The sequence below is a fragment of the Nerophis lumbriciformis genome, linkage group LG12 (assembly GCF_033978685.3).
Source record: "Nerophis lumbriciformis linkage group LG12, RoL_Nlum_v2.1, whole genome shotgun sequence".
NCBI lineage: Eukaryota > Metazoa > Chordata > Actinopteri > Syngnathiformes > Syngnathidae > Nerophis > Nerophis lumbriciformis.
The window spans coordinates 7,524,899-7,646,794 of record NC_084559.2 but is presented as its reverse complement, the minus strand read 5'-3'; the positions used below and the strand labels follow the sequence as shown (position 1 = coordinate 7,646,794).

General features: G+C 40.9%; 2 protein-coding genes and 1 long non-coding RNA gene across 7 annotated transcripts in view; all 3 read left to right on the top strand.

Annotated features, from left to right (window-relative positions):
• The first annotated feature begins 2,353 nt into the window (after positions 1-2,353).
• Positions 2,354-84,634, top strand: cabin1 (calcineurin binding protein 1). 5 transcript variants are annotated; one of them, XM_072914286.1, is made up of 40 exons: positions 2,354-2,516; positions 3,192-3,266; positions 6,567-6,659; positions 8,291-8,404; positions 10,884-11,018; positions 11,100-11,280; positions 11,351-11,480; positions 11,544-11,693; positions 13,062-13,351; positions 13,454-13,625; positions 13,760-13,893; positions 13,971-14,188; positions 14,340-14,412; positions 17,014-17,201; positions 17,288-17,425; positions 17,508-17,696; positions 17,773-18,015; positions 18,111-18,264; positions 18,353-18,468; positions 18,597-18,758; positions 19,947-20,153; positions 20,811-20,956; positions 21,068-21,329; positions 21,733-21,903; positions 23,657-23,746; positions 23,874-24,034; positions 24,117-24,328; positions 28,322-28,387; positions 28,938-29,117; positions 30,500-30,894; positions 31,426-31,539; positions 45,280-45,443; positions 45,548-45,644; positions 45,916-46,590; positions 53,976-54,050; positions 64,973-65,228; positions 71,305-71,469; positions 78,131-78,333; positions 82,743-82,899; positions 84,392-84,634. In XM_072914286.1, exons 1-39 carry the CDS (start codon positions 2,514-2,516, stop codon positions 82,884-82,886), a joined length of 6,741 nt encoding a protein of 2,246 aa, XP_072770387.1. In that variant the 5' UTR covers positions 2,354-2,513; the 3' UTR covers positions 82,887-82,899; positions 84,392-84,634. The 5 variants fall into 5 exon arrangements, with proteins under 5 accessions (XP_072770387.1, XP_072770386.1, XP_061841822.2 ...); XM_072914285.1 differs by lacking the exon at positions 84,392-84,634 and adding an exon at positions 83,329-84,130; XM_061985838.2 differs by lacking the exon at positions 84,392-84,634 and having other exon boundaries at positions 82,743-84,130.
• A 13,508-nt stretch (positions 84,635-98,142) lies between these two features.
• On the top strand, positions 98,143-110,989 carry tbx16 (T-box transcription factor 16). Its single transcript, XM_061985731.2, has 9 exons — positions 98,143-98,914; positions 99,376-99,535; positions 99,606-99,708; positions 99,907-100,071; positions 100,143-100,289; positions 105,198-105,268; positions 105,343-105,428; positions 108,535-108,760; positions 110,376-110,989. The coding sequence occupies exons 1-9, from the start codon at positions 98,899-98,901 to the stop codon at positions 110,785-110,787; spliced, it is 1,386 nt and encodes a 461-aa protein (XP_061841715.1). The 5' UTR covers positions 98,143-98,898; the 3' UTR covers positions 110,788-110,989.
• A 2,108-nt stretch (positions 110,990-113,097) lies between these two features.
• Positions 113,098-121,896, top strand: part of LOC140679221 (uncharacterized) — a 16,508-nt gene continuing 7,709 nt past the window's right edge. Inside the window, exons 1-2 of the long non-coding RNA XR_012050733.1 lie at positions 113,098-113,221; positions 118,436-118,508. This is a non-coding gene — a long non-coding RNA (uncharacterized lncRNA). The remainder of the gene's footprint in view (positions 113,222-118,435; positions 118,509-121,896) is intronic.

Genomic DNA, 121,896 nt, shown 5'->3' with positions numbered 1-121,896 from the left:
AGCTGGACCCCCGACTTAAACAAGTTGAAAAACTTATTGGGGTGTTACCATTTAGTGGTCAATTGTTGGGAATATGTACTGTACTGTGCAATCTACTAATAAAAGTCTCAATCAATCAATCAATCAGCTGGTCTCCATGGCCAAAAGGCTCTTTTTTATACTTAACTAAATTGTCAGTTAATTGTGTTATCATCTTAGTCAAAGTGCCTTTGTTTTCATTAAATATCGTCCTGTTTTTTCTCAGAGAAATAAATAAATAAACATCTTCCAGCCTAGGGCGGGCACGGCTGACTCTGAGAGGGACGACTGTAGATTACCTTCAATAAACTCTCCATTTGACATCATTCTAAACTACAGAAGCAGTGTGCTTTTACTAGAATTATAGGTAAATAATCACAAATTTATTAATAAACAAATTGACTTTTATTATGAAGGGCCAATTGGAACAAAATGAAACAAATCAATAATTACTTAAATGTGTCATTGATTAATTAAATAATTCATGAAATAATGAAATCGATAATTAATTAAATCGTGAAGTGTAGTTTTGACCTTTAAAATCAACAAGCAGCACTGTTGCACTGTTTCTATGCCACATCAACGTGGAATGCACTCCCAACAGGTGTAAAAGAAAGGGCATCTCTATATCCTCCTTCAAAACCGCAATAACAGTTCACCTCCAGGTCGCTACAACCCTAAACTAACACCCTCCCCGGATTGTTAATAATCAAATGTAAACAATCAAATGCAGATACTTTTTCTTATGCCTTCTGATCTCTCTCTCTCTCTCTCTCTCTCTCTCTCTCTCTCTCTCTCTCTCTCTCTCTCTCTCTCTCTCTCTCTCTCTCTCTCTCTCTACCCACTACTTGCTGTCCATATCCTACCAAGTCAGACCTACACTGTTCCAATATCCATTTCTCTGTTCTCAATTGTTGATGACTGATGATAACAACCAAACCTACGGCCCCCCCGCCCCCCTCCACACCCCGATTGTAAATAGTGTAAATAATTCAATGTGATTATCTTGTGTGATGACTGTATTATGATGATAGTATATATCTGATAGTATATATCTGTATCATAAATCAATTTAAGTGGACCCCGACTTAAAGAAGTGGAAAAACTTATTGGGGTGTTACCATTTAGTGGGCAATTGTACGGAATATGCAGGCCCGGCCCTAACCAATCTGGCGCACTAGGCAAGATTTTAGGTGGCGCCCCCCCCCCCCCCACATCGGCAGTGAAGTGTATATACTCACAAGAAACCGAATAGCTTTGTCTTTGACCTTTTTTTTTTTACTTACAACTATACCTATATAAAGGGGTGGAAAAGTGACTATTACCTGCAGGGCAAACATTAGCTAACCAGAAGGCAATAATGTAAACAAAAAACACCTGCTTAAAAGATCTAATACAAATGTCCCTGAGGAATGTAAGGTGGGAGTACTGTAATTACCTAACGTTACATTATTATTTTCCATAACAATTTAGCCCCCTCCACAATATTAACCCGACGTTAAAACAGAACTAGCTATTTATTGATTAGCCGAATCATGTAACATTAGCTTAATGCTAAAAAGCCAGCTACTATTACATTCTGTAACAGTTATCATTTATTTATTTAACAGACAAATAATTTCATGTAGGCTAACGTTACCTACCTGCTACCTCTGTCTTTTTCTCGTTTCTCCTCCTCTTCTTTTCTCTTTTTTCTTCCCTGGGCACCTGACAGTTTTGGCCGTTTTGACATCTTGTGTTGATTTTCTGATGTGGTGACGTCCAAAAAGAGTCATGATACGGGAAGGGAGGGGGCGCACCGTGCGGGGGGAGGGGGGGCGCGTAATGTTGTAACAAATAATATTTCTATTAAATAGGCTTTACTTTGCATTTTAATTAACGTGGGATTATTTTTTATATTTAGAAATAATAGTACCAACTTTTTTTTTTTTTTTTTTTCCCCAACATTTGTGGCACTGGCGTGGCGCCCCCTGATGGACGGCGCCCTTAGCATTTGCCTATACGGCCTATGCCACGGGCCGGCCCTGGGAATATGTACTTCACTGTGCAACCTACTAATAAAAGTCTCAATCAATCAAAAGCGTCCATGAGTAAAACAACCTGGTTATAAACAGGCATAAAGTATCAAGTGTTGGCTGATAGTCATGTATTACGTTATCAAATATGATATCATTATTATTTTAAATATCATTATTCATCGTGTAGTTATCGTACGTCTGGCAACGCCGTCACAATTATGCCCGATTCGGAATAATGTGGCTGAATATGCAAGCACATGATTGGCCAGACCAAAAGTGCCTCGGCCAATGAGCGGCGACCTTACTGGTGCGTCGCCTCCAACAGCCTGAGACGCTCCTTTTGCACGAAGAACAACAAAAAAAAGGGCTGATGGATCGATTAAGTTAACTTGTACTCCATGTTTACTCCTTGTTGCCGTGTTTATCCACTACACTTAAATAACCTTGATGTTGTAATGGCTGTCCAGGAGGAAATGAATGGTAAGTGTGCTCTATAGTCGAAGTACAGCACTAAATGAGCACTAGCTCGCCAAATGTCTGCCAACATGTGCCTGGCGGATATTTCAGCTCCATCCTTCCTATTACGTCCGATTAACACTTCATATAAATATAACACCACTACAAAAATATCATTGTTTTTTCTCATTAGGCTTTTATTTTGGTGTCCCGTAGCAGAGCTAAGCTAACTATCATGCTACACAGTACTTTCATTGACGATCTTTCACCTTTTGTTGTACATGTTGTACTTTTGTTCCTATTGTGATTACAAACATGTTGTACTTTTGATCCTATTGTGATGACAAACATGTTGTACTTTTGATCCTATTGTGATGACAAACATGTTGTACTTTTGATCCTATTGTGATTACAAACATGTACTTTTGATCCTATTGTGATTACAAACATGTTGTACTTTTGATCCTATTGTGATGACAAACATGTTGTACTTTTGATCCTATTGTGATTACAAACATGTACTTTTGATCCTATTGTGATTACAAACATGTTGTACTTTTGATCCTATTGTGATGACAAACATGTTGTACTTTTGAATCTATTGTGATGACAAACATGTTGTACTTTTGATCCTATTGTGATGACAAACATGTTGTACTTTTGATCCTATTGTGATGACAAACATGTACTTTTGAACAGATCCAGCCAAGACGCAGTGAGAGAACATGTGGATGGTCTGCTTTCAGCCAGGACATCATCTTTGATATAAAAATGGTAAGGTGGTCTATTGCAATTGTGCAGTCCCATTGTTTGTTGGTGTTTGTTTGTTTATTTGAAGGACAATGTGCAGTTTCATTAAGAAGATGGCTGCACCAGATTTAGCACCATGCTAATTTCAATCTGTAGTCCTTTTATGGTGCATCTAACATCCACAATTAAATTACACAAGATAGAAAATACACAACAATGTTGAAATTGCATAATGATAAACAATTTAAAGTACAAGTACATTACATAAAGGGTCTCAATCAATCAAAGTTTATTTATATAGCCCTTAATCACAAGTGTCTCAAAGGGCTGCACAAGCCACAACGACATCCTCGGCTCAGATTCCACATCAGGGCAAGGAAAAACTCACCCCATTGGGATACAATGAGAATTATTGGACCCCCTATGCGGGCGACCGGTGCAATGGACGTCGAGTGGATCGAGTTAATAGTGTGAGAGTCCAGTCCATAGTGGATCTATTTAATAGTGTGAGAGTCCAGTCCATAGTGGATCTAACATAATAGTGCGAGAGTCCAGTCCATAGTGGATCTATTTAATAGTGTGAGAGTCCAGTCCATAGTGGATCTAGCATAATAGTGTGAGAGTCCAATCCATAGTGGATCTAACATAATAGTGTGAGAGTCCAGTCCATAGTGGATCTAACATAATAGTGTGAGAGTCCAGTCCATAGTGGATCTAACATAATAGTGTGAGAGTCCAGTCCATAGTGGATCTAACATAATAGTGTGAGAGTCCAGTCCATAGTGGATCTAACATAATAGTGTGAGAGTCCAGTCCATAGTGGATCTAGTTAATAGTGTGAGAGTCCAGTCCATAGTGGATCTAGTTAATAGTGTGAGAGTCCAGTCCATAGTGGATCGAGTTAATATTGTGAGAGTCCAGTCCATAGTGCATCTAGTTAATAGTGTGCGAGTCCAGTCCATAGTGGATCTAGTTAATAGTGTGAGAGCCCAGTCCATAATGGATCTAGTTAATAGTGTGAGAGTACAGTCCATAGTGGATCTAGTTCATAGTCTAAGAGTCCAGTCCATAGTGGATCTAGTTCATAGTGTCAGAGCCCAGTCCATAATGGATCTAGTTAATAGTGTGAGAGTCCAGTCCATAGTGGATCTAGTTCATAGTGTGAGAGTCCAGTCCATAGTGGATCTAGTTCATAGTGTGAGAGTCCAGTCTTTAGTGGATCTAGTTAATAGTGTGTGAGAGTCCAGTCCATAATGGATCTAGTTAATAGTGTGATAGTCCAGTCTATAGTGGATCTAACATAATAGTGTGGGAGTCCAGTCCATAGTGGATCTAACATAATAGTGTGGGAGTCCAGTCCATAGTGGATCTAACATAATAGTGTGAGAGTCCAGTCCATAGTGGATCTAACATAATAGTGTGGGAGTCCAGTCCATAGTGGATCTAACATAATAGTGTGAGAGTCCAGTCCATAGTGGATCTAACATAATAGTGAGAGTCCAGTCCATAGTGGATCTAACATAATAGTGTGAGAGTCCAGTCCATAGTGGATCTAACATAATCGTGTGAGAGTCCAGTCCATAGTGGATCTAAAATAATAGTGTGAGAGTCCAGTCCATAGTGGATCTAACATAATAGTGAGAGTCCAGTCCATAGTGGAACTAACATAATAGTGTGAGAGTCCAGTCCATAGTGGATCTAACATAATAGTGAGAGTCCAGTCCATAGTGGATCTAACATAATAGTGAGAGTCCAGTCCATAGTGGATCTAACATAATAGTGTGAGAGTCCAGTCCATAGTGGATCTAACATAATAGTGTGAGAGTCCAGTCCATAGTGGATCTAACATAATAGTGAGAGTCCAGTCCATAGTGGATCTAACATAATAATGTGAGAGTCCAGTCTATAGTGGATCTAACATAATAGTGAGAGTCCAGTCCATAGTGGAACTAACATAATAGTGTGAGAGTCCAGTCCATAGTGGATCTAACATAATAGTGAGAGTCCAGTCCATAGTGGGAACAGCAGGGGATCATCTTGAGTGGAGACAAGTCAGCAGTGCAGAGACGTCATCAACTGATGCACAGATGAGTGGTCCACCCCGGGTCCTGACTTTGGACAGCTAGCGCATCATCTGTGGTCACCTAATAACCTCTCCACGTAGGAGAGTGGGGCAGAGCAGAAAAGAGATGGCAGATCAACTGGTCAAAAAGGGGGGTCTAATTAAAGGCTAGTGTATACAAATGAGTTTTAGGTTTGGAACTTGAATGCTTCTACTGAGGTAGCATTTCTAACTGTTACTGCTAGAACATTCCAGAGTACTGGAGCCCCAATAGAAAACACTCTATAGCCCGCAGACTTTTTAGGGGCTCTGGAAGTCACTAATAAGCTGGGGTTCTTAGAACACTGATTTTTCTGCTGGGACATATGGTGCAATACAATCAGCAAGATAGGATGGAGCTTGACCCTTTAATATTGTATACCTAAGTAGTAAAACCTTAAAGTGGCATTTTAAGTGCACAGGAAGCCAGTGCAGGTGAGCCAGTATAGTTACTTAAAGGTATATATGTATATAAAGGTATATACAGTATAGGCGTAATATGATCAAACTTTCTTGTTCTTGTCAAAAGTCTAGCAGTCGCATTTTGTACCAACTGTAATCTTTTAATGCTAGACATAGGGAGACCCCAAAATAATACGTTACAGTAATCGAGTTACGTGAGTTACAAATCAGTTAGTGGTCAAGTTACAGTATTTTAGCAGCTTCATTTAAAGTGCAGAAGTTTATAACGTGCAGCAGTTTTGATCAAAGTCCACATACAGTGCAGTAGCCATCAGATGACACCCATAAGGGTATCATTCAATAGCCATATACCCCATTAGTACTGCATACGTAAAAAAGTTGACGATGTTGCAAGATTGGAATGGTACTCTGGTGGCCATCAGACTGCTCCCGCCAGGGTATCATCTGATGGTCAACTACCTGCCTGGTATTGCTAATGTGAGCAGGACTGCTGGTCTAAAAGCCAGTCTTTGACTGCTTGTGAGAAGCTGTGAAAACTAGAGTTGTTCTTAGATTGTCTCGGAGACCATTCCATTCTTTGATGGCTCGGTATGAAAAGTCTGATTGGGAGAAGGCAGACTTTCTTTTTGGAACATGACAGTCACCCCTGGATACAGACCTTAACACTCTGCTTGTTAATTGCGAGCGTAGCTGTACAGGTTTTTAAGGAAGTAGGAGCTGCATCATTTAAGATCTTATGTACACAAACGTCTGACTTTTACCAGTCTTATAGCTTTTTCCATTGTTGTTGTTTTTTACAGATTCGGATCGCAGCATTGAATGCCACATCCACAGCTGCAGATGAGTCTCAAGACCCCCTGAGAAGTAAAAAAAGTAGAACAAAAGAGGCTCAGGTAGGGTAACTGTGAATCTAGCCAAACAATGCCTGCTCAATGTACAGTCATGGACAAAAATATTGGCACCCCTGCATTTCTGTCAGATAATGCACCACTTCTCTCAGAAAAATGTTGAAATTACAAATGCTTTGGTATTCACATGTTTATTTTTTAGTTTGCATGGGAACAACACAAAAACAAACCAAAAAGCCAAATCTGATATTATTTTACACAGAACTCCAAAATTATTGGCACCTTTTCAAAATTGTAAGAAATAGTTGTAGTATAAGCATGTGATGCGCCTTTAATTTGTAATTAAACTCACCTGTAGCAGGTAGCAGGTGCTGGCAATATAGAAATCACACTTGCAGCCAGTTAAAATGGAGAAAAGTTGACTCAACCTTTGTGTTGTGTCAACCACACTGAGCACAGGGAAAAGAAAGAAGAGCAAACAACTCTCAGAAGATTTGAGAAGCAAGATTGTGGAAAAGCATGGACACTCTCAAGGCTCCAAGTCCATCTCCAGAGATCTAAATGTTCCTGTGTCTACCATGCGCTTTAAAGCCCATGGCACTGTAGCTAACCTCCCTGGACGTGGACGGAAGAGAAACATTGATGAAAGACTGCAACGAAGGATTGTTAGAATTGTGGATAAAGAACCTGGATCCACTTCCAAACAAATTCAAGCTGACCTGCAGACACAGGGTACAACAGTGTCAGCTCACACTATCATCTCAATGAAAAGGGACACTATGGTAGGAGACCCAGGAAGACCCCGCTGCTGACACAGAGACATAAAAAAGCAAGAATGGAGTTTGCAAAAACTTACCTGAGGAAGCCAAAATCCTTCTGGGGGAACGTCCTGTGGACAGATGAGACTAAAGTGGAGCTTGTTGGTAAAGCACATCATCACTCGGTTTACAGAAAACAAAACGAGGCCTTTTAAAGAAAAGAACACCATACCTACAGTCAAACATAGTGGAGGTTCACTGATGTTTTGCTGCTTCTGGTACTGGATGCCTTGACTGTGTGCATAGCATCATGAAATCTGAGGACTACCAAATAATTTTTGGGCATGATGTAGGACCCAGTGTCAGAAAAGCTGGGTCTCCGTCAGAGGTGATGGGTCTTCCAGCAGGACAACGTCCCAAAGCATACTTCAAAAAGCACACAAATGGCTTAAGACAAAGAGCTGGAGAGTTCTGAAGTGGCCATCAATGAGTCCAGATATAAATCCCACAGAACATCTGTGGAGAGATCTAAAAACAGCAGTTGGGAGAAGGAACCCTTCAAATCTGAGAGACCTGAAGCAGTTTGCAAAAGAAGAGTGGTCCAACATTCCAGGGATGTTACAGGAAGCGATTGACTTCAGTTATTTTTTTCCAAAGGGTTTGCTACCAAATAGTAAGTTGAGGGTGCCAACATGTTTGTCCAGTGCATTTTTGGAGTTCTGTGTAAACTATCAGATTTGGCTTTTTTGTGTTGTTTCAATGCAAACAAAAGAAATAAACGTGAATACCAAAGCATTTGTCATTTCAGCAATTTTCTGGGAGAAGTGGTGCATTATCTGACAGAAATGCAGGCGTGCCAATATTTTTGGCCTTGACTTTAGCTGATATTTTGCTGATGGTATTCTGATATCTTCTCAGGAAGCGGAAGCGTTTGCTTTGTACCACAAAGCTTTAGATCTGCAGAAACATGACAAGTTTGAGGAGTCTGCTGAGGCATATCATGAGCTGCTTAAAACGCCACTCCTCAAAGAGGTAAAGTGTTATACAACAGGGCTGCACGATTATTCCACATCAAATCGCCTTTTTTTCCCTCCGCCATCAACGACATTTGAGTGACAGACATTTTTGCCAATCAGAATTGTTGAGCCTCGTGTTTGTTCATCTCTCGTTCATTCTTTGCATCGCTCTCAGCACCTGAGCGCATTTATTAACAGTAGAATGAATTGAAAACAGTGAGCGCTCTTTTCAGTCATTCCTAGTCTTTGTCTGGGTGGGCGTAGAGCAGGAAGCCATCTTTACACACACGGGAAGAACGTACTCACGACACACCGTAAACTAGCAACAATTGGCAGGGGAAAAAATATGATTACAAAGCCAAATGCATACCTGCCAACTACTCCGGTTTTCCCGTAATTAGTACAGTTTTCATCAACCTATTCCGGGTTACGGTTGCAGTGATAAAAAATACGGTTTTTCATTAATTAAAAAAAAAATTTTTTTTTTAAAGTTTTATTCACGAAATCGCGTAACAACAATGACAATCGACACTGCTTCCCGTAACTTCCTATCGAGCCATTCCGAATGCCTTGCGCGAGGCTATTTATAGCACCGCTGCCAAGCACGAGGCACCAGTTGCCATTGTTTCCAAACGAGCGAACGATCATGGAATCAGCCGGAGAAAAATCGCAAACGAGTCTTAAACCGAAAAGAAAACTGCAGTCATTCCGTGAAGAATATTCAAAAGCCTATTCGGGAATAATTATCCGTTCCAAAAAGGGTGAAAACTATGCGAATTGCACCTTGTGCAGACAAGATTTTTCGATCGGACACGGAGGAATTAGCGATGTAAAAGACCACGTTGGGACAAAAAAACACAAGTCTAATGCCGTTGCTAAATTTGGATTTTAGCCACAAAAAGGTAATGACACCAATGTTATCTATTGGAATTGTTTAGTACTGTTATACTGTTAAAAGTGTTTATACTATTTATGCTTTCAAGTCCAAGTTGAAGAAATCTTGTTAAATGTTGACAGCATAACTACCAAAATACAGAAGTATGTCCTTAATATTTTTGCAGTGCTATTTCTGTTGAAAAGTTCAAATGATTACATTAGAGATGTGATGTGCCACTTTTCAAGTGTCTGATGGCTTCAATTAATTTTCAATAATTTTTCATATTTTGAATTCTTTTGAAAGGCTTACAAAAAAACTACATTTGAATTGTAATTCCATGCTATTGACAGGACTATTAATTTTAATGAAGTTACCGGTAGCTTACCATGTTTACAGTATGATAATTGTGATAGAAATGTGAATTTTAGGCACAGAATATTTTTTACAATTGAACAAGGCAGTAGATTATACAAGCTTGGACAGAAAGTTAATAATGACACCAATTTTTTTTTTTTATGGAATTGTTTAGTACTGTTTTACCATTTGTTTACTGTAAAAAGTGTTTATACTGTTTATACTTTCAATTAACAAATTGAAGTCTTGTGAAAGGTTGACAGGATAACTGGCATTAACTGTCAAAATAATTTCAAACTATTGAAGTTAGCTTACAGAATAAACATGTCAATTAACCCATATGATTTTTGCTGTAATATTTTTGTTTTGAAAAGTCACTGTGACTGATAGAAAAGTGATGGTTTTAGCAACATTTTAACCTGTCTGAATGCAATCAATCATTTTGCGGCCCCTGGACCCTGGCTACTAGGTTTTTCTGATTTCAAAAGTTGGCAGGTATGCAAATGTCCAATTGTGGGTAAATTTCAGCTTCAAATTGGATGGGCACTGGTGCGGCATGGCTCGGTTGGTAAAGTGGCAAGTTGAGAATCCCAGAATCGATCCCTGCTTCCGCCTGTCGTTGTCAGTAAAGCTCTTTAAATCTCTAGAGAATATCTAAATATCAGCCCATCAACACAGACAAAGGAGCGAGAATGCCGTGATCACGTGATGGTAATAACCAAATAGACAACATCCGACCTACTTTTTCAAACTGGGAAAAAATGCACTTTAAGATGTTCAATATTTACAAACTCAGGGAGAAGTCTCTGGATACAGGAAGGCTTTGATGCAAAAACCCAAACAATTTTAAATAGGAGCCAATAGTAGTTTTTGCTTTTGTTTAGTTATTGTGTGCTTGCCACTTTATGTTGTTAAATGAATTCTTTGTAGCAAACTAGCATTCAAAACAGCATATTTAATCATCTTATTTACAATAATACTAGCAAATTCAAAAATGTAATACGATCAGCTTTATACAATTGTGTGTTTTACTTTAGTTACTTGCTATAAAGAATTTTCAGTTATATCATCTGTTGCCAAAGTATCGGATCAGATCTGAATCTATAAACTCGGATCAGGATTGAAGGCCAAACATGTTGATCAGGCCATCCCAAGTGTTTATGAGCGAGGGCGAACAAGTAGCGGTTAATCTATTTCTCCAAATGTATCTGTGGCGGGCCGTCACAAATAAATGAATGGTCTTAAAGAATCTCTCTCATTTCAGGCTATGCCCTCTGAAGATCAGAACATGGGTCTCAAGCATCCCGGACTGATGTTGAAGTACTCCACGTTTAAAAACTTGGCCAGTATGACTGCGTCTCGAGATGACCTTGACACTGCAATGGAGTTTTATTTAGAGGTCAAACATGAAAGCATCTGCAACTGACTCACTGTGAAATTGTTCCTACTCTGTTTATAAACGTGTTTGTCCTTTTTGTAGGCAGTTTTGTTGGATTCCACTGATGTGAACATGTGGTACAAAATAGGCCAAGTGGCCGTGCGGCTATTGCGTATTCCTCTAGCTCGCCACGCTTTTGAGGAGGGATTGCACTGTAACCCGGACCACTGGCCATGCCTGGACAACCTGATCACTATTCTCTACACACTCTGTGACTACACCTGTATGTAAAACATCTTAGCTGTCTAATTGGTTACTTCAATATTAATAATCATCCTTGTGAATATCTCCAGGTTGTTTATACTTCATCAGCAAAGCCCTTGAAAAGGATCGTTGTTACACTAAAGGCCTGGTGTTAAAAGAGAAAATCTTTGAGGAACAGGCCGGTCTTAAAAGGGACACAATGCAGATGTTCAAAAGATGGTGACTATCTTAACCTGTTAAAAAAAACCAAGAATGACATTGACAGTGTGTGTGTTTTGGCAGTGACATGTCTGTTCACTATGTGGAAGTGGAGGAAGAGGAACGCAAATCCATTGTGGAAGAAGCGCTGGATTTACGGAAACGCAGACAGGCTCTTTCTTACACAGAACCCACCCCTGATCTTGTCCTGATTAAGCCCATCCTCTGTCTCTCGTAAGTTAAACATTTTTCTCTTTCCTGTTTTTGTTGGAATTACATTTGTTAACTAAAATGTTGGCCTGGATCGCTGAAAAATGTAACAAAAAAGAACACTTTATTTATCTGTTTTTGATAGGGTCCTTGCACAATACATATATTGCATAGACCACATGTGTCTACAAGCTCATTTTCATCTGTTGTCCCCTAGCAAAAGCAAAGTGACAGCAGGTTCAAATACATTTACCAATAAAATCTAAAATACAGCTTTTTTTTTTTAAAAATACCTAAACATTAAGAGAGCATCAGCAGAAAGATTAGATCAACAACAGCTCAATAGACATACACATGATATACTTACGTGTTCATTGTTGTAGATTTTAGGTATAAGATTTGATTTACACCGTAAAACTTGGCTTTTATCACTGTCAAGGTACCGAACTTCATACCTCGAGGACCATTGGTATTCAACGATCCTTCCAACAACAACCAACACTTTAGACAAGCTAAATACTGTAAGTTGGGGGTCCCCCACCACTAAAATTTAGTTTGGGGGTCCTTAGCCTGGAAAACGTTGAAGACTCTTGGTTAATATTGTTTATATCTTAAGATATTTGGTTTGTGAGAATTCTTGGCCATTCATCCAGGAGAATTTCTGTAAGGTCAAAATTCACTGACTAACTCACAGTCTCTGTTGTCGTTCATTCCCATTGTGTGTTGTGTAGGTCACTGATAGATTCAGTTAGGACACAGGTGGCACAGATTTGGCCCGCCACATCATTTTTTTATGTTACGCGAAAGCCTGGAAATAATGTCTAATAAGCAAAGTACTTTTCTTACTAAATGTACTCTTTTGTTCCATTGTGACATAACAAATTGCTTATCTTTTATACTTTGATAGGATCTAATAATGCAAATACTTAAATATCTGCTTTACTCATTATTTCAAAGCAATTATCCATCAAATTGTACAGTGTCAAAATGACATTTTACCGTAAAATACATTTACTGTTTTTTTCCATTTATCATAATCCACCGTAAAAACAATAACCTTAGATTTTACCGTAAAAAACAGTGGTACACTTTTTCCATTTAAAGTAAAAAAACAACTAATTCTGGCCTTTTTTTACTGTAATTACAAATGAGGCAAATCCTTATACATTTATATTCATATATTATTCACTGTTACAAACGGACCTCTTAGGGCAGCCATAAATGCAATGTGGCACTCAATGAAAATGAGTTTGACACCCCGGATTTAAGAGGTGTTATGTGTTTCTTTCATTTTGTCCATTTCTAATAATGTATTTCAGGAAATGTGTTCTTATTTCAACATTTGCCTGGTCAGACCATTTAACCTGACGCGGGGCTCTTGCTTCAACACAGGTGGAGGCATGTTGGTGAAAGTCTTGTGGCAATGTACAGATATCAGACCACATGTGGGCCTCCACGATTGAGTCTTGGCCGCAGGATTGACTTGTCATCGTACCAGGATGCCAACTTCCTCCAAAACCTTCCTGAACCCAGCAGTCCCATCAGCACTGTCCAGCCAGCCGTGCTGAGCAGCAGCCCCAGCTCTTCTCAGCCAGCTACTGTCCTCCCTGAGCCATCAGCCCTCTCTCAACCTGACACACAAATTGCTGTTGTTGAAATCACTACGGCAGCTCCTTCTGTTGGTTAGTTCCAGAAATGACTTTAGACATACATTAAGAAAACAAAATAAATTTTTAGTATACATTGTACTTTTTAAGATGGGTCCTCCACATTTGTATTTCCAGCTATGGACGTTTCTCTGTCAGACAAGGCAAAGAAAGTGCCAAAGAAGAAACGTGCAGTAGAAGATATTGTTGAGACGGCCAAGAGACGCTCGGCGCGTGTCCGTAACACAAAATGCAAAAAGGAAGAGAAGATTGATTTTCAGGAATTACTTTATAAGTACCTTCCTTCCAGGTAGATTTCCTAGTTGTATGTGTGTTGTTTAGTATTGTTTGTAGTTGTATCGATTGGTATTTGTCTGTTTTGCTGATGCAACAAATGATTCCTCTTATAATTGAATTACAAAACCATGCGCTGGTTTCTCATAGGCTAAAGAAGTTTGATCCTGATAATGAAGATGAAAGTCTAAGTAATCTTGAGACAGAGTGTGATGGGAAGGAGGCCATGCAGCCTATTCATGGCAGCTGCCTGCCACTTGATGCAGTTGAATACATGGAATCTGGTACACTCCAACTTAAAAGAAGTTTATTCAAAGTATGCGTGTCTGTCTTTTGACAAATAATGCCTTTTTCTTTGTAGAGCAACAGGATGTTCATAAGTTCCTTCTCAGAAGTTTGGCCAACGGAGGAATACTGGACCTGATGTTATGTTATCTGAAAGCGGTGGGTCAGAAGTTCATGGAGAAGTGGCCACCTGGTCTGACTGCTGTGGTGCTGGAGGTCTATCGGTCCTGGAGGAAGCACAGCTGTGGTCTTCCTAACCCCTTGTTTCGGGACTGCAGTAACCAGCATATCCGGGTAAACATTTTTAAAATACATATTTTCATCTCTTGTATCCCATACCATAATTCAGATTCTCATGAGCATTCAGTTTGTATTTATTTTACTGGTAAATCTACAATTTTGTGATCGCAATTATTACATTCTAATATGTCTGTTTCTTGTACAGGAAATGTTGGAAATGAGCTTGGCTTGTATGGAATTGCAGTTGGAGCAATGGTCGCACAATAAAGGCAAGACAGGTGGGTTCTGCCAGTGTCATATATTGAGGCAACCAAATTTAGATTTTTAATATGTTAATGTCACCTTTTTTACCCCTCAAAATTTCAGTGTCTAACAGATCTGTGCATTTTGACTACAAACAATATTTTGGATCGGTGTTTCCCACAGGACTGCAATCTATTTGTTCGGTTGGGTTGGGTCATCTGATTTGCACAATTGTCCATCGCGCAAGTGCATATAATCTTCACTGATGAAAACAATACAAGTACCGTATTTTCCGCACCATAAGCCGCCCCGTGTTATAAGCCGCGCCTTCAATGAACGGCATATTTCAAAACTTTGTCCACCTATAAGCCGCCCCGTGTTATAAGCCGCATCTAACTGCGCTACAGGGAATGTCAAAAAAACAGTCAGATAGGTCAGTTAAACTTTAATAATATATTGAAAACCAGCGTTCTAACAACTCTGTTCACTCCCAAAATGTACGGTAATGTGCAAATGTGCAATCACAAACATAGTAAAATTCAAAATAGTGCAGAGCAATAGCAATAACTTAATGTTGCTCGAACGTTAATGTCACAACACACAAAATAAACATAACACTCACTTTCTGAAGTTATTCTTCATTCATAAATCCCTCGAATTCTTCTCCTACGGTGTCCGAATTAAAAAGTTGGGCGAATTACGGGATCCAAAATGGCCGGCTCCGTCTCGTCGAAGTCATCAGAGTCAGTGTCGCTGTTGTTTTTCCAGCAGTTCCGTGAATCCTGCCTTCCGGAAAGCTCGGACCACAGTTGAGACCGAAATATCCGCCCAGGCATTTACGATCCACTGGCAGATGTTGGCGTATGTCGTCCGGCGCTGTCTCCCTGTCTTAGTGAATGTGTGTTCGCCTTCGGTCATCCATTGTTCCCACGCCGTTCGCAGTCATGCTTTAAATGCCTTGTTGACACCAATATCGAGCGGTTGGAGTTCTTTGGTTAATCCACCCGGAATGACGGCGAGTGTTGTATTTGTGTGCTTCACTTGTTTTTTGACACCATCTGTGATGTGGGCGCGCATGGAGTCGTATATCAACATGGACGGAGCTGCGTGAAAAAAGCCACCCGGCCTCTTCGCGTAAACTTCCCTTAACCACTCGCTCATCTTTTCTTCATCCATCCATCCCTTCGAGTTAGCTTTTATGATGACGCCGGCTGGAAAGGTCTCTTTTGGCAAGGTCTTCCTTTTGAATATCACCATGGGTGGAAGTTTCTGGCCATTAGCATGGCAAGCTAGAACCACAGTGTGTCGCTTAGTAGGAGCCATTTTGTGGTCTTTACAGATGTAAACACACAAAGGAAATGAAACGTAATACCCGCGCGCTTCTTCTTCTATGGGGGCGGGTGCTTACCTTGGCGGGTGCTTACCTTGGCGTAGAAGAAGAAGCACTTCCTCTTCTACGGGGAAAAAAGATGGCGGCTGTTTACCGTAGTTGCGAGACCTAAACTTTATGAAAATGAATCTTAATATTAATCCATATATAAAGTGCACTGGGTTATAAGCCGCACTGTCAGCCTTTGAGTAAATTTGTGGTTTTTAGGTGCGGCTAATAGTGCGGAAAATACGGTAATACAAGTATGTTCAGAAATACTAAGGAAGTCGTTTTTTTTTTTTAATGTCACAAACAAAAAGAAGCTGTGAGAGGAGGAGAGGAGGCCACAGAAGGACATGTTTCTTGTTTAGAAGAGCATCTTTGAGAGGCTCTCAAAGTGTCTTATATCCCCAAAGAAAGACGCTAGATTTATTGATAGTCACTTTTTTCCTGAAAAACAGAATCTAGAGAGGTCTGAATACTCGCTACATATAGCAACAAAGTCACTAAGTTGGCAACACTATCTCTGTCAGAACAGTGTGTATGTGGCAGAGCTGGGTATTGGCAACAACTTCACAATACAATACAGTAACTATTGTATCAGATTGTTCACTGATACATTTAAAATGCAACTTATAATACAAGTTGTATATACTGTATGACGTATGTGAATGTCACTTTTTTGGTAGAGTGGCCGTGCCAGCAACTTGAGGGTTCCAGGTTCGATTCCCGCTTCCGCCATCCTAGTCACTGCCGTTGTGTCCTTGGTCAAGACACTTTACCCACCTGCTCCCAGTGCCACCCACACTGCTTTAAATGGAACTTACATATTGGGTTTCACTATGTAAAGCGCTTTGAGTCACTAGAGAAAAGCGCTATATAAATATAATTCACTTCACTTCACTTCACTTTAATGTAGAAAAAAGAAAGGCCCTTTACTTTTTAACTGCCAACAGATATTACATCACTACAAAAAGTTATCACAATATATTGCCATATGGATCATTTTCCCCGACCCAAGTATGAAGTGTGTAACAGCAGATTTATTGTAGGGAGTTTAAACCACAAGCTACATTCTAACGCAGTCCACACTTGATGGATTTATGAGCAAGAGCAAGAAATTAATTTTGAGGCAGTGAAAATATATCTGTGATGGGCCACCACAAATAAATGAATGTGTGGGAAATACTACAGGTAGTTTGCCGATGTTTTACTTTGAAAGGTTGTTAGTGTTGCAAGTTTGCCATAACATCTTTGTCCTTTTCAGTGTCTCCAAGAAGAAGCAGTACTGGTTCTTGCAATGACACAGATGAAAATGAATTCCCTGGGCAACATTTCCAGGCTGATTCATTGCTCCTAGCTTTAGGTTCATCCCAAAAAGATATTTTTGAGGACAGCTGGTTGGATGTCATGGTGCGTGTCTACTGGCTGAAGGCTCGATCCCTTGCCCTCCAGGTAGCTTGCTTGTTTTTTAACTTCTTGACCTTTACACTGCTCTCAAGCAGATATGAAAAGGATGTTTGTCTTCTCCCCCTTTTTAGGGAGACATGGACTTGGCCTTAGAGAGCTATGATGTCTGCACTGGGCTGTTGCAGAGCAAACCCAAGTCCCATGAAGGGAGACCTTATACAATCAAACTGCCAAATTTAAGGGTAGATGCAGCAATCTCTGTGGAAGAGGTCAGTGAAGTGTTTTATTGCCCACAAGATCTTTTATCCTTTATTTGAATTAAAAACAATTGTTGTCTGTTTCTATGAACAGATTGATAAAAGACTGAAGTCCCTAGAGCGCTGTCAGTCATTAGAGGAAATCCAGCGGCTTTTTGAATCAGATGACTTTGAGTCAGTTGTGCGCCTGTTGCAGCCCACTCTTAATTACGGCAGCAGGAGTAAACACTTGGAGTTTGTTAGTTCAGCACCAGAACGTCCTGCTCAGCTTCTGCTGCTTCAGGTTAGATGATCCTACAACTCTTAATTCAACATCAATGCATGTCTTATTCCATCATACATGTTATATTTTGGCACAGAATTCCCTGTTGAAGCTACAAGACTACCAGCAATGTCTGGAGTCAAGTGAGCTGGCTATAAATGAAGCCTTGCAGCAGCTCAACTCCTCTCCAAACAGTTCTGCACCTGCGAAGGAGGAATGGGTTAGCACCATTTCAAAGCTGCTGGACGGCGTTGAGGTCTGCTTCAATAAGGACTCAGAGCTCCTCAACAATGTCCCCCACTTCTCTAGTATGGCTCGACTGGCAAACAATCTAATTCAGGTTAGAAGAGTGCTAAAATATTATTAGTACATACTAATTGTATAAGAGGCTTGAGTTTGTCTTGGATGTTAATATATTTTGTGATTGTTTTTCAGCTGATTGACCTTAGCATGACTACTTCGGACGATCCAAAAGAACCTTATTTCTTCTCGGTGCTGCCATGGATTATTCTATATCGCATAATCAAACACGAAGAGGCTGCTTTTAACTGTATGCTTCAACAGCATATGACTGTAGGGGATGACGAAGGTTTGTGGAGTCCTTGTTCAAGTTTCCCTTGGTGCTTTGCCCTGCTAGCTGTTGCACAGTGAGTGACAGTGTTGACATGAATTTGTAGATGACTCAGACTCACCGATGCTGCCGTCCTCTCTGATGCTTTTGAACACTGCTCATGAGTATCTTGGCCGTCGCTCCCTGTGTTGCAGTTCAGATGGGGCACTACTTAAGTTTTTTGTAAGTCTCTTTTTGTACAAAACTCTTTGAGACTTCACATAACAATATGTCAATGTGACTTTATTATGTTGTGTTCATAGCCTTAACACATTTGACAACAATTTGATAGTATACCTACTTCCTTATAGGTTAATGTTTTGGAAAAAGAGTTTGCAGCCACTGCCAACACGGATTCTCATCCCTACAAAGAGGAGTTGGAGATGGCCTTAGAGCAGTGCTTTTTCTGCTTGTATGCCTACCCGAGTAAGAAGAGCAAGGCCCGCTTCCTTGAAGACCACTCATCACCACAGGTCAGACACTCCAGTCCTCAGACATCAGTACCTCCAGGAAATCGCAATGTCGCAGTTGCGGCAAATCATGCAAATACAAATGAATGAAATGTGTTGGAACATATACTGTTTAAAATGGTCAAACACTTTTCAAGCTCCAAACATACACAGAGAATGTCTGCAACTTCTCGACGACAGAGCAGACAGCAAACAATAAGGATGCCTATGGTGGTGTTTCTTTCTCTAAATATTACTACTAAGAATAGTCTGATCAGGGTTTTATGCTACAAGTACTGATAATCCATGACAATTTTTCATGTATTTATAGTGAGTGCTATTGACAGTTCAACAATATCAACACAATACTTAAAGTAGTTTCGTTTTCTCTTTTATTACATGTACTTGTTTGAGCAAAAAAAGTCAATAGTACGTAATAACTAAACAAAATCAAAAACTGATGTCTATTACTCATTTAAATCCTTTGGGTTTTGCCCTCTAAGTCCTCTTTTGTACAGGGAATTGTTCCTTAAATTTGTCTACATTAAATAAAACAAAAAAAAATATTTTGAGAAAATATCGACCTAATGTCTCTAATACTACTAATATACTGATACTACCCATGGTATCGTAATTGTAATATATGGATCGATCCACCCTCCCCATACATGTCGTTTACTTCATGTGACAATGCTGACACACCAACAGTTGCTGTCATATTATCCTCCCCTTAGATGCTTGTTATTCTACTTGTTCATTTTCTGTTATAGATTCAATGAGCTTCCATCTACACTTCTTAAAGGGGAACTGCACTTTTTCGGGAATGAACATTTAACAAAAAGCGATTAATGAATTAAATACTTTTAGAACCAGGTTGGAGGGAGGAAAAAACATTTCTATTGAATTGGTAATGGTATCAAATTACTAGATGAGAAATGGAACAAGACAAATTGACTTGCAGTTTTATGTGTGTTCGTACATCCTAATGAAAATGCCATACTATTTAGTGTTAGTGTTGTATTTTGTCATTTATGTATGCGGCCACTAGAGGGTGTCATTGGTTGGAAATGGATTTGAGGAGAACCCTTTGAAGTACTTACATAACACAGCTGTATGAGGTTTCCCCAAGAAATCCCACTACACTATAGTACTTACAGTGGCATTACAATAAATACTAATATCTGGTATTTGGAAATAATCCATGTGTTGCAGGTGGAGCTGCAATGGAGTGACACTCTTTTCATGTTCCAGTATTTTAAACCAAAGTCGCTGCCTGAGTTTGACAGCTACAAGACAAGCACCGTATCTGCAGATTTAGCTAATCTGTTGAGGAGGTTTGCAGGAATCGCCCCCTTAAGTAAAACTCCCACCCTCACCATGGATGAGGTAGCGGCCTACATCGAGGACAATACACACAAGGTCAGTTTGTCAAACAGTCCTAAACAATACTGTATAAATGGGATGCACTTTTCATTGATAGCTTTTGCGTAAAATGGTTCATACTGCTTGTATGAACCGTGCTGTTACGATAACTTAAGCAAGGGCAGGTAAAGTGCTGATAAAACAAAGAATAATTGTGTTGTATAAACAAATAGCATTCAACATAGCAGCAATAACAAAACAACACCAACGATTTTAAGCTTCCTCAAAAAGAAAATAGCATCTTGTGATTATGATAATGTCTTCAGCATGCGACTGTGAATTGTTCTTGTTTGCGGGTGACTCAGCCCTGCTGGTATCAAACAAGGACAAGTCACAGGTGGAGAAAATCCTCAGTGCTGAACTCTGTAGAACTTGCACCTGGCTCGCTGACAACAAGCTATCCATACACTTGGGTAAAACTGAATCCATCCTATTTGGGTCCCACATCAACCTTAAGAAAGTCAATGACTTCACTATAAAAATGGGTGACTTCACTGTGCAACCTACTAATAAAAGTCTCAATCAATCAATCAAAGTCAAACTGAATGAAAATCTATTAAAACTTCAGGGTATTACAAGTATGGAAGCTTGTTATTCTATTAAACATTTGAAACCACTGTATAATTGTATATGTTCAATGTGTTGTCTTTCAAGGCCCCAAGCCTTCCAGATGGAAGCCCACCAGCCCCTCCAATCGTTAATGAGATCTACTATCTACTGGCTGATTACCACTTCAAGAACAAGGAGCAGTCCAAAGCCATGAAGTTTTATATGCATGATATCTGCGTGTTTCCAAACAGGTATGTCTTTTATCTCTTAGCAGTGATTAAGTTTAACTGATTCATTTGGTTTTTAATTGAGTTATCAAATGAATCCGTCAACCTTTGTAATCAAGATGTCTCCATTGGCAGGTTTGACTCCTGGGCAGGAATGGCTTTAGCAAGGGCCAGTCGTATTCAGGAGAAACTCAATTCCAATGAGCTAAAAAGTGACGTGCCCATATGGAAACACTCGCAGGCAGTGCTCAACTGCTTTAAGCGGGCCCTGGAGATAGACAGCTCCAACCTGTCATTGTGGATCGAATACGGAACCATATCGTATGCTTTGCACTCGTTTGCTTCACGGCAGCTAAAGCAGTGGCGTGACGAGCTCCCTTCAGAGGTGGTAAAACAGGTGAGGCAAATGCCATCTGTACAGTTTTTACAATGTCACATCACTTGGCTGAAGATGGTCTCTTAGAGAGCTGGAGCTGTCGTTATTTTAGTAATCTATCATTTAGTTTGTTCGAGCAATTGGATGAAACACACTTTATAGCCTCATTGTGCATTTTTTGAAAATAGTTAAAATAACACGTTTTCTGCTTGCCATAACCTTCATTCTTTTTTTGAATGAATGCACGTCATCAACATTGTACTTTTAACATGCATGCATTAATATAGGGAGAAAAACTGTTGATGAACACCGATCACGGCACCCACACACAGCCGCGCTCACGTGCAATTTAATTGAAGCCCTGCGTATTTACATAGTTGTCTTCAAAATGACTTATTAAGCTCTGCTGTGCCATTGTTTTCAGATGGAAGAAAGGAGAGATTCTATGTTGGAGACTGCAGCTCAGTGCTTCCAGGGGGCTTCACAATGTGAGGGAGACAGTGATGAAGAAGCATGGCTCATTCACTACATGCTGGGGAAAATAGCAGAGAAACGCAAGCAGCCACCTGTGGGATATCTGCAGCTTTACCAAAAGGTAAACCTTTGAATGAAGTATTTCTTAACAATAAGGTTGGGTATTTACAGTAAGTCAGTCACAGGGCACTGACAGGCAAACAGCCATTCTCACTCCACTGTTTCTTTTTGTTTTTTTTAAAATATGTCCAGTCCAGCCTTTCAGGCAAATCATATTGTGGATATAGATGCCCATATCTGCTGTACAGAATGGCTTTACAAAAGATGTATGTATGAATAATTGTGTGCATGTCCATATGCAAACGCCTATGTATGTGTGTTTGCGTGTACAATATATTTGTCAATGTGCGGGGGGCAAAGTACAGCCCCGGCCACCCAGAGAGCCCAACCCAAAACAGCAGGTGCGGTACCCAGAGAACAAGGGACCACTGGCCCCACACAGACAGTCTGGCCAGCGACGGCACCCCAGAACTGGGCCCACCGTGCTTTTACCCAACACAACATCCCAGTACACTTCAAAGCAGAGACAGTGACTAGTGCATCCTAAAGACCGGACACCCCACACCCACAAAAACAATCTGGTGTATGCTATCCAGTGTAATGATGAATGCACTGTTTCATATATTGGGGAAACAAAACAACCACTAAGCCGACGCATGGCACTGCATAGACGGGCAAACTCTTTAGGCCAAGAGTCAGCGTCTATGTGCACCTCAGGGAGAACCAGCACTCCTTTGAGAACAAACATGTACACATTGTGGACAGGGAGGAGGAGTGAGAGAAGCCATCCATGTCAAGGTTGAAGTACCAGTAACAAAATGTTTGTACACCATTTGACAACACTACCTTACATAAAATACAACTTTTGTTAGGGCTCCCAATTTTGATGAGTTGAACTCAAAGATCTAAAACTTGTACGATATACACAAAAGACCTATTCCTCTCAAATATTGTTCACTAATCTGTCTAAAGCTGTGTTAGTGAGCAGTTCTTTGCCAAGATAATCCATACCACATCACAGGTGTGGCATATCAAGATGCTGATTAAACAGCATGATAATTGCACAGGTGTGACTTTACCTGCCTCCAATCAAAGGCCATTCTGAAATGTGAAGTTTTGCTTTATTGGGGATCTGGGCGGTCAGAAAAGCAGTCAGTATTTGGTGTGACCATCATTTGCCTCACGCAGTGCAACACATTTCCTTTGCATAGTGTGAACAATATTTGAGAGGAATAGGTTTTTTGTGTATATAGAACACATTTTAGGTATTTGAGTTCAAATCATGAAAGATAGGAGCAAAAACAAAAGTGTTACATTGATATTTTTGTTCAGTGTATTTTTAATAATATTAATAACTACAATTCCTGTTAATCAAAAAACAAGGGAATCCGAGTGAGGTGAAAATGACTATATATAAATATAAATATATATATAATTACTTGAAACTAAGTTGGCTGACATCATGAGGGTGGTTGTTTCCTAATCCACCTCCAGAAACAAAGATTGCTGTGTCTCTCCCCTCAAGACGCTCTTCTCATTTGTGTTTCCCCAGGAGAAAACAGTCTATGGCATTAGTCATAGCTATGTTATGATCAAATTGTTGAAGGCAGGTGAACTTTTGAGATTGCAAACATGATGTCACGGCGGTTGGCTGCACATGTGGGGAGGAGGAGTAGTTGCGGGCGAACCAAGCACAGTTCATCCTTATTCCAGCACTCAATATCGCCCTCTTGTCCTGACGTTTTATCTGTTTATTTATTATGTGATGGAATTCCTTTCCAGTTTGTTGATTGTCCTCTTTTTTTCATGTGAAGGCAGCACATTTTCTGCATGAGGAGGCTGCCAGGTATCCTCGCAAAATCCATTATCACAATCCACCTGACCTGGCTATGGAAGCCCTGGAGGTAAATCGCTGGTACATAGCTGCTATTGCAGCTAGAGTTCCAGCAGGTCTGAATTATGAGCAACTTAATAGTGTTGGTATGTGAAAGCACTCCGATTTAAAGGAATTGTACACTTTACTTCTTCTAGTTGCACTTTCGTCTCAGCGCCACCACCCTAAAGCTACTGGAGGCTAATGAGCCCAATCTGGACCATGAGGCTTTGTTCAATTTGTTGGTTCAAGCAGCTTTAGGGCCGTTTGCCAGAGGGGAAGAAAAGAACATCCCCAACATACCCAGGTCAAATGAAAAGTAAGTTACAGTTTAAACCCTACATACATTACTTTAAAGCATCTTTCATTGTATAAATGAATGTTTTCTTTATGAATTCCAGGGAGAAATCTACTTCTGTGATGGATGGAGACTTTAATAGCTCTTCAATAGGCATAGGGAACGTCCTTAGCTCCTCCCTTCAATCAGTTGCCACTCCAGGTGTGACTTCCCCTCTCTACGTGGCCACGCCATTTGACCACGATTACGCCAAGCGCAAAACTCTTCGACGGCAGCAGTGGCAGCAGCAGCGGCATGAGGAACAGCAGGCTGATGGTACAGTCCAGTCCTAGACCCTGTCTCTGGGCTTGGGCCCTTTGCCCTTTATTGCACTGGGAAAGGAAGTCCACTTAGGAGTGTTCAGTTTGAAAATAACCATGTTGTGTGCCTTGGTTTGGGTTAGAATGATCCCCATACACTGGGTGATAGGAATCTGGTGAAATGGGCAATATGGCTACCGTCTGCTTAAGTACTTTGCCATACCTTAACGGGCATAGACTTGCAAAGGGCACAGAGGCCTGAATGTACGCATGTATGTGCTTGTCATGCCTGTGTTTGTCTTCTTGTTGCCTCAACCTTTTTACTTTCCTTACCAGCTTGCTTCTCCTAATATCATACCTAGAGATATCAGATCGGGCTGTTTCTTAACTGATCTGATGATTTACCAAGCCCGTACCGCTGCTTTATCCTGGTGTTTATGTGGCTAAAGATTGTAGTCACGTGAAAGATTGCTTGAAAAAGGACGTACAATAACATTTTGTGATTCCTTATTATGCCCCTGCGCACAGTCAAGAGTACATCAATTCCAGGAGGGTGCATGTCTTGCCAGAACACCGTCTAGAATTCAAGAGTGACAAGCTGCAGCGGATGTGCTAATATCCATCCTCACTAAGTCACTAATCCTCCCCTACATGGCGGCAAATAAACTACAAGTTGCGTTATCACTGCAGGACTAGAGGACGAGGAATGGCTAATCTTAATAAAGACGGAGCAAGAGGACACAAAGTCGTGCTAACCGCTAAAGCTTCAATGTAAAGTGAGCGTGCTCCATCCAAATATTGATAGTATCAATACCTAGTATGTATCAGTTTATGAGCGATACTAAGTGATTAGATCAATATGTATTCTTTTTTATTCTTCGTATTATTCTCATTTTTACTAATCCACTAACATAATCTATGATAACATTGTCAAAGTATGGCATCAGGTCTCAAGAACAAATCAGATGGGAGCCCAAAAAATTCCATCGGGATCGAGGCCATTTGCTACATTATTTCATTACTAAATGTGACATTTTTAATGTAAGTATACATTATGCCCATTAATTCTTAGATGGCATTGATCACTACAAAAATATTAGGACTGTCAAACGATTCAAATATTTAATTGCAATTTGTCCCCAGTTAAATCATAATTAATTAGGATAATTTCAAGTGGAAGTTTTTTTAATCTTTAATTAGTTTACCTCATTAAAATGTACACCCGCCATGGGAGTGGACAGTTAGTTGGATTTTTGCAATTGTTTTTTTTCTTCTTTTTTTTTTTTTTTTTTTTAAATTAAACTAGCTTTGTAAACACAAGCACAAAATGGACATAAGCAGATTTGCACACACAAAGATGCAAGACATGTTCGACCTTGGGTCTAATCCAGTCCTTAATCACGCTCTCTCTCTCTCCCATTATGAAATAAATATATATTTATATAAATTATATTTTTCATTACGTTTACCCCACTAATTCTCATCACTTGTTTTTCTGTCAGTCTGGGCTCCGACGTAGTTACACATGCGTCATTTGCATGCATATTTTTAAAGATGTGTAAAGTGGTTTGAGATAACCAGGGAACATAAAAAAAGTACAATACTTGCCGGTGCAGTCGTGTTTTGCTTTATTATGTGGACAGATAAGCAAGCCCAAATAAGCAACCACATGTTAAAAAAACAAACCCAAATTAATGCAACCCGCTACTCATAAACTTTACAAGTCGCTTGTAATGTGCAAAACTTAGCAACACTCCTTACAGCGAAAGTGAATGGAAATAACTTTGGTCTTGTGGAGAGAGCGACCGAGATAAACTTGCCATTCAATATACATTTTTATTTGTCCATTCTTGATCTATTTGTTCCTGTCACTCAACAGAAACCTACCTGAACCGGCGCCGCTGCTTTTGAACTGAGGGCCACACAGGACGCATGTTAATCACCTGATCAAAAAATTGTTTCGTTAAAGGAAACTCGGTGTATGTGTATATATATATATATATATATATATGTTTGTGTATACATATATTAGAGTAATTATACAAACAAAGTAAACAGTTATAACAAATATAACTGGCACTTAATCAATCAAGGTAAAATACACAATATGGTTATAGAAATAACATCACATTAAGAATAATGCATTAAACACACAGTTGGAAAAGGTGTTACTTAAACAGAAGCCTCAACTACCAAGTTTATTAGAATGAGTTGTTAGAGCTGTCAAGGATGGAGTTCATATCATTGGACTCAAAAATAACTCAAATTAAATTGTCATTGATCCTGAAATAAATGACATATGGACTTACCTTGAGACACACCACTTATCAGTCACTTGACCAATTGATCTGGGGTTGTTTCCTTGATTTACCTGACTCTTATTTTGTCATTTTAACAAAATAGTTGGAGTTATGGTTTGGAAAATCTTGAGTGGTTTGACCCACACCTACCAAAAACCTTAAGGAGGAACAAGACAGATACTTCTAGCCAGGCCCTTGTGTCTAACATCCAACATTTCTCACCATACAAACCTTCTTGTGAATGATTCTATGTTAGGTGTCGCAGCACTTTGTATTTTTTAAGACTTTAAGGCTCAAATTAAGTATGTTTATTAAAAAAAAAACGGCATTTATGAATTATTGCGTTTGTGTACCCCGCCTACCACCCGAATGCAGCTGAGATAGGCTCCAGCAGCCCTCGCGACCCCGAAAGGGACAAGTGGTAGAAAATGAATGAATGAGTTTATGTACAGTACATATATGTATGTTCTCACCATGCTTGGGTGCGTTTTCTTGTTCTACCTGGGCACTCTGGCTTTTTCCCACATCCCAAACAACATACTAGTTGGATATTGTAAATTGTCCATAGGTGTGCATGTGAATACTTGTTAGCCTCGTATGCTATGATTGAATCTTCACCAGTTCCGCTTCTCTTTACAGTGTAGAAGATGGCTGTATTTATATTAACTAATGTACCTGCAGTTATTGAAACATTTTCAAATTGAAATCTTATCCAATACATAGATACATTGTATCCTACTTTTAAATACATGAGTTTAAACAGACTCGACATGGAGTACTGAGGTAAAAAACGTGTACTTATGTTTATGCATCCCATGTTCCATCTTAAGCTTGAATGTCTATAAACTGCAGCCATATTGCCCATGTTGCCAGTTTTGTCCCCCCTTTGCCAGATTTTTCCTACCTCCCTACCTATCTATCTACCTTCCTATCCACCTACCTACCAACCTATCTGCCTGCCTGCTACCTCTTTTGCCTGCTTGCTGTTACCACCTGCTTTGCTACTTCTATGCATGTAGTTCTAAGAGGACGACTGGAGTCTCTTAACTTAATTCACTTCTGCGTCTGGTGCTTCACACGGTGGCTTTTTGTTACATTTTTGTGTGGGCTGAACTTGACCAAATAATCTGGGCTCCCTGCAGATGTCTTGTTCTGTGTGAATTGTGTTTTTCACACTAGTGGGACATAATTGGAAACAATATCCAATTAGTACAAAGGAGCAAAGTCAGAAACAATGTGGGTGGTCTGTTATTGGCAAAGAACTGAAATGCGGGGCTGTGCGCATGTTAGCCAATCTCTCTGCTTAAAGCTCATTCAACTGATAAGATTGTAGGGCTTGATTCAGACAATCAGTTATCAGGAAAAAGTATCTTCATCATTCTATGATGGAGTTTTCTCTCAATTGTGTGATATGCTGCTCTCCTATTGGTTGTAACATGCACCTTTTCTTACATTGGTCATTTCAAAGATATACAGTATATCCTCTTGTTTCAAGCTTCGACGAGAAAGAGGAATGGTACATGTACTGTACTAAAGATATGTTATTGTCTGAATTTGGTTCTACAAGGGGAGTGGCTTTTATTCAACGGCCCTCATTTGTCATTTGATTTTGTAAGCAACCTGTAATTTAAGTGTAATGTATAAAATGCATTCAGAGGAACAGTTCTGTTGGACATTGTTGTAAAACCAGCTCCCCATATCTTCAACAGCCTCATCAGAGTTTGACCATGATTACTGCTTGCCCAGGTCTTCAATGTGGCTGGCTTCCCTGAATGGTACTGCTCTCCAAATCCACCCAAACTCTCTCAGAGGCGATATCTTCAGTCAGAAAAGAGCTCTGTAATGAAGTGCATTCGTAACAGAGGCACCTATTTACACAAGTTTAGCTTCACACAAGACTGACAGTGTTGTAAGGTGTTTGCTGTTTACTTGTGATTGTGAGTCTTTTGAAAACTCCTGTGTGTTTCCCTCTACTCCTGATTTGGTAATCTACAGTTCTCTGCCAATGATTCTCCAGATTTCTCATAATCTAGCAGTTAAGAACTCTGACTTAGATTTGGACTCCTTTCCAAACTAATCACACCCCAGCCCATCTTTACCCAACCCTCCTCGTACAACAACATTCTTGTATTGTGATTACTGATTCTGAATTTGGACTTTAGGTCACCAGAGTCTTCAATATGTTCAGAATAGTACATGTAAACTAAAGAACCATGCATACCAACGTTTTAGGGGAAACAACAAAATCTGTATGCATTTTTCATATTTTTCCAAAGACAATCACTATTCATTGGGGAAAATGACTTGTGTTTATCGTTTTGACAGAACGCAGTCAGGACAGCGAGGTGGTCTTGCTCTCTGACTCCAACTCCACCCAGGATGTCTTCACAGATCCCACCAGCTCACAAGACAGCAGCCACATACCAGCTTCCGGAAAAGTCACGTCTTCATCATCAGAAAGCACAACGCCGGTGAAGGAAGGCGAGCCTTTGCCCGAGGACATAGGTACTACCAGGACATACATCATTGTTGCACAGTTGCTTTGCATCGATTGTATATGCTTATTTACAGGTGGCCCTCCTTTTATGACGTTTTGCTGTTACAAAGACACTCCCATACATTGTTTAAAAAGAAACTAGTTACGTGTGAGTGTACAAATATGCAACCCTTCATGTTTTCTGTGTACAGTGGGAGTCACTTTGGGGTTAATTATGTACAAAAGCAGTGAAGTTGTGTAAATGGTAAATACAAAGAGAATACAACAAATCCTTTTCAACTTATATTCAATTGAATAGACTGCAAAGACAAGATATTTCATGTTCACACTGAGAAACTTTGTTAGTTTTTGCAAATAATCATGGAGTTAGAATTTAATGGCAGCAACACATTGCAAAAAAGGCATTTTTACCATGGCCTTTCCTTTTAACAACACTCAGTAAAGGTTTGGGAACTGAGGAGACACATTTTTGAAGTGGAATTATTTCCCATTCTTGCTTGATGTACAGCTTAAGTTGTTCAACAGTCCGAGTCTCCTTTGTCGTATTTTACGCTTCATAAAAAACAAATTTTCATCACCTAGCAACATATGCTCCTTTCAGCATTAATGGTGAATATAATGAGAAATGGCTTTCGCTCTGCATAGGACTTTTTTTACTTGCATTTACAGATTTAGCGACAAACTAGTTACTGACAGTGGTTTTCTGAAGTGTTTCTGAGCCCATGTGGTGATATCCTTTACACACTGATGTCGCTTTTTGATGCAGTACCACCTGAGGGATCCAAAGTCACGGGCATCCAATGTTACGTGCAGTGATTTCTCCAGCTTCTCTGAACCTTTTGATTATATTACAGACCTTAGATGATGAAATCCCTAAATTCCTTGCATTCTCACGCATTTGGAGAATGCAAGGAGTGGTGACCCTCGCCCCATCCTTGTTTGTGAATGACTGAGCATTTCATTGAAGCTGCTTTTATACCCAATCATGGCACCCACCTGTTCCCAATTAGCCTGTTCACCTGTGGGATGTTCCAAATAAGTCTTTGATGAGCATTTCTCAACTTTCTCTGTCTTTTTTGCCAGCTTTTTTGAAACATGTTGCAAGTTCCAAAGAAGCTAATATTTCCAAAAAATACCAAAGTTTCTCTGTTTGAACGTTAAGTATCTTGTCTTTGCAGTCTATTCAATTGAATATAAGTTGAAAAGGATTTGTCGTATTCTCTTTTTATTTACCATTTACACAACGTGACAACTTCACTGCTTTTGGCTTTTGTATAAGAGCTTACTTACATTAGTCTGGGAATATAGCTTGTTCGGAACCTGAGGACCACCTGTACTCATCTTAAAGTGTGAGTGTTTTGTAGTAGTTCTTTGCTGCTTCCTACTTCAGAGTCACTTGGAGGTCATACTGCCCACCAGACAGAAGAGAATGTGGTTGAGGAAATTGTGGAAATGCTGATGGTGACACTGCCTGAGACTTCAACTCCCAAAGTGTCTGTGGATTCCTGCCTTCCTGCCGTACCGCTCCCAGCCACCCCGCCAAAAGTAGCCACCTCTCAACAGGCTGCTTTTCAAACCCCAGCCAGCGACGGCAAAAAGAAGCCAGAGCCCCCCGCTGAGGTGGTGGAGGTACCAAAGGCCCTGCCTACAGAACGTGCTGATCAGAGACTAATGCTGGTGGAAATGTGCATCCGTGCTCTTTTCCTCTGTCTCGGGCGCTTCCCTCAACACTATAAAAGTCTCTACCGCCTGGCTTTCTTTTACACCAACAGCAAGACCCACCAGGTCAGTCTACCCCTGTTATTTCCACTATCAACTAACAACATGCTGCCTCTGTGTACATAAGCAGTGCATTCAGCCCTGGACAACATTGAATGTGACATTTACACCAGGTTATGCTTACTATTTACTGTGGCATTATGTTCAGTATTTATTGCAGTGTTCCCCCCCCACACGAGTTGCTGAAACAGGCTGCATGAGCTCTGAGGCTCTGTGGGTAGAGGTATGCGTGGGTGTTAAACCATGCTTTCTCAGCCAGTTTGGCACAGGGAGGTTGTGTTGCACTTTACTGTGGTGGCATCCTTCTGTCAGCACTCCTAATGCAAGCTAAAACTATGGAAACTCCCTGTTCCTTTAAATGTTATAACATTTTGCCATATGCATTCATAGCTTTTAGCTATTAAAGATAGCTTACGCTTTGATCATTTCAGATGACAATTTTCACATGTGAGTATGTTTTAACTGTGCCAATATATTGTCAGAGGTCATTTTGAAATGTAATCATGTATGATTTTTACTTCTTTTTTTTAACCACAGAACCTGCGGTGGGCCCGTGATGTGTTGCTAGGAAGCAGTGTCCCATGGCAACAACAGAAGCACATGCCTGCACAAGGACTCTTCTGTGAAAGAAACAAGACAAACCTGTTCAATGTATGTTCAGTTCACGTTGTCTTTTTATCAGGTTCATTTCTAAACACAAATGCTGCTATTTGTTTTTTGTTGATAACAGCTAATAAGAATGCATGATCTTCACAATAATCATCACTTTTGGTTGACACAGTCAGAAAGGGATTTGTTTAAACACAATGGGTCTTATGTTTGTTTGTTCTTATAATCAACACAGGATTTGCCAATATACCTGTGGCCAGGGGCTTGTCCAATATGACGTCTTCATATAATTAGCATAATCGTCTGTGACACAAACATTGTCTTTAAAAAAAAAGCCATTGCGCATACATTTAAAAGCAAATGTTATTAGTACCGTATTTTCCGCACCATAAGGCGCCCTGGGTTATAAGCCGCGCCTTCAATGAACGGCATATTTCAAAACTTTGTCTACCTATAAGCCGCCCCGTGTTATAAGCCGCATCTAACTGCGCTAAAGGAATGTCAAAAAAACAGTCAAATAGGTCAGTCAAACTTTAATAATATATTAAAAACCAGCGTGATGTGGGCGCGCATGGAGTCGTATATCAACATGGACGGAGCTGCGTGAAAAAAGCCACCCGGCCTCTTCGCGTAAACTTAAACTTACCTTAACCACTCGCTCATCTTTTCTTCATCCATCCCTTCGAGTTAGCTTTTATGATGACGCCGGCTGGAAAGGTCTCTTTTGGCAAGGTCTTCCTTTTGAATATCACCATGGGTGGAAGTTTCTGGCCATTAGCATGGCAAGCTAGAACCACAGTGAAGGATGACTTCTCATTCCCTGTGGTGCGAATATTCACCGTACGTGCTCCCGTTGTATCCACAGTGCGGTTCACAGGAATATCAAAAGTCAGTGGAACCTCGTCCATGTTGATAATGTTCTCTGGCCGGATCTTTTTTTCAGCTATCTTGTTTTTACAATATGCACGGAAAGTAGCCAGCTTTTCTTGAAAGTCTTTAGGCAGTTGCTGTGAAATAGTAGTCCGTGTGCGGATGGAGAGATTGCGTCTTTTCATGAACCGGATCCCTGTCGCTTAGTAGGAGCCATTTTGTGGTCTTTACAGATGTAAACACACAAAGGAAATGAAACGTAATATTCGCGCGCTTCTTCTTCTTCTACGCGGGCGGGTGGTTGCTTACAGTAGAAGAAGAAGCGCTTCCTGTTCTATGGGGGCGGGTGCTTACCTTGGCGTAGAAGAAGAAGCACTTCCTCTTCAATGGGGAAAAAAGATGGCGGCTGTTTACCGTAGTTGCGAGACCGAAACTTTATGAAAATGAATCTTAATATTAATCCATATATAAAGCGCACCGGGTTATAAGGCGCACTGTCAGCTTTTGAGAAAGTTTGTGGTTTTTAGGTGCGCCTTATAGTGCGGAAAATACGGTAATTAGTATTAACATATATTTTTTTCTTATTATATTGTTTTGCTAAATGTTTCAATCATTGTAACACCAGTGGAGGCTGCTGGTGTTTCAAGTAGGGGAAGCTCTCTAAACACGAATACAGATCAAATATATAATTAGAAGATTGGAAAATTCTCCTTATGAAACTTAAAAAATGCTCTGGCAGTGGTTTATACTTCAAGCTCACGAAATTGTCCATTTTGCTGTCAATCAAAAAGAGATTCAGTCTCCAACAGCTGATCCAATCAACTTGCGGAAGCCCGGCGTCCAGGCCAGCTGAGGCCGAGCCCACTTCTCATTCAATTCCAGAGCGGGCGGCGTCTGTGGGCGGGACAAAGCCCAGCATTTATTCAGGCTGCAGTGGTACAACACACTCTATAATTCACGCTACCACAACTAATGAGAAGAAAGTTGCATCAGCTGTCACAAAAATATTCTGAACAAAAGTTGATTGCATTCTAGCACATATCTAGTTCATTAAATGTAAACACTAAAGTACATACAGTCATTTACCACTTTGGTATGTATTTTAGGTGAACAGCCTCTGCTATGTTAGAACAAGGCGGGTAAGGGAAGTTGGCAAGTAACATCCGTAATTTCAAGATAGGGATTGGCTTTCAGGGCTGGGGTGCGACGCGGGGCTCGGTGCGTACCACAGTTGGAGGAGCCGCCGCCGAAGCCACGGTGCGGCCTCGGTCTTCTCCCCATGTCCTTTTAAAATATGCACATTGCACATTTTGTGGATTGCTCTGTGCGGTTACTCAGTATCTCGGATATATTGAAGTACTAGCAGAGTGGAAAAACATTGACATCTTTGTATCCATTAAACCATATCCAATTGTATTTACAATCTGCAAAGTATGTAAAAAAAATACCATCTAAAATGTCACAAATTGCCACAAATTCAGTCAGCCATTTTGAATATTCCGTTCCGAGCGCCTTCGATCATTTCCGTAGATTTGACGTCACTGGAGTAACACTCTGACCGTGTTATTATATCAGTCATACTGGAAATACAAACACATTTGAAAGAGAAGTGGTATTTATCATTCACAAGAACACATGCTTGGCTTTTTTATGCATTTGAAATGGTAAAGAAATAGCTAACAATTGAATCAACAGATCCTCTGTTGCGCTCAGTATACTCTCTCTAATAACATCCACACACCACCAACAATCATCAATTTATAAGTCATTATACTCTCTCTAATAACATCCACACACTACCAACAATCATCAATTTATAAGTCATTATACTCTCTCTAATAACATCCACACACCACCAACAATCATCAATTTGTAAGTCATTATACTCTCTCTAATAACATCCACACACCGCCAACAATCATCAATTTACGTGAAAATGAACCAAATATGAGTGATATTGTTATTATAAACTATTTTAGCGGCACATTGATAGCAGTGAGCTAATGCTAGCTTACACTGCTGTTGTTGACAAACTGAGCGGATGGCTGCTTTTGCTTTGTCTCAAACTTGCTAAAATTAAATTCTCGATCATAATTCATGCATCTGTCACCTGCTAGTAGACAAATATGGCTGGTCCACTTTCACATCCTTGAAGTGGCGGAAAAGACACAAAAAACGCTTGTTGCAGCAACTTTTTTTTTAACCCTTCGTGAGTGTTGTGTATGAATCTTCATCTAAACGGAATTATGTGAGCGTCCCCTCGGTCGACACCCCAGTGAGAGTGGAAATATTACAGTAAGTGTTTGGTTCATTAAGGTTTAATATAGTTGCTGCGGACGCTAGTGTCACAATAAAGTTGCATCCGGGTAGCAGGCGGCTTTCTAAAACTTATTGCTCATCCTCTTTGTGTTCAGGCTCAAAAATGTAAGGTTCTGGATCAAATTTTTTATCAAAGTAATCGTTGTTGGCTCTCACAAAGTCTGCTTGATTAGCATTGTTGTTGATGGGGAAGAGATCTTTGGTTCCTAACGCAATGTTACGCGATCACGCGACTGGCTTCCTCTTTGGCTCTCAAAATGGCTCGGTAATCTCCGCAAGATTCATACTATTTTGATGATATCTGTTTATTGGCAAACTTTGGAAGTCTTTTAGTGTCATAAATCAGATATATATGATAATAGCTTCAATATAGAGGCAAATTGTATTTCTACTCTACTGGTACTTTAAAGCTTGTTCACTTCGCAGACGTGCTGCCTCCGCTCCAGACATTCGCGTGTGTCTTAGTTCCATCCATCCATCCATCTTCTTCCGCTTATCCGAGGTCGGGTCGCGGGGGCAGCAGCCTAAGCAGGGAAGCCCAGACTTCCCTCTCCCCAGCCACTTGGTCCAGCTCCTCCCGGGGGATCCCGAGGCGTTCCCAGGCCAGCCGGGAGACATAGTCTTCCCAGCGTGTCCTGGGTCTTACCCGTGGCTTCCTACCGGTCGGACGTGCCCTAAACACCTCCCTCAGGTGGCATCCTGACCAGATGCCCGAACCACCTCATCTGGCTCCTCTCCATGTGGAGGAGCAGCAGCTTTACTTTGAGCTCCCCCCGGATGACAGAGCTTCTCACCCTATGTCTAAGGGAGAGCCCCGCCACCCGGCGGAGGAAACTCATTTGGGCCGCTTGTACCCGTGATCTTGTCCTTTCGGTCATAACCCAAAGCTCATGACCATAGGTGAGGATGGGAACGTAGATCGACCGGTAAATTGAGAGTTTTGCTTTCCGGCTCAGCTCCTTCTTCACCACAACGGATTGATACAGCGTCCGCATTACTGAAGACGCCGCACCGATCCGCCTGTCGATCTCACAATCCACTCTTCCCTCACTCGTGAACAAGACTCCGAGGTACTTGAACTCCTCCACTTGGGGCAAGATCTCCTCCCCAACCCGGAGATGGCAGTCCACCCTTTTCCGGGCGAGAACCATGGACTCGGACTTGGAGGTGCTGATTCTCATCCCAGTCGCTTCACACTCGGCTGCGAAACGATCCAGCGAAAGCTGAAGATCCTGGCCAGATGAAGCCATCAGGACCACATCATCTGCAAAAAGCAGAGACCTAATCCTGCAGCCACCAAACCGGATCCCCTCAACGCCTTGACTGCGCCTAGAAATTCTGTCCATAAAAGTTCAGAACAGAATGGGTGACAAAGGGCAGCCTTGGCGGAGTCCAACCCTCACTGGAAACATGTCCGACTTACTGCCGGCAATGCGGACCAAGCTCTGACACTGATCATACAGGAGCAAACCGCCACAATCAGACAGTCCGAAACCCCATACTCTCTGTTCTTAGTTCTGTCATCACAAAATCTTGACTTTTCAGTGCATTACTAGTCAATATTGCATAAATAATAAGCTATATATATATAATAATACAATCTTTTATTTTTTTTGTTTTCATGTAAAAGTCCCTCATTTTTAAGGTGTGGCGGCTTTTATTCTGCCGCGGCTCTGTGCCACGATTAATTATTACTTGTAATTAATTGTAGGGAAAACCCTGCTACATGAAGAGAACAAAATATTAAAAACATCTCAATATGATGCAGGACATTTCTACAACACTGCAAACTACATTCATGCTTTAATGAATGCTTCCCAGACATTGTCAATCAAATGTGATCTTTATTACCTCTGCCAAGCTTGCAATACTGTAGTGAGTTGTTCATTTATATCAGAGTTGTTTTTTGGTTTGCTAGGTAATCCTTTTGCTTTTACACTAAACTACACTATTGTAAGGGCCACAACTTAAAACATAGATGCATGTACAAATTGCATCATTTATTTTCAGTTTTTGCATCAGTTCAGTAGGGAAGTGACACTCCAGATGGATCTGTGGTGAAGTAAATCCCACTAACCTCAACAGCTATTTACATTCCCTACATTGGGGTAATTATTTCTAGCTCAATTCAGCAATCCATATCATTCAGAGTGAAGAGGACATATCAGTGATTGTTTGGCCTTGGTGAAAACTTCCCTCTACTGAACACTTTTTCACAGCTCTTGTTTTGGATCGCATTAGATTGTGCGGGTGTTTCTAATGCCGCATCCACTGAATGTACCATAACTCCATGTCTGCAGTTAAGACAGAATCTCAAGCGGCAAGCTTGTGAAGCTCGGATGTCTGTTCTCGCGTTTGTCCCTAATGATCTGCCACTGTGTTTGCTATGAGTGGAGGATTGGCATACCATTAGGTTTACCTTATTTACACCAGTGGCTCACATAATTCAATTGGCTGCTCAAATATCAGGCCGGAAAACGGATCACTCACAGCTTTAAAAATGGAATTGCACAGTAGGAGATTGGAGAATGGCTTGTGTTGGTGTCCTGTGGATGTATTACTGTCAGCTTTTGTCATCTCTTCTTCTACCTTTTCCGTGTGTTTGAAGAACATACGCTTGGAGTTGAACTGCACCTGCTTGCTTCTTTTTTCAGAGAACAGACTCCAGCTAAGTCTCAATCTGATTTCCATCGGTTGTCACTTCGTTTTTCTGCAGTGTACATGGATGGTCGCCAGCTTTTTTGTGTGCGCCGTGGAACCCAGTTCCCAGTTTCTAAGAGTTTCTGGGCCATATTAGAGCTGGAGCTCTGCAGTGAGCGGACTCCCAGAGGCTTTTTTTACAGAGCCCCTTCTGGAAGCAAACCTTGCATCCTGGTATACCAACTGTCAAAGCTTTAGTGTTCCTTTGAAAGCAAGCATGACCATGAGACAACCTTTCTTAAATGATTGCAAGTAAGTTTCTCCCCTGAATATGCAAGATTTTGGTTTTCTGACTGTCAGAAGGGATGTCAGATCCGTGCAAATGTAAGAGTTGAAGAATAAAAACTACTTCTGAGCACTGTCCTTTTGCCTTGTTGTAACGACTGTCAAAAGTGTGGAGCTGCTAATTTCTCTTAAGCCTGTGTCGGCTGACTGGTCTACTGACATATGGGTTGTACTTGTATAGCGCTTTTCTACCTTCAAGGTACTCAAAGCGCTTTGACACTACTTCCACATTTACCCATTCACACACACATTCACACACTGATGGATATTGACAAGTCCTTTATTGTCTGTGTTTTATAAATACAGTGTTTGTGTTGAAGTTATCTCTTTAGTGACAGAAACACAAAGGTAATTTACAACTTTCCAAAGCTAACACAGTGCAAAATGTATGACATTTTGAAGTCAAGGTGACATGACTAGAGCAATCCCAATTTAGGTCATGGTGCCCTACTTTTCTCACTTGCCATTGCTGAGCTGCATTAATGGGGCTCTGTATGAACTAACCTATTTGCTTCTGTTGGTTTAGTATGGATGCATGTGTGGAGTGGTTTTAAGAAACATGCATTTTGTAAAATCAAAACAGCACTTGCACAATAGCTAATGTCTTCCCCTACAGTGTCTTTGGGATTTTTTTTAACCCATTTATTCAGCACATTATACCATTTGTGAGGTCAGAGGTCATTGATTGTCTAGTTCATGCTTTAGGTGGGGGTTGAAGTCGGGGCTGTCAAGCTTTTCCATAACAGTTGAATTCAAGCCTGCCTCTGGACTTCGCTTTGTGCACCGTAACACAGTTGTTCTGGCAGAAAAAGGGTCTTACCTAAACTATTCCTTCAAAGATGGAAACAGATTAGTCCATATTGTCTTGGTAGACTGAAGAATGAAGTGTCTAGACTCTAGTCCAATGCCTAATTGATGTATAATTCTTATATGGTAGACATTTTTATAGTGTAGTGTAGTTCAATACTATTGAACTGGTGGACTGGGGGCCAAATCCGGCTCAGATTACATTATTCTGGCCACCTAGCTCAGTTCAAAACTTAAGAGACACATTTTTGCAGCAAATTGCTAAAATACAAAAGTTCTCCTCTTGGACCACTGTAAACACATTTGAACCTTGCTAGCAAATATAGAACACTGGAGTCCAAACTTGTGATTTACATAACTAAGGTGTTCCTCAAGTCCCTCCCTTAACTCCTCTCCTTTTTGGCAGTTACACATTTTTTTTTCATAATGTGATTTATGTAACGATGGTTTTGCTGTAGCTTGTTTACTTTAAATGCAGTCGGTAGAAATTAGGTCAACGTCTTTAGTTATACTAGTGGTGTTCCTCAAGGTTCCGTTTTAGGTCCTCCCTTTTTTATCATTTGGGCTATTCAACTGGTGACCCTCGAGTTTAGTTAAAAAATGTTTTTGAGAGACTCACATTTTTGCAGCAGATTCTTAAAAATGCTAGGATACTGTCTGTGAGATGGATCTTAGGTTGCTGCTACATTAAGACGGCTAAGGTTATACAGGGTATAACCCACCTGACCTTATCCCTGGCCACACACACACAATGCCATCGTTTAAGCTTTGGTTCAAGACCCCCTAGCAGACGTGCATATATTACGTCATAGTCACCAATGACCTGGAAGTGTATCCTTACCAGGCATATAAACATTGAAGAGATGTAAGCAATTTCAATGTAGCCTATTGCCACATTTCTTTTAACAGTAAACCTTGCTTTCCTCACCATCAGCAGCTGTTAGACTAGCCCTATGGTAGTGAATCCCACCTGAGACATCATAAATGAATCAAATCTTTAATGGACATGTGAAAGTGAACAATGTGATAAAGAACCTTTTACAACAATCAATCTAGGGATCTAGATATCTGGTCAGGGCACTCCTCACTCTTTTGCCTTCACCTTCATTGTCCATTCTTGCAATCTTGCTGTGCTTGGAGGCTGGAATTGGCGGTCGTACTCGCCGGCCGCAACCACTGACTGTTCGTTAAGCTTCACTGTAGTTATGGAGTACAAAACAAGCGTACACAATGAATGGTAGGTCATTCTTGGTAATGTCCATGGGTCGTCGCAGTGAACCAAAGCGTGCCTTCAGTCGTCCAAACACACACTCAATGACCATACGGGCCTTGCACAGAGAATACTCAAAGTATTGTTGTTGTGGGTTGACTCCACCGTTGGGGTATTCTTTCATGAGATATGGCATCGGGGGATAAACTGGGTCACCCAAAAGAAAAACAGGGACCGCACCTTCGTCTTCCAGTAGTTGTGTGGGACATGAGGGGATGGTTCCATCTTTCAGCTGTGCGCTAATGGCGGAGATGCGGCCATAATGCACGCTGCCTGGCCATTTCACAGTCATATCCATAAAGCAATACTTGTAGGCACACACCGCCTGTACGTTGTAAGAGGACTTGCCCTTTCTGTTGATGAAATCTGTCGAATTACACGGCATCTTGTTGACCTCGATATGGGTGCAGTCAATTGCACCCAAACACTTTGGCATACCATGGGCCTGATGGAAATTTTCCACAAGATCTTGAACTTCTGCCTCTGTTTTTGGTGACTTTATCTACTCTGGACCTAGACGTTGAGTACCCCTATGCATATGGACGTTGTTAAAGTCCCGCCACGTCATTAACCCCTGCCGTTTGCCAGCAGTGACGTAAGGCAAATGCAACAAATGTTTGTTTACATTTAAGATGCCGTCCCACACGATGTTTGGCTTTGCTTGTGCTCTTCTTATTTTCTTCTTATTTTCTTTCACCCATCTTTATTAAGAAGAAGACCAAATACTTTTTTGGCGAAATATGCAAGTGCTGGCGCAGCAGCTTGCGGTATGTAAAATGATGTATTTGTTTTTGAAGCCAATATTTACGTGCAGTAACAAAGTTTTGAAGTCTGACTAAATGGAAATCATTAATTACACTTATTACTTAGATTTGTACGCTTCTCTGGGTTTCTGAACTGCCATATTTCTCCTTGTAATCGATAGTGTAGGAAGGGTCTGCGAGCTCACTTTGCTTCGAGGGAGGTACTTTGCCCTTCCCCCCCCTACCTGACGGATAAATTAATCGCCTCTTGATTGACATGAACGCGCAAAACCAAGGAGGGAGGAGGGGTATTCGAATTGAGCCTTAGACTACCGTATTTTCCGCACCATAAGGCGCCCTGGGTTAAAAGCCGCGCCTTCAATGAACGGCATATTTCAAAACTTTGTCCACTTATAAGCCGCCCGGTGTTGTAAGCCGCATCTAACTGCGCTAAAGGAATGTCAAAAAAACAGTCAGATAGGTCAGTCAAACTTTAATAATATATTAAAAACCAGCGTTCTAACAACTCTGTTCACTCCCAAAATGTACGCAAATGTGCAATCACAAACATACGTATATCAACATGGACAGAGCTGCGTGAAAAAAGCCACCCGGCCTCTTCGCGTAAACTTAAACTTACCTTAACCACTCGCTCATCTTTTCTTCATCCATCCCTTCGAGTTAGCTTTTATGATGACGCCGGCTGGAAAGGTCTCTTTTGGCAAGGTCTTCCTTTTGAATATCACCATGGGTGGAAGTTTCTGGCCATTAGCATGGCAAGCTAGAACCACAGTGAAGGATGACTTCTCATTCCCTGTGGTGCGAATATTCACCGTACGTGCTCCCGTTGTATCCATTGCGGTTCACAGGAATATCAGTTGCTGTGAAATAGTACCGGTAATCCGTGTGCGGATGGAGAGATTGCGTCTTTTCATGAACCGGATCCCTGACGCTTAGTAGGAGCCATTTTGTGGTCTTTACAGATGTAAACACACAAAGGAAATGAAACGTACGGTGATATCCGCGCGCTTTTTCTTCTTCTACGCGGGCGGGTGGTTGCTTACAGTAGAAGAAGAAGCGCTTCCTGTTCTATGGGGGCGGGTGCTTACCTTGGCGGTTGCTTGCGTAGAAGAAGAAGCGCTTCCTGTTCTACCGGGAAAAAAGATGGCGGCTGTTTACCGAAGTTGCGAGATCGAAACTTTATGAAAATGAATCGTAATATTAATCCATATATAAAGCGCACCGGGTTAAAAGCCGCACTGTCAGCTTTTGAGTAAATTTGTGGTTTTTAGGTGAGGCTAATAGTGCGGAAAATACGGTAGTATTTTTTGCAGAAGGTCCTTCAAAACAGTTGAGCGTTCATATAACAAAATAAAAAGACCAAATTTAAATGTCTACCGTAGAGGACACTGGTTGTCCGGGATATATTTCTGTAAATGTGGCCCACAAAACAATGAAGTTGAATATCCCAGGTGTGGATAGTTGCTCACAATGTGGTTGTATCATTGAAGTGTCAGGCGTCTGCTCATGATATCATAGTAGTTCCTCCTATCTTACATGTTGTTCCACCCACATGCATATTTACACTTTATCCTCGGTTGCAAACACAAATGTGGATCTAATATAATTTCCCTAGAGCTGATTTTGGATTGTGAGCGCTTCATTTAAACAGTCCTCCTAATGGGAGCCTATTGTAGAATTTTGCAATGCTCTTCCAGGGAGTCTGTTACTTCCCTCTGTTTGATGTATGACTTTTTTTGATGTAGGTGGAGCTCCACTCAGGAGAAGATTTTTTTTCATAGGGGAGGGGAATTGGTTGGTGAAAAGATATTGCCAATGTTTTGGTTTGCTTGTTGGAGGGTTAGCCCTGGGATTCCGCTGCCTCTCATTGCTCTTTTTGGTTGAGCGTGACCTTTTTCAGCACTTTTTTTTCCTTTTCCACTCACGCAACAGGAAACAGGATAAACAAGGCTACATGTGTGTGTATTATATTTATGGTGGAGTTAAAGCCAGTGTTGAAAGACAAGAAAGGAAGAAGGTGAGGGCTCGTAGCTGAAGTTTGATTCTTGTTTCTTTGTGCTGTGTTGCCCGCAGTTAACTGGAAGGTTGTTTATACCAACCAGCTCTTTGCCTTTCTTGGTGTGCCAGCTTTGCAGTCGCTCTCAGTAGCACTCACTTCCTTTTTCAGCCAGTTTATGTTCTTGTGTTTTTTTTCCTGTTGCTCTGTCTTCAGCACGATCACGCTCTACTCCTCCCCTCCCCTCGGCTGCTGTTGCCTCCACACGTCTCCTCCCTGTGTTTCCTCATTACTCGCTCACTCCTCTGTCTGTGTGTGGGTGTGCATTAACAGGCGGGACTTTCTCCTGCTTGCCTGCGATTGGTCGGCGTAGACATAGAAGGGTTGGCTGTACACTGTGTATAGTGCAAGAGAAAGCACGGATGGAGGAGGGGGGCAAAGAACTCCAGCAGGCTGGGGTCAGGGGGGAGTAGAGATGGAGTGCGTGGGTGTTTTTGTTTTGAGATGGCAGCGTCGGAAAGCAGGAGAGGAACCAGTCAGCTTGTCTGTCCTGAGCTCATAGGCCCTGACTCCAATGCTCAGTCTCCCTTTGCCAAGGCAGCAGCTATCAATATCTTTTCCTTCTTCTGCTCCTGTTGTGCTGAGCTCCCCGCTTTTCCTCCTGTGCAGCCCACCCTTTGCTCTTTGAGCTTCAGCCTCTTTCAGGGTGGCGACGCTGCTAGGGAGGCTGGTGCTGCTTCCGCCAGCAAGATCTTTCCCAAAAAAATATACTAGCGCAGTAAACAAGGAGTAGCCTTCTTTGGTGATGGTAAGTCACTTTCTGTCTTCTACTCAGACTTTTGAAAAAAACAAGTCTTAAGTTGTTCATTTTGTAAGACAAATGAATCGATGTTTATCAATTCAGAGCAAATACCTGGAATAGTTGATTCTAGATCTCATCTTGATCACTACAGATTACCATTAAGCTGCCAATTTGATATTATTGACAGGTAGCTGCCATGATTTTCCTTCTCAAGTTGCACGTAACTGGTTCGCAAATTGCTGATGTTGTGATTGCTTAACTGCAGCAATGGCTGCTGGTTGCTAATTGCCACATGGCCAATCATATTTTCCTTTTGTTGTACAAATGAAAAAAGCCTGTGCGTTTATAAAAACACGTTGAAGCGTGCGTGTATCCAGTAAGATTTGACCAGTAAGTTTGTGTAGTATTGGTACTTGTAGGATATACTTTATCTTCCTTTCCTTTTCCAATTTCAAAAAGTGTTTTTAGTCAGATTATTGCATGGTATATTGACCATAATGAAGCAGTCCCCCCACTGGCACTGGTCATATTTTCTCACCAAAAAAAAAGATGCTTAAAATAATTTCGGTTAAAGTCTTATAAAGCTGCTTTAGCTGTTGTGCTGCATAATAATCTGCATAAAGCCACAGCTTTGCGTTCCCAAAACAGATTTGATGATGGTTTGGTGGTTCTCTAAACAACTCTCCTCCATTAGAGATGGTGTTCCAAGTTGTCTTACTTATCCTGCCTGTGCTGATCTGAGCAGAGACATTTTCACAATGAGCATCATTCTACTTCATTCAGTGCCATACATAGGTGCTCACCTTTACCAAACTTTGTTCAAATGATAAGAGATGCACCAAGGAGTGTGTAGAACAACACAAGAACCATTCAATTCCCACCTTCCTTAGTGCTGATTTAGATGGTTTGAAATACGGTGTGCATTTTTGGTGGTAGCTTTGTCACACGGGAAGTCTGTATTTAGATATGTATTATTATTTGATGGGTTCCCTTTGCCACACTTTTATACTTTATTGCCTTCCAGAATCCTGGAAAATGTCATGTGACCATCTGGAGCCGTATGTTCAGAGGACCACCGAGCTCCCAATTGCCTCACTAGCTGATAGAACCATTTCATTTGTTTTGCTCCCTTCTGAGAAGATCCTCTTTGTTTTGTCTTGTGCACATTTCCTCCTGCCAGAAGCTACGCTCTTGACTATAGCCTAGACCGCCATCTGGACTCGCATTGGTAACTTTGGAGTTTAGAAGTTGGCCCGTTTTTACCTGTCGAGCAGACATGTGCTTTCTAAAAAGGTGGATTTGTTCATCAAACAACACTTTATCAAGCCTTCTGCCATTGTTTGTTGGTGGCAGTCTGCGGCTCAGTTGCCCTGCTTGGCCACAACAGAGCACTAATGAGCCTTCCTATCATGTGTGCCCAGAGAGAACGTTTCCTCATCCCTCCCTCCCTGCCTCCTTCATGCCCAGGCACTCTGCAAGATCTCCCCTGCAGCCTTTCCATTCCTCATTAGTTCTTCCTTGAATGACATTTCACTTTCTGGTCTGTTGTTTTCTTTACACACTATACTCAGGGCATTGAATCCATCACTCACAAGTGAACTGTTTGGAATGTCATACTTATCACATACTTTGTATCCTGCACCATTCTCAATGAATAGAGTTGTCCTATCTAAGTCTGTGAACATGAACTGAGATGAGTGGCAAAAACAATCCAAACTGTCCAGTTGAAATCCTTTCAATGCTCGGAGAATACAATGATCTGGGTGAATGAGAATATTCACAGGCATCTTACACACTATACCTTGCAAAATCTAGTGGGTTTCTTACATCTTGTACAGCCAACAATTGTATATAGAATGTGCACTTGAAATTCCACCAAAAGACGCAGTTTATTATAAACCGCTATTACTGTTTGTAGCACTGTCACAAGTTAATGCTACTTATTTTTTCATCTCCTCTCAACCCAAAGGGCATCTGGCGAATTCCAGTAGATGAGATTGATCGACCAGGAAGTTTTGCATCTCATATGAACCGATCCATTGTCCTCTTGCTAGAGGTGCTCTCAAAGCTTAAAGATCACGACACCTTGCTGAAAGTCTCGTTCATGCTGCAGAGAACCCCTGATCAGGGAAAGTAAGGAGCGACGTCCTGTCACACTGATGTGTTATAGACTTGTATTTGTTCTTTGACATCTCTCTTTGTGCTCCCCCTCTTCTCTCCTCCTTTCTCCCATCAAGGAAATATTTACGTGATGTTGATCGCCAGGTTTTGGCAAAGAGAGCATTTTTCCTGAATGTAAAAGTCCTGGAGGACAATCTAAACAGTCTCACTGGGGTAAGAAAGCATCATTTACTGTATACAGGAGGTCCTCTCTTTACCAACGACTTCCATTCCTACGACGCGTTTGAATCGATAGTGCAAGTTGCAACATATACCTAATAATACGTTTGCACCACAGCAATTAGTTGTAGTGTTACCTACTCTGTCATGAACACATTATACAGTATGTTTGTCGTAACCACGAAACACAGTATGGAGGACCTCCTGTACACTGAAAAGCACACCCTATTCTTACTGTTAATGACTGCTTATGTTCTCCTTGAAGGTGCAGCTTTCCAAAGCAGCTACCGCCTCCATGGGGGAAATGACCACTACGGCCGTGTCTAACAGGCCAAGTTATGAGGACAGCAAACAAGCGTTGCCTAAAACGGCAGGGCTTACAGAAGTCTCTTGTACCATTAACACAGGGCCCAAGGACACCACCCAAGCACAAATCACTTCACCCGCAGTATCTACAGATAAAGGTAGCAAGGTAGAGAATCTGCTGGGCAAAGTGGAGCTTCCTGGGAGTGAGGGGCACAGAACAAGGCAAGAGGAACCAATGGATTTGGAATCAGGCCATTGGAGGAGGCCATCTACAGCCACAGATACTCAGGGCAGAAAAACCGAGGTATATACCTGTCTGGGCTTAATGGATTCCCAGCATAAAACGCCTGACATTAGCCGGACATCAGAGCTGTCCCTGGAGGAGCTAAGTATTAGTTCTCGGCAGCAGCAGCTCCAATCCGCGGCAGCCAAGGTCACTATAGCAGCCGGCGGAACTGATCAGGGTTTACTACGAAGACCTAACAGAAAAAGGAAACTTTTAGAGGACGTGGAGTCGGGAAAAACCCTACTGCTTGACGCTTACAGGGTGTGGCAACAAGGCCAGAAAGTCATGACGTACGATCTGGGCCGCATTGAAAAGATCATGTCAGAGACGTACATGCTCATAAAACAGGTAAGTCTCCTTCAAACCTGCCACACAAGATGTAAACACTCATTAGTATTATTCTGTCTGCTTTTACTAAGTCATGCATCCTCTTATTAATGAAATTACTCTTCTCAAAAAATTTTATACGGAATTTGTCATGGAGCCTTTAAAGAACTGGGAGTTTCCTTCATTCACTTTTCAAACCGGAAATTGCAGTCCCAAGTTTTGGTTGGTAGTAGCTCTCATATCTAGGTACAGTTTAATTGGTGTTTTTGACCAAAACATGTTGCTAAACCACCTTCAGTGCTGACTATTAGCTGTCGCTACAGAACATCACGTTATTGAGCTGCAGATCAATAGAAGCTGTCATGTTATTGCCACAGTGCTGGAGAGTCAAAGAGAGGAAGAGGCCAGCTATCACTCTCATTCTTGCTCAGTCACTCCCTCACACATTCACTTCTAGGAGAGTTGACAGACTTACTTGAAACCATGTTGCTGTTAGCTTTAATTAGTCTTGATTAAATATGATATTACTTGCACAAACTGGTCAGGCTCCAGGGCTTTTTGCCTTTTTCATATTGTTGTCCCTCAACCACTATAATCCCTCCTATTTTGTTGGTGGCTGTGCATATTTGTAATAGTTGTCCTTATTTGGCTCCCCTAAAGTACACATGTGTTCTTGGATCAGAGTAAAGCATTTCTTAGCCTGCTCTTGCCTCATATTTTAAAAGCCACCTTTTTACAATAATGTCAAGTAAGGTTGCGTGATAAAGACAATATACGATGTAAATGTTGCTGATGATGGAGCTTTTAATACTATGGTTATATTGTGATAATGCATGTTGTGGACACATTCAAGCCGTGTCCTGCAAATTTAAATGTGAGGAGCAAACAAAGTCGTCAACCATTCTCGCTAGTACAGTTTCTAAATCCTTAATCCTCGCCTCAATGGCGGCAAATATTATTTCTAGCGCTCTTGGATGTAAACAGAGCTGCGCGGATCAATACAAATATCAACTGTAATGATAACGAGTTCAGTGTCACTGACAATATAGTATCAACTAGGGACGGCGTGGCGCAGTGGAAGAATGGCCGTGCGCGACCCGAGGGTCCCCGGTTCAATCCCCACCTAGTACCAACCTCGTCATGTCCGTTGTGTCCTGAGCAAGACACTTCACCCTTGCTCCTGATGGGTGCTGGTTAGCGCCTTGCATGGCAGCTCCCTCCATCAGTGTGTGAATGTGTGTGTGAATGGGTAAATGTGGAAGTAGTGTCAAAGCGCTTTGAGTACCTTGAAGGTAGAAAAGCGCTATACAAGTACAACCCATTTATCATTTATCATTTAACTGTATACTGACACTGTTATTTTTTTTTATTTTTTTTTGTTTTGTTTACAAACTTAGGAAATAAGAGCCAATAGTAGTTTTTGCTTTTGTTTACTTATTTGGCACTATTGACTTAATATACTTTTTGTATTTAGTAAAAGGGTAAACGGAAATGATTTAATAATAATATTAATTGATATTGGTACACTGCCATCTTGTGTTTTTTTTACGGATTTTGTGATCAAAAGACTCTGGAAATTTTTTTGTATGATTATTGGTATGACTGATGCTGAGCCTGTATCCACTTGGCATTCGATTAATACCCAAATTTGTAATATCGGGCAAAACTAGGGATTGGAATTGTTAAGATTTTTACAATTCCAATTCCATTTTCAAATCTGCTTAATGATTCAATTCTTTATCGATTCCCATTTGGATAAAAGGCTGGCAAACAAGTTGATTAGCGTTAACATTGTTTAGTTTAAAAGAAACATTTATTTACAAACTCAACAGTGAGGTCTTAAGAGGACCACAACCTCCTCGGGGTGCCTGGGTCAGGACTCAAAATGTGAAAATAACCATAATATAATAGTATATTATAATACAACAATGCAATTAATAGTCTACTGTAGGAAAAACAACACCTAAAATGATTATCTTTAAAAGAATATATGAGCTGACCGCTCTAAATTAAAACTACATCAGCAATTCTGCAACTATCAGCTATAAACATTAACTGTTATTTTACAGAAAAATATGTGTAGTTTTTTTTTTTTTAAGGAATTATGAGATTTTTCTGACTCATTATGGTGGCTCTGCTGTCAAGACCAATTTTCATAGAGGTAGAGGTGTGAAGAAGTATACATTTCATGCAGACATTTAATAATAGCAGCTTTTACAATGAGATGTTAACTGGACAGGAAAGTTATTTGCAGTACAACACTGCTGCTGCTGGTGGAGATTCACTTCTGGCTCGGACGGGATCAACAACGCGTCATTTTTCACCTTCTGTGTGTGTGTTAATGTTTCCGGTAGTATTTACTCTCTTTGAAGAAGTATCCACTTTATAAGTAATGCAATTTGCCCTGTTGTCATCATTTGCAAGCTTTATTTAACCAGACAAGAAATGTATTGAGATCAAAATCTCTTTCACAAGGGTGACCAGCACATGTCACAGAGCAGTTTCAGAAAAGTAATACGTTAAGACATACATTTTAATATAAAACAGTAAAACAATTTAGATTGACACCTTTTAAAAACCTCAGGATAGAACGGAAGTGTCCAAATGGAAGTAGTTCAGAGTTTCTGCAATGCATTCCATGGGGCAGCAATACCAAAAGCTCTTTTGCCCAATTCCAATTTCTCGTGAATAACTCTCCAGCTTTTGTGCCACTTCCGCGCTGTGTGTGGTGACGTCACACACAGCCACAGGTATCCAGAAGGGAATCCTTAACAAAACTGGCAAAAGATTCCCAGGACTAGGATTGATTGATTGATTGAAACTTTTATTAGATTGCACAGTACAGTACATATTCCGTACAATTGACCACTAAATGGTAATACGTTTTTCAACTTGTTTAAGTCGGGGTCCACGTTAATCAATTCATGGTAAGGAATGGTAGGAGCCATTTCTAAACAAGAACCGGCTTTCAATTTTCTTCCCCACCCAAGCTAATGTAAGGTATCCAAACAACAGAAGAATGAGTGCTAATTACATTTTAACAGAAGTGTATAGAACCATGCTATAACAAAAAGTAACCATCTATTAACAGTAAATAATCAAGTAGATTACTAAATGTTTTGAGAAAATATTGCAACCGGAAATGACGCAATATGTTACCAAATACGTTTATAACCCGTTTTGAAATGCTTCTATTTTCATTTATATGCCAAACAATATATTGTGATACAAGGGACTGCAATATATATTGTAATGTAGGCCATGTCGCCCGTCCCTTTTTCCAGCCAATACAGGTAAAAGCCAGTAAATTAGAATATTTTGAAAAACTTGATTTATTTCAGTAATTGCATTCAAAAGGTGTAACTTGTACATTATATTTATTCATTGCACACAGACTGATGCATTCAAATGTTTATTTCATTTAATTTTGATGATTTGAAGTGGCAACAAATGAAAATCCAAAATTCCGTGTGTCACAAAATTAGAATATTACTTAAGGCTAATACAAAAAAGGGATTTTTAGAAATGTTGGCCAACTGAAAAGTATGAAAATGAAAAATATGAGCATGTACAATACTCAATACTTGGTTGGAGCTCCTTTTGCCTCAATTACTGCGTTAATGCGGCGTGGCATGGAGTCGATGAGTTTCTGGCACTGCTCAGGTGTTATGAGAGCCCAGGTTGCTCTGATAGTGGCCTTCAACTCTTCTGCGTTTTTGGGTCTGGCATTCTGCATCTTCCTTTTCACAATACTCCACAGATTTTCTATGGGGCTAAGGTCAGGGGAGTTGGCGGGCCAATTTAGAACAGAAATACCATGGTCCGTAAACCAGGCACGGGTAGATTTTGCGCTGTGTGCAGGCGCCAAGTCCTGTTGGAACTTGAAATCTCCATCTCCATAGAGCAGGTCAGCAGCAGGAAGCATGAAGTGCTCTAAAACTTGCTGGTAGACGGCTGCGTTGACCCTGGATCTCAGGAAACAGAGTGGACCGACACCAGCAGATGACATGGCACCCCAAACCATCACTGATGGTGGAAACTTTACACTAGACTTCAGGCAACGTGGATCCTGTGCCTCTCCTGTCTTCCTCCAGACTCTGGGACCTCGATTTCCAAAGGAAATGCAAAATTTGCATGGTTGGGTGATGGTTTGGGGTGCCATGTCATCTGCTGGTGTTGGTCCACTTTGTGATCAAAAGACTCTGGAAATGTTTTTGTATGATTATTGGTATGACTGATGCTGACCCTGTATCCACTTGGCATTCGATTAATACCCAAATTTGTAATATCGGGCAAAACTAGGGATTGGAATTGTTAAGATTTTTACAATTCCAATTCCATTTTCAAATCTGCTTAATGATTCAATTCTTTATCGATTCCCATTTGGATAAAAGGATGGCAAACAAGTTGATTAGCGTTAACATTGTTTAGTTTAAAAGAAACATTTATTTACAAACTCAACAGTGAGGTCTTAAGAGGACCACAACCTCCTCGGGGTGCCTGGGTCAGGACTCAAAATGTGAAAATAACCATAGTATAATAGTATATTATAATACAACAATACAATTAATAGTCTACTGTAGGAAAAACAACACCTAAAATGATTATCTTTAAAAGAATATATGAGCTGACCGCTCTAAATTAAAACTACATCAGCAATTCTGCAACTATCAGCTATAAACATTAACCGTTATTTTACAGAAAAATATGTGTATCTTTTTTTTTTTAAGGAATTATGAGATTTTTCTGACTCACTATGGTGGCTCTGCTGTCAAGACCAATTTTCATAGAGGTAGAGGTGTGAAGAAGTATACATTTCATGCAGACATTTAATAATAGCAGCTTTTACAATGAGATGTTCACAGGACAGGAAAGTTATTTGCAGTACAACACTGCTGCTGGTGGAGATTCACTTCTGGCTCGGACGGGATCAACAACGCGTCATTTTTCACCTTCTATGTGTGTTAATGTTTCGGTAGTATTTACTCTCTTTGAAGAAGTATCCACTTTGTAAGTAATGCAATTTGCCCTGTTGTCATCATTTACAAGCTTTATTTAACCAGACAAGAAATGTATTGAGATCAAAATCTCTTTCACAAGGGTGACCAGCACATGTCACAGAGCAGTTTCAGAAAAGTAATACGTTAAGACATACATTTTAATATAAAACAGTAAAACCATTTAGATTGACACCTTTTAAAAACCTCAGGATAGAACGGAAGTGTCCAAATGGAAGTAGTTCAGAGTTTCTGCAATGCATTCCATGGAGCAGCAATACCAAAAGCTCTTTTGCCAAATTCCAATTTCTCGTGAATAACTCTCCAGCTTTTGTGCCACTTCCGCGCTGTGAGTGGTGACGTCACACACGGCCACAGGTATCCAGAAGGGAATCCTTAACAAAACTGGCAAAAGATTCCCAGCATTAGGATTGATTGATTGACTGAAACTTGTATTAGTAGATTGCACAGTACAGTACATATTCTGTACAATTGACCACTAAATGGTAATACGTTTTTCAACTTGTTTAAGTCGGGGTCCACGTTAATCAATTCATGGTAAGGAATGGTAGGAGCCATTTCTAAACAAGAACCGGCTTTCAATTCCCATCCCCACCCACGCTAATGTAAGGTATCCAAACAACAAAAGAATGAGTGCTAATTACATTTTAACAGAAGTGTATAGAACCATGCTATCACAAAAAGTAACCATCTATTAACAGTAAATAATCAAGTAGATTACTAAATGTTTTGAGAAAATATTGCAACCGGAAATGATGCAATATGTTACCAAATATGTTTATAACCTGTTTTGAAATGCTTCTATTTTCATTTATATGCCAAACAATATATTGTGATACAAGGGACTGCAATATATATTGTAATGTACAGGCCCGGCCCTAACCAATCTGGCGCCCTAGGCAAGATTTTAGGTGGCGCCCCCCCACATCGGCATTGAAGTGTATATACTCACAAGAAACCGAATAGCTTTGTCTTTGACCTTTTTTTTTTTACTTACAACTATACCTAATATATAAAGGGGTGGAAAAGTGACTATTACCTGCAGGGCAAACATTAGCTAACCAGAAGGCAATAACAATGTAAACAAAAAACACCTGCTTAAAAGATCTAATACAAATGTCCCTGAGGAATGTAAGGTGGGAGTACTGTAATTACCTAACGTTACATTATTATTTTCCATAACAATTTAGCCCCCTCCACAATATTAACCCGACGTTAAAACAGAACTAGCTATTTATTGATTAGCAATTGCCGAATCATGTAACATTAGCTTAATGCTAAAAAGCCAGGTTACTATCACATTCTGTAACAGACAAATAATTTCATGTAGGCTAACGTTACCTACCTGCTACCTCTGTCTTTTCTCGTTTCTCCTCCTCTTCTTTTCTCTTTTTTCTTCCCTGGGCACCTGACAGTTTTGGCCGTTTTGACATCTTGTGTTGATTTTTTTGATGTGGTGACGTCCAAAAAGAGTCATGATACGGGAAGGGAGGGGGCGCACCGTGCGGGGGGAGCTAATGTTGTAACAAATAATATTTCTATTAAATAGGCTTTACTTTGCATTTTAATTAACGTGGGATTATTTTTTGTATTTAGAAATAATAGTATCAACTTTTTTTTTTTTTTTTTTCTCCAACATTTGTGGCACTGGTGTGGCGCCCCCTGATGGACAGCGCCCTTAGCATTTGCCTATACGGCCTATGCCACGGGCCGGCCCTGGTAATGTAGGCCATGTCGCCCGTCCCTTTTTCCAGCCAAAACTCCCTCTAGCCCTGGCCTAGGCTGCACGTCCGCCTAGATCTTTGTTTCTACGCAGAAATGTCTCACCTTTTTGTCTGCTTTTAGGCACAGGTGTATTTCTACATTGAATTCTATTGCCCTGCTTGACATGTGTACAATGTGGGAAATGGATACAAAGCTGGGCCATGTACCAACAAAATGAATACGTGTACCATTACAGTCTTATAAAAGAGTACCGTAGTAATGAAACATGTTTAAAAGTAGTTTGAAATGAATTGAAAGCAGAGGAATGTCTTGTCAAGCGATTGACATCAAAACAATTGAAGGACATACAATGCAAAATATCTCATCTGCTATCCCTCAACAGGCTTGTAGAACACAACAGCTGTTTGAACATGATTACTGTTAATTGCAGCATGTTTTGCTGCAGCTGAGCTTGACAACACCCACATACCAAACGTCCAGTCACAGCAGAGCCTTGCTGCACTGGTGCTCAAATCAAGAACTCCCTAATCAAAGCACATAATCATGCTATGGACATTGACATGCAATATGCATGCATACATTGTAAAATAATACATTTTGCACAAGCAGGTATAAGATGGAAAGTGTTCTAATGTGGCTATTCTCACTGTTCTCTTACTTTAGGTTGATGAGGATGTGGCTCTGGACCAAGCTGTGAAGTTTTGCCAGATTCAGCTGGCTACTTCTACCCAAAGACAGGTACAGACAACTCATCGTTCTTATTTCACTGCTTCTTCGCACCCCTGTGGTGCACACATTCTTTGCACCCCTGTGGTGCACACATTCATTACCCAGTCACACGGTCAGTTCGGTCTTACTTCACGCCACACCCCTGTTGAGCTTCCAAGATTTCTGTTTTTAAAGGCCAGAGTGTTACCTAATAATAAATAAGTGACTTGAAACAACAACATACAACTATCACAAGGGGACATTGTGTAGTTGTTTTTGGAGCTATTATTTAGCTGGAAGCAATCACCATGCCTATTACTGAGCAGTGTGCAAAATCACTTTCAATCAGTGCACTGCTGACAAAAAACAATCTCAAGTGGCTTGAATCGTTGATGATTGGTATGGTTTGACAGGGGTTTTAACCATTTTTCCTGCATCCTTGGTATATTTATAATAATATAAGTAGCATACCTGCCAACTACTCCGGTTTTCCCGTAATTAGTACGGTTTTCATCAACCTATTCCGGGTTACGGTTGCAGTGATAAAAAATACGGTTTTTCATTAATTAAATTATTATTATTTTTTTAAGTTTTATTCACGAAATCGCGTAACAACAATCACAATCGACACTGCTTCCCGTAACTTCCTATCGAGCCATTCCGAATGCCATGCGCGAGGCTATTTATAGCACCGCTGCCAAGCACGAGGCACCAGTTGCCATTGTTTCCAAACGAGCGAACGATCATGGAATCAGCCGGAGAAAAATCGCAAACGAGTCTTAAACCGAAAAGAAAACTGCAGTCATTCCGTGAAGAATATTCAAAAGCCTATCCGGGAATAATTATCCGTTCCAAAAAGGGTGAAAACTACGCGAATTGCACCTTGTGCAGACAAGATTTTTCGATCGGACACGGAGGAATTAGCGATGTAAAAGACCACGTTGGGACAAAAAAACACAAGTCTAATGCCGTTGCTAAATTTGGATTTTAGCCACAAAAAGGTAATGACACCAATGTTATCTATTGGAATTGTTTAGTACTGTTATACTGTTAAAAGTGTTTATACTATTTATGCTTTCAAGTCCAAGTTGAAGAAATCGTGTTAAATGTTGACAGCATAACTACCAAAATACAGAAGTATGTCCTTAATATTTTTGCAGTGCTATTTCTGTTGAAAAGTTCAAATGATTACATTAGAGATGTGATGTGCCACTTTTCAAGTGTCTGATGGCTTCAATTAATTGTCATTAATTTTTCATATTTTGAATTCTTTTGAAAGGGTTACAAAAAAACTACATTTGAATTGTAATTCCATGCTATTGACAGGACTATTAATTTTAATGAAGTTAGCTTACCATGTTTACAGTATGATCATTGTGATAGAAATGTGAATTTTAGGCACATAATATTTTCTACAATTGAACAAGGCAGTAGATTATACAAGCTTGGACAGAAAGTTAATAATGACACCAATTTTTTTTTTAATGGAATTGTTTAGTACTGTTTTACCATTTGTTTACTGTAAAAAGTGTTTATACTTTCAATGAACAAATTGAAGTCTTGTGAAAGGTTGACAGGATAACTGGCATTAACTGTCAAAATAATTTCAAACTATTGAAGTTAGCTTACAGAATAAACATGTCAATCAACCCATATGATTTTTGCTGTAATATTTTTGTTTTGAAAAGTCACTGTGACTGATAGAAAAGTGATGGTTTTAGCAACATTTTAACCTGTCTGAATGCAATCAATCATTTTGCGTCGGGGGGCGAGGCCCTGAACCCTCCACCAGGACTTTGTCCTGGACCTACCGAGGCCTGCGGCCCCTGGACCCTGGCTACTAGGTTTTTCTGATTTCAAAAGTTGGCAGGTATGTAGTATGCTTAAAAACGGCAGCAGGACATAGCAGTGAAGTCTTCCCACACACAAAGAAAGCTGGAGATGGCAGTGTGGGAACATGTCCAGTACTTAAAAAATGACCAGGGAGTCATTGAAGATGATGGCTCACTCATTTGCTAAACTTGCCAAAAGAAACTCGTGGCCAAAGGATCTAATGCGTCCAATATGCAGAGGTGGGTAGAGTACCCAAAACTTGTAGTCAAATAAGAGTACCGCTATGGTAGAAAAATATGACTCAATAATGACTTGAGTAAGAGTAAAAAGGTATTCTGTGTAAAAACTACTCAAGTGAAACACAAAATTCATTTACAATTGACTTCAACATGTTTTCTCTAGTTGGAAGTAGAATGCCTGTGAGCTGAAATGAACATTTCTACTGACACAAATGACAGCACATGATACCAATATTATTTGTGTTAGTTTAAAAGTAATCATTGAAGATTGTTTTGCTGCCCTGTCTGACGTCATGTCACTTTTTACAGTCAGTACATTTCTATGTACTAAATTCGACTGAATTGGCAAATAAGTCCGTTTCTTCTATTTTCACAGCTACATATGAAGTTGTAGTATCTGTAATGTGACCTGCCATACAAAGTGTGCCTCTCGTATACTAGGGGACCATCGTGGTCATTTCAACTTCTTTAGCTATGTTAGATGGAAATACAGTAGAAGACGATAATGCTACAAGCTAATAAGCTAACGCTAGTAACTCAACAGATAAGGGTAACTTTCCGCTGCTTTTGGATGTTGTTGGTAATCTTTTAATGTGTTTAAATAATACTTGTGGTTATTAGGATCATCAGAGACATGCAAAAAGATCTTTTTTTTTAGTCAACTGTTTTAGGTGGTTTCTGTTCAGCAGTTCTCTCAAACAGCCAGTGCCATGTCACGTCATTAAAGTGTCTTCTTTGGGAACATTAGGTCTCTTGGGTCTCTATTTTATCAAATACTTAAAAAAATACTGACCTATTTCCGCTTCCTACAGCTGTACTTTGTGCTTGTTTGACTGGTGAAATGGAATCAAAGGTCATTACTGCTTACGTTGGATTGTCCAAACAGAGTCAGGTAACATAAGAATATGTCTTTGCAAGCCTCAATCCATAATTATAAATACCGTAGATGTGATGTAGTTAAATGTAACGATCAGAATGGGCTCCAGCACCCCCCGCAACCCCAAAAAGGGACAAGTGGTAGAAAATGGATGGATGGATCGGAATGAAATTATGTATTTTTGCAGATTAGATTTTACCTTTAGTGATGAAGACGACATGTAAGAAACCCACAAACATGCATGTCCTTAGCCATATTTAGACAGATGCATGCGTTTAGAGAAGACAAAGCACAAAAACCTTAGTTTTTAGTTGTTTACTCTGTAAACCAAAATCATACCTACTAGAGATGCGCGGTTTGCGGACACAACCGCGGAGTCTGCGGATAAACCGCGGGTCGGGCGGGTAAAAATAGATTTTAAATAGATGCGGGCGGTTGAACCAATTCGGAAATATATATACATAGTTAAATGTTGTTACCCACATACGAAAAATGAGCAGCACTCTTTGAAACAGTCAATTATTCATCAGGCACTGCAGCACAACACAACACAACAGGAGAAGAAGAAAAAAAGAAAAAGATAGCACCGCGTCCCAGCAACAAGTGGCGCAAGTAAGCGCTCCTTCAGCGCAGCAGGGCGCATTTTAGAGGCCAGGCGCTCTCGCATGAATCCTGGCACTGTAGATGCCATTTTATTCCTGCATAGTGCTAACAAAAAAAAAGTAAGTAGACATACGGTTGAATATGTTAAACGAATTAGTCTACGTTACCTATAGGCTATACCAAATAAGCCCATGTCCAACCTATATTGAGTTCGGTCAGCTAAATAATTTTGATGGTTACGTGTTGTTTGGGCGCACTACAATGCAAAGGAATTAAGGCAATTGCGTTGTTTATTGTGTTTTTTTTCTATTGGAGATATACTACTATGTGTGAATAATTATTTGGCCTCGCTTTCAAGTGAAGCGCATCTCCGATTGGCGACAATGTAAGGCTATTTAGCCTGCTTTGTTTGTCGCGACCGTCTATTTTCATTATAATTCAAGTTTGATGATAAAGTGCAGTCTGGTGGGTTTGATTTTTTCCCCCCTTCAGCTATTTGCCTTGGCCAATAAGTTGCAGGTAATTTATTATTATTATTTATTTTATTTATTTTTGTTTAAATAGGGATGACATACATATGTTATTGTATGATTTAAGTTTGTGCGCGTGATTGACAGCCTAAGGCTTATGAGGCACATTTTTTATTTATTTTTTTATTTCAACTTAAAAACGTATATGCCTATGCTTACAACACAGGCTATGTGTTTATCTTTATTTTCCTGCCTGTCGTTGACAATGGAGATTGTCTGATATGTTGTCATGGCTGCAGATCAATCAATAAAGGTTAATCTTTGTCGCGAAATTGTTCACCGCTTCACTGTGCACCCCGCCCTCGTCCCTATTTGAGCATTATAACGTTAACAAGTTAATATTCATTGAAATAAATTCAGAACATTTTTTTTACCTAACGAAAATATAGGCCTAGTCTTTCTAAAACATTTTTTTAACTTCTTAAAAGCCTCGTTCTGCTTGCTGCAACTGCGCACACAAAGTGTGAGGAACGCACTCCTGATCTGAGGGCATTGGCAACAATAGTCAACACTTTCTTAATGGAAATGACAATAATATTATAATAATGATAAATAATATTATCACGCATTAATATCTCTTAGCCACTAATGCGTGGCCAAGAGATATTAATGCGTGGCACTCATTGAATGTCTCTGCTGCATTGGATCAGTCTCCTTTCTTTAACAGGCAAAAGCTTTATAACCTCACTAATGCCTTGCATTGTCTATATTAGATATATAACAACGGGTGGATGGCGGACGGGTGTGGTTTTGATAAAATGTTGGTTCGGGTGGATGGCGGATGGTTGACGACTTTTGTGATACGGTTGCGGATGAAATAATTGCCTATCCGCGCATCTCTAATACCTACTCTCTTCATCTAACAGGTGGAACACACATTAGGGTGAGTTGCGCTCATGACAAGTTTGACTGCACATAACCATTACCAACTGTTCCCAAACAACACACAAGTCAAAAGTTTTGGTTTGTCAAGATATAGATAGATGCTGTTTTTTTACTGTCGGCAGAGATAGTGAATAACATTATAGAGGTGGGCCAAAGAAAAGACAAACTAAATAAATACATACAGTGGGGAACCCTCGAGGTAGTTGTAGGGTGTCCCCAGCTAAATGACAGATAGTTAATAGTACTGTAACGGACCCTTATTGGGTCAATTTGATATTATACATGTGAGCCCATAGATAGAAATGCAGTTAAATGTAACTTTAATGTAGCACGCTACTTTTGCCATGTAGCTCGTAGTGTAGCATGCTACAATTCTCCGGGGATATCTTCCCCTGTAGCATATTGTGATCTTTCCAGGTGGGTGTTTGGCAGCCATGCTTTACTGAAAACAAATTTGCACCGTGCACACGCTTCACTATATATCGCGTCGGCCAATGAGGAGGCTCCTTTTGTGGGCTCTGCTCACCCCTACTTTCTGTAAATCCTGTGGTGGGATCTGGAGGGGTTGACCGCCACAAAGACAAATGATTTTGTCTTCCTGGGTTTTATTTACTCAAATAATTATAAGGCACAGACAGCAAGCAGACGTACGATTCTTTCTGAAATGATTACTGTTATGATATACTGTATGATTTTGTTTTAAAGAATATAACTTAGCATTGGGACGGCGTGGCGCAGTGGAAGAGTGGCCGTGCGCAACCCGAGGGTCCCTGGTTCAATCCCCACCTAGTATCAACCTCGTCATGTCCGTTGTGTCCTGAGCAAGACACTTCACCCTTGCTCCTGATGGGTGCTGGTAGCGCCTTGCATGGCAGCTCCCTCCATCAGTGTGTGAATGTGTGTGTGAATGGGTAAATGTGGAAGTAGTGTCAAAGCGCTTTGAGTACCTTGAAGGTAGAAAAGCGCTATACAAGTACAACCCATTTATCATTTATCATTTATTGAGTCTTTTCAGTGTAAACAAACAGCAATAAGTACTCCTGTCAAGGGCTTCATTTAACGTTAGAGATTGCTTCTTCCTGTCTGTGTTGAATACACTATAGACATTTTAAGTGAATATAGCAAGTGTAAAACACTAACATACCATCACAAACTTGTAGAATAACAGCACTATACAATGGGATCTAATTATGTGCATTCCAGTTATTATTAACGCAGCATGAAAAAGATGATACAAATGAATCAAGGCATGGATGACAATTGATGACAATAACACTTGAGTTTAGCAACATTTTCTCCTGGGGGATCAATACAATTAACCTTAGTCTTATATTAATAATACAATTATGAATTTATTATTGATAATACTTTTTTGTATGTATTACTTTGCACTGTTATTATATTGTTATTTGATTACTGGTATTTCTGACAGTAATAACATCTCCAAATCTCTAGGGAGTGTCTGTGATTTTATAAATTTTTAGGAGTGAAATGATCAATGAATGATAACCTTGATAATTGTGAAACCATAATTATTACTCAGTACTGTCAACATCTATAATTGTTGTTTCCCCTTAAAACAAGTAGTGTTGTGTTGATATTCTATACTTTTTTATAACATGGTCCAAACCAGGTTTTTTTCAGATGAGTGGATTAGGCCTGGACATAAATTATGAGCCAGGCCCTATCATCAGTGACTCTACCAATAACTGATTCTGGATTAATAGAATGGAAAATATTCAGCAAAGAGGCTACTAATAGCATCTTTTCTTACCGTATTTTTCAGAGTATAAGTCGCTCCAGAGTATAAATCGCACCGGCCGAAAATGCATAATAAAGAAGGAAAAAAAACATATATATGTAAGTCGCACTGGAGTATAAGTCGCATTTTTGGGGGAAATGTATTTGATAAAAGCCAACAGCAAGAATAGACATTTGAAAGGCAATTTAAAATAAATGAAGAATAGTGAACAACAGGCTGAATAAGTGTAAGTTATATGAGGCATAAATAACCAACTGGTATGTTAACGTAACATATTATGGTAAGAGTCATTCAAATAACTATAACATATAGAACATGCTATACAATCTGTCACTCCTAATCGCTAAATCCCATGAAATCTTATACGTCTAGTCTCTTACGTGAATGAGATCAATAATATTATTTGATATTTTACGCTAGCGTGTTAATAATTTCACACATAAGTTTCTCCTGAGTATAAGTCGCACCCCCGGCCAAACTATGAAAAAAACTGACTTATAGTCCGAAAAATACGGTAATTCTTCTGCCAAAATAGTAGGTTGTAGAATGAACATGTGCTTGTATTCAGCATGTGGAAAATGATTGTGTATCCATCCATCCATCCATCCATTTTCAACCGCTTATTCCCTTTGGGGTCGCGGGGGGCGCTGGAGCCTATCTCAGCTACAATCGGGCGGAAGGCGGCGTACACCCTGGACAAGTGGCCACCTCATCGCAGGGCCAACACAGATAGACAGACAACATTCACACTCACATCCACACACTAAGGCCAATTTAGTGTTGCGTATCATGGGGTGAAATATGCCAAACTGATGAATAATTTGGTAATTCCCAGACTTACTCAAGTAGATGCCAGAGCTAAATATAACCTAGTGAACTTCCCTTTTGGCACTTGATCCTCACTCACTAGTTCCCATTATGTCATTGATCTCAGCAGAGCAGCACATGTGCACTGGCTATGTGCAATGAATCTGAGCAGACATTGAATAGAAAAACTGGTATTTTTCTATCAATATTTTTGGATATTTCAAACCTTTTCACTATTCAGTGCCTTATCCTTTACATCTTTATAAAAGAGTGGTGTTGACCATCTTGTTGTGCAGTCTAATCTACCAGCTGGCTATGTGGTTATCTTTGTGCCGCCTGCTCACGTCCTGCGCTAGCAAATCTGAGGAGACTCCTTGGTGCTCTTGGCTTCAACATGAAACATTTGTTTGTGCTTTTTCCACGTCTGTGCGTTCTTTCAAGCCCACACACGTACAGAGTGCCATGCGCCTGTGTGACGCTGAGCATGAAAAGACGCACAGCTGGGTTTTATTTCCTCCAGCAAAACAGCATCCACATCTCCTGTGGTGTGATTTATGTGATTTGTGTCCATATCAACAAAGATCCTCTTCCTGATTACCTTTCAGTTTGTACAATGTAGGCAGCAAACTACTTGCACCCTCTGCTGGTTGCTGACAAGGTGTGAAGTTGCTTAAGGTTCCATTACTTCTCATACACAACATTAACTAGTTCAGAGGCCTTCTAAAGGGGAACTGTGGTCCAGATCTGAACCCAGATACTTTTCTACAATGATTATTTTGATGCATCTCATTTTCAAAGTGCAATTTCTGGAGGACGCAGCTTTCTGACAGCTTTTTCTGTATTGAACGAATGCACACAGAAAAGAAAAACACTCCTCTCAGAGCGGCCTTTTCAGTATTTGTGTCTAAAGCAGACAGGAGTCCAAAGAAGCAAGTTCAGACTAAACAGGAACAAGAAAAAAACACTTAAACATTATTATTTTTTCAGGTTGTTTGTATCCAATATACATACTTGCCAACCCTCCCGGATTTTCCGGGAGACTCCCGAAATTCAGCGCCTCTCCCGAAAACCTCCCGGGACAAATTTTCTCCCGAAAATCTCCCGAAATTCAAGCGGAGCTGGAGGCCACGCCCCCTCCAGCTCCATGCGGACCTGAGTCCGCTTTCCCACAGTATAAAGAACGTCTACAGTAAAGCAGTCCGTCTGCCGTAAACAGCAATGTTGTGACACTCTTAAACAGGACAATACTGCCATCTAGTGCATTTGATGAAAGCACTTTTGTGCGTGCCACACAGCAATGCATCATCAGAGAGGGTGTTCAGCATGGTTAGAAAGATAGTGACAGAGAATAGAACAAGGATGGACAATTCAACCCTTAACTCAACAATGAGTAGATGAGTGTTATGTGTGTGTATATGTGTAAATAAATGAACACTGAAATTCAAGTATTTCTTTTATTTATATATATATATATATATATATATATATATATATATATAGCTAGAATTCACTGAAAGTCAATTATTTCTTATATATATATATATATATATATATATAGCTAGAATTCACTGAAAGTCAATTATTTCTTTTATATATATATATATATATATATATATATATATATAGCTAGAATTCACTGAAAGTCAATTATTTCTTATATATATATATATATATATATATCCATCCATCCATCTATCCATTTTCTACCGGCTTATTTCCTTCGGGGTCGCAGGGATATATATATATATATATATATATATATATATATATATATATATATATATATATATATATATATATATGAAATACTTGACTTGGTGAATCCTAGCTGTAAATATACTCCTCCCCTCTTAACCACGCCCCCAACCACGCCCCCCGCACCCACCCCCCACCTCCCGAAATTGGAGGTCTCAAGGTTGGCAAGTATGCCAATATATTTTTGTGCATGTGAAGAAAGGTAGCAACTCAGAATGCTTATATTGAAATGACAGTAAATGCACAAACATATACCGTGTATATAAAAAACAATACACTTTTGGATACCTTCTTTAAAGCGCTTAACTTTATCACACATGGTACAGTGAAAAAGTCACCAGCCACCATTAGCTATGTTGTTTTAGCATTATTTTAAAGACCACATATAGCTACAACCTCACTTTGCCACTTTTCACCTTGGCTGAATTGAAAGAAATGGTGTGTTGTATATTATGTATGTCAGAAACTGACTTTTGGGCTTTATCTTTTATTGTTTTGTTTTTAATGTTTTAATGTTTTGTATTGTGTTTTTATATGTTTAATGGATCTTAAGGTCTGCAATAAAGATTGATGATGATGATGTTAGTTAGTTAGTTAGTTAGTTAGCAGGCTATTTCCTGGATCACTAAGGATGCCAGACAGACAAGGGATGGCATTAAGTAGGTGGGACTGTTTCATTTGATGATTCAAGCTGTAATGATACTTTCTTGTACTTGTTCTTTTATTAGATCCTCACTAAAATGTAATATTTTCTTCCTTTTTCTATATGCCACCTTTTTGACAAAGTTACCGTAAGTGGGAATAATAGATTTTGTATTTTAGTGTAATCCTACTAATTGTCTGTTTTATTTGATCAAAACATGTGTTGGTCATCTCAGTTTAGTGTGAGAATCAATCACAATAATAATATTGGAATACTCAACTTAATCAATCAGTCCTCAAACAAGCAGCATGTGGCAACTGTAATTGTGTTAGGTACAGATCTTCCATCACCCGTTGAGCTGGCACATTGGTATTTCTTGTGCTGATGATTCATGACTCGGTGAATCATCAAAGCTTGTGCATGCGTGAGGCTCCTGACTCTGCTGTGTTGTTTCTGGAAGGCTGCGCCTCTTCATTTGCAATTTGCCTGATTTCTGCAGTCCAATTCTCCTGGCGTGCTTCAACTTGACATGCCAGCAGTTACAGAGGACACTTGCATGGGAGCTTGATGAGTTTGCCTGTACTAAACAACACATATCGTCAAGATCCTTCAACTTTGTCTTCTGGCTTTTTAAATTGTTGGAAAATCCTATAACTTGTCATCCATTTTAAAAGTAGAAGTGGAGAAGGTATTCATTTCTGCAAACAGTGCTTCGCTGTTGCCATGGCAGCGCCTGTGGGAGCAGAGCCGCTGTTGTCACAGGTTGTTTGTGCAGCTCTTGTATTTGGCAAGTGCTCCTCCAAAAAAACATCCACAGATTTGTCAGTGAGGATTCAGAGCCGTGGTCATCTCAGAATCTACGGAGCAGAAACACAACTCTGTGTCTGCAAATGCATTCCAAATCAATGTTTGTTTGGGCCCTTGGCCAGAGAGGTCTTTAGGAATGATCATTTCTCTGAAGTTGAGCAAAGTTTAGCAGAGGTCTGAGTGATGACCCTCCTTCTTGTGTCTCCTGCAGACCGCATGTGATGCCCCCAGCACGCCTAAATACACCAGAGACCTCTTCTTCCCTGCCTCCCTACCAACGCCGGTCTTGATCAGCCACGCCACGTGCCATCCACTGTCCACCCAAGACGGCCAAGCCAAAGTGCTGTTTGAGCCCCTGAGCAAGTTGTCAAGACCTCAAACGTCGGGCTTCCATGATCAGTCTCCGCACAGGAGAGCAGTTTGCCATCCTGCAGCAGCAGCAGCCATGTCCTTCCTACAACACACAGGTAGAGTGACATCAGAATCAGAATCAAAATCATCTTTATTGTCATTACGCAAGGTAACGAGATTGAGACCATTCCATACAGTGCGATGTGTGCATGCTAGAAAAACAATGTGCAAATGTATAAAAATTTAAAAAATGTAGAAGTGCAATGAATATGGTGTGAAATGAATATATACATGAAAAAACAAAACAAAAACAGGGTGGTTGGTGGAATGGGTTATTGCACCGAAGAGAAGGCAGTTATGAGGGACAATGGGGCAGTCCGTTCAGGATGGTTATGGCCCTGGGGAAGAAGCTGTTCTTTAGCCTGTTTGTTTTGGTTTTAATGCACCTGTAGCGCTTCCCAGAGGGCAGCAGGTGGAACAGGTCAGAGCCAGGGTGGGTGCTGTCTTTGATGATGGCACTGGCTCTGTTGAGGCAGCGGGAGGTGTAGATGTCCGTCAGAGAGGGGAGAGGGCGGCCGTGTCATTCCTACAACACACAGGTAGAGTGACATCACCGCAGCCGTGTCCTTCTTACAACACACAGGTAGAGTTACCGTATTTTCCGCACCATAAGGCGCCCTGGGTTATAAGCCGCGCCTTCAATGAACGGCATATTTCAAAACTTTGTCCACCTATAAGCCGCCCCGTGTTATAAGCCGCATCTAACTGCGCTAAAGGAATGTCAAAAAAACAGTCAGATAGGTCAGTCAAACTTTAATAATATATTAAAAACCAGCGTGATGTGGGCGCGCATGGAGTCGTATATCAACATGGACGGAGCTGCGTGAAAAAAGCCACCCGGCCTCTTCGCGTAAACTTCCCTTAACCACTCGCTCATCTTTTCTTCATCCATCCATCCCTTCGAGTTAGCTTTTATGATGACGCCGGCTGGAAAGGTCTCTTTTGGCAAGGTCTTCCTTTTGAATATCACCATGGGTGGAAGTTTCTGGCCATTAGCATGGCAAGCTAGAACCACAGTGAAGGATGACTTCTCATTCCCTGTGGTGCGAATATTCACCGTACGTGCTCCCATTGTATCCACAGTGCGGTTCACAGGAATATCAAAAGTCAGTGGAACCTCGTCCATGTTGATAATGTTCTCTGGCCGGATCTTTTTTTCAGCTATCTTGTTTTTACAATATGCACGGAAAGTAGCCAGCTTTTCTTGAAAGTCTTTAGGCAGTTGCTGTGAAATAGTAGTCCGTGTGCGGATGGAGAGATTGCGTCTTTTCATGAACCGGAAACCTGTCGCTTAGTAGGAGCCATTTTGTGGTCTTTACAGATGTAAACACACAAAGGAAATGAAACGTAATATCCGCGCGCTTCTTCTTCTTCTACGCGGGCGGGTGGTTGCTTACAGTAGAAGAAGAAGCGCTTCCTGTTCTATGGGGGGCGGGTGCTTACCTTGGCGGTTGCTTGCGTAGAAGAAGAAGCACTTCCTCTTCTACGGGGAAAAAAGATGGCGGCTGTTTACCGTAGTTGCGAGACCGAAACTTTATGAAAATGAATCTTAATATTAATCCATATATAAAGCGCACCGGGTTATAAGGCGCACTGTCAGCTTTTGAGAAAATTTGTGGTTTTTAGGTGCGCCTTATAGTGCGGAAAATACGGTACATCACAGCAGCCATGTCATTCCTACAACACACAGGTAGAGTGACATCACAGCAGCCATGTACTTCCTACAACACACAGGTAGAGTGACATCACTTCCTCAAGACGGCTGTCAGCTGCACTCCAAGTTTGTCATTTGGGCCTGTTTCCTTTCTCTTCAAGCAAGGCCTCAAACCCTTAGCTTTGAATCTCCCTTGTTGTAAGTGATCTGACCAGTAGAGGGCGCCCTTGCACTGATACAGATCTGTTACATGACAACCTGACGTTACTGCGTCATGATTGTAGTTCATTTTAGGATGGTTTTTGTGGTTTGGGGTTGGTGAATTCACTTTTTAATGTATTCAGCGAATCTCAATCAAGCAACCCAAACCTGGCAGTGTTGGTGCAAGCACACCTGTGAGGATACGCGGTATAGAAAATGGATAGATGGAATACTTACTGACAAATAATGCCACTAGATGGTGTTAAATAGCATCAATATGATGCTTTTTCCACTGTGCTATATATAATATAACAATGTAGGACAAGACTAACATATTTTAACTGAGAGCGAATTAAAAAATATCCAAAATCACAATCAATCCAATACTGATACTACCCTTGGTATCAATCAGCCCACTCCTACTAAAAAAGCATTCCAATTGGCTTTTAACATAACTGAAGTCAACAGATTGTAAAAATGTGTAGCAGCTATACCTCCTCCTCAGTCTTCTGCGGCCTCACAATTAGAAAACTGCTGGCATACAATACAGTCCTCTGGTATACAATACAGTACTCTGGTATACAATACAGTACACTACTCTATCTGCATATAATAGGGAAGCAGCACTCAATGCAAATCTGCCAATTGAATGAACCATCATTATTTTACACACTTAAGTCATGAATACGTCATTTAAATGAAGTTAAAAGAACATTACTACATCATTACCAGGGGTGTGCTTATGGTTCAATTTGAATACCATTGAATTATTTAACAATTATTGATAGATCTTTTTTCCATTCGGGATTTCTTTTGAACAGGGTGTATTACAAAATGAACTAATATAACTCTCCAGCACATTTCCCAGAACAAAAAGCTGCTCTATATTACTCAGTGTAATACATAGTCTTTTTACAAATGGAATTGTTTAACCAAAATAATCATCTGCAGTTTTCACAGATTTTGGCACGAGCTAACTTATTACAAAACAAGTGATTAATGACAAAGTATTTATGACTTTCAAACAAAGTTGTTTACAAATGATTTAGGATGCACAATAATGGACATTTGAACCGATAACCCATCATTTCCAGACTTTAACAACCGGTATATTTACATACAATTTTGTGAGAAGGAAGTAATTTAAAAGTTTAGCTTTTGCACAAAATGTATACACTCTAACAAAAAAGATACACATTTGTTGTGGGGATAAGAATAATGTCAACTGGTATTTATTTTACTTCACTAACTATTTTTTGAGTACAAATACCCTTTATACTATAATTCTGACCCATGCAAACAATTGCAATCATTGCATAGAGCAAAAATCAATTGATATTTCAAGGTTTCAGTTATTTCATAAAGAGTTGATTACAACAGTAATGTGTGTGTGTAGGTGCACGAGAGTGTGAGTGAGTGAGGGCGATTGACTGTCAAGAAAAAAAGAGATCATTTTGTTGCTTTTGTGTGCTTATGGCCGACAGTAGCCAGTTTTATAATGAAGTCATTATCCTTTACATCACAGCAGACGACTGGACGGCCCAATATAGATAGTCCTTCTCTAAACAATGTCTGGGCAATTGTTTTTTTTCTTTTTCTTTTGGCCAACGTTTGCAGACTTCGGTTGTTTGTGACTTCACTATAATAGAGAGTAATACTTTTTAAATCATTTTATATCAAAAATAACATTGACTGTCTTTCTTTGGGCACCTCACAATTCAATTACGATTAAGGAGCTACAATTTAGATTATAAGTCAATTATTGATATATTTTTAAAATATGCCATTTTATTATCATTATTATATAATTGATTATTAATATGTGTATGTATATTATTAGTATACCCCAGAGGTGGGACCAAGTCATTGTTTTGCAAGTCACAAGTAAGTCTCAAGTCTTTGCCCTCAAGTCCGAGTCAAGTCCCGAGTCAAGACAGGCAAGCCCCGAGTCAAGTCCAAAGTCAAGACTGGAAAGTCTCAAGTCGAGTCCTAAGTCCTGCATTTTGAGTTTCGAGTCCTTTCAAGTCCTTTTAACCACAGACTAATATATTAACACAGATTGTGTATGCTTTTCAAACGCTGTATTTATTTATTAAAACAAGTGCATTTTAAATTGCAGGAAAGAAAATTGTGCTGACATTGCACTTTATAATAGCACTATTAACCAGTCATTTTAAACATTAACTCATTCCTTTACAGAACAAACACATTGAAAAATAAAGTGCAAATGTACTTATTTGTACAAAAGTGTTAACATTGAAAAAACATGACATATACGTGAACATAACAAAAAAGTTGTACTTTTTATATGTCAGGGCCCTATGCTGCATTGCATTTGCAAAAGACCAAATTAGCCAAGAGTCTGTCAGTCATTTGTGCACGATGGGGGCGTAGTATGATGCCACCATGGCTGAAAACTCGCTCCACTGGAGCACTGGAGGCAGGCACTGCCAAGACTCTCATGGCCACTCGGAACAGTGAAGGAAGAGTCTTCATGTTCAATGCCCAGAACAAAAGGGGGGAGAGAGTTGTTTTGGGTTGGTGCACTACTTGTAAGTGTATCTTGTGTTTTTTATGTTGATTTAATTAAAAAAAAAAAAAAAAAAAAAAAAAATTCTTGTGCGGCCCGATACCAATCGATCCACGGACCAGTACCGGGCCGCGGCCCGGTGGTTGGGGACCACTGAGGTAAACAACCAACAGTATGTCAGAAAGCTAGCTAAAACGGTACACATATTCATAATATAGTATACATTTTAACTGACCTTTATTTGACTATTTTTGTCTTTTTTTAGGTGGCTAAAATACGCGGTGCTGCTGACCGCCGTCTAACGTTACGTGTGATATATTGACTAACGTAACCCTGCTTAAAAAAAATCACTGAACAAAAAGTATGAATAAGGTAGTGAACTGCAACAGATTCCCGTGTTTGCAATAACGTTATAACGTTAGCAGTGAGTTTACAGCCTCACTGATTTAACTACACAGCAAATAAAAGTCACGTTACTTAGCCAATAAACGTTATCTTACATTCAAAACTTACCGTTCTTTGTGCAACTTCAAATGCCGGACGAAGTTGGAAGTTGTTGCCTCTCCATCAGTCATTTTGGAACCGCATGTGTTGCATACTGCAAACCGTTTTGTGTTGACCACCTCGTCATTTTTATACCCAAACGAAATTATTTTAGGCATCATTTTGTGTTCACTGGCGTGTGGTTTGGACATGTCTTCTTCGTTGGTTGTCCTGCAATTTGATTGGATGAATGCTGTGTGATGAAAACAAAGTAGATCTAATTTGATTGGCTGTTGTACTGAGAGCACACCAGCTGACACACGCAACGCTGATAGACAAGTACACAATGAAAAATACGGAGCGCTCCCGAATAACTTTTTCATCTTTGGGTTTTGGGGAAAGTAGCAAGTCATGTCAAGTCATGTCAATTCAAAAGGCTCAAGTCCAAGTGAAGTCACAAGTCATTGATGTTAAAGTCTAAGTCGAGTTGCAAGTCTTTTTACATTTTGTCAAGTCGAGTCTAAAGTCATCAAATTCATGACTCGAGTCTGACTCGAGTCCAAGTCATGTGACTCGAGTCCACACCTCTGGTATACCCCACATTTTATTTAACTAACCTAATTAATGGATATTTGGATGTTTGTCTATGGATTCAGGATTGTCCTAAGAAACAATCATTTCCCCCGCCTCTATTGTTGACCTTTTAGTTTTGCCAACTTTCATGCACCTTTATAAGAAAGAACAAGTCTGTCCTAAAATTGAGTTAAGTCAGGTTATTAACATTTTGGCAACCTAATACAAGTTGGATGACCTTAGAAGTTGTTGAGTAAATGCAGTGCACATAACAATCCACTGTGTCAATATTTCACTTCTTTCTCCAGCTAACCTCAGCTTCAGAAACGATGATCGAACAAGCTTGAAAGTGTATCAAAGCTTTTCTTTTTAGGTTCATCTGAGCTGCTGGAGAGTTGTTTTTCTCAGTCTGGACCTTAAAAGGTTTTTGTCAAGTGTAAAATTGCTTTAGAGTTTGTCAGTGGCTTTTGGAATACACATCGATGCTTTGTCATCACAACATTGCATTGTTGATTATTTCATTAAAACTATTGGATCTTGTCAGTCTAATACGTCTGATGGTGTGTTTCTGCTTTTAGAGGAACTAATATTGGCATCAAGCCCATGAAAAAGCAGGCTGGTGTTTTGCTATTATGTGATATAATCATTTATTCCAAATAAACATAGATCTGTTTGCTTTTTGACCCCACAGAGGAGCGTGAGGAGCCCACTGAGGGACTGTTGTACCGGCAGCAGGAATCACACCTTTGTCAACAGATGAAGCTGGCCACGGTTTCGCAGGTGCAGGAAACGGCGGCAGGCTGGTTCCGGGAAGAAACGGCCACATGTAGCAGCAGCAGTACGCAGCATTGTGCAGGTCAGAATTGTATTACAGTCAAACCTTTTAGCTTGAACACAATCATTTTACTGATTTGTTCATATTTACAAGCATCAACTTGGAGAGTTTCAATTCCCACCTCCGGAAGAACTTTGAACATGTCACGAGGGAGGTGCTGGACATTGAGTCCGAATGGACCATGTTCCGCGCCTCTATTGTCGAGGCGGCTGATTGGAGCTGTGGCCGCAAGGTAGTTGGTGCCTGTCGTGGCGGTAATCCTAGAACCCGTTGGTGGACACCGGTGGTGAGGGATGCCGTCAAGCTGAAGAAGGAGTCCTATCGGGTTCTTTTGGCTCATAGGACTCCTGAGGCAGCGGACAGGTACCGACAGGCCAAGCGGTCTGCGGCTTCAGCGGTCGCAGAGGCAAAAACTCGGACATGGGAGGAGTTCGGGGAAGCCATGGAAAACGACTTCCGGACGGCTTCGAAGCAATTCTGGACCACCATCCGCCGTCTCAGGAAGGGGAAGCAGTGCACTATCAACACCGTGTATGGCGGGGATGGTGTTTTGCTGACCTCGACTGCGGATGTTGTGGATCGGTGGAGGGAATACTTCGAAGACCTCCTCAATCCCACCAACACGTCTTCCTATGAGGAAGCAGTGCCTGGGGAGTCTGTGGTGGGCTCTTTTATTTCTGGGGCTGAGGTTGCTGAGGTAGTTAAAAAGCTCCTCGGTGGCAAGGCCCCAGGGGTAGATGAGATCCGCCCGGAGTTCCTTAAGGCTCTGGATGCTGTGGGGCTGTCTTGGTTGACAAGAATCTGCAGCATCGCGTGGACATCGGGGGCGGTACCTCTGGATTGGCAGACCGGGGTGGTGGTTCCTCTCTTTAAGAAGGGGGACCGGAGGGTGTGCTCTAACTATCGTGGGATCACACTCCTCAGCCTTCCCGGTAAGGTCAATTCAGGTGTACTGGAGAGGAGGCTACGCCGGATAGTCGAACCTCGGATTCAGGAGGAACAGTGTGGTTTTCGGCCTGGTCGTGGAACTGTGGACCAGCTCTATACTCTCGGCAGGGTCCTTGAGGGTGCATGGGAGTTTGCCCAACCAGTCTACATGTGTTTTGTGGACTTGGAGAAGGCATTCGACCGTGTCCCTCGGGAAGTCCTGTGGGGAGTGCTCAGAGAGTATGGGGTATCGGACTGTCTGATTGTGGCAGTCCGCTCCCTGTATGCTCAGTGCCAGAGCTTGGTCCGCATTGCCGGCAGTAAGTCGGACACGTTTCCAGTGAGGGTTGGACTCCGCCAAGGCTGCCCTTTGTCACCCATTCTGTTCATAACTTTTATGGACAGAATTTCTAGGCGCAGTCAAGGCGTTGAGGGGATCTGGTTTGGTGGCTGCAGGATTAGGTCTCTGCTTTTTGCAGATGATGTGGTCCTGATGGCTTCATCTGGCCAGGATCTTCAGCTCTCACTGGATCGGTTCGCAGCCGAGTGTGAAGCGACTGGGATGAGAATCAGCACCTCCAAGTCCAAGTCCATGGTTCTCGCCCGGAAAAGGGTGGAGTGCCATCTCCGGGTTGGGGAGGAGATCTTGCCCCAAGTGGAGGAGTTCAAGTACCTCGGAGTCTTGTTCACGAGTGAGGGAAGAGTGGATCGTGAGATCGACAGGCGGATCGGTGCGGCGTCTTCAGTAATGCGGACGCTGTATCGATCCGTTGTGGTGAAGAAGGAGCTGAGCCGGAAGGCAAAGCTCTCTATTTACCGGTCGATCTACGTTCCCATCCTCACCTATGGTCATGAGCTTTGGGTTATGACCGAAAGGACAAGATCACGGGTACAAGCGGCCGAAATTAGTTTCCTCCGCCGGGTGGCGGGGCTCTCCCTTAGAGATAGGGTGAGAAGCTCTGTCATCCGGGGGGAGCTCAAAGTAAAGCCGCTGCTCCTCCACATGGAGAGGAGCCAGATGAGGTGGTTCGGGCATCTGGTCAGGATGCCACCCGAACGCCTCCCTAGGGAGGTGTTTAGGGCATGTCCGACCGGTAGGAGGCCGCGGGGAAGACCCAGGACACGTTGGGAAGACTATGTCTCCCGGCTGGCCTGGGAACGCCTCGGGGTCCCACAGGAAGAGCTGGACGAAGTGGCTGGGGAGAAGGAAGTCTGGGCTTCCCTGCTTAGGCTGCTGCCCCCGCGACCCGACCTCGGATAAGCGGAAGAAGATGGATGGATGGATGAACTTGGATGACTTGATTAGCATGGTCAAATCTTAATGGGCTGATACAGACATTTCTACGTAACAATTGAACATTGTAAAGTGTCACACTGGAGGGAATTCAAGTTAAGTGCTGTATAGTAAAAACAATACATACAAACTGAACTTTATGACGCATGATAGATGTGTAAAGGTGGGCTGATGAAGTGTAAAAAAAAGAAGAGTTTTACAGCTGTATAATGGATTGAAGCGTGAAAAAAGTGATTACTAAGGGTATTCTTCCACAAGCTATTCAAAGACTGAGTCACTCCCTCCATTGACCCCCGCTGGGCCTGCTGCAGTCATGCACGTCACTCTGTGCTTTAGTTCCACTGCTATTTCAACTTGATCTTTTTCATTCAATTGTGCAAGGTGGTGGTTGCCCTTTGTTACATGCATGCATAAGTGCAGCCCACCTCGTCCAATCACAAGTTGGGTACGTTACTGTCCTGTGGCACGAGCACATGCTGGTGCGTGACAGAGAATGACAACATGCCACTGGAGGTGTGAACCTTTGGGCAATTAACAATTCCATCTGATTCCTCTGGTGACAATAGGTTTCACAATCCAGTCTCCATTCAACACGATTGTTGATTCAAACCGACTCTTGCAATATCCATCCATCCATCTTCTGCCATTTATCCGAAGTCGAGTCGCAGCAGCAGCATCTTTTTGAATGTGTATTCTTAAGAAAATACATTTAAAAAAATTAATAAAAAAATATTTTTTTATTTTTAAATCCATTTTTGAAAATGATTAATTGATTTAGAGTCGGGATGAATAAGAATCGCGATTCGGATGACGCACCCGCCAAATTGTAGAAGAAAAAAGCATATATTAACCGCAGATATATACCGGTACAAAAGATTATTTACATACCTTAATTCTGTCCAAATGGTGCCTGTCACACAAAAGGTCTACTTAAGGCGCATGCATTGACCGGCAGGTGTGTCTTTCGACATCTTGCTAGGTGTGTTTGAGTGAATTTTTGCGTGTTTTTATGCCTGATTTCTTTTGATCTTAAGTGCAAAGTGCGTTTAGTTATTGTACTGTACATCCGGAGCAATGGAGCGCCTACTTTTCTCTGTTCTAAGGACTTTGACTGGCTTAATTCTGGAGTGCATCCGAGAATCCAATACACTGGAGACCTACTCTTGCAGCTCAATAACAGCAGACTTCCAGCTTCCTGAGGGATTTCAATCATCTTAGCAGCAAGGACTTTTGAGGAGTTAAGAGAAGGAAAGGTGGGAAAAGAGGAGGTGTCAAACTGAGAATGAGGAAACGGCATACAACCAGCCTCCCCTCGCCCTCCCTGGTTATCCATCCATCTGTCTACCGCTTGTCCCTTTTGCGGGGGGTGCTGGAGCCTATCCCAGCTGCACACGGGAGGAAGGCAGGGTACACCATCCAGTCCTTGCGAAATAAAGTTGATGAGCTTCAAGGAAACGCTGGCTTCCTCCAGGACTACAGACACTGCTGTGTTTTGGCATTTATGGAGACGTGGCTTACCGTGGACGACTCGGACAACGACGTGACCATTGATGGATTTGCCAGTCCATTTCGCTTGGATCGTGACGCACTAGAGACCGGGAAATCCCGCGGTGTGCATCTACGTCAACAAGCGCTCCTGCCAGAGAAAGACTGTGGAACGTCTGACGCTGTCACTTCCTCCATTTTATTTACCCCGTGTGTTTCCACAAATATTTTTACATTCACCCTAAAGCAAACCCTACCACAGCCACAAATACTATAGTGGACTTAGTACGAACATGCAGTCTCTCTCACCTTAAGCACCTCATTTTATACTGGGTGATTTTAATCAAGTGTCTGGTTTTTATCAATATGTAACCTGTCCAACAAGTCTTTAGATCTTTGTTATGAACAGTAAAAGGTGCATATAAATCCATCCCCCTGCAGATCCTCCCAACATATAAAACAGTATTAAAGAAAGAAAAAATCCAGAGCAAAGAAGTTGAATTATGGTTTGAGGATTCCACTGCTTGTCTGCAGGCTTGTGGGATGTCTTCTCAGACTCTTGTAAGGACATTGATGTCACCTGCTCTTATATTTCCTTCTGCCAGAACGTGATCATCCCTACCAAGACTACTAGAATTGATCCTAATAATCAACCTTGGATGTCCAAACCAGTTAAATCCAGTCTTAAGTGGAAGAAAGTAGCATTTGGTCAAGGAGAAGCCTGATCGAGGCAGCAAAAAAGGAACTGAAAGTTCAAATATTAAGGGCAAAACCTGCTCAGTGGTCTAGTGGTTAGAGTGTCTGCCCTGAGATGGGTAGGTTGTGAGTTCAAACCCCGGCCGAGTCATACCAAAGACTATAAAAATGGGAGCCATTACCTCCCTGCTTGGCACTCAGCATCAAGGCTTGGAATTGGGGGTTAAATCACCAAAAATGATTCCCGAGCGTGGCCACCGCTGCTGCTCACTGCTCCCCTCACCTCCCAGGGGGTGAACAAGGGTGATGGGTCAAATGCAGAGAATAATTTCACCACACCTAGTGTGTGTGTGACTATCATTGCTACTTTAACTTGAACTTAACGCATGTGATTACCGTATTTTCCGCACCATAAGGCGCCCTGGGTTATAAGCCGCGCCTTCAATGAACGGCATATTTCAAAACTTTGTCCACCTATAAGCCGCCCCGTGTTATAAGCCGCATCTAACTGCGCTAAAGGGAATGTCAAAAAAACAGTCAGATAGATCAGTCAAACTTTAATAATATATTAAAAACCAGCGTTCTAACAACTCTGTTCACTCCCAAAATGTACGGTAATGTGCAAATGTGCAATCAATAAGCATCAATAACTTAATGTTGCTCGAACGTTAATTTCACAACACACAAAATAAACATAACGCTCACTTTCTGAAGTTATTCTTCATTCATAAATCCCTCGAATTCTTCTCCTTCGGTGTCCGAATTAAAAAGTTGGGCGAATACGGGATCCAAAATGGCCGGCTCCGTCTCGTCGCAGTTCTGTGAATCCTGCCTTCCGGAAAGCTCGGACCACAGTTGTGACCGAAATATCCGCCCAGGCATTTACGATCCACTGGCAGATGTTGACGTATGTCGTCCGGCGCTGTCTCCCTGTCTTAGTGAAGGTGTGTTCGCCTTCGGTCATCCATTGTTCCCACGCCGTTCGCAGTCGTGCTTTAAATGCCCTGTTGACACCAATATCGAGCGGTTGGAGTTCTTTGGTTAAATATTGCCTTAAGTTTAAATTCTGCGTTATACGCGTGTCGCTTAGTAGGAGCCATTTTGTGGTCTTTACAGATGTTAACACACAAATGAAATGAAACGTAATACCCGCGCGCTTCTTCTTCTACGGGGGCGGGTGGTTGCTTACCGTAGAAGAAGAAGCGCTTCCTCTTCTACGGGGGCGGGTGGTTGCTTACCGTAGAAGAAGAAGCGCTTCCTCTTCTACGGGGAAAAAAGATGGCGGCTGTTTACCGTAGTTGCGAGACCGAACCTTTATGAAAATAAATATTTATATTAATCCATATATAAGGCGCACCGGGTTATAAGCCGCACTGTCAGCTTTTGTGAAAATTTGTGGTTTTTAGGTGCGGCTTATAGTGCGGAAAATACGGTTATTATCAGCATAATCTTGTATAAATGCAGATGAAGTCAGGGAATTCATTTTGAACGTATGTGGGTAACCCCCCCCCTAGAGGGGGGGGGTTACCCACATATGCGGTCCTCTCCAAGGTTTCTCATAGTCATTCACATCGACGTCCCACTGGGGTGAGTTTTTCCTTGCCCGTATGTGGGCTTTGTACCGAGGATGTCGTTGTGGCTTGTGCAGCCCTTTGAGACACTTGTGATTTAGGGCTATATAAATAAAGATTGATTGATTGATAAATAAATGATAAATAAATGGGTTGTACTTGTATAGCGCTTTTCTACCTTCAAGGTACTCAAAGCGCTTTGACACTACTTCCACATTTACCCATTCACACACACATTCACACACTGATGGCGGGAGCTGCCATGCAAGGTGCTAACCAGCAGCCATCAGGAGCAAGGGTGAAGTGTCTTGCTCAAGGACACAACGGACGTGACTAGGATGGTAGAAGGTGGGGATTGAACCCCAGTAACCAGCAACCCTCCGATTGCTGGCACGGCCACTCTACCAACTTCGCCACGCCGTCCCCCTACTTTATTTTAGCCGCGGTCCTCATTGTGGATGGAAGTTGTTGTTTTTTCAGGGATCGTCATTACACAATCACACACATTTGTGGCTGCGCACACAAAAAGCTAAAAGCCAAAGAAAAAGCAGAGCAATTTCATTCTAATCTGAAGTCTGGCGGGATTGTTTTTCTCTATTGAAGGATGAGGTGCCTGATGATGGCTGCATCTTTATCAGAAGTGGAGAGTTGTCAGTTTGTATCATGCAGCATGCAATGATGACAAATCTGCTGTGTGTTTTGTCTGCAGACCAGCATCAATATGCCAGCGGAGATCAGTCAAAGCTTCCAGACCCCAACCGCGTGCGCTCCAGAGTCCCACCCAACATGCCAAAGCTCTTCATCCCCGCCACTCTCACCAAGTTCCCCCCAGAGATCACAGTGACTCCGCCCACACCCACACTGCTTTCTCCCAAAGGAAGCATCTCAGAGGAAACCAAACAAAAACTCAAGGTAGCGTTGCCAAAGTCCCTCAAGCTCCTTTGCATCATTCTCTGCTTGCCCAAACAGGAAATCAGAAGATAAAGATAGCAGTTAAAAAGATGCACATGTGACTTCAACATCTGCAGAAAAACAAAGATACTAATCATCACCAGCATGCTGGAAAATCATCTTTCTTCCATGCACACACACACACACACACACACACACACACACACACACACACACACACACACACACACACACACACACACACACTGAGCAGGACGCCACAAGAAGCGAAGCGCTAAAGTGTCAATGTAAAGGGGTGGTGATTGATCCAGATGTCGATACTATTGATACCTAGTATAGTATCAGTATGTAAACGATACTAAAGTCATTTACATCAATATTTGTTCTTTTTCTTCTTCTAATTACAACATTTTGGGCTTGTTTTAGTGTGAAAAGGAGAAAAGCTTTGAGGGCAAAATCCAAGCGATTTAAATGGGAACCAATAATAGTTTTTGCTTTTGTTTTGTTATTGTTCACTAGCCACTTTATTTTGTAAAAAAATGTAGCATTCGATGCTACACATTTAATACATCATCTAATTCACAACAATACTGGCTCATTCTAAATTTGATCAAATAAGCTTTAAAAAAAATGTGTTTTTGTGTTTAGTTACTTTCTATGAAACATTTTCAGTTGTGTAATCTACAAATGTTAGATTGGGACTGAAAACCGGATTGGATCTAAGGAAAACAAATTCAGAAGGAAAAAATGTTGATGGGAACATCCCTGCCATAAACACACCACCAGGACTACCATAAACACACCACCAGGATTACCATAAACACACCACCAGGACTACCATAAACACACCACCAGGACTACCATAAACACACCACCAGGACTACCATAAACACACCACCAGGACTACCATAAACACACCACCAGGACTACCATAAACACTCCACCAGGACTACCATAAACACACCACCAGGACTACCATAAACACTCCACCAGGACTACCATAAACACACCACCAGGACTACCATAAACACACCACCAGGACTACCATAAACACACCACCAGGACTACCATAAACACACCACCAGGACTACCTTAAACACACCACCAGGACTACCATAAACACACCACCAGGACTACCATAAACACACCACCAGGACTACCATAAACACACCACCAGGACTACCTTAAACACACCACCAGGACTACCATAAACACACCACCAGGACTGCCATAAACACACCACCAGGACTACCATAAACACACCGCCAGGACTACCATAAACACACCACCAGGACTACCATAAACACACCACCAGGACTACCATAAACACACCACCAGGACTACCATAAACACACCACCAGGACTACCTTTAACACACCACCAGGACTACCATAAACACACCATCAGGACTACCATAAACACACCACCAGGACTACCATAAACACACCACCAGGACTACCTTAAACACACCACCAGGACTACCATAAACACACCACCAGGACTACCATAAACACACCACCAGGACTACCATAAACACACCACCAGGACTACCATAAACACACCACCAGGACTACCATAAATACACCACCAGGACTACCATAAACACACCACCAGGACTACCATAAACACACCACCAGGACTACCTTAAACACACCACCAGGACTACCATAAACACACCACCAGGACTACCATAAACACACCACCAGGACTACCATAAACACACCACCAGGACTACCATAAACACACCACCTGGACTACCTTAAACACACCACCAGGACTACCATAAACACACCACCAGGACTACCATAAACACACCACCAGGACTACCATAAAAACACCACCAGGACTACCATAAACACACCACCTGGACTACCTTAAACACACCACCAGGACTACCATAAACACACCACCAGGACTACCACGGCTGCTCTCTGCCAGAAAGTAATATTGAAAAGTAATAAATCAGGTAAAAGTCAAACATTAGAATTTTGTGCAAAAGTGAATTCATGTCAGTAATTAAAATTCAAATGTGAAAGTAATATGTGATATTAACTCATTTTGTGATAGTAAAATATGCCAAGTCTTGATTTAATACAATTGTAATGATCTTAGCTTACACTTTTTGGAAACACAATTTTTGGAGATTTTAATTTTGAGGTTTTCATTAACTTTTTGCCATAATCATCAATATATATCAATAATCATAATCAATATATATATCAATAATTATAATCATAATCATCAATGTATATCAATAATCATAATCATCAATATATATCAATAATCATAATCATCAATATATATATCAATAATTATAATCATAATCATTAATATATATCAATAATCATAATCATAATCATCAATGTATATAAATAATCAAAATCAAAATCATCAATGTATATCAATAATCATAATCATCAAAGTATATCAATAATCATAATCATCAATGTATATCAATAATCATAATCATAATCATCCATATATATCCAAAGAAGGCTCGAGTTGCACATTATGAGCCTATGTCATATATTGGTTTAAAAACTGATACTGATACTGATATACCGATATCACATTTTTATGCCAATAATATCAGAAAGTTGTCATTTTATTGAAAGAAAGTTACGCACTCAGATTCACTATCATTTTAAATGCCACCAAACTATGCATGATGTACATCAATAATATTAAAAGCCACCAACATAAGTGCAAGTCTTGAGTGTGCGTGTCGCTCTCGTACTCTAAACTCCAATGAGTGTCCTCCAGATGTAAACATGTCAATAATAAGAACATGTCAACTAGGGCTGCAGCTAACGATTATTTTTCTATCGATTAATCTATAGATTATTTTTTCGATTAATCAGTTAATCTATAGATTATTTTTTCGATTAATCTATAGATTATTTTTCCTTTTACCGATTATTTTTTTTATTTAAAATGAAGAGGAAAAAATAAATGTAGGCCAGTTTTTTCAAAAGGCATGGCTTTTATTTACAAAAAAAAAAGTATGGCCACTCAGTCAACGTTGACAACAACATGACAAAATATTCTGTAACAATGTAAACATTTAAAACTTTTAACATTTAACAAAATTAAAAGTAGCTTATTTGCTTTTTAATGTGCAAATATAAAAGTAAACATCCAGTGCAAATCTTAATATTCTGGAATAGTATAAGCATTTAAAAAGTAAAAGTATTGCTTATTTTGCTTTAAAATGTGCAAAAATAAAGATAAACATCCAATACAAAAAAGTGCAAAACGGAAATATTCTGTAACAAGTGTAAACATTTCAACAAAAGTAAAAGTATTGCTTATTTGCTAAAATGTGCAAAAATAAAGCTAAACATCCAATACAAAAAAGTGTACAGTGTAAACATTTCAACAAAAGTAAAAGTATTGCTTATTTTGCTTAATAACACAACAATGATAGTATGATTAAAGTGAAAGTTAATTGTTGGTTTGTACATAGTATATGTAACTGTTAATGTTGTAAAAGGTATTTGCACAACTAATTAACGTTAGCGTTTGTGACACGTCTTGTGCCGTGGGGTTCTTTCAGGACCGACAGACTGAACGCCAGACGGCTTTGCCAGGTTTACAATCTTTTAATTTTACACAAAGTCTTTTCTCTTCCAACTCTTTTCTCTTTCTTTCCTCGCTTTTCAGCTCCTCTTCCTCGCTCGCTCGTCGTCCCCTGTCTCTTGCGGCGTCGCTCCCGGCGCGCCCCGCCTCGCCGCTCGCTCGCCGCCGCCGCCTCTCCACAGCGTTAAAGAGGAGCGCGTCTTTGTAAACACTGAACAGGCACGCCAAACGCGCCTCTCAGAGCAAACGGTGCTTTAGTTTATGAATTTACAACGCAGATACAAATGACACATTCATGTTTTTGTGTAATGATGACAACGTATACGCACGCGGACGATTGACTTGTTGATGGTGATGGCAAGAACGCTGTCGGGGGTTTTCTTTTCAAATGTTCGTTCATAGCCGTTGTGCTGCTATGATAGGCCATTTCCGCTCGACACAGTGTGCATACAACAACATTATTAGGCCGTTTATTGAAATACTCCCACACTTTTGACGACTTTTGGCGTGCTTTTTTCCCCTCGCTCGCATCGTCTGCTTTGCGCTCCGCCATGACAGTAGTGTGACGTAAATATGCGATGCGCCGACGCACAAAAACGGCGTCGACATATTTACGTAACCGATGACATCGACTACGTCGACGCGTCGTTTCAGCCTTAATGTAAACAGGTTGTTGAACAGGATAAACATGTCAATAATAATAACATGTCAATAATAAGAAGATGTAAACAGGCTGTTGAACAGGATAAACATGTCAATAATAATAAGATGTGAATAGGTTGTTGAAAAGGATAATGAGGTAGTTAACTGCTACTGTGCTGGTCACACAGAAGGTGATCTTGTCGTCTCAGTCCGCTGCCACGGTCAAGAAGGATTCTCTGAGCCAGCCGTCGTTGGACGTGCAGGAGACGTCCAGCCAGGAGTCGTCTCTGGAGAGCGAGTCTGACGAAGAGGACGATTACATGGACATTTGACTTCTGACGGCAGGTGACTTGGGGGCGTGGCCATCAAACTCTGCAGCTTAATCGTTTGCTGCTGTTTAACACAGACTACTTTCTGACACTTTGTGATTGGCTGCCATGTCACCGCCTTGTGGTGGGACTGCTGCACCATAGCATGTCTGGAATGTGCCACTCATGCATATCCTCACCTCTTTATCCTCACCTCTTTATTCTTTATCCTTACCTGTTTATGCATATCTTCACCTGTTTACCCTCACCTGTTTATGCATATCCTCACCTGCTTATCCTCACCTGTTTATGCATCCTCCTTTACCCCCAGCTGCATGTGAAGCAGTGAACCAGTAGCACATGAGAAATGTTTACACTCAACATTTGAGTCAGTCAGCGCTCAAGTGTGCTTGTTTTGTACTCCCTGCTCTTTTTGCCTGACTTTATTCCGGCCTTTTCTCTGTAGCTGTGAGCTTCTCACCAAGATGGCAGCCATCACCAGCACTGGTGTGAATGATGTTGAAAGACTACCAGACTTTTGTACATATCACCATCCAAATTGGCTTTAATGGTCCGAGTGAGTGAGTGAGTGAGTGAGTGAGTGAGTGAGTGAGTGAGTGAGTGACTGAGTGACTGAGTGACTGACTGAGTGAGTGAGTGAGTGAGTGAGTGAGTGAGTGAGTGAGTGAGTGAATGTGTTAGTGTGTGAGCAGCTCAGGAGCATATTTCCTAAATTGACTATAATCCAGATGCATTCTCTCCAAATGTACAGAAAGCATTGTCACTCAGTGGAAGACGGCAGAATGTGTTTTTTTTACTGATTGTTTTCTATCAAAAGCTATCTTTGTTTCTTAAAAGGTGAAAATATATTTGGAGAAAAACAAAAGAATTCCTTCCAAGGTTAAGATGAGATGTGAAGATGATTTTCTACTGAGGTGACTTTTGCTCTTTGCCTGGCTTCAATGTCACGATGGACGTCAACCAAATATGTCATCTTCATATTGGTGGTGTGTTCAAGGCCGTGCGGGAGAGTGAGCGCCAGTGACACCACCGTGCATGCTGGGGTGTGTGTGTGTGTGTGTGTGTGTGTGTGTGTGTGTGTGTGTGTGTGTGTGTGTGTGTGTGTGTGTGTGTGTGTGTGTGTGTGTGTGTGTGTGTGTGTGTGTGTGTGTGTGTGTGTGTGTGTGTGTGTGTGTGTGTGTGTGTGTGTGTGTGTGTGTGTGTGTGTGTGTGTGTGTGTGTGTGTGTGTGTGTGTGTGTGTGTGAGAGAGACATCCTCCTGAATAATCCATCCATCAAATGAGATAAATGACATCTTACCGCATGTCAAAGTGCTTCCTGTTGTATTTTTTTCTAGTCTTGTAACATTTCCCATGTACAAACAAGTCAATCTTCCATTCTGCAGTATTAAAGTCATTGGTGGAAGAAGTCCTGATGTCTATGTGTGGACTTCCTCTGAAAGCTAACATGGATGTGAACATTAGCACAACAATGTCAATGCTAAATATGATTCTCTCACAATCAAGCAGCACAGATGTGATCCTAGGCAGCAGAAGCTAGCTCTAGGGCCGTGGAACATCTCTTCTTGTGTTGGAAAAGAGCCTAAGCTTGTGCACAAGTTCTGCTTGAATACGGTCGGACTCACCTTGGTGCACGGCAACATCTGGAACCTTCTGTCTTCTTGACCGGGGTTAGTGTTGTCCCCATACCAATATTTTGCTGCCAGTATCAAAATGTATTTCCATAGTTTTTTAAATAAAGGGGACCAAAAATTTTTTAGTTATTGGCTTTATTTGAACAAAAAATGTTAGTGTACATGAAACATATGTTTATTATTGTCATTTAGTCCTTAAATAAAATAGACAACTTGTCTTTTAGTAGTAAGTAAACAAACAAAGACTCCTAATTAGTCTATGCAGTAACATATTGTGTCATTTATACACCTATTATTTTGTCAACATTATGAGGGACAAACTGTAAAAAGGGATTATTAATCTACTTGTTCATTTACTGTTAATATCTGCTTATTTTCTGTTTTAACATGTTCTATCTACACTTCTGTTCAAATGTAATAATCACTTATTCTTCTCTTCTTTCATACTTGACATTAGTTTTGGATGATACCACACATTTAGGTATGGATGTGATACCAAGTAGTTACAGGATCATACATTGGTCAGCACGGTGGTAGAGGGGATAGTGTGTCTGCCTCACAATACGAAGGTCCTGGGTTCAATCCTGCACTCAGGATATTTCTGTGTGGAGTTTGCATGTTCTCCCCATGACTGTGTGGGTTCCCTTCGGGTACTCCGGCTTCCTCCCACCTCCAAAATCATGCACCTGGGGATAGGCCCCTCCCACCTCCAAAGACATGCACCTGGGGATAGGCCCCTCCCACCTTCAAAGACATGCACCTGGGGATAGGCCCCTCCCACCTCCAAAGACATGCACCTGGGGATAGGTTGATTGACAACACTAAATGGTCCCTAGTGTGTGAATGTTGTCTATCTGTGTTGGCCCTGTGATGAAGTGGTGACTTGTCCAGGGTGTACACCGCCTTCCGCTCGAATGCAGCTGAGATAGGCTCCAGCACCCCCCGCGACCCCGAAGGGAATTAGCGGTAGAAAAATGGATGGATGGATGGATGGACATTGGTCATTTTCAAAGTGACTTTCTAAACAGCCAAATATGTTTATCAGGACAACATGAGTACTCGTAGTAGCAACCATGGAGAGGAAATGTTTTATTTTATTATTTAAAGCTCTCTCTCTCTCTCTCTCTCTCTCTCTCTCTCTCTCTCTCTCTCTCTCTCTCTCTCTCTCTCTCTCTCTCTCTCTCTCTCTCTCTCTCTCTCTCTCTCTCTCTCTCTTATACAACACAAAGTACTATATAAGTTCTACAACATAGATGCTATTGCTGCTAAAGTCTTAAAAATGACTGCCACAAGATGGCGGACAGCTTGACATATGACACGGCTAATCCGTGAGGAGTCTATGTCTAATAATAAGGTCTAATACTATGTCTAAGGTCTTAGGTCTAAGTCTAGGGTCTGGGTCTATGTCTAAGGTCTAAGTCTATGGCCTAAGTCTAGGTCTTTGTCTAAGGTCTAGGATTTAAGTCTAAGTCTGGGTCTATAGTCTAAGGTATATGGTCTAAGTCTGTCTTAAGGTATTTGGTCTAAGGACTAAGTCTACGGTCTAAGACTAGGTCTATGGTCTAAGTCTAAGACTGTCTAAGGTCTATGCCTATGGTCTAAGTCTAAAGTCTTAGGTCTAGGTCTAAGACTGTCTAAGGTCTATGGTCTATGCCTATGGTATAAGTCTTAGGTCTAGGTCTAAGCTAGGTCAATGGTCTAAGTCTAAGGTCTGACTAGGACTATGGTCTAAGTCTATGTCTCAGGTCTAAGTCTATGGTCTATGTCTAAGACTATGGTTTACGTTTACGATCTAAGTCTGGGTCAATGGTCTACGTCTAGGTCTATGCCTATGGACTAAGTCTAAGGTCTAAGACTATGTCTAAGTCTATGGTCTATACCTATGCCTATAGTCTAGGGTCTAATTCTATGGTCTGAGTCTAAGGACTATGGTCTAAGACTAGGTATAGGGTCTAAGTCAAATTATGTCACCTGATCTGACTATTTCTATACACTTCCCCGAGTCTGCTCAGCAACTTTGGCCTCTGATGCTCCTCCCACCTCTCAGGTGTCACTGATGCTCCTCCCACCTCTCAGGTGTCACTGATGTCCCTCCCACCTCTCAGGTGTCACTGATGCTCCTCCCACCTCTCAGGTGTCACTGATGTCCCTCCCACCTCTCAGGTGTCACTGATGCTCCTCCCACCTCTCAGGTGTCACTGATGCTCCTCCCACCTCTCAGGTGTCACTGATGCTCCTCCCACCTCTCAGGTGTCACTGATGCTCCTCCCACCTCTCAGGTGTCACTGATGTCCCTCCCACCTCTCAGGTGTCACTGATGCTCCTCCCACCTCTCAGGTGTCACTGATGCTCCTCCCACCTCTCGGGTGTCACTGATGCTCCTCCCACCTCTCAGGTGTCACTGATGCTCCTCCCACCTCTCAGGTGTCACTGATGCTCCTCCCACCTCTCAGGTGTCACTGATGCTCCTCCCACCTCTCAGGTGTCACTGATGTCCCTCCCACCTCTCAGGTGTCACTGATGCTCCTCCCACCTCTCAGGTGTCACTGATGCTCCTCCCACCTCTCGGGTGTCACTGATGCTCCTCCCACCTCTCAGGTGTCACTGATGCTCCTCCCACCTCTCAGGTGTCACTGATGTTCCATCTCACATTTGGTGTGCCCCCCCCCCCCCCCCCCCCAATAAGAAAACAAAGCTCACAGCAAAGGAGCAAATGACAAGTTGACACCACTTCATAAGAAAGTCCTGGAAGTTGCTAATGAAGACTAATGACTTCCCTGGTGTGGCAGACTTCACACCCTGGTGGTGGACAACAAACCCTTTGAGCCCCTCATTGGTCCACAGGGTGGTCTACTCCTTCACCCATGCTGACATCCAAACATATCATAGCAAACACTCACTGGAATACATCAGAGGCTACTCAGATAACTCCTGGAAATGAAGGTATAGATGTGTGTGTCCAAGTTAAAGGTATAGATGTGTGTGTCCAAGTTAAAGGTATAGATGTGTGTGTCCAAGTTAAAGGTATAGATGTGTGTGTCCAAGTTAAAGGTATAGATGTGTGTGTCCAAGTTAAAGGTATAGATGTGTGTGTCCAAGTTAAAGGTATAGATGTGTGTGTCCAAGTTAAAGGAAGTCTTCTTTTAATAGATGTATTACAATCTCTGGCAAGCTGGACAGTGTTTGCTGTGGTCTGGAACAAGATGGCACACATTGATTGATGGAGAAGTTGATTGACATGTTAAAGAATATAATCCATGTAATGCTATAAAAAGGCAAATGGATGTCACAAAAAGCCAAAAGGCTTGTTTCCATTGTGTTCCATTAAATATTCATCACATTTGACACATTCAATAATAAAAGATATATAACATGTTTATAAAACTATTAAATGGATAAATGATGTACATATACACAGTATACATGTCAGGTGAATTGAAAAACTTTATATACCAAAAACAACTATGAGAAATGCAGCCAATATTACATACAGATAATGTGTCATGAGACATGCAAATATAAAGAAAGTAAAGGAAATTAAATTAAGTCAAATATAGCTACAAACGAGGCATAATGATGCAATATGTACATACAGTTAGCCTAAATAGCATGTTAGCATTGATTAGCTTGCAATCATGCACTGACCAAATATGTCTGATTAGCACTCCAACAAGTCAATAACATCAACAAAGTTCATCTTTGTGCATTCACGCACAGTATAAAGCGTTTGGTGGACAAAATGAGACAAAGAAGGAGTGGAAAATTTTACATGTAAACAATTGTTGATGACTGATGATAACAACCAAACCTAAGGACTAAACATATGAAATATATGTATGAATGTAATATCAATACAAATAAATAATGCATTATTAGGTTGATAGAAACATAACATTGAGATAATAATAGTAGGAATAATAGCAATAAATAAATGGAGAATAACACAATACAAATAATAAGAAGAAGATGAGAGTTGAACATGATAAGTATGTTTAAAAAGGTGTGTTTTATGCCTTGGTAGTGTTGGGTACTAGCCTTATATGATCAATACTACAGTTTTTGGATCAATATTGATATTTGTTTGTCATTTGTGTTGATGTTTACACACTAAAGAGATAATTACCTGCACACACACACACACAGGAGGACTATGAGGGTAAACTAAAGTATTAAATGACTATTTTGCTTTTCTTTATTTACTGTGTACTATTGACTCGGGTTGTACGCTACAACTGTATTAGTATAGTACCGCCATACTAATCAATCATATTCAGTACTATACCACCTCTGAAAAGTACCGCTCCCCCACCCCCCCGTCGTCGTCACGTGGTGACATTGCTGGTTTTACAAGCAGAGGAGCATGTTGGGCAGCGCACACACACACACAGAGTACTTACAAGCAGACACAGTGTGGAGACAGAAAAGGCATTTTGGTGTAAAAAGTGACGATAAAGGTGAAGTTATAACACTGAAACACCCTCAGGAAGAGCTGCTTTAACACATGCAGCTGACATCCATCCACAGTCTTTTAGCTACTTCTAAATTTACTAATCCTTGTCTCCATGGCAACAAATAAAGTACGTTTCTTACAAGTAACATTATCACTGGAGGACGAGGAATAGCTAAACATGCTTCACTACACACCGTAGGAGGATACAATAGCTCACCACCGTCACAATGTAAAAACAAATGCCATGAGTGGATCTACACCTGACATCCACTGTAATGATACCAAGTACAGGAGCGTATCTAGTCGATACTACTATGATTATGTCGATATTTTTTGGCATCACAACATCTTCTTTCTTTTAAAAAAAAAAATCTATATGATGTTTATAAAGTCAGTAAATATGTCACATGAGGACTTTGAATATGACCAATGTATGATCCTGTAACTACTTGGTATCACATCCATACCTAAATGTGTGGTATCATCCAAAACTAATGTCAAGTATCAAAGAAGAGAAGAATAAGTGATTATTACATTTGAACAGAAGTGTAGATAGAACATGTTAAAAGAGAAAGTAAGCAGATATTAACAGTAAATGAACAAGTAGATTAATAATACATTTTTTACAGTTTGTCCCTCATAATGTGTATAAAATAATAGGTGTATAAATGACACAATATGTTACTGCATATGTCAGCAGACTGCATGTCACTGATGTTTATACAAACCCCGTTTCCATATGAGTTGGGAAATGGTGTTAGATGTAAATATAAACGGAATACAATGATTTGCAAATCCTTTTCAAGCCATATTCAGTTGAATATGCTACAAAGACAACATATTTCATGTTCAAACTCATAAACATTTTTTTTTTGCAAATAATCATTAACTTTAGAATTTGATGGCAGCAACACGTGCCAAAGAAGTTGTGAAAGGTGGCAATAAATACTGATAAAGTTGAGGAATGCTCATCAAAGACTTATTTGGAACATCCCACAGGTGTGCAGGCTAATTGGGAACAGGTGGGTGCCATGATTGGGTATAAAAACAGCTTCCCAAAAAATGCTCAGTCTTTCACAAGAAAGGATGGGGCGAGGTACACCCCTTTGTCCACAACTGCGTGAGCAAATAGTCAAACAGTTTAAGAACAACGTTTCTCAAAGTGACATTGCAAGAAATGTAGGGATTTCAACGTCTACGGTCCATAATATCATCAAAAGGTTCAGAGAATGTGGAGAAATCACTCCACGTAAGCGGCATGGCCGGAAACCAACATTGAATGACCGTGACCTTCCATCCCTCAGACGGCTCTGTATCAAAAACCCACATCAATCTCTAAAGGATATCACCACATGGGCTCAGGAACACTTCAGAAAACCACTGTCACTAAATACAGTTGGTCGCTACATCTGTAAGTGCAAGTTAAAGCTCTACTATGCAAAGCCAAAGCCATTTATCAACAACACCCAGAAACGCTGCTGGCTTCTCTGGGCCCGAGATCATCTAAGATGGACTCATGCAAAGTGGAAAAGTGTTCTGTGGTCTGACGAGTCCACATTTCAAATTGTTTTTGGAAATATTCGACATCGTGTCATCCGGACCAAAGGGGAAGCGAACCATCCAGACTGTTATCGACGCAAAGTTCAAAAGGCAGCATGTGTGATGGTATGGGGGTGTATTAGTGGCCAAGACATGGGTAACTTACACATCTGTGAAGGCACCATTAATGCTGAAAGGTACATACAGGTTTTGGAACAACATATGCTGCCATCTAAGCGCCGTCTTTTTCATGGACGCCCCTGCTTATTTCAGCAAGACAATGCCAAGCCACATTCAGCACGTGTTACAACAGCATGGCTTCGTAAAAAAAAAGAGTGCGAGTACTTTCCTGGCCCGCCTGCAGTCCAGACCTGTCTCCCATGGAAAATGTGTGGCGCATTATGAAGCGTAAAATACGACAGCGGAGACCCCGGACTGTTGAACGACTGAAGCTCTACATAAAACAAGAATGGGAAAGAATTCCACTTTCAAAGCTTCAACAATTAGTTTCCTCAGTTCCCAATCGTTTATTGAGTGTTGTTGAAAGGAAAGGCCATGTAACACAGTGGTGAACATGCCCTTTCCCAACTACTTTGGCACGTGTTGCAGCCATGAAATTCTAAGTTAATGATTATTTGCAAACAAAAAAAATAAAGTTTATGAGTTTGAACATCAAATATGTTGTCTTTGTAGCATATTCAACTGAATATGGCTTGAAAAGGATTTGCAAATCATTGTATTCTGTTTATATTTACATCTAACACAATTTCCCAACTCATATGGAAACGGGGTTTGTACATGTACAATACATGTATAGTACATGTACAATAAACTGTACATTACATGTGTTGGAGGATGATGTGGTTCCAGGAGCTTCCTTGTGCTGAGTGCTAAGAGCGCTGTGAGGAGAAGCAGACTGAAAGTGTGATGACTAACAAGTAGTTTGACAATAACTAACAAGTAGTTTGACATAAACTAACAAGTAGTTTGACATGAAGTAACAAGTAGTTTGACATGAGGACAAACGCAGCTCACACGTCTTCAAGGCCAATGTTGTCGTCTGCGACTTTAACATCTTGTAAAGTCTCTCATCTCTGTCTGTGTGTGTGTGTCTTTTAGTGTGTCATTACATCTCATCTGTGTGTGTGTGTGTGTCTTTTAGTGTGTCATTACATCTCATTTGTGTGTGTGTGTCTTTTAGTGCATCATTACACAGCTTTTTAGCCCCGTTTGTCTTCCTCATCGACCTGCTGCAGGAGTGTGAAAAGCACCCCTCAATATTTTCACAAGACATCTTTATGCACCTGGGAGTGTTGCAGGCGTCTTCTCAACTGGACGTGCACTTATTGTGTGTATGGACATCAGAGGTGGGTAGTAACGCGCTACATTTACTCCGTTACATCTACTTGAGTAACTTTTGGGATAAATTGTACTTCTAAGAGTAGTTTTAATGCAACATACTTTTACTTTTACTTGAGTATATTTATAGAGAAGAAACGCTACTTTTACTCCGCTACTTTTATCTACATTCAGCTCGCTACTCGCTACTCATTTTTATCGATCTGTTAATGCACGCTTTGTTTGTTTTGGTCTGTCAGACAGACCTTCATAGTGCCTGCGTTTCAACAAATACAGTCACTGGTGACGTTCACTCCGTTCCACCAATCAGATGCAGTCACTGGTGACGTTGGACCAATCAAACAGAGCCAGGCGGTCACATGACCTGACTTAAACAAGTTGAAAAACTTATTGGGGTGTTACCATTTAGTGGTCAATTGTACGGAATATGTACTGTACTGTGCAATCTACTAATAAAAGTTTCAATCAATCAATCAAAAGTGTGAAGGAAAAAAGACCCTTTTTTATTTCAACCGTACATCCCGTCAAAAGCCTAAAGACTGACTGCACAGTTCCTGTCTTCACAATAAAAGTGCCGCTCCATCGCACCTGCGCTTTCAAAACAAGAGTCTCCGAAAGCCAGCGCAAACAAGCTAGCAAGCTACGGAGTTTGCCGCCAATGTATTTCTTGTAAAGTGTATAAAAACGAATATGGAAGCTGGACAAATAAGATGCCAAAAACCCACCACTTTCATGTGGTATTAGACAGAAAGGAGGAACTTTTTTTCTCCTCCATTTGAAAACGTGGACGTTATCATCACTACTGTCTGATTACAATCAACGCAAGTCATCAGAATCAGGTAATACACCAACTTATATTCTTGTCTTCATGAAAGAAAGGAATCTATATGTGTTAAACATGCATGTATATTCATTAAAACACCTTTAACATGTAAACAAAAACAGCAAAATAAATACATATAAATTATATACTGTATATATCAATGTATGTATATATATATATATATATATATATATATATATATATATATATGATATGTGTGTGTATGTTACTCATCAGTTACTCAGTACTTGAGTAGTTTTTTCACAACATACTTTTTACTTTTACTCAAGTAAATATTTGGGTGACTACTCCTTACTTTTACTTAAGTAATAAATCTCTAAAGTAACAGTACTCTTACTTGAGTACAATTTCTGGCTACTCTACCCACCTCTGATGGACATGTACTTATTGTGTGTATGGACATGCACTTATTGTGTGTATGGGCATGTACTTACTGTGTGTAGGTGTGAGCTGCAGGTATGCAGGAACATTCTAAATGCAGGAACAGGAACAGGAAGTGCTTCAATTCAAATGAAGTCGGTAGGAAGACAACATGCTAATATATTGTATTGTTGATGCTGCTATGACACATATATATGTATGTATGTATGTATGTATGTATGTATGTATGTACCACATGTATTGTTGCATTGGTGTATGAACCACATCCGCCAGTCTTGCAGCACATTTTCATAGTCCGACCCTCTCGGCTCTTTCATGGCAGACTTGGGCTGCTGGTGCTAACTTGCTAACTGCCCGTTAATTGGCAGCCGAGACACCGCATGCAGAAACTAACCTCTAATGAGATTATCTGGCACAGCCTGGCCCTGTCTAGACACACCCAATACACACACACACACACACACACACACACACACACACACACACACTGAGGATGCCCTGAGGTGAAATGTATCTGTGTAAGGAGTGCCTACTATCATCAGGCCATTATGGCCTCACACACACTTTCCCTGCTAGTGTGTTTGTGTTGTTTGTGTTGTCACGTGTTTAAAAGCTTTTGGTATTATTTTCAGTCAGGGGTGTGACCCCTGCAGGTCATTTTATAACTCATCATTATTGTCAGTGGCGTTTCTCACCTAGGCCTTCAGTGATGTCCTACTTAGTCCCACTTCGCCTCTCAAAATACTGTAATAGATATCACCACATGGACACGGCTATACTATACAGAAATACACTTGCACACTACTGCGCATTGAAGCCCCTAAACAGTGTACACAAGGGTCTATTTGTCGGCACATTTAACATTCAATAAACCCGCTTCAGCAATTAAAACATAAAATGAAAAGAATTGTATAAAACAAATGAGACATGAAAAAATAAAGAAATAAAATATTTGAAGTTACAATTTGTAGCACCCATCCATGGGCGTATAAGTCAGTGGTACCGTCATAGTACCATCCTAGTACCGTCCTAATACCATCGTAGCACCGTCCTAGTCACTTGATTGGTGTGAAAGTGGCGGGGAAACCATTTCACTGCCGGAGTTGTGCCAAAATGTGATTGCCTGCCAAAAATGTATTTCCTTCAATCTGTAAACCTGCACTGCTTGGCTTCTTGGGTACTCAGTGGATTTATAAGACAAATGTCAAGACTTGGACTGTGGAGTTTTTGTTTTCCCAAGATGCAAGAGAATTTGGATCGGACATGGCTTGAAGGTGGGTACATGATTTATTTATCAAACAAAGAATAAACGAAAAGCGCGCACTTTGGCGGAGGTAAAAAACTTGGCGAATGAAAACAAAACTCGCACAAAGGCAGAAACTGAACACGAAATAACAAAACACTTACTGTGGCATGGGACCGTGAACAGGGCTTGAAAACGCGAGGATAGCAGGGTTAGAAAGGCTATGACTCCAGGACGAAACAACAGAAAATGAAAAGCTTAAATAACACAGACATGATTAACAACAGGTGCGTGACATGACAGGTGAAACTAATGGGTAACTATGGTGACAAGACAAGGGAGTGAAAAGACAGAAACTAAACAAAACATGACTTAAAACAAAACATGATTACACAGACATGACAACAAACACTTGATCTCCCTGGTTATAGTACCACTAACTTTTATCTGCTTTTCTTTGGCTCCTAGGGTTCCGATGCCACTTCCTGTTTTTGCAACTTGTGATTGGATACTCACTCGGGACTCCCAAGTGAGTATCCAATCACAGCACAAGGCCAGCTAGAAGGCCTTACTGACAACAACTCCTGATCTGATTGGCTATGGCGATTGTCTATCAACTGTATGTCCCAGATCACTTACAGTGCACACACATTGTTGATTGTGAAGGCAGATTAGGTACAGCATGGCAACATAAGCTAGCTGAATTGTGATTGGATACAAACTCTATAACCTAAAAACAACAGCACAGGAAGGAGCATAATATGACATGAAGAGAATATGAATACTTTTGCATATTTAGGGAAAGTAAATTAAAAATTACTTTTATCTTTAATTATGATGATGATTTGTGGCTATGTTAGTCCAGCAGAGAAGGCACACCACTGATATTCTTATTTATTAGTAGTTTTGCAGTTATTGTTATTTATTAGTAGTTTTACAGTCATTTGCTTTGTGGTAACAATAAGCTAAGATGAACTACCAGATGGTATAAGTACATGCATTAGGTTACAATAAAGTACAGTTACATCACATATTTACAGTTCCTCCTTTCAGCATGTCGGAAAAGGAGTAGGAAGAAGCAGACTTCATTGAATCCTCTTTTCTGTTCCTTAGCAAAAAGCTTACACATTTTTGTTTGTTCACATCCTGTTGCCCAACCTGTGACACAAATAAACAAACAAATAAGTAAATAAATAACAATAAATAATTACACTTTGTAAACACTTTTAGTTTAAACAGTTTTTTTAAACAGGATTATATTAGTACAGTTATTTATTTATTTAATAAACATTTGTTTTTTTATTCTTCCTTTTCTTTTCCACATTTTGGTGTGCTCTACCTTCCACCTTTTTCACCCCATTCAAGCACTTCCAACTTCAAACTGTTCAGCCTATTCGGGAATCGCGAGCTTTCCCTTGACAAATTCCAAAAATTCCCAGATTTCCCAGAATTCCAGGTTTTCCAGGACATTTTTCCCACTCAAAATGAATTGGCCATTTTTCAAACTTTCACCATTTCCACATTTTTCAACCTATTCAAAGCATTCCACCTTCAACACATTCCACCATTCTGGAAATTCAAACTACCATTTTTCCAAGATCAAACATTTTCCAGGATTTTCCAGAATTCCTGCTTTTCCAAAGCCCTAATTCCACTCCTTTTTTCTGGTGACTACTCCTTCCACATTTTTCAACGCATTTCAAACCGTCAAAACATTCCTCTTAATCGGGACAAAAAAACAAAGTTGTTTTTTGGAAACTGGTTTTCCCAAAATTCCAGGAATTCCGTAATACCGTTTCTCAATTCAACATGTTACTACTTCAACATTTCTCGACCGATCTGAAACATTTCCACACCAACTCTTTTAAGTTTGATACCATTCCAAAAAAACTCCCGCTTTTCCCGAAATTCCCAATTTTTTCTGAAATTCCCATTGAAATGAATGGGACATTCTTCAAAGTTCCACAATTCGCACATTTTTCATCCCATTCAAAGCATTCCACCTTTAACACATTCAACTCATCCTGGACATTCAAACCATCATTTTTCCACATTCAACACATTTCCAGGAATTCCTGTTTTTTCCCCCCCCCTATTTCCAACCTTTTTCGTTTGACTATTCCTTTTCCTTTTTTCATCCCATTTCAACCGTTCCACTGTCAAATTATTTTTCTTAGTCAGGAACTAGAAACATTCCCGGTTTTCCCGAAATTCCAGAATTCCATCATAAAATTTCTCAATTAAAAAACTGTTACTAATTCAACATTTCTTGACCGATTTAAACGATTCCAACACCAGTCGGTTGGAAGCTACTTTATTTGGTACATGGTGAAATGATAAGTGTGACCAGTAGACGGCAGTCAAACATAAGAGATACGTGTAGACTGCAATATGACTCAAGTAAACAACCGCATTAAAAATGTAGAACATTACACACGGTGCTCATCCATAGAAAACACTAGAACACTTGGTTTTCGTTAGTGGTGCGTTCCGAACGGTTCGCGGGAAAAAACATTGCAAGAAAAATTGCTAAATTGTTCCTTTAAGAAATAATGTTACCGTATTTTCCGCACTATAAGGCGCACCTAAAAACCACAAATTTTCTCAAAAGCTGACAGTGCGCCTTATAACCCGGTGCGCTTTATATATGGATAAATATTAAGATTCATTTTCATAAAGTTTCGGTCTCGTAACTACGGTAAACAGCCGCCATCTTTTTTCCCGGTAGAACAGGAAGCGCTTCTTCTTCTACGCAAGCAACCGCCAAGGTAAGCACCCGCCCCCATAGAACAGGAAGCGCTTCTTCTTCTACTGTAAGCAACCACCCGCCCCCGTAGAAGAAGAAGAAGCGCGCGGATATTACGTTTCATTTCCTTTGTGTGTTTACATCTGTAAAGAGCACAAAATGGCTCCTACTAAGCGTCAGGGATCCGGTTCATGAAAAGACGCAATCTCTCCATCCGCACACGGATTACTATTTCACAGCAACTGATATTCCTGTGAATTGCACTGTGGATACAACGGGAGCACGTACGGTGAATATTCGCACCACAGGGAATGAGAAGTCATCCTTCACTGTGGTTCTAGCTTGCCATGCTAATGGCCAGAAACTTCCACCCATGGTGATATTCAAAAGGAAGACCTTGCCAAAAGAGACCTTTCCAGCCGGCGTCATCATAAAAGCTAACTCGAAGGGATGGATGAAGAAAAGATGAGCGAGTGGTTAAGGTAAGTTTACGCGAAGAGGCCGGGTGGCTTTTTTCATGCAGCTCCGTCCATGTTGATATACGACTCCATGCGCGCCCACATCACGCTGGTTTTAATATATTATTAAAGTTTGACTGACCTATTTGACTGTTTTTTTGACATTCCTTTAGCGCAGTTAGATGCGGCTTATAACACGGGGCGGCTTATAGGTGGACAAAGTTTTGAAATATGCCGTTCATTGAAGGCGCGGCTTATAACCCAGGGCGCCTTATGGTGCGGAAAATACGGTAATCCAATTAATCAGTTACGGTTGGCCACAAATATGAACGCAAACTAATATTTTTGAGAATTTTTTGGTGATTGATCACATGAGTTAAGTCGCTATTTTGGACAGCTGACCAAAGCTTTTCATTTTTTATTATACAAAATACATGGTGAAAATCAAACTATTTTTTAGGTCTAGTTCATGTTCTTCGACACGCACACAAGAAAATAATGCTTTGTCGTTCAATTTTGTTTTTTTATTTCAAAATAAAATGTAAATAAAACAATGTTTTTTTTGTTTTTAAATGACCAATAATGAAAATATATTTGAATGACCCAAACATACACTGACTGACCTTGAGCTCCACAAGACCATTTTTCTCACATTTATTCCAATTTTTTTGTTTAATTTGATTGTGCAGCAGGCTAATAAAAAGAATGAACCGCTAGCCACAAATGTACAGTTAGAAAACACGAGAGCACCTGGGTTTTTGTTCCAAAAGGTTTGCGGGAAAAAACATTGCAAGAAAAACTGCTAAATTGTTCCTTTAAGAAATAAAGTCAATCCAATGAATGAGTTACGGACGCACAAACAAGTAATAATTTTGCTGAAATGTTGAGCTGCGTGGCGCACTTTGGAGAGAAGTCCTTCCTTCTTCGGCACGGCCACACTTTTGCAGGATGAAGTGAATTGTTCACTTAGCACGTAGCGCCAACACACTCCATGTTTGTGCCACACTCCATGTTTGTGAGCTCGCTCTTTACTCAGTCGCTGCGGTGCCTGGCCAGGGCGTCCATATTTGTTTAAAAGTCTCTTAGCAGTTAATAAAGATGCATTTCCTCCGTCCCTCTTCCTGTGGGGACGCTATCAAGGCTCTGTTAAGTTTCTTTGATTTCTGCCAGCCTCCAATCACAGCCGGTCATTGTGTCACTTCAAAGCCTGGGAATGGCCGTCTTGACCCCGCCCACTGCAACACACCCTTAAAAGTCCCGCTGGTCCCGAAGCCGGGGACTGGAGGGAGCTGACATCTCGCTGGGATTCTTTACGCCACACTGGATACCACCTCTTGTTGGACTTTTTATTCCGTCTGAAGAATGCAGTCCATCAGAGGTAAGTCTTGTTTTCTCCAGGGTTCTTGGTTGGAGTTCAAGTAGCAATGATTGTCACACACACACTAGGTGTGGTGAAATTATTCTCTGCATTTGACCCATCACCCTTGATCCCCCCCTGGGAGGTGATTTTACCCCCAATTCCAAGCCTTGATACTGAGTGCCAAGCAGGGAGGCAATGGGTCCCATTTTTATAGTCTTTGGTATGACTCGGCCGGGGTTTGAACTCACAACCTACCCATCTCAGGGCGGACACTCTAACCACTAGGCCACTGAGTCCAACCTCCGCTATCTTAGTCACTGCCGTCGTGTCCTTGGGCAAGACACTTCACCCCCCTTGCTCCCAGTGCCACCCACACCGCTTTGAAAATGTAGACGATGGGTCTCACAATGCAAAGCGCTTTGAGTGTCTAGAGAAAAAGCGCTATAGAAATATAATTCCCTCCACTCCGCATCTTCCAGACTTGAAGAGCAACTTCAGCGGACCTCCTCCTTCCTCCGCCTCGGCGTCGGGCGGCGATGCTTATCTCCAAGGCAACATCCGCATGACTCTGGAGGACCCTGACCTGTGGAGAGCCTTCCACCAAATCGGAACCGAGATGATCATCACAAAACCCGGCAGGTGAGATAATAAAAGTCCCACAAATAGATTCCGTGTGCTTTCCCACGTCCTGACGGTGCGTGTGCTGCAGGAGAATGTTCCCGCACTGCAAGGTGAATCTCTCGGGTCTGATTCCGTGTGCCAAGTACATTCTGCTGGTGGACATGGTTCCACAGGACGGCTTCAGATACAAGGTGAGGCTCCCCCAGACCACTTTGTCACCTCCCGCTAACATTGAACATCAAAGGCCGCTATCTCTTCCTGTTGTTCTATCCCCCACTGTGCTGCCCCCCTATCTCAGTGGGGGGTCCACCTCACTCTCTGCTGGCTCTGTGGGAACACCAGCTGGTCTCTCCATGACAGATTAGCCTCTAACGCCGTTCTGTCTCCAGTGGAATAAAGAGAAATGGGAGGTGGCGGGAAAAGCGGAGCCTCAGCCGCCCTGCAGGACGTACCTGCACCCCGACTCTCCGGCCCCCGGGAGCCACTGGATGAAGCAATCCATCTCCTTCCTCAAGCTCAAGCTCACCAACAACACGCTGGACCAACACGGCCACGTGAGTCTCAATCCTCCCAATTTGCTCGGAAAAAACCGCAGCATTTAACCTCAAGTCTTTCCCTTTTGAAGATTATTCTGCACTCCATGCACTGCTACCAACCGCGCTTCCACATCGTCCAGGCCGATGACCTGTTCAGCGTCCGCTGGGGCGTTTTCCAGACCTTCACCTTCCCAGAGACCAGCTTCACAGCGGTCACCGCCTACCAGAACACAAAGGTCCGTTTCTGTGTCCAAACAAATACTTGCACTAATGTACCGACTCTGCTCAACTGGCCTTGAATCCACTTTATCAGAGCTGGCCAGTTCACTTCAAAAGTGGCTTTGCTCTCCATCTTCTTACATTTGATTCGGTCAACAGCTGAGCTTTCCAGTTCACTTCAAAAGTTGGGAGGCCAACATTTTTTCAGCAAAGTCCTAAAAGCTGTAGTGTGTAGAGGAACTTGACCATCTGTAAACACCTTGACATATCCTTGCACTGACATGTTCTTGCAAACATCCATCCATTTTCTACCGCTTGTCCCTTTCGGGGTCGCTGGAGCCTATCTCAGCTGCACATGGGTGGAAGGCGGGGTACACCCTGGACAAGCCGCCACCTCATCGCAGTGTTCTAGCAAACATAGAACACAAAAATAAGGTTATTAAGAGTAGCTAAATATGTAGTTGAATATCCCTGCACTGCAGATTTATAATCTATTTCTATTAAGTTGGACCAGAGATATTCAACTCAACTGTCTTTGGGTCACATTTCCTAAAAGTGAAGACTTTGCTATTAGTTCAAATCAGAATATCTTTATTGTCATTGTAGGGAAACAACAAAATTGGACAGCAGCTCAGTGCTTTTAAAACAACCTACATAACATAGTCTTAAGACAACAAACAATAATAACTAAAAATTACAATTTAAAAACATAGTAAAATGTTAAAAACATTGCACAGCAGATCTCTATCAGAGGTGAGCACCACTGATAGTCACACACACACTAAGTGTGGTGAAATTAGCATTCATTAATTAATTATAACTAATGCCAATTAATTAATTAATCAGCACTAGAAATTAACCTACTCAGTGTCCGCCCTGAGATGGGTAGGTTGTGAGTTCTACCAAAGACTATAAAAATGGGAGCCATTACCTCCCTGCTTGGCACTCAGCATCAAGGGGTTGGAATTGGGGGTTAAATCACCAAAAATGATTCCCGGGCGCGGCCACTGCTGCTCCTCGCTGCTCCTCACTGCTCCCCTCACCTCCCAGGGGGTGATCAAGGGGGTGATGAGTCAAATGCAATTTCACCACACCTAATGTGTGTGTGTGTGTGTGTGACAATCATTGGTACTTTAACGTTAACTTTGATTATTCTCTGCATTTGACCCATCCCCTTGTTTCACCCCCTGGGAGGTGAGGGGAGCAGTGAGCAGCAGCGGTGGCCGCACTCGGGAACATTTTGGTGATTTAACCCCCAATTCCAAGCCTTGATGCTGAGTGCCAAGCAGGGAGGTAATGGCTCCCATTTTTATAGTCTTTGGTATGACTCGGCCGGGGTTTGAACTCACAACCTACCCATCTCAGGGCGGACACTCTAACCACTAGGCCACTGAGACTAAGTTTGAATGTTCCAAATAACAAAATAATCCATTGTTTTCTGTCAGCGTTATTACGCACATATGTTCTAATCTACGCCATCATTCAAGGTTGACCAATAAAAACATATTGTTCAGAAGAGGCCCCGCCCACAAAATGACTTTGCAAGCCTAAAAATGTTTTATAACCAAAACCTTTTTTGTTTTTCTCGGTTAAATTGTCTTTTTTCTTTCTTTTTTTTGCGAATATATTTTTGTTGCAATACATTATTTTTGTTTACAAATCCATGTTTTGTTTGGTTGCCTTAAAAGGAACTCATTTCTCTCAAATGCAACAGGAACACACTTTTTAAGGACATACACACTAAACATGTTGGCTTAAAAAAGAACCCAATTTGAACTCAACTGCTGGTTCAGAAAAGGACAAACACCTTTTTTGAGTTACCGTATTTTCCGCACCATAAGGCGCCCTGGGTTATAAGCCGCGCCTTCAATGAACGGCATATTTCAAAACTTTGTCCACCTATAAGCCGCCCCGTGTTGTAAGCCGCATCTAACTGCGCTAAAGGAATGTCAAAAAAACTGTCAAATAGGTCAGTCAAACTTTAATAATATATTAAAACCAGCGTGATGTGGGCGCGCATGGAGTCGTATATCAACATGGACGGAGCTGCGTGAAAAAAGCCACCCGGCCTCTTCGCGTAAACTTCCCTTAACCACTCGCTCATCTTTTCTTCATCCATCCATCCCTTCGAGTTAGCTTTTATGATGACGCCGGCTGGAAAGGTCTCTTTTGGCAAGGTCTTCCTTTTGAATATCACCATGGGTGGAAGTTTCTGGCCATTAGCATGGCAAGCTAGAACCACAGTGAAGGATGACTTCTCATTCCCTGTGGTGCGAATATTCACCGTACGTGCTCCCGTTGTATCCACAGTGCGGTTCACAGGAATATCAAAAGTCAGTGGAACCTCGTCCATGTTGATAATGTTCTCTGGCCGGATCTTTTTTTCAGCTATCTTGTTTTTACAATATGCACGGAAAGTAGCCAGCTTTTCTTGAAAGTCTTTAGGCAGTTGCTGTGAAATAGTAGTCCGTGTGCGGATGGAGAGATTGCGTCTTTTCATGAACCGGAAACCTGTCGCCATTTTGTGGTCTTTACAGATGTAAACACACAAAGGAAATGAAACGTAATATCCGCGCCCTTCTTCTTCTTCTACGCGGGCGGGTGGTTGCTTACAGTAGAAGAAGAAGCGCTTCCTGTTCTATGGGGTCGGGTGCTTAACTTGGCGGTTGCTTGCGTAGAAGAAGAAGCACTTCCTCTTCTACGGGGAAAAAAGATGGCGGCTGTTTACCGTAGTTGCGAGACCTAAACTTTATGAAAATGAATCTTAATATTAATCCATATATAAAGCGCACCGGGTTAAAAGCCGCACTGTCAGCTTTTGAGTAAATTTGTGGTTTTTAGGTGCGGCTAATAGTGCGGAAAATACGGTATATAGACTTTTAGTGTGTACTACAGAGAAGCTAGTCAAAGATCAGACAGTTTAAATAGACTTACACAAACTTTATTGACCCTCAAGGGAAATTGTTAATATTGAATTTGTTTAGAAATTTGGAAATTGTTACATTTGAAAGCACTCTATAGTTTTTAGGCATCTGCTAAAATATTTTAGTCTTTTGACAGTATAGTTCTTTTAAAGTTTTTTCATTTGCTTACACACAATTTTACGAAGTGTGTCTTTTTTCAAGAGTATTTACACACTTTTCCAAACACCACATTACATTGTCTTAATTCCTAGATTATTAGCAAAATGACAAATCCATAGCAATAGTTTACTTTGAAGTGGACCTACAGTTTATGGAAAGACCTAACGAGAAAGTCAAAATATCCTCTCATCTTTTCAATAAGTGCTCAACAATGATGCGGCAAAATGAAAATATTTACTTTGACCACATTCAGGTAAAGTAACTTAGTCAACATTGACATGCAGTAAGAATTAGAATCTGAGACAAATAAAAAGGTTTGAAAACAAATCTGGAGATAAAGATGTGTCACAATCCTAGTGTGTGTGTAAAGTGTGTATCACAATCCTAGTGTGTGTGAAGATGTGAAGGTGTGTGTAAAGCATTGTGTGTAATATTTTGCAAAAACTGTGAAGCAGAGTCTATGCCTAATATTCATTATTAATATTAATTATAGACAAATCTGCACAGTGGTTTTGTTTACTGTGTGTAGACTTTGTTGACTGTGTGGACATTTACAATTGAGTGTGGAAGCAATTGTAAAAAAGTGTAACTGAACTCGCTGGCCAGTCTGGTGTCAGTCCCAGTCTGGTGTCAGTCCCAGTCTGGTGTCAGTCCCAGCCTGGTGTCAGTCCCAGTCTGGTGTCAGTCCCAGGCCAGGTTTGGCTGACCTGTTGTATTGATAGCAGTGTGTTTCCCACCTAGGCCTTCAGTGATGTCCTACTTAGTCCCACTTCAATAAATACCTCTCAAAATACCATCATTTATGTCGCCACATGACCCCGGCTGGAGAAGTACTGTACAGAAACACACTTGTGCACTGCTGGGCATTGAATCACCTCAATCTGTCACTAGTGTACAAAGCGGTCTATTTTGTTTAAAAATCAATAAACCTGCATCGGACGTGGTGCTGTCAAAACTAAAATAATTGTAAAAAACATATTGAATGTGAAATAATATATTTTGTAACATCCATTTGATGCCGTATAAGCCATTGGTACTGCTCGTAGTTGGTTGACTGGAGTGGAAGTGGCGGGGAAACCATTTCACTGCCAGGACAGCTTAACTAGTTTCCTGGGTTGGCCGATCTAGTTTCTCTTTAAATGTCCTTGAAAATGCCCTTGCAAATATATATCTGACACTTAATCCACGTTTTGCTCTGCTTCTTTGTCGGTTAAAAAAGTGAGTACCGCTGATTTCTCCGCTGGCCGGGTATGGCTCCGGTGCCACTTTCTGCTTTCGTAAATAACAACTTTTGATTGGATACTTGGGAGTGACAAGTGAGTATCCAATCACAGTCACGTTCAACGTAAGGCTACCTAGATGGGCTACTTGTGATCTGGTTGGCTATCGCAGCTGTCTATCAACTGTATGTCCTCCGCTCCGCCGCTAATGTTGATTCAGAAGTCCTCCGGCAGAATTCACACAACGTTGGCAACAAGCTAGCTGAATTCTGATTGGATGAAAGCTCTAACTTAAAAACAGCAACACTGGAGCCTAAAATGACATGAAGAGAACATGATGAATACTTTTATACATGTATGGAAAGTCAATTAAAAATGAAATGAACTTTTATTAATTTATGATCATGATTTATGTTAGGCCAGCAGAGAAGGTCTTGCTGACCTTGACCGCCCACCACTGATTGGTACCCTGTTCTATTGACATGATTATGTATGTCCTATCGTTCTTGTGGTACTCAATAGGCTACTACATCGGCTACTAAATGTGGTGCCATCTCATGTCTAAGCCTAACCCTAACCCTAACCCTAACCCATGTCTACTGGTGTTCCTTGAACCCCACAGATCACTAAACTGAAGATCGATCACAACCCGTTCGCCAAAGGGTTCCGTGACGAGGGCACGACCAAGAAAAGGTAGCTGAGAAAAGGACTACGGTAGGTATGAGGGTGTAGATGTTGGCGGTATTGACCCTGGTGCTCCCCTGTAGGCGTGCAAACAAGAACCCCGGCGGCGTGGAAAAGCAAGCCAAGATGTCCGACATGAACAGAGACTCTGAAGAGGACAGTCCATCAGGTATTGCATCATCTCCTTCAGAGGTGTCACTCCATTATACGCAACTTTTTGACAAAACCCCCAAACCAAACAGGACAGAAAAGTCATTTTTTTCAAAAACTGTTGCAACATAACATTTTGCTTTTGGATTCATATTTTTGTGTATCTTTTTGTTTTTTTTGCTGAAATGTCTCAATCAACTTCAGCAATATAAAAAATACCAAACGTGATGTATTATTTTAACGCTTTGAAGGCCTTTTAATCATATTATGTCACTGTTGTCAATCAGGATTCACATTTACTCATTTATACCTCTGACAAAAATAAAAATAAAAATAAACAAACTATTACCCAGATATATTTTTGCACTAATGTGTCAGATATAACACAACATGAGGTCACTCTTAAGAGCCAGTGTCCTCTGCAGTGGACATTTCTGTTTTGCACAAACATTTTTTATTCATTTTTTATAACTCAAAAATGACCAAAAACGAATGCTGAGTCTGAGTATTATGCACTGTAAGAAATAATGTATACACAATCCATCTGTTCTGGACTCCCAAAATATGAACACAATACATATTTTATATAGAATAATTCAAATTTTACATGCAGAAAACAATGTGAAATACAGTAGATATAAACGACAAATTCAATGGATAAATTAATCACTTTTATCTTTTATTTTATTTATTTTTTTATTGACATCCAGCATCAGACATTCCTATCCATTACATCATATTTGCATAAATCATAGATCTACTGTTGGCCCTAAATGTCTAAATATTTTTTTGTTTACATCCCAACGATGCAACCCCCTAAAAAAAGAAAAAAAACTGCAAGAATACTAAACAAAGTAATACTAATATTTACAGATAAATCAATACATAAAATACAAATTAAAAAATAAATAAAAATTAATTAATAATAAAATAAATAAATAAAAGAATATAAACAGATGGATAATGAATATATATATATATATATATATATATATATATATATATATATATATATATATATATATATATATATATATATATATATATATATATATATAGGAAGTAATCTTATTTTTTTCATTTAATTTTTATTGACATCCAGCATCAGACATTCCTATCCATTACATCATATTTGCATACATCATAGATCTACTGTCGGCCCTAAATATTAAATATTAATAAATATTATTTTTAATACATCCCAACGATGCAACCCCCCCGCCCCCAAAAAAGAAAAAAACAGCAAGAACACTAAACAAAGTAATAATAATATTTACAGATAAATCAATTAAATAAATACAAATAAAATAACAAAATTAATACAAATAAATTAATAAAAATAATAATAATCAGCAATAAAATAAAATAATTCAAACAGATAGTAAATAATAATGAAAAATGAAAAATAAATATATATAGACTTATAGGGAGTAATCTTTTTTTTTTTTTTTTTTTTTCAAATGTGAAATACCCCTTGAAAGTAAGACTTGTTTTTCAGACATGTGCCTCAGGACCGGTTGAAAAAAGATCAACACTTAATAAATATCTGACTAGTGGCTTGTAAAAAGAGCATCACTAGCAAATTACCGTATTTTCCGCACCATAAGGCGCCCTGGGTTATAAGCCGCGCCTTCAATGAACGGCATATTTCAAAACTTTGTCCACCTATAAGCCGCCCCGTGTTATAAGCCGCATCTAACTGCGCTAAAGGAATGTCAAAAAAACAGTCAGATAGGTCAGTCAAACTTTAATAATATATTAAAAACCAGCGTGATGTGGGCGCGCATGGAGTCGTATATCAACATGGACGGAGCTGCGTGAAAAAAGCCACCCGGCCTCTTCGCGTAAACTTAAACTTACCTTAACCACTCGCTCATCTTTTCTTCATCCATCCCTTCGAGTTAGCTTTTATGATGACGCCGGCTGGAAAGGTCTCTTTTGGCAAGGTCTTCCTTTTGAATATCACCATGGGTGGAAGTTTCTGGCCATTAGCATGGCAAGCTAGAACCACAGTGAAGGATGACTTCTCATTCCCTGTGGTGCGAATATTCACCGTACGTGCTCCCGTTGTATCCACAGTGCGGTTCACAGGAATATCAAAAGTCAGTGGAACCTCGTCCATGTTGATAATGTTCTCTGGCCGGATCTTTTTTTCAGCTATCTTGTTTTTACAATATGCACGGAAAGTAGCCAGCTTTTCTTGAAAGTCTTTAGGCAGTTGCTGTGAAATAGTAGTCCGTGTGCGGATGGAGAGATTGCGTCTTTTCATGAACCGGAAACCTGTCGCTTAGTAGGAGCCATTTTGTGGTCTTTACAGATGTAAACACACAAAGGAAATGAAACGTAATATCCGCGCGCTTCTTCTTCTTCTACGGGGGCGGGTGGTTGCTTACAGTAGAAGAAGAAGCGCTTCCTGTTCTATGGGGGCGGGTGCTTACCTTGGCGGTTGCTTGGCGTAGAAGAAGAAGCGCTTCCGCTTCTACGGGGAAAAAAGATGGCAGCTGTTTACCGTAGTTGCGAGACCTAAACTTTATGAAAATGAATCTTAATATTAATCCATATATAAAGCGCACCGGGTTATAAGCCGCACTGTCAGCTTTTGAGTAAATTTGTGGTTTTTAGGTGCGGCTAATAGTGCGGGAAATACGGTAATATCCCAGGAGAGCCCAACTTTGAAGCAATGGATGGAAATCACAATGAACTTATATAAAATGGAGAAGATAACTGCTTATATTAATTATAAATTGGAGAAATGTACTTCATACTGGGAAAACTGGGTCAACTGTGTCACGCTCCATAAGCCTGATTTTACTTTCTCCAATTAGTGATTGTACTGTTTCAAAAAATGAAAAAAAAAATAACTCCTAATATGCTCCAAGTTGTAACTTGAATTCAATAATGTTGCTCACCTTTTTCATCAAAGTGCTGGCACTCACCACTTTATTTGGCCCCATAGTGGATTATTGTGCAGTTGTACTGACTGGATTCTTCAGAATGACACTAGTTTGTTGAACACAATGTTTGACCGCAACCGAGACGGTTGAAAAAAACTGTGGCTGAAATTCTTCAAATGGTGTGTAAAAACGAGGCGTGCACATTTAATCTGATACTTCTTGCCGTGGCAGACTTCTGCCGCTCCTCTTTTGAGGGCTACGAGGCAGACGATGGCGAGCTGCGAAAGAGGAAGGTGGCAGACGACATGAAGGAGGAGGTGAAGGAGGAGCGCTACTCGCCCTGGTCTGCAGAACCCGAGCACGCCGCCAAGAACTGCTCTCCTCCCGCTGCCGAGTCCCGGGATCTTTACAGCGCCGAGCAGCTGGTTCCTGCTCCCGCTAACTACCAGCCTTACAGGTGAGAGTAGACAAACATGGCTAACTACAAGCCTTACAGGTGAGAGTAAACAAACATGGCTAACTACCAGCCTTACAGGTGAGAGTAGACAAACATGGCTAACTACCAGCTTTACAGGTGAGAGTAGACAAACATGGCTAACAGGTAAGAGTAGACAAACATGGCTAACTACCAGCCTTACAGGTGAGAGTAGACAAACATGGCTAACTACCAGCCTTACAGGTGAGAGTAGACAAACATGGCTAACTAGCAGCCTTACAGGTGAGAGTAGACAAACATGGCTAACTACCAGCTTTACAGGTGAGAGTAGACAATCATGGCTAACAGGTAAGAGTAGACAAACATGGCTAACTACCAGCCTTACAGGTGAGAGTAGACAAACATGGCTAACTAGCAGCCTTACAGGTGAGAGTAGACAAACATGGCTAACTAGCAGCCTTACAGGTGAGAGTAGACAAACATGGCTAACTAGCAGCCTTACAGGTGAGAGTAGACAAACATGGCTAACAGGTGAGAGTAGACAAACATGGCTAACTAGCAGCCTTACAGGTGAGAGTAGACAAACATGGCTAACAGGTGAGAGTAGACAAACATGGCTAACTAGCAGCCTTACAGGTGAGAGTAGACAAACATGGCTAACAGGTGAGAGTAGACAAACATGGCTAACTAGCAGCCTTACAGGTGAGAGTAGACAAACATGGCTAACTAGCAGCCTTACAGGTGAGAGTAGACAAACATGGCTAACTACCAGCCTTACAGGTGAGAGTAGACAAACATGGCTAACTACCAGCCTTACAGGTGAGAGTAGACAAACATGGCTAACTAGCAGCCTTACAGGTGAGAGTAGACAAACATGGCTAACTACCAGCTTTACAGGTGAGAGTAGACAAACATGGCTAACAGGTGAGAGTAGACAAACATGGCTAACAGGTGAGAGTAGACAAACATGGCTAACTACCAGCCTTACAGGTGAGAGTAGACAAACATGGCTAACTACCAGCCTTACAGGTGAGAGTAGACAAACATGGTTAACTACCAGCCTTACAGGTGAGAGTAGACAAACATGGCTAACTACCAGCCTTACAGGTGAGAGTAGACAAACATGGTTAACTACCAGCCTTACAGGTGAGAGTAGACAAACATGGCTAACAGGTGAGAGTAGACAAACATGGCTAACTACCAGCCTTACAGGTGAGAGTAGACAAACATGGCTAACTACCAGCCTTACAGGTGAGAGTAGACAAACATGGTTAACTACCAGCCTTACAGGTGAGAGTAGACAAACATGGCTAACTACCAGCCTTACAGGTGAGAGTAGACAAACATGGTTAACTACCAGCCTTACAGGTGAGAGTAGACAAACATGGCTAACAGGTGAGAGTAGACAAACATGGCTAACTACCAGCCTTACAGGTGAGAGTAGACAAACATGGCTAACTACCAGCCTTACAGGTGAGAGTAGACAAACATGGTTAACTACCAGCCTTACAGGTGAGAGTAGACAAACATGGCTAACTACCAGCCTTACAGGTGAGAGTAGACAAACATGGTTAACAGGTGAGAGTAGACAAACATGGCATCTTGTGGTCCTCACTGACCTCCTGTCACTCCTCAGGGTCCACGAGTACGGAAAGTCCCCCTCCCCGTCCTCCAGCAGGACCAGCGGAACAGGACGCGGCAATTTCGAGTCCAGGGTCCCCGACGTCGCCACCGTCCCCGATCACGACTCGCCAAAGCCCCGCCCTCACGACGTGGCCCCCTCCCCCTGCGCCCCCCAGGACTACCCCGGGGTGCTCAACATGACCATGGCGCAAGCGGGCAAGCCGGGCGTCATTGGCCACCACATCTACGGCCCCTACGGCGCCGAGCAGCCCCTGACCCAGTGGAGCGGCCCCGGGCCGGCCCAGTACCCGCCTCCTCACCACATGACCGCCGATTACACCACGCAAGCTGTGCATCACGGCTATCACCATGGCAACGTGGCCGAGTGGAGCCAGTACCCGCTGTTCTCGTATTCCTGCTGGTGAGGGCCCCTGAGGGACCTTCTCCGTGGTCGCTCCTTCACCTCGCCGCCGCTGCTACAACACGTGTGCAATGTCATGCTGAGGATTTATTTCATTGTGGAGTTGTCTATTTATTTTTCATTTCATTCCATCCTCAAGCGAATATATTATTTTTGTAAAAAACTAACACAAAAAAACCATAAGTGTGCAATGTTGTCCTGTCTTGCAGGTGTGATGTCATCTACAATTAAAAACTGAAAAGTGAATGTTACCTGGTGTCTCTTCAATGTAAACATGTTATATTGATAATAAAATACAATCAATACAGAAATACTACAATCTAGCTAAGTGCTGTCCAAAAATATGGCCCGGTGTCAATTTGTCCAGCGTGGCTTGTAGTTTTAACGCAGCAGTAGCAGGAGTAGCAGCAGTAGCAGCAGTAGCAGGAGTAGCAGCAGTAGCAGCAGTAGCAGGAGTAGCAGCAGTAGCAGCAGTAGCAGGAGTAGCAGCAGCAGCAACAGTAGCAGCAGTAGCAGCAGTAGCAGCAGTAGCAGGAGTAGCAGCAACAGTAGCAGCAGTAGCAGGAGCAGCAGGAGTAGCAGCAGTAGCAGGAGTAGCAGGAGTAGTAGCAGTAGCAGGAGTAGCAGCAGCAGTAGCAGCAGTAGCAGCAGTAGCAGCAGCAGCAACAGTAGCAGCAGTAGCAGCAGTAGCAGCAGTAGCAGGAGTAGCAGCAACAGTAGCAGCAGTAGCAGGAGCAGCAGGAGTAGCAGCAGTAGCAGGAGTAGCAGCAGTAGCAGCAGTAGCAGCAGTAGCAGGAGTAGCAGCAGTAGCAGAAGTAGCAGCAGTAGCAGCAGGAGCAGCAGGAGCAGCAGGAGCAGCAGCAGTAGCAGCAGTAGCAGCAGTAGCAGCAGTAGCAGCAGTAGCAGCAGTAGCAGTAGCAGTAGCAGCAGCAGCAGCAGCAGTAGCAGGAGTAGCAGCAGCAGCAGTAGCAGCAGTAGCAGCAGTAGCAGCAGGAGCAGCAGGAGCAGCAGGAGCAGCAGCAGTAGCAGCAGTAGCAGCAGTAGCAGCAGTAGTAGCAGTAGCAGCAGTAGCAGTAGTAGCAGTAGTAGCAGCAGTAGCAGTAGCAGCAGTAGCAGTAGCAGCAGTAGTAGCAGCAGTAGCAGGAGTAGCAGCAGTAGCAGGAGTAGCAGTCGCAACGCAAATCTGCTATCTCATAAAATGTGGAAAAATGGTGAAAAAGTTGAACGTTGCAAACAACTGCATGTTTTGCCTTTTTGTGCACTTCCCTGCTGCACTCTTTTTCTTATTAACTGCATTTTACCTGATGATAGTATATATGATAGTATGTACTGTATCTGTATCATGAATGAATCAAAACCCCTCAACTTAAACAAGTGTAAAAACTTATTGGGGTGTTACCATTTAGTGGTCAATTGTACGGAATATGTACTTCACTGTGCAACCTACTAACAAAAGTCTCAATCAATCAATCAAACCTGCCCCTTGCTTGCTGTCTCTGCATCCTGGGGTCACAACCAACTCTAATCGACAGCAAAAATGAGCTGAACTCCTGAAATGAAAAAGCTTTTGCATGATGTTCTCAGTTATTTAATGTCTTAGCACATATTTTAGAGCAGGGATTCTCAAATGATGGTACACATAGTACAACATTTTGTGGCACTTGATTCAACATTCAAACACAGTGTTACTGTTCAAGCTGTGTGTAACGTGACAGTGGCCAAAAATATCAAACAAAACCTCTGCCTTGTTTTTAATGAATATTTAGGCCTTCCACGCTACTGTATTTTATTGTTGGTACTCGGAGAGTGTTCTCTAAGCTGGTACTTGGTGAACAACGTTTGAGAACTACTGTTTTAGACAATATCAAACTGGTCGCCACACCCTTTGATTTGTGTCCAATTTAGGGGAAAAAGATCAGACCCCCTGCATGAAGTAGAGATCAGACCCCCTGCATGAAGTAGAGAAGCGTTGGCCGCTTTGATTGATTGATTGATTGAATGAATGTGCATGTTGCCTGCTAGACGGTGCATCCTTTAATGGTGTTTATTTGTGTTCCTCCATTGTTGCTGTAATGAAGAGCAGTGTTTACCCAGCATGCATTCAAGTGTTTACCCAGCATGCATTAAAGACGGCGTGTAACCGCGACTGCAGTTCACCTGCTGAGGCTGAGCTGCTAGCATCATAAAGCAAAGCTGCTAGCATCATAAAGCAAAGCTGCTAGCATCATAAAGCAAAGCTGCTAGCATCATAAAGCAAAGCAGGACTCTCCTTCTTGCGAGCGATGGCTGTAAAAGAAGTGTGACCGTGGGGGTGCTGCAGTCTTTTCACACTCCGGGTGAGCACTTGGCCTCCACTCTGAGTGGAGATGGGCCACTAATGACTGTTGTAAAGGAGGAGGGCGGAGGTGGGCGGAGGGTCGTCACCCGCAGCAAATCAGGTCTGCAATTCATTATCTATGCTAGCTCACAATGTTGCACTCTTCCTCATGTGCAACCTCAACTGTTTAGTCCATCCTTGGACTTTAAGACTTTAATAATAGTGAGAGAGTCCAGTCCATAGTGGATCTAACATAATTGTGAGAGTCCAGTCCATAGTGGATCTAACATAATAGTGTGAGAGTCCAGTCCATAGTGGATCTAACATAATAGTGTGAGAGTCCAGTCCATAGTGGATCTAACATAATAGTGTGAGAGTCCAGTCCATAGTGGATCTAACATAATAGTGTGAGAGTCCAGTCCATAGTGGATCTAACATAATAGTGAGAGTCCAGTCCATAGTGGATCTAACATAATAGTGAGAGTCCAGTCCATAGTGGATCTAACATAATAGTGTGAGAGTCCAGTCCGTAGTGGATCTAACATAATAGTGTGAGAGTCCAGTCCATAGTGGATCTAACATAATAGTGAGAGTCCAGTCCATAGTGGATCTAACATAATAGTGTGAGAGTCCAGTCCATAGTGGATCTAACATAATAGTGTGAGAGTCCAGTCCATAGTGGATCTAACATAATAGTGAGAGAGTCCAGTCCATAGTGGATCTAACATAATAGTGAGAGTCCAGTCCATAGTGGATCTAACATAATAGTGTGAGAGTCCAGTCCATAGTGGATCTAACATAATTGTGAGAGTCCAGTCCATAGTGGATCTAACATAATAGTGAGAGAGTCCAGTCCATAGTGGATCTAACATAATAGTGTGAGAGTCCAGTCCATAGTGGATCTAACATAATAGTGTGAGAGTCCAGTCCATAGTGGATCTAACATAATAGTGAGAGTCCAGTCCATAGTGGATCTAACATAATAGTGAGAGTCCAGTCCATAGTGGATCTAACATAATAGTGTGAGAGTCCAGTCCGTAGTGGATCTAACATAATAGTGTGAGAGTCCAGTCCATAGTGGATCTAACATAATAGTGAGAGTCCAGTCCATAGTGGATCTAACATAATAGTGTGAGAGTCCAGTCCATAGTGGATCTAACATAATAGTGTGAGAGTCCAGTCCATAGTGGATCTAACATAATAGTGAGAGAGTCCAGTCCATAGTGGATCTAACATAATAGTGAGAGTCCAGTCCATAGTGGATCTAACATAATAGTGTGAGAGTCCAGTCCATAATCATCAAAATGATTGGTCCAGATGACACGATGTGGAATATTTCCAAAAACAATTTGAAATGTGGACTCGTCAGACCACAGAACACTTTTCCACTTGGCATGAGTCCATCTTAGATGATCTCGGGCCCAGAGAAGCCGGCGGCGTTTCTGGATGTTGTTGATAAATGGCTTTGGCTTTGCATAGTAGAGTTTTAACTTGCACTTACAGATGTAGCGACCAACTGTATTTAGTGACAGTGGTTTTCTGAAGTGTTCCTCAGCCCATGTGGTGATATCCTTTAGAGATTGATGTGGGTTTTTGATACAGTGCCGTCTGAGGGATGGAAGGTCACGGTCATTCAATGTTGGTTTCCGGCCATGCCGCTTACGTGGAGTGATTTCTCCACATTCTCTGAACCTTTTGATGATATTATGGAGCGTAGATGTTGAAATCCCTCAATTTCTTGCAATTTCACTTTGAGAAACATTGTTCTTAAACTGTTTGACTATTTGCTCACGCAGTTGTGGACAAAGGGGTGTACCTCGCCCCATCCTTTCTTGTGAAAGACTGAGCATTTTTTGGGAAGCTGTTTTTATAGCCAATCATGGCACCCACCTGTTCCCAATTAGCCTGCACACCTGTGGGATGTTCCAAATAAGTGTTTGATGAGCATTCCTCAACTTTATCAGTATTTATTGCCACCTTTCACAACTTCTTTGTCACGTGTTGCTGGCATCATTTTATTATTATTTTTTTTTAAATAAAGAAATATAATCATGTGTGCTTACGGACTGTATCCCTGCAGACTGTATTGATCTATATTGATATATAATGTATATATTGTGTTTTTTTTATGTTGATTTAATAAAAAAGTTAAAATAAAATAGTTTTTAAGTTTTTTAATTTCTTGTGCGGCCCGGTACCGGTCCGCGGACCGGTGGTTGGGGACCACACCACTGCTCTATGGTATATTGGTGGCATCTCAGGGTTGAGGGGTAAATTACACCTGCAATAGCATTTGCACATATTTTGAAGGGACATGCTTGGATTCATTTGGTTTTCATGGAAAAAGCAGGATAGAGAAACAGGTTTCCATATAAAAAAATGTCCATTATAAAAGGCAGTCAATGGGGCACAAAAGGTCCCGGGGAACTCCAGTGTAGTCTCATTTAATAGAAAGAACTCCAGTGTAGTCTCATTTAATAGAAAGAACGTGCGATGCAAATTTTGAGACTAATTCCTTTACAACTTGTGGCCATATTCCATCCCGCTAACCTTAAAAAATGAAAAGTGTGTGGCATGATGACCTTCAAAGGCAATACAAAGACCCTGGAAGGTCTCCGCAGGGCTCCAAATAGTCCACACTACTTTGTGTGTCTGATGAAGAAGACAAAAGTAAGCAGGCCGCGGATGACTTCTCCTATGCGACAAGACAATCAGAAATGAAAGAGAAAGAACTTTCCCCCACAACTGGGCTGAGTTTAATGGTCGTAGCTGGAGGTTAAATAGTACTTTGGGGCTTTGAATTGCTGTGGAAATGGTGCAAGAGCAGCTCATCGACCATGCACTAAGACGGCCGTAAAGTATCTGCCTTTTAAGTAATCCCTCGCCGGTACTACACGGAGAAAAGAAAAGATTGACGTATTGCGGATTGTTAATGGTCAACAATGTCCACTGCTGGTGTGAGCAGACAAGTGGCATGAAGGTGTGAAAGAGTGAAAGGAGGAGTGGTGGCTTGACAGATGTGGAGGAAATACCCAGGAGAGGAACCTTCATAAACATGATGGAGTGGACCAGCAAATGGAGAGGAACTAAAGGAGACTTCTTGGCTGGAATCAAGGTAGTAATTGTTCTTACCCTCGGAAGTCCACGTTGTCCTAGAAGAGCTTTTACTTTGAAAATCAGCTTTTACCTTGAAAATCAGATTTTGTCTGGACTGCAGTTCATTTGTTTAAAGGAAGGAATGAAATCATCCATTTTTAATTTTCATAACCATCTTTTCAAAATGTGTGTCACAACAAGTTCTCATGTGAAGCTAATATTTCACTACACAACATGGTGGCCACTAAATGATAATAAAATAGAGTATTCTATTGAATGAACCCTCATATAAACATTTAACATGGAGGTAGTCAGTGTCAACTCCCACATTTCTATTAAGACTTTTTTTAAACAACAATACCTGACATTTGAAATTAAATGAGTTTATTTGGGTCATATAATCAACCATTTTGTGTGATCAATTTAACAGTACAGATTATACATATTAAAGGGGAACATTATCACTAATTCAGAAGGGTTAAAACCATTAAAAATCAGTTCCCAGTGGCTTATTTTATTTTTCGAAGATTTTTTCAAAATTTGACCCATCACGCAATATCCCTAAAAAAAGCTTCAAAGTGCCTGATTTTAACCATCGTTATATACACCCGTCCATTTTCCTGTGACGTCACATAGTGAAGCCAACACAAACAAACATGGCGGAAAGAACAGCAAGCTATAGCGACATTAGCTCGGATTCAGACTCGGATTTCAGCGGCTTAAGCGATTCAACAGATTACGCATGTATTGAAACGGATGGTTGTAGTGTGGAGGCAGGTAGCCAAAACCAAATTGAAGAAGAAACTGAAGCTATTGAGCCATATCGGTTTGAACCGTATGCAAGCGAAACCGAGGAAAACGACACGACAGCCAGCGACACGGGAGAGAGCGAGGACGAATTCGGCGATCGCCTTCTAACCAACGATTGGTATGTGTTTGTTTGGCATTAAAGGAAACTAACAACTATGAACTAGGTTTACAGCATATGAAATACATTTGGCAACAACATGCACTTTGAGAGTGCAGACAGCCCAGTTTTCATCAATTAATATATTCTGTAGACATACCCTCATCCGCTCTCTTTTCCTGGGGGTCTGGCGGCAGATTTCTTTGACTTTATGGTTGTAAATGCATCTGCTTTGAGTGTCGCAGGATATCCACACATTCTTGCCATCTCTGTCGTAGCATAGCTTTCGTGGGTAAAGTGTGCGGAACAAACGTCCAATTTCTTGCCGCTTTGGCATCTTTGGGCCACTGGTGCAACTTGAATCCGTCCCTGTTGGTGTTGTTACACCCTCCGACAACACACCGACGAGGCATGATGTCTCCAAGGTACGGAAAACAGTCGAAAAAACGGAAAATAACAGAGCTGATTTGACTCGGTGTTTGAGAAAATGGCGGATTGCTTCCCGATGTGACGCCATGTTGTGACGTCATCGCTCCGAGAGCAAATAATAGAAAGGCGTTTAATTCGCCAAAATTCACCCATTTAGAGTTTGGAAATCGGTTAAAAAAATATATGGTCTTTTTTCTGCAACATCAAGGTATATATTGACACTTACATAGGTCTGCTGATAATGTTCCCCTTTAACAATCATACACACACACACACACACACAAAAAGAAAAAGGAATAGGCTGAAGCCAAGGCTTATATTTGCCTATCTTATCCAGTCACTGAAAATTACATATCCTGGAACATCAACGTTAAAAAAAAATCAATGGTATGAAAGTAATCGTTGCTATATTTTATATTTTTCCATTATTTCACCTTTCAAGGCTTTCTTAAAGCTTAACAAAGAAGTACATGTCGTCAACTCATCACTGAGCTCGTTCCACCATTCAACTCCTAAAACTGAAATACATTTGTATTTTATATTCCTTCTTACTTGACCTATTTCAAAAATCAATATCCCCGTAAATGATAGTTTTCTCCTTTTAATTTAAATAACCTAAGAATACAAGCTGGAAGGCTGTTCTTTACTCCAAACACAATATTGCTTTTTAAAACACAATATCTGAACATTTGAACACATTAGAACTTACAAATAATGGATTGGTATGTTCATAGTAGCACGCTTTGTGTATTATTCTAATTACCCTTTTTTGAAGTTGAATTATTGGCTTCTATGTTTGTTTTATAAACATTTCCCTAAACGTCAACACAATATGTTAGATATGGAAAAATAAAAGAATAATATAACATATTTCTTATTCAGCATGTGTCTTACTTTTTAAAGAATAGCTGTGAGGAACTCGCATGGCTGCCGGATTAGTGACCCCAAGATCAGGAACCAGGAGAACGGGGATCAGGTAAGAAGAGTTGAATTACTCCAAACAGAGAAGGAAGCAGTCTTGCATGTAACAGAACCAAACATTTATCAATCTTCCAGCACTGAGGAGTGCGCGAGATAGATAGATAGATAGATAGATAGATAGATAGATAGATAGATAGATAGATAGATAGATAGATAGATAGATAGATAGATAGGAACATGCTGATTGGCAGCAGGTGTGGACCGGCTGCCAATCAGCAGTGTCCCAGTTCAATTAAATGTGGAACATAGGAACCCAAGGATGCAGATGGAATGTGAGTAAATAGTTCTTTACTTAACAAAAAGGCACTCACAACAATGATCCAAAAATAGAAGATAACAAAAAGCGACCGTGACAAAAAGAACAAAAGCTAATATACAAAGCTAACTAAACTTGGGTCGGAGTTGCAAGACGTGCGAACTAACATAGTACATACTAGTGATGGGTCCGGCAACACCGATGCATCGGCGCATGCGTCGAGCTCATAGAGCGAAACCCTGTGTCGGTTTTAGAAAGTCACGTGACCGATCATGAGCTGTTTTGGTCACGTGACCGATACGCCAACTGTGTCGCCTCCTCTGTGCCCTGTGAGCGGCTCTTTTCTACAGCCGGAGAAATAATAACTAAGAAGAGAAATCGTGTAAAATGTAATACGTCGGAAAAACCTTTTTTTTTTTTAATAAAAATGTGTAAAAAATAAAATTAAAACAATTCCCAGTCCACAATCATCCACAACACGTTCTCTTAGATTTCCATGTTATGATACATGTTCACATTATTTATTGACTGTATCTAAAAAAGATAAAAATATATTTTTATTTAAATGAAGATATGAAATAATCCTAAATGAAATACAATGACTTGGTTTATATTATTGTATATACTAGGGCAGGGGTCACCAACGCGGTGCCCGCGGTCACCAGGTAGCCCGTAAGGACCAGATCAGTCGCCCGCTGGCCTGTTCTAAAAATAGCTCAAAGAGCAGCACTTACCAGTGAGCTGCCTCTATTTTTTAAATTGTATTTATTTACTAGCAAGCTGGTCTCGCTTTGCTCGACATTTTTAATTCTAAAAGAGACAAAACTCAAAGAGAATTTGAAAATCCAAGAAAATATTTTAAAGACTTGGTCTTCACTTGGAATAAGCTGTAGAAAATGGATGGATAGATGGGTCTTCACTTGTTTAAATAAATTCATTTATTTTTTACTTTGCTTCTTATTACTTTTAGAAATACAATTTTAGAGAAAAAATACAACCTTAAAAATGATTTTAGGATTTTTAAACAAATATACCTTTTAAATTTCTTCCTCTTCTTTACTGACAATTTAAATCAATGTTCAAGTAAATTTATTTATTTTTTATTGTAAAGAATAATAAAAAAAATATTTTCGACGAAGAATATTTGTGAAATATTTCTTCAAACTTACTATGATTAAAATTCAAAAAAATTATTCTGGCAAATCTAGAAAATCTGTAGAATCAAATTTAAATCTTATTTCAAAGTATTTTGAATTTATTTTAAAATTTTTGTTCTGGAAAATCTAGAAGAAATACTGATTTGTCTTTGTTAGAAATATAGCTTGGTCAAATTTGTTATATATTCTAACAAAGTGCAGATTGGATTTTAACCAATTTAAAACATGTCATCAAAATTCTAAAATGTATCTTAATCAGGAAAAATTACTAATGATGTTCCATAAATTATTTTTTAAATTTTTTCAAAAAGATTCAAATGAGCTAGTTTTTCTCTTCTTTTTGTCGGTTGAATTTTGAATTTTAAAGAGTCGAAATTGAAGATAAACTATGTTTCAAAATTGTATTTTTTTTTTTTTCGTGTTTTCTCCTCTTTTAAACCGTTCAATTAAGTGTTTTTTTTCATCATTTATTCTCTACAAAAAACCTTCCGTAAAAGGGAAAAAAAATGTACGACGGAATGACAGACAGAAATACCCATTTTTTTTATATATATAAATTTATTTATTTAGCTATTCTTGTTTAAATCACACTTATGTGTAACTTACAAATGACAATATATTTATTTATTTAAGTGTGTATCAAACTGGTAGCCCTTGGCATTAATCAGTACCCAAGAAGTAGTTTTTGCTTTCAAAAAGGTTGGTGACCCCTGTACTAGGGCATCAAATCAGTGTCAGTTGAGTCGGTCCATAGGTTGCCTGTAGGGATTTTTAATGTCCAGCAGATGTCAGTATTTAGTGACACAGTATCGACACAGTATCAATACAGTTTTGCAATGTGTCGAAACGCTTCATGACGCCTCATCAACCCATCACTAGTACATACCAGGCTGGATGGCACTGGAAATAGCCAAGACGGTAAGAAGCATAAATACAAGCAGCATAAGAATCTTCATACAACAGGAGTCGAGGAGTGGAATAGCCGAGTGCCATCCAGCTGTAGAGGCGCTGCTTAAATAGTGTCAGGCTGATTGGACACGTCTCACAGCTCCGCCCTCAGGGAAACACAGGAACTCTGAGGAAGACAAACAGTAAGAACCAGGTCTGCTGCACCAACAAAGGAAAACTGAGCATACAAACCAGCAGGCGGTGACAAGCAGCAGGTGAGGTAAAAAAACACAGCGCTCAGCGGGACAAGCAGCAGGTGAGGTAAAAAAACACAGCGCTCAGCGGGACAAGCAGCAGGTGAGGTAAAAAACACAGCGCTCAGCGGGACAAGCAGCAGGTGAGGTAAAAAAAAACACAGCGCTCAGCAGGACAAGCAGCAGGTGAGGTAAAAAACACAGCGCTCAGCGGGACAAGCAGCAGGTGAGGTAAAAAACACAGCGCTCAGCGGGACAAGCAGCAGGTGAGGTAAAAAACACAGCGCTCAGCGGGACAAGCAGCAGGTGAGGTAAAAGACACAGCGCTCAGCGGGACAAGCAGCAGGTGAGGTAAAAAACACAGCGCTCAGCGGGACAAGCAGCAGGTGAGGTAAAAAACACAGCGCTCAGCGGGACAAGCAGCAGGTGAGGTAAAAAAAAACACAGCGCTCAGCGGGACAAGCAGCAGGTGAGGTAAAAAACACAGCGCTCAGCGGGACAAGCAGCAGGTGAGGTAAAAAACACAGCGCTCAGCGGGACAAGCAGAAAGTGGAAAGAAAACAAGAGCACTGATAGGAAGTGAATAGAAAACAAGGAAAGGAACAGAAATGAAGTGACAGATCATCACAATAGCAATGGATTTGAATATGTTTCCCTTTATATATTCAAGATAATTAATGATCAATTATTCCCAATAATTTAGTTTCATATACTCTTATACATTTCCACTTGATTGAATTATAATTTTGCTTCACAATTTGTCCTTGCACTACTAAACACCATAAATGTACTTTTCTTGTCATTTAATGATAACTTATTAATATCCAA

What these genes read in the sequence shown, in the direction of transcription:
- cabin1 (XM_072914286.1), top strand. An exon ending in CAATGGAGTTTTATTTAGAG is followed by an intron (nt 11,019 to 11,099) that starts GTCAAACATGAA and finishes TCCTTTTTGTAG; the next exon opens with GCAGTTTTGTTGGATTCCAC. An exon ending in TGGCAAACAATCTAATTCAG is followed by an intron (nt 18,016 to 18,110) that starts GTTAGAAGAGTG and finishes ATTGTTTTTCAG; the next exon opens with CTGATTGACCTTAGCATGAC.
- tbx16 (XM_061985731.2), top strand. An exon ending in AGGACGGCTTCAGATACAAG is followed by an intron (nt 99,709 to 99,906) that starts GTGAGGCTCCCC and finishes TTCTGTCTCCAG; the next exon opens with TGGAATAAAGAGAAATGGGA. An exon ending in CGCTGGACCAACACGGCCAC is followed by an intron (nt 100,072 to 100,142) that starts GTGAGTCTCAAT and finishes TCCCTTTTGAAG; the next exon opens with ATTATTCTGCACTCCATGCA.